Consider the following 144,179-nt stretch of genomic DNA (forward strand, 5'->3'; position numbering starts at 1 on the left):
GTTGTTATTTGTCCAAAATGTGTTTCCAGGAGATATCTTGCCAGTTTTCCAAACTTTGTTTTTTAGCAAATTGAATATTCGATTCTGAAGTTATGGAATCAACTTTGGACAGTCCGAATGGCAGCGTGAAATCACTTGACTTTGACGTTGTTCGAACTCATCTTCCATATGGCACTGTCGAGAAGACTCAAAACATTTTTGACTAAACTCAGTCTCGGATCTATGCTGACTCCAATGCCATTTTGCAGCTTCTCGTTAAGATTTTCCTTCAAATGTTTCAGGCAAAGTATATGTGTACACTTGGCAAACGAGCTCTCGATGGCTGTATGAAGAGCGCCAGTCAGAGAGTCTCCTGGATCGATCACCCTACAGTATCGTCATAATCGTAATCTTCTCTGCAATAGTAGGAGTAGGGTATCCCTAAATGGACTGAATCATATAGTGATCGAGTTCGGTCCCGGATCGGGATCAAAGAGGACTTTTCAGAATCACGAAGTGCTGGGTTCACCTGTTTGTCTGTTTCAACATTCGTCAACAGATCAAACATCACCGATTGCTATTGACCATCATGCCCGGCGGTAGGATAAGGTTATCTGACAAAGATCGGCAAGAATACCTATCGTCATCCGCAATTCGCTGGATTTCTGCTTGTCCATAAGTAATGGTATATCACCCCAACGTTTGTATCAATTGAGAATGTTCGGAAGATCTTGAAACGTGATTTCAGGAGGATAAGAGTCGTACCGGCGGAAACCGACACGAACTACCGTTAGAGCGTTTGGAGTTACGTGCTCAATAGACGCACAGCATCCTGGTAAAACGGTGGGGATAATGATGTCGTTATCATGTCAATGAAATGAAAAACAAACTACTTCCGGTCGTGTATTTTCATAGCAAATCTAACACTGGAATGTATAAAGACTTCGACGTTTATTCAATTCAACAGGCCTAATGATGTAAATAATATGATTAGAGTTATAAATAATTTGCGTTTGTGGCCATGGCCAATCTTCAGGTCTGGTCGAAATCGAAAATAATCGCCGATGTCTGTTTTGCGTGTGTCGGCCTCCTCAATCTTGCAAGTGGTTTGTACCAGTCCGTAAGTTATCCCATGCGGTCTGGAGTCATGCGCAATGACTCAAGTACAGTAAACGTGCCAACTTTTTGCCAGCGTACCTTACGTCCAGTCGTGTATTTTCATCGCGAATCTTACACCGGAATGTATAAAGACTTCGACGTTTATTCAATTCAACAGGCCTAACAATGTAAATAATATGATTAGTTATATGATAATAACATTGATAATGATATTTATTCAATTCAACGTAGGCCTGATAATGTAAATAATATGATTAGTTATAAATAATTTGCGTTTGTGGCCATGCAATCTTCAGGTCTTCCCGTCAAGAATCGCGTAGTATGTAGCGAGATAGTCAAAGTACTTGAGTAGCCGAGTGCAGGTCAAGTCAATACAAAGATTGATTCAAGTCGAGTCGAGTCACCAAAATCCTTACTCGAGTCATTACAGTATCCTAGTTTCGGCCCTCGAGCGGCATCGTCGGCAATGTCGGCATTGTCGGCAATGGCGGCATTGTCGGCAATGTCGGCATTGGCGACATTGGTGACATATAGCCGACATTGGTGACATTGGTGACATTGCCGACATTGGTGACATTGGCGACATTGGTGACATTGACAAAATCGATAGACGTCGACATTGGTGACATTGGTGACATTGGTGACATTGGCGACATTGGCGACATGTACAAATCAAAGACACCCGTTTTGCTGCATGGATCTTGCAGTCTTTGGAAATTCTTGTCAAACTTTTCATAGTATATAACGTACACATCAAACAGTAAGTGGATATTACAACAACATGAAACTCACTGTGCAGCAAATCGAACTTCAATGATCGCATATAATTTAATATTATCATGATCATGCTCATCGCTATACTATGTATTACAAGTACTGCATAAGTTTACGATTAGCAGCGGGTCGATTAGTTTCGGTCGTACATGATAAACCGCGGCGCAGACGTGCCACTAGAATCATAGTGAAATTCATGACGGTTATCGCAGTGAATGATGACCGAGGCTGTTGCTGTTCAATAAACATAGCCCTCAAATACCAAGCTTCCGTGCTCTCTGCCTTTCCAGTATACTAATGACAGCGACAATATCAATAATAATCAATAGCACGCACAATCAATCCACGCCGTTAAGTATCCTATTCTAAACCTAACCATTCCTGTGATAAACCCGTCACTCCGCCATTACTACAAAACCTGTTCTTTCAAATTCCAATCGAATCACGCGCGCATGCTCGCCGGACAGAAGAAGGCAATCTTTTGGTTTTATGGTTGAATGAATTTCAAGCAACAAGCGTGCTCGGCTCGACACTCGAGACTCGACAGGTATCGGAAGGCCCGTATGCATTTTCGCTGGCCTCTTGCGCAGTGCGGCCTTAATTATCGATAATAGCCGGGCAGACTAAGTAGTTCCGTGATTGGAATAGTCATCACTCATCACCATACCATTATTACGGTTGTCAAACTGTCGGAAGATTTCACATGCATTGGGTATGCGGTATATTTGAAATAACATATTTTGCCTTGATGAGGACATTTCGATCCAGTAACGTCACAATAAAATAGCTGTATGTCTCTATATCGTACATTATATCTCTGACAATGTGCGACCGCGATCATCGATAGCCGGGCTTCTGAAGTTCCGCGCGATAGAAAGTCATCGCCATATCATCAATCAACATTCTCGTATTCACTCCGATAGATTTCAAATGGTGAAATGTATCATGACATTCATGAGTGTATTCAGAAAACTATTTTGCATTGATTGCACAATGCACACTTGAATTCATAGAAACGATTTCCAAGTAGGGACATCCTGACAAACTCCTGTGTAGGTGGCATCCAGGTATCACACCATTATGACATCCACTGGAACGGTCATTGGTGACTGGCACAGGAGCATTCTAACATTCACTTCCTCTGGTAGTCACCTGGAGTTACATAAATTGACGTCCAATGTTGGGAATACTGAGCAAGTCCTCCGTAACTGAGTGTGGGAGGTGGGACGAGTGGGAACAATTGTGGACATACCAGTAACTCCACGGGATATCGGGTGTTTGCTGGGTGTGCACAGCCCTAGTAGATAAATCGTGTCGACAGCAGTCGACACCTTCCGATCGTTTGATTCTATCGCAATCCTGTGGTTTTTTGAAATGGTGAAGTTTTTAAATAGATGGAGGAATTACGAACTGAAATTATATTTATATTTATGATACGACTTGAAAAATTATTTTGTACTTCATCGATGCAGCTGACTGGATAATTTTCCGGAGTTATTGTCAATCGTATCGCTGCAGGTTTATCACCCTATGGGGACAAAGACCAACGTTTTGGGCGGGCCTGACCAATGATATATATACATTGTATATATATTGTATATATATCATCGGCCTGACGAAGTGCTGTTTCGGTCCTGCTTACATCTCTAGGGCAACGAAACGACTTGTGTTCACTGTTCGGTTAATCGTGTTCACTGGAATTCGGGTTAATACGTCCTCTTTTAAGAGGATTTTTCCTCATTTTTCAATAATTTGATAGTGTCTTCCGAGGACGCCTAAATGTTCTATTTTTGGGGAATTTGTCCTCTTTTTCTCTGAAAAGGATTAAATGCCACGGAAAATACGACCCGACGCGGCTAACGTCAGAGTTTCGTAAGAAATGGGGTAAATCGGGCGTCGAGTCAAAGTTAACCACCTCTTTTATATTTTAGTCAACATCACACATCGTATCACGAATGCGTCACTTTACGCCGGGTGATTTATCGAGACATCTAGCGACAGTATCCCGCCGGCCATCCGACAGTCGACGAGCATGTCCACATTCAAGTCGAAATACAAGCAATTACTACTGCAGCAATTAGAGCTTATTGTCTCTGATGATCTGTATAAAAGTACAGCTAACCAATCGTTTTGGTGCTCGGCTATACAATACTCATCTCGAGAAGCTGTTGCCTTGGGTGAAGTTCTTCGTACCAGATATATGCTCAATACAATGGTTTATTCGACGTCGATGCAGTAGTAGCGTATAGAGTCTCAATCATAATAAAAGGTAATCCTCTAACACGTGTTACATACACTTATATAGAAGTCTCGACTCTCGAGTAATCACAACGAGAAGTAGTTTCTTGAATTCGAGACATAGCAAAATATCATGGACGAGTGATCACAGCGGAATAGCTGCATTATTTCTGCTCGAAAAGGGAATTAATTAGGAATAATTAAGGGAAAAGCCAATTAGATTATACGACCATGAGTGACAAAATTGATTTACTATGTCGAATACAAATTTGGTACAGAAAGGTCACCCCGTCCCCCATTAAAAAAGGAAATCGGATAGTAACAATCACGAGTAAAGACTTTTAATTTCAACGACCCTTTAAGTAATTAGGCTACCTGAAATGTTATCCAACAACCTATAATGAACTAGGTCTATGCAGTTTCGGTTTTAGTATGAGAATTGCAAGAGTAAGGTTTTATACTGCTTTTCTAATATACAAGTTATCCTAAATTGGAATAACATAAAACAATGTAGTCCTAAGCAATTAGTAAGCCTAAACAATTACAAATACATCCACGTGACAGCCCAAATCATCATGAGTGGTACCGCCGCTGTTCACGTGAAGGCAAAATTAACGTCAGTGTGTGGCCGGTATATATACAATAGTGGCCAGTTCAAACATTGCAATATCTCGGTCGATATTGTGACTTAGAGTAACCAACATACTCAAGTCCGCGCAAACTTCAGTTCCAGGCCGTGGCCCATATGCACCAGTGTGTTCCTGGTCAGTGAAATCCGTACAAAATCTCGATCGATAATGTACACGTGTTTCCGGCGTACAACTCGTTACTCAACTCATGTGTGCCTGCACTGTTGTGCAGTGTGCACGTGCACTCGTGCAGGTTTCCTGTGGGGTCTGGCATCGTCTCGGTTTGTAAGAACTGCGTAATTTTCGTCTGCGATTCATCATTTGTCTGATTGACACAGACTTCAGCGTAGATAGAGCTCACTTTAGACGCTGTGCGGGGTTTCAGATTCGACGTGGCTACGTACGCGTGTTGGCACTGTCGGGTCGGCCAATGGTCACAGAAGTGGTTATCGTCGGTCGCGGTATATCGGTGTCGTTTCGTCGGCGGAATAGCGGCGAACTGTTGCTGTCGACTGTTGCAGTGTGACGGCACGTGGTGTCAGAATCGTCCCGAGAATATTGCCAGGTCGTTGTTGAATTGGTCGAAAGCGTTTTGATGACGTCGCACACATGAGTAGAGCTTGGTACGCCGGAACGCGGAAGCGTGGACGACGGACACGAATAATTCGTCAATTCTGTAAAAATCTCACTCGGGGCACCATGCAGCAATTAGAGCTTATTGTCTCTGATGATCTGTATAAAAGTACAGCTAACCAATCGTTTTGGTGCTCGGCTATACAATACTCATCTCGAGAAGCTGTTGCCTTGGGTGAAGTTCTTCGTACCAGATATATGCTCAATACAATGGTTTATTCGACGTCGATGCAGTAGTAGCGTATAGAGTCTCAATCATAATAAAAGGTAATCCTCTAACACGTGTTACATACACTTATATAGAAGTCTCGACTCTCGAGTAATCACAACGAGAAGTAGTTTCTTGAATTCGAGACATAGCAAAATATCATGGACGAGTGATCACAGCGGAATAGCTGCACTACTAAATAAATATAGTCCATCCTCAAGATTACCGGACCACGACTGACCTATCGATCTCGCTTCCCATGACATGCCGCCCTATTTCTTGTCGCATTCTTTTTCTATACTATCTTCTTTACTTTCATTCGGTGTGCATGCCTCCTCTTTACATCGCCTATAGGCCAAGGTGGGTATCAGATTCCATAGACTACTCCTTGTCGCTTCGACATCTTCCTGTCTTTTCATTGTATCGCATTTTTGTGGTGTATTGAACTGATAAAATTGCTAATAAACCAATGATGATTACAATGATGATTACATGTAGATGGGCCTTTGTAAAAAAGCGGGTAATTCGGGAGCCGAGCCAAAGTGATGATCATCTTTTTTTTTAGTCAACACAGTGATATCGGTCGAAAAAATTTGCAAAATCTCAAACTTTGGAATGTGTATATAGATATATGATCGACCGAAAAGATCATCGCTCTATAAAATATGCTGGACCGGATGTGTGGAACAGTATCCCGCCGGCCATCCGACAGTCGACGAGCATGTCCAGTGTCCACATTCAAGTCGAAATACAAGCAATTACTATTAAATACAGTCCATTCTCAAGATTACCGGACCACGATTGACCTATCGATCTCGCTTCCCATGACATGCCGCCCTATTCTTGTCGCATTCTTTACTATACCGTCTTCTTTACTTTCATTCAGTGTGCATGCCTCCTCTTTACATCGCCTAGGCCAAGGTAGGTGTCTGATTCCATAGACAAATCCAAATCGCTTCGACATCTTCCTGTCTATTCATTGTATCGCATTTTTGTGGTGTATTGAACTGATAAAATTGCTAATAAACCAATGATGATGATGATGATGATGATGAAGATAACTAACCTACGGTTATGTACCAAGCTCGATGAGTGACGTTTGGAATTACCGTTAGGTGGTGCCGTCGTGCAGGAAAAACAGAAACATTTTCGCGACAGGCACACCCTCTCTTTATAAGGAAGTTCAGTCCAGGGAAGTCAGTTCTTGCAAGGAGCACGATTGAGCTGCGAGGATGAGCGCGGAAGCAGTAGCAGTATTTGCGCCAATACCGCTTTTAGTGCGGGGACAATCCTACGTAATTGGGGCCCACCCGAAGCGCAAAGCCATCACGTACACTGTCGGAAAACTTGTTGTGATCAGAGACGTCGACGACTCCGCCAAATGCGAAATTTACACCGACCACTTGCACAACGTCACAGTCGCCAAGTATGCACCCACTGGAAACTACGTATGCTCCGGTGACGTATCGGGCACAATCAGAATTTGGGACGCGTTAGGACCGGAACAGAGACTGAAGAATGAATTCCGTCCTTTTGCGGGACTGATTAGAGATCTGTGTTGGGGGCCTGAATCCAAAAGAATCGCAGTTTGTGGAGATGGCAATCAGTTAAAGGCTGCGTGCATAACCTGGGACAGTGGTAATAATCTCGGGACATTGAACGCCCACGATAAACGGGCGAATAGCATCCATCTCAAACCAAACCGCCCTTTCCGCTTGATTGTGGGTGATGACACCTTCAGCACATTCTTTTATGCAGGCCCACCGTTCAAAGTTGATAAAGAGATCACGGATCACAACAACTTCGTAAATTCTATCCAATTTTCGCCGGATGGTAAATATTTCGCTACTGGCAGCTCCGATGGCCGTATATTTCTATACGATGGCAAAACGGGAGAGCAAGTTGATGAACTTGTCGATGGAAAGAAAAGTCACGATGGTGGCATTTATGGTGTTTTCTGGAGTGAGGATAGTAAAGAACTTCTTACTGTATCCGGAGACAAAAGCGCGAAAATCTGGGATATCGAAAGTAAACAAAAAGTCGTCAAATTTCCAATGGGAAAAGATGTGTCTGATCAGCAGCTCGGCTGCGTGTGGGTGAGGGATACCATGATAACAGTGTCGTTGTCGGGAGAATTGAAATATCTAGACCGAGCCAATCCTGAGAAGCCGTTAAAAGTACTGTACGGCCACAACCGGGCCGTCAACGTTGTCCTTGCTATACCTTCTGAAAAACCATGTCATATTTCCGGCGACGCGTCCGGTAAATTGCTGTGGTGGGATACCGACACAGGCGAGGCGCACCCTTTTCTGGGCAAAGGCCACACTAACAAAGTTGTTGGTCTATGCTACGATGCAGACAGCAAGAGAATTATTTCAGCCGGGTGGGATGATACCGTACGATTCACTTCGGTATCTGATTTTGATTTCTCCACCGGCACTTCAGTCGCTCTTGATGCTCAACCAAAGAGCATTTGCCTTGCTGATAACCACGTTGTAGTGCTCACTGTCGAGTCAATCATACTGCTAAAAGATGGAAAGAAAGTCCACGAAATCGCTCACGAAACTGGTTACAACGCTTTTCAGCCATCGATCGTCGCAGCATACGGAAAATGTGTCGCAGTCGATCAAAAGTCAAAGGCAATCAAAATCTACAACATCGAAAACGATGCACTTGTCGATTCTGGCGTGGAAATCCCATCCAATGGGACTCCAGTGGGTGTCGCTTACAGCTACGACGGCGCAAGTGTTGCGGTCGGCTATTCCGATAAGAGCGTTGTAATATACAATGTGGCGGACGGATATAAAAAGCTGCAAGAGAAAAATGATCACCATCAACCGCCCAAGGTCCTGGCGTGGTCGCGTGACAGCCAGTATCTGTGCACCACGGGCATAGACGCCAAGCTGTGTTGCCATAACATCGCCACAAATAAAACAATCGAAGTTGAAAGGGCGCACGCCCAGGCTTTAATTAACGATATGAATTTCATGATGGACGGGAAGTTACTTACTGCCGGAGACGAGGGACTAATGAAAGCGTGGACTGTTACTTGGTGATCTTTTCGGACCGTCGTTGATACATCTCTACCCAGACTCGTGTATCTGGAAATCAAACCGTAGAATTTTTAGATGCTTTTCCTGTCAGTTGATGCAATGATCGATCTGTTTACTTTGAAAGCAACGACTATGTGCCTATGTTCATAAAGTTTTAGGTATTGAATTACTTGGAGGAGCATCTTGATTATGGTTTTCTGTATGGTTTGGATAATGAGTAAATCAGCTAGTGTAATAAATAATAAGTGAATCAATGCCTTTCTCCATTGTATTTAAATATATTGTATATCCTACCCGACCAAATGATTTTGTGAGTAATATTGACTTCATGTGATGTGCGCTTTATCATTGAAGAGCTGGTATAGTTTGTCAGGAGCTGCGATCATTGGCAGATATGCTGTAAGATCTGTGGTTGAGGTATAAGCATTGCCCTTATGGTCAGGTTGAAATTGCCCCGCGTAAGGTGGGGAAGTTCGTGGAATATTCAGAATCCATGATAAGTGGTCCTAGTTTATTCTAGGCCTAAATTTCGCAGGAAACGGGGATGCTTTCCAAATTTATAACTTTACGACGAGCCCAATTCTAACGTCCTTAGTATAAAGGGCATGCTGGAAAGGGCGCAAGTAGACATTGATGATGCGTGAATTTCTATTCAATTAGCAGTAGGATAAGCGATTTTGAAGGAATGCTAAAACTACTTGAGTAAAAAAACTAATGGCCGGCAAAATTATCAAGTTACTATGTATATCTATGGAAGAAGGGAGCGTCGCAGACATGTGTATGGTCATAATCGTAGGTTATATATTTTCATCCGAGGCACATGTAGGGCACACACGATGTAATGAACAGATAGGATGATGCCGAAACGACTAAATAGGCTACGGTCTCTCAATGTAACAACCACCTCAGCCTAGTGCCGAGCCAAGCGAGGGTACCGCATTTAAAAATTGCAAGATACAACTAAGGTAGTTTTGACATCTTCCAATATTTATGAGACAAATTCGCTCACAACGTTCGGGGATGAAAACTTTGCAACACCACACACTCCACTTCGCAAAATGTAGTAGGCTATTTGATATTTCTCAGCTAGGGTACTAACGGACCCGTGGTTATTTATATCCTCAGTAGTCTTCCAAGCCAAAGCTACGTACGAATGCAATGTCGTCCCTTGATCCGAAATGTATTGCAGCAAGAGCGTGATCCAATATCCAGACGAAAAAGATAAATCATAAAGAATGAAAAGACAGCGACTAATGATAGGCTTAATACAGCACACTGGTCAAAACGCAGCCGACGCGCTAGTAAATAATCGCTATTCTATAAATTTGATCACAATATTTAGCTTCTTCGAAGATTTGTGAAAAAATCTGGATTCCTTGGTGCTTGCCTGCATTTGGGTGATTTTGCAGTGACGGTATACTGTTACCGTCATATTAGAGGTCAGCTCAGCTATCCGGGGTTCAAGCAAACCCCAGGTGTTCGCTGCATCAGTCTCTGGGATTCGCCGGAGGCCAAGACGCACATCAGACTCAATGATTTGAGATGAAACACACGTCCTTACCACCATTGCCTGTACGGAATCAGGCGCTATGACCTATCAAGTAATCGGATCGTGAATTTATGGTGGTGAGTCGTGTTCAGTTGGTGAGAAATCGAAACTCCGTCCTTTTGATATGCAGATTCAATTTCCAATAGTTCTTTTATCATTTGCAATCAAGCAATTGGCATCACGCTATTGCGATTTGAACGATCAATACGACGGCACTTTCCAAAGTATCGCATTTCTAGGCTGCATGGTGGAAGTACTGATTTGTAGTAGGCTTAGGCCTATTCATATATGTTCGATTTGTGAGAAAGCACACTAACGTTTTGTGCACCAGTAATAGTAGGGTTACCATATTTTGGAAATCTGAAAAGACGACACTTTTTCAAAATTTCAAAACTTGCGAAATCGGAGGAAAATCCTGAAAACATGGTAAAATTTTCCCACTTCGTGGTCGGTTGACTAAAAACTAATAAGGGTCACCTTTCCGGCTCAGCTCCCGGAATACCTGCCGGAGCGTTACTTCGGTGCTGATTTACGACGTCTCAGTCGAATTTGACCGTAAATTTGACCAAAATCTTAAAAAAGAGGACAAAATCTCAAAAAAGAGGACAAAAGGGCGTCTTCCGTGGACACTTTCAAAAAAGTCAAAAAAGATGACATCTTAAAAGAGGACGTACGGTAACCCTACTGTAACAGTGGTTTTTAACCATTAATAACCCGGCGAATCATTTCGTTTACTTTATAATCTGCATCGTCAAACCTCTAATATTCGTTGAATCGCAAAATCGAAAATCGATTACGTAGCTAAACATCTATATTTACTAATACAGTAATAGTAATAGAACATATAGTAATAGTAAATATAGATGTGTAGGCTACCGTGATCGATTTTCGATTTTACGATTCAACGAATATTGGAGGTTTGACGATGCAGATTATAACGTTAACGTATAATGATTCGTCGGGTTATTAAAGGTTAAAAACCACTGTTACAGAACGGTTACCATGCGTCCTCTTTTATTAAGAGGATTTCTCGTCTTTTTTGACTTTTTTAAAGTGTCCTCGGAGGACGCCTAAATGTCCTATTTTTTGAGAATCTGTCCTTTTTTGAGAATTTTGGTTAAATGTAGGCGGGAATTGGACTGAGATATAGGAAATCAGCGGCCAAGTAACGGACCGACGGGTTTTACGGGACTCGGAGTCAGAAAAATGACATTTTTTAGTCATAGTCAACCAACGGAAAATTTGATAGAACGCCTGTAATTCAGGAGTTGAGCCGGGAAGATGACCATTTTTTAGTCAACCAGCCGCGAAGTCGGGAAAAATTTACCTTTTTTTCAGGATCTTAATTACTATCTGTATTGTAGCCCTGCCTAAGTCTGATTATTTTGAAAAAGTGTCATATTTTCAGATTTCCAAAATATGATAAACCTATGTTATAGGTATATAGGCTATATAAGTCACATATATTTTTCACATCTACTTACAAAATAGAGATCTGAGCACACTCAATCGCAATCGAATTACTTTGATCCGCCATTTCCTTATATAGTCGATTGGCCATATCGAGAAGAATATTATTCAGCGACGTTATACAATTTCCTATTCGTGTTTTGTCTAAACATGGATGGATGGATAGGATACACATTAACCTTTATACAACGCGCGAACTATTGCACCATTTCAGTATAAGATGTTGTGTTATCGCAGCCGTATAATGGCTAATATGGTATTCGTGATAATCACAATTGAGAAGGCATTTCTCCTTACTTGGCGAGCTTACCGCGCTCTCGAATGTAAACACCGTCACAACGTCTTTTACCAAATTTGGATTAAGCCTCGACCCTAAAATATTTTCAGGTAGGATAGAATATATAATTGTTCAGAGCTGGTTCTATATAATTTCTACTGTTAATCAAATCGAAATTGAAATATTGACAATGACATTTAACAAGTAGCATACAAATTGATCAACTCAGCGTCAGCCAAAAACTTTTGAAATTGAGAAGTCGGCAATAAATAGCTTTTCGTAGGTTTGTCCGGACTTTGCACCCCCGTATCGTATATTCTATATGACATTCAATCATTCACAATTCACATATAATCACATGCCACATTCATTCATTCATTCATTATTCACATAATCGTCGCTATTATCATCCCAGCCAAGACTCGGATTAACCGTTACTATTGTTCAACTGCTCCTGGGCCATTCCCAACCTGGACAACAAAAGTTGGAACCACCTCATTACCAAATCTTCTGAAATTTGGTACATGCAGAGATGAGTTAATTTCGAACACAATAAAGTTAATTTGAGGAAAATTGAACTCCGGGGTCAAAAGTTACATCACTTTAAAAATTGACGATTTTCTGATCATTCGAGCTCTGCAGCATTCAGGTTTTATCAATGTGAAATTCGAAAAGGTGTAAACATATGTTAGATTACAGTTGAGATTTGGCAACCGTTGTCTAAGTATCTAGTCTGGTCTATATTCCCATGTGGTATTAAATGTCATGCGGTGTAGTGTTGAAGGTTAAATTGAGACAAAACTTGATCGATGCTCTGAAATCGGTCAAGCGTTAAACCATTTAGAATGCGAATTGGTAAAAACCCTTTAAAAACATCCAAGCAAGTATAGGGTATCATATGAAAGCTGGTTTCAAGGAAAATTTTCAATAGCTTTTTAATTTTCGTTTTTCGACTGAAGGTGGTGAAATTGCAGTCTCAAGAGTACACGCCCTTCGTAACGTAAACTATTGTACAATGTACATGGTACATGGAAATGCGTAAGTTTGGAATATGGTAGACCGATGGTTCCCATACTTTTTTGACTCAACACGCCTTGGTAAGCTCAACTTATATTCATCACTGCCCCTGAAGACAATATGTCAAGTTTCAACAACCTGTTCGAAATCAAGAGCTGTTCCTTGGGTAATTCCATTAATGCTTTACTCTTCATTCAGTGTGCATAATATAGGCTTACCATATTTCGGAAATGAAAAAAGAGGACACTTTTTCAGAAATTTCAGACAAGCAAAACTGGAGTAGAATTCTCAAAAACAGGTAAAGTTCACCCGCTTCATGATCGGTTGACTAAAAAAAAAAAAGGTCTTCACTTCCGCTCAGAGCTCAAAAACACTCGACATTGCCAGGTGGATGACTAAAAAAAAAAAAAAAAAAAAAAAAAGGTATTCTTTTCGCTCGGAGCTGAAATCACCACTTTTCCCTCCGAAATACCCGCCGGAGCTTCACTTCTGCGCTAATTTGCGGCATATCACTCGCAATTTCCTCTAAATCTGACCTAAATTTTCAAAAAAGAGGACAAAATCTCAAAAAAGAGGACAAAAGGGCGTCTTCCGAGGACACTTTCAAAAAAGTCAAAAAAGAGGACAAATCCTCTTAAAAGAGGACGTATGGTAAGCCTAGCATAATAATAATAATAATCGCTGGGTTATATTTTTCACACAATGCAATAAGACGCAATGCGATGTAATGAACAGATAGGAAGATGTCGAACGACACGCATGCAGTTGCGATCCTTTTAATCTAACGTCCTAACATCCACCTCGGCCTGGATGCCCGATGTCGCAGTTCTTTTCGATGTCGATCTTGTTGAAGCCGCGGCCCTTTCTACTATAGTATAGTTCTTTCGTATAGTTCTTTCCATTCCTTGTGAGTGCTTTCTTTCGTCGGGACTTTTTCTGTGCTTATTTTCGCCGTGAGAACGACAACGGAAGAGGAGCCCAGATAAACCTCCGACGGGAATCGAATGGGGTCCGCCAGATTAGTAGGCGCTTATCTTTACCACTACGCTATCTCCCCCGCTTGTCTCCTCTTTGCATCGCCTAGGGAGGCCAAGTTGGGTGTCTGATTCCATAGACTACTCCAAGTCGCTTCGGCACCTCCATATCTTTTCATTGTATCGCATTATTTGTGGTGTATTGAACTGATAAAAATTGCTAATAAACCAATGATGATGAGAATAGCTAGTTAGCTACCAATTGCTCCCACCGTTTACCCGTCCGTTGCTAAATTTTTCAAGTTTGACCTTCAGAGTTATATTTCTTCTGATTAGGATCAGAAACTCTACCGATAGTGCTCTGAATGTCAAAGTAAGGAAATTCAACATCGGTCCGGGTAAACGACGGGAGTAACGGGTAGGCCAGCGGGAGGGCCAACTCAAAACGTGTCGCGGGCCATTTTTCAAAATTCGTATAGAGGCCGCGGTCGGCATGACTTCAATAACGAGATAAAAATTGGCAACGCAGTTCTTGATCTAAGGTTCACCAACCGCGTTTTGATAACTCTACGTCAGTACAACGCTGCGCTAACATGGGCGACGGGCATAGTTACCACAAAAGAAATAATATGTTATTGAAGAAATACAAATACACCAAAAAATGTCACGATCGTTACTTTCATTCTATTTTGAACCAAGAGCTGCGCACGATAACTGACAACACTCTTCAGCAACTAAAGCAGGGATGGCCAACCTTTTTGCTGTTCACGGCCGCATTTCGATTACTCATGTAGCCTGGCCGCATTCCAGTGCATATAGTAATCAACTATAACTGGAGGCCAAATAACCACGTTAAACTGTCCAGTGTCCAAGTCCATTGTCCATAATTGCCCATTGCCAGTAAACTACCCGGACCAGGGATATCTAGACTAGATATCCCTGCCCGGACTTATCTAATGAATTTCCTTACTTTGACATTCAGTGCACTATCGGTAAATTTTCTGCTCCTTATCAAAAAATATATAACTCTGAATGCCAAAGTTGAGAAATTTAGCAACGGACAGGTAAACGGTGGGAGCAATGGGTAGCTATTCTCATCATCATCATCATCATTGGTTTATTAGCAATAATACACCACAAAAATGCGATAAAATAGCTACGAATTGTATTGCCTGTATTGTTTGGTTGTAAAGAAGGATGGGAGGTAAGAATCTGACTGATTGCTAATTTATAGATCTGCTAAGATTCGACTTTTGCACTATCTTTTCCGTAGAGTTACAGATGCAATGATGCGTGACAATGAGCTATCAGGGTACTGTAGGGTACTCCCCTAGCATATGCCATTGCATTGCAAGTGCACTGTGGTCAACTGCGGCATTTAGGGGTTTGCTCAAGTAGAAGTACTGTGAGCCATGGCAGAGCAGCTGCAATCTTAACGTGTCTGACGTTTTCGATCGTTCGCATCCAATCTCCTATGACATACTACCCTGTAGCTGGGAGCCTGCAAACAAAACAATACCCTACTGAGTACTGATTTGCTCAGCTGTTATCCTAACAAACAATATAGAAAGGCGTCGATGCATTGCTACGGTACATATAGATCGCGGTGGAGATGTGTTGCGGATTTGCAGTTGAATGTGATCATTTAATGAGCTGTATTTTTCAGGCATTGCCATTTTATGTTGGTTCACTCGTTTGCGAAGATATCAACCGATGCCAGCTTGATATAAGGTGAGTTGGATCTTGGATGTATAGTATATAGATTCGACCCTTCACTTTCAGTCATTCATACTGGTAGCGGCAGCTTTTGTGGTGTATGGTGGTACGATAACACTCACAAGGCGTGACTGCCACTTATACCTCGGCCCCTTTCAATCTCTTTCTTATCAATATCAGACCAAGTGATTATTGTTATACCGCATTAGGTACTGTCACTGTTAAGAAGTTGACTAATTCAATCATTTCAATGTGGATGTTAGCTTGATTAACCGCTCATGGTCGTTTCAACAATGAACACCCTTAAATCTGCTGCATTGCATCATATCATGGTGTGTTTTGTGTATTACATTGAACATTATTGATCTGAGCATGACTGCATGAGGATGAAAATGATATAGAACCACTAATTGTATAGTGGTTTTGGTGACATTCGTTGCCAACAGGAGCGTAATATTTACCAAAACCGGTCTTAAAGTACTGTCACTCTGGTTATGAAAAGATTATAATCTGGTCATGCACATGGCACTTCACTCAAACTCCCCAAAAAGTTGGAAATCGGCATTGTTACTAACGATAGTAGGGCGGTATACAAGCACAATTTTTGTGCCGTACCAATTGTTTCGTCACATGTTTCTAGACAGAGTAGACTAGTATTTTTCCATGACTCCTTTATGCCTGAATATTGAAATTGACTACAGTATTGAATTTCAGACAAAAGCATGTATGTCTTCAATGTTTTGTTCAATGTAGTGTTCTGTATTGCTCTGTATTTGTTTTGGGTTGAACGTTGAATTGAAATATCGAGCTTAATTTAGTGCAATGTTTGGACTTGCCTTGTGACTATGTTTTTACAATTTCTTGATAGATAGCATCGACAATTATGATGGGAGCAAGGAGGAGAAATTTACAGAAAGATGGTGGCAATACCCTTCCCCTGCACATTCACGGCCACAGACGAAATCATTCGGGATGGTCGGGCCCCCAGATTTTCGCTATCATAATTGTTATGGGTGAGACTAGTGTTTGTCATTAAAGAAATATGGGTGGTGCTTACGGGACTTCATGTCTCTAGGGCTATGGATTGAATTTGTACATTTTATATATACCAGGCTTGATTATAGCTCGGTTGTATTGCCGACAATGTGATTAAAAGGTCTATTGAATGTAGTAGAATTTCGACATCTTTTTTCATTTTATTGTGCATTGGTACCAGCTAAAATAGTTGCTGTGTGACTGTAATCGGTATTGTGTTTCTTCTGTGTTTAGGAATGTTATGTTATGGTGTTATGTCGTGGATATCTACTTATCAGCGCAAAAAAATGCTTTACACTCCTCAGCAATCTCAGAAAGTCGTCCCCGAAAAGGTGGACCTGAATCGGTTCTGGGGCTCTTATCGTCCGCAGGTAGGACCAATTTCTATTTTGTTATGCATTACATTTCGTAATTCATTTATTGTACAGGTGTATTTTGGAATGAAAACTCTGAGCCCCAAGTCTATTGTAACTGGTTTGATGTGGCTGGAACAATATAAGGCGTACAATAAAGATTTGCCGCTCCGTCACTCATGTGAACAAGGTGTGATCAGAAATTTTACACATGAAACTAATTTCGAGTGCAGTGTTGAGTTGAATATAGGCTTAGTTAATGAGATGAATATTTTATCTCCTATAATGTCTCTCTAGTCGTAGGTTTTGTTTTGAGCAGTGAAAATTTAATATCAGGCGATGACCTACCTAAATACGGTTGGATTGCTCATGATGGTCAAGGATTCGGGATGCAGGACATCGTCGAAAGGAACTTCATTCTAAGGACGGAATTCGTGAAGCGGTCAGGCGGAGATCACGGTGGCGACTGGTCCTGGAGGATAACCGGGAGAGGGGTAAGAGCGGGCTAGGTAGAATTCTCTAATTGAGACCAACCCTGATCGAGAATTCCCGAGTGTATGCAACTTAGTAGTGCATGCCCAAGTGATCATGGATCTGATTGATCCAGGATCGTGAAGTAAACTCTAGATTTTGTGAGCAGCTTTTAGTATAGCATGGAGCCTTCATTATTTTAAATTGTGTAGTTTGTAGAAACATGAATTTTGTACTATTTACATCAGCGCCGGCCAACCGGTGGCCCGCGAGAAGGTTTTGGGTGGCTCGCGAGGTAATTTCTAATTTTATCAAAAATGGATTGTACAGATTGTGAACTTGTAAGGTCAACCAAATATTTGAGTTTGGCCGCAACACTTGAGATGTGATGACTAAATTATCATTTCCAACGCATTGGCCTATGTATGAGTCAGTCACATATTGTTCGATCTTCGTACACTACAATAAAGCAGAATAATTTGCGATAGATTTATCAAAAGTAAAAATTTTCTAGACGCTTCGCGCAACATGTTGTCACTTGATTTCTTGTTTTTAATATTGTTGCCCCTTTGTGAAAATGAAAGAATGCCTAATGTATCAGATTGAGTCTGACTATATTCGCGATTACGAGACAAAGTGACGTTTAACATATGCGACTTTGCGTTTGCGCTCGCAGAAAGACCGTCGACTATGAAACCTAGGCACAAAATGATTGACGCATGTTGGTCGAAACTTTCGATATCGGTATCTCCACTTGTCCAGGCGCCGAATAGTATAGTCCTCGCAAACTGAGCCCACCGATATACAGCAGGTCCGCAATATAGTCACATGACAATATTATTAACCTATTAACTTCAAGAAATTATCGCGCTTCGCGCGGCTAGTGGCCCGCGCAATAGTTCGGCAATCGAATGTGGCCCTTTGACTGAAAAGGTTGGCCATCCCTGATTTACATGTAAACAACAAATAGGTGTAAAATTAAACAAGTTACTCTCTTGCCTGTAAGTCTAAGTACTGAGGATTGTCATGCGGTTAAACTGTGCACTGTGCAGTGCATATGACAATGTTTGAGACTTTGAGCCTTGGAAACTGACTACCAAACTGGCACTGCATGCTAATCGATGATGTATTGTCTGAAAATAGGGTACAATGATATCACAAAGTAAGCAATGATAGTATTTCGCACTATATTCTGCATGAAAATTGATAATTTGTGAATACTGACGTACGGTTTTGTTTCAGAGTCATGGCGAGACTACGATATCTCTCTTTTTCTACGTCGCAACCGATGGTGAAGGAGATATCAAGCCAAACTTTGTGAAAGGCAGCACAGACAATATGATATCATACATAACAGGTATAGACATATGGTACACAATATTGACATACCGGTACTGCCATTATTGGCAGGACGTACTCATGACTTGACGTTAGCTTTCCATTGGTTACCCCAGTAACATTGGGTCACAAAAGCAGGTTCAGGTACAAATTTTTACACGTTAAATTAATGACATCTAACCAGCCTGTGGACATTGGGAGCTGTTATGCCTGATACAAATCATTCCTAGCGTCATCAACCAGAAATTTGTAAATTACTTGATTGAAGTTGTTAAATATTAAATGCATCAAATGATATTTCGGTTTCATGTTATTGCCTAGCTGCAAAGTGCCTAATTGCCAGCCAGATTCTCCACGTAACCACTACGGTGTTTTGTTCATGTGGAATTTAAGCTCTGTTGCAATATCTATTTTTTGATTTGCAAGACCCGATTTCATTTTGTTGTTACTCATGCAGACATTATGAAATTCCTGGATTGGAGTTGTTGAATATTCAGTCGGATCCAATGATATTCGGATTTATCCCGTTGCCTAGCCGCAACTTCCAAATTGCCAGATGATTTCTCCAGCTAACATCTCTTATTCTCGTGGCAACTTGAGCTCAGATGCAAAATCAACTTATGTTTACAAAGCCTTCCGTCATTTCTCTGTTGACTGTTTGACAAGTGAGACAGATGATAATAATGAGTGCAATTATTTTGTCTCAAATTACCAGGTCACACTGCTGACCTTGGGGATTTTGTCATCCGATTTCCGAAATCGAGCGCCGGTGGCAAGCAGACGTTTCACCACACTGTCACAGAGGTGGAAGGCTTGCATAAGTTGAAAGACGGAGTGTTGCGGAAGCTTTCCGTTTCGTCAGTGAGTTCTAGGGGCAGCGGAGGTAAAAAGGTTCCGATGTACTTTGTTGTGGAAGGCGATACTCCAGGGTCAAAGGTGAAAAATCCAAAATCCAAAATGGTCGTTCATCAGGTATGTCTCACAGGCCTGAGGCTCTCTAACATTACCATTGAAATGTCGGCTTTTCGCAGGTTACCATTGAAACACCGTTCGAAGTCGAAATGCTGTTTGAGTCGTCTAGTTTGACAACGAGACGCACTCCTCTATCTGGATCGACGTTCACAAACGCCCTCGGCACTCTGCGGGCCAAGTTTGACCAGAAATTTGAGTACAGGTTTGTTGTGAGCATGTTCCGTTCTCTCCTAGCATGGTAGTAATCGGAATGGATATCTGACGATCAGCCACCTACATTGTTTCACTTTAGCTGTTGCTCTATAATTGGTTACTGATCATTGCGAGAAACAGTTTCACTTCTTGCTTCTAAGGATTAGGTTTGATTGTGTTTGACAGTTTTTTAAGTCCAATCACTTCTATTTTAGCTTTGATTGGTTTTGTTTCTTGTTTCGAAATTGATAACTGTCATTGTTCAGATTGATGTAAACATGGCAAAATTGCCTTCTGTATTTCGATCGTGGAATATGTGTTATGAAATAGTCTACCGGTACTTGAATCAGGGTTATAATGACTCGAGTCATGACTCGACTCGAGTCACGATTTTCTGATGACTCGACTTAACTCGAGTCATTTTCTCAAAATACGGAAATGACTCGACTTGACTCGAGTCAATCTGTGTATTGACTCGACTTGGACTCGAGTTATTGCACATGACTCGAGCCGAGTCATATGACTCGAGACGCAGACGGCCAAGACCAACATATCATTGTCATTTCGAAGAATAGTTAAGTAACCACACTATTGGGATTTCGTCTATTGGTACTGGTACTTGAAAATGCGACCAGGAACTGCTAAACGTGATGAAAATTAGTATATTATAAAAGCAAACCATTCGATATCACCAAACAGAGTTATAAAAGGTGGGCTTAACAAGACATTAACAGGAAACTGGGCAGTCAACACAATGACTTGGACTCGACTCGAGTCATTATACCGTGACTCGGACTCGACCCTCTTTTCGCTGACTTGGACTCGGACTTGACTCAGTGGTGAATTGAAAATGACTAGACTTGACTCGAGTCAAAACTATGAAACTGAGATTGATTTGTGACTCGGTGCCTTGTGGCTTGGTTACAACCCTGACTTGAATATTGCTTTCAGGACTAGATTCATAGCAGTAGAATATATTAACTCGAAGACTTTTCATGTGCCCTTAGTCAAGAGTTTAGTACCGCCAGTCACATTTCTAATAGGCTACTGCTATTTGCCGAGGTGGTCAAGCTAGTCATCTTTAGTACACCAGTAGAAGTAGGTCTAACGTCGCAAATTTCTGAAGCCTACTTGAGTAATCTGGAAAAGTAGAAGTGCTTCATTATTGACCACCTCTGGCTATTTGTAGTAGAAGCCGAAAGCTACTGGAAAAATGATCCAAAACCAGATTTCTTTGATGTTGCTGCTGTCGTTTCAAATTTCATCTTCCATGTTTCCAAGCAGGGTTGTAATGACTCGAGTCGTGATTTTTTGGTGACTCGACTTGACTCGTGTCATTTTCTTAAAAATGAAAAATGACTCAATTTGTGTATTCTCTCGACTTCTACTCGAGTCATTGCGCATGACTCGGACTAAGTCATATTACTCGAGACTGGTTCTAGTAAGACAGACATTTCATTGTAATTTTGAATTATAGTAAAGTTATAACACTATTATTTTTTCGTTTATCAGTACTGGTACTTGCAAATGCTACCAAAGACTGTTAAAAGTTAGGAAAATTACTATATTATGAACGCGAAGCATTCCATATCACAGAGTAGAGGTGTAATAAGTGGGTTTCTCACGACATCAACTTGGAACGGTCAACATAATTACTTGGACTCGAACTCGAGTCAAAACACTATGACTCGGACTCGACACTCTACTCCGTGACTTGGACTCAGACTCGGCTCGTCATTGAATTGAAATGACTCGACTTGACTCGAGTCAAAACTATAAGGGAGATTGACTTGTGACTCGGAGCCTTGCGACTTACAACCCTGTTTCCAAGTGGCCCAAAGTACTGCGGTTTAGATGTGCTTCGCTGGACTGTGAGCTACAGTTTAATTTTGTCTTGTACAGATTCCCACTACGTAGCCGCGGCTACGGGGAAGAAGAAGTCGCTTTTGCCAAAGCCGCATTCAGCAACATGATCGGTGGGATCGGACACTTCTACGGGAATTCTATCGTACAATCCGAGCATTTCCCCGAGCCGATTCCGTACTGGGAAGCCAACTTGCTTACCTCGGTGCCTTCGCGGTCCTTTTTCCCGAGAGGATTTTTGTGGGATGAAGGTAGGCGATTGTGATGCTATGTCAACACTTTTTTTTGACTTTACTTGCATACAGGTTTTCATCAGCTGCTCATCAGTAAGTGGGATAGGGAGCTTAGTCTGTTAATCTTGTCTCATTGGTTGGATACGATGAACGAGGAAGGGTGGATTCCACGGGAGCAGATATTAGGCGATGAAGCGTTGAGTAAGGTAAGATTTTAATATTGTACTGATTCCTTCAGGGATATTAGGAAAATGTATATGCTATTTGTTACTTGAATAGTATATTCATATTGAAATGAACCTGAATATTTCCGGCTGACACTCGTCAGGGGTAATCATCAGCAACTGAAAGAACATTGTATATTTGTGACTTGGAAATTTTATCAAAGAGTTTACCCTGCCGTTCTAATTGAAGAGTACTTGTCAGTCTGTTAAAAATGTAACGGGATAGAAATAAAATAAGAGTGATTAGGGGGCAGTGGGTAGGAGTATAATGAGAACGGGTAAATGGCAATAATTGGTGATGTTATGGTTACCTTTAAATTTAACAAAACAATCTTTTAAGGTGCCAGCAGAGTTTGTGGTTCAAAGAAACACCAACGCAAACCCGCCTACGTTTTTCCTTTCCTTGAAATCTATGATTGCCGACATGAAAGAGTCTCGTAAAGGGATCAGCGAAAATGAACGGGCCGTGTTGGCAAAGATGTACCCGAAATTACAGGTGAAACTGTTTGCTGAAGTCGAGTTAATGTTGTTGAACTTATAGCTTCAATTTGAAGATTTTATGAACACGGCTTCTCAAAATTTTGGTCCGGGCTGCGAAGCTTTACATGTTGGCAAGTCCTGGATATAATCGATGTCAAAGTTGCTATTAAATCAAAAAAATCGTTTTAACCTTACATTCCATGTCCCTGTAGTTTCTCATATATGCTAGCAACATGTCCCTGTAGTTGCCATAAAATCATTGACTCGTTTCTGCGTGTCATCAGCTGGCTATTCACAAGCTTGAAATGTCTATTAGCGGACGTGTAAAAATGACACTTCCAAAATAATATCGTAGAGAAAAAAAGTTTGGGACTTCCAGCACGTATCGTCATTTGCTCTGTCCAAATAGTTTGACAATGTAGTGATCGTGGTGTCATTTTGGATTTGGGGATAGATATGATCTAGGTTGCAGAGATGAGCATGGATTAGGATTAGGTTTTGAAAAAACAGGATTTGTGAAATTTCGTCGGATTTGGATTAGACATTTTTTATAGAACGGATTAGGATTTGGATTGGATTTACCTATTTTCTGGGAGATTGAAATGTCGTGTGGCGAATGGCGACAAACTTCAGTCAGATCAGTTATTAATGTAATTATGGTTACTAAGTTATCTTGAATCAAGTGAATCGTTGGTTGTGAAAGAAAATTTTCGAATCCCTCCATTGCATAAATTAGTATTTTTTCTGAATTTCCAGTTGGAATCGGATTAGGATTGGACGTGGACTTGAACATAAAAAAGTTATGGATTAGGATTTGGATTTGAAGGTTCGGATTTGGATTGGATTAGGACATAGAAATTTCAAATCCGCTCATCTCTGCTAGGTTGATGATTGAGAATTTTCGCTTCTGAATTTTCTTTCTTGTGTGCACAGACACATACCATACTCACATGTAGATGCATGCATGGAGCTGTTTAGAGTGTCTTTTAATCCACTAAAACGACCAACACACAGATAATCTGAGGGCTGTGCAAAGGAGCAAATATACAATACATTTTATTTTAATTAGGCATGGTACAACTGGTTTAATACCACCCAGTCCGGACCGGTCCGCGGATCGTACCGTTGGCGCGGAAGGGACGCAAATTCCGATACGGAACTGAATCCGAAAACATTGACTTCTGGATTGGACGACTATCCGCGGTGTTCGCATCCGAACGATAAGGAGAGGCATCTGGACTTGAGGTGTTGGATGACGTTCGCGTCGGACACTATGGCGGAGATTGCAACAGAAATCGGGCGAGGTGGGGGTCAATCGAAGGTTTTCCAAGTCTATCATCACGATACCGTGAATTATGGTTTGAAAATATACCCTGAACCCCACCGTCTCCACGGTATAGTGCACATCCTACAATGAAGATGTCAAAGTAGAACCGTAACATAATTTGACGGCTCATTATCAGAGGTGGTCAGTACGGTACTTCTACTTCTTCAAAGTACTCAAGTAGGTTTTGCTACTCGCACTGCTTCAAGTAGTCTTTCGACTGCTTTTACTTCTATACAGTTTTAGGCAAAACTAGGCCTAGAATACTTACTTGGAATTCACTTCATCTTCTTGGCTCTTGTACCTGGGTAGAAATTTATGCCGTTAGTTCTACTACACTTGAATATTAACGATGCCTTCTTTGACTCTCTTTTCTCACTATGTTAGAGTTTACCAAGCAGGTTTCACCACTACCATGGTCGATTGTATTCGTTGTATATTACTGGATGTTGGCGAAGGATCATTTGTTAAAAACCTAATCAATAGTCAGTGTCAACAGATAGTATCATATTAATATGTTATGAGCGAAACAGTGACAGCTGCTGAGCACTGTCGAGTGTCGGTCCTGTTTGTCAATTACCAATAACAGAAAATTGTAGAACTAAAGATGCTATTACTCCAAGTCTTATTGCTGACTTCGATAGCAATGCCTTTATATAATCGGTATACAGGAAATCTTTATAATTTCTTCAGACCCCACGCCCTACGAACAGACCGCGGAGTATTTGAAAGATAACAAACTGCTCGATGAGCTCCATTGGTCTGATCAACTCAACATGTATGCCGATTATGGTAATCACACGTCAAAGGTAATGACGCGTCTCTTTTTCCAAGATAACTGCACTGTGCTACGTGTGTTGAATTTTATTAGGTCAGGTTGGTTAAGAAAACGATTCCGCCCGCAAGGCCCGGATTGCCTCAGACAGTCCGTACCGTCCGTCAAACTCTGGTCGAGCCCGAGTTGAAACTTGTAAATGCTAGAGGGTACGTCACATTGTTTCCGTTTCTGCTCAAAATTTTGGAGCCAGATTCTCCCAAGCTGCTCAAGATTCTTGAAGACTTGAAAGATACAGAGCTGCTATGGACCGAATATGGATTAAGGTTGTTACCTCTATTCAGTTTTGTGTGTCAGGACGGATACTTCTGATTGTTAATTGTGGGCCCTTCCGTTTTGTCGATATGTTAATATGGAATGGAAAGTATTTTAGGGCACAGAGCTTTAATATACATTCAAATAATATATCCATTACGTCAGGGTTGTAACCAAGTCACAAGGTTCCGAGTCACAAGTCAATCTCACTTTTATAGCTTCTATTCAAGTCACGTCGAGTCATTTTCAATTCACCACCTGGTCAAGTGTGAGTCGTAGTGTTATGACTTGAGTCCAGGTAATTATGTTGATTCATAATATACAAATTTTTCTCATTTTCAACAGTTTCTGGTCACATTTTAAAGTACCGATACTAATAGATGACATACCTATATTTAGTGTGATCACTTTACCATTCTTCGAAATTACAATGAAATGTTGGTCTTGGCCGTCCGAGTGTCGAGTCATATGACTTGTTCCGAGTCGTGTCCAAAAATCGTGACTCAAATCGGATTCGAATCGAGTCATGACTCGAATCATTACAACCCTGCATTACATAAATATATTAAAACCAAAATCTTTTGGAGTTGACACTCTTCAGTCTTCCTGGGTAATCGTCACCAAATATGGAATCTCAAAAACTTTCATCTAGCTACATTGCATGCATCCAGTGTTGACGCCATAGAAACAAAAACAACATGAAGTACGTAATATACGTATTATACTATTGAAATGGAATGAAAAGTGTTGTACAAATACAAGTAGTAGAAGTCACACTTTTAATGCCAAAAGTATCTTGCTGCCCACAGTGCTAGGTTGTAGCAACAATCGTCAACCGACTTGAGTATGAGAGTGAATGAGAGTGCTTTTGGCCTCTTGCCTTCACTATTAAATTGGGATTTAACGTGTGTTTAACCACGTTTCCAGGTCCCTGTCGAGAAAAGATCCACTGTATATGAAGCGAAACACAGAACATGATCCACCGTACTGGCGTGGGCAGATTTGGATCAATATCAATTTCCTTGCAATCCGCGCGCTGAAGTATTATTCCACCGTAGCAAAATCCCCAGCATCAACAATGGCAGGGGAGATCTACCGCTCACTGCGAGGCAATGTTGTAAAAAATATCTTCGATCAGTACAAAAAGACGGGCTACATTTGGGAGAATTATAATGACAAAACTGGCGCAGGCCAGGGTTGCCACCCGTTCACAGGGTGGTCGGCGTTAGTTGTGCTTATTATGTCGGAACAGTATAGTGAATGAACATTGCATTTCAATTTTTATGTTTAGGCAATCATACGTTTGCACCCCCGACATTGTGCCTGAAACCTATCGTGTCTTTTCTTCCATTCTTATAGCCGAGGTCCTCAGTCGTACATATATGTTTTGTACTCGTAATCTGACGTGTACAATGTAACGCAATGTAGCCTTGAGACCAATGTTCCCTCTAAGCTGCGCAAATGCGCAGTGCTGACACGGTCTTTGCGCATAGAAAATGTAAGTTGCGCACAAAAAATCCAAAGTGATGAACTTTTCTTTAGTCGTTATCCACTGTTGTCCAAGGGTCTGCGCAGTGAGTTGGTGAGTGTGCGCTTCAGCAATCCGGCCCGCCAAGTACTTAATTTTCCTATATCCGGCCCGCCGATTGGAGAAGTTGCTCGTCCCTGGTATAGATTATAGAATTATATATCAAGTGTGACAAATTCACAACATCATTGACTTACTTTCGTTAGCGGTGGATTCGGAAGCACACCCGCATATCATATTCGTTGAAGTCTGTCCCCTAAAATTAGTTAATTGCGTTGCTGTCATGTAGGGCATCGTGCGCTAGCGACTCTACAATATACCAAATCACTCGGTCAATGTTGTTTTCTACAGATCGCGTTCATGACTGATAGCCAATTAGGTCTGACTTATTACTAGACTGATTTTTTTGCACTAAAAAACGAAAGATTTTGACCAAAAAATAAAAATTTTGACGTTTTTTTACCTTAGAAGTCAGAATTTTGACTCAACATGCAAATTAGGTATTTCCCATATAATGTTAGAATTGTATTACTTATCTTCATTTCTGGTTGGAAAAACTTTATTTTAACGAAATATGGCCCTATGAAGAATTCCAGTAGTTACATAACGCATTGTGGTAGAAATAATTGAAACTGTTTGTAGTACAACGAAAGATACTTTCTTATATTCTCGGGTAGAAAGTGTCTGTCCTGACTAGGTAGCTTGCCAAGAACGGAGAAATAACGTTCAACAGCAGCAGTTGGCTGAAAACACAGAAGTTGTGCGTACACTGCTGGTGACAAATCGTATCGCTTCATTCTGGCAATGGTGTCTATATCACAATTTTTCATCATGCGCTTCTTGATATAAAAACCATGCAATGCCCACGCAGTCTTGCTTCAGTTGAGATATTGCGTTGAGCGTAGCACCATGTCAACCTATTTGTTTCATTTGAATGTTTCTGATTCACAATGAGCAGACAATGGGCCGTCTACAACGGTAGGCCTATAAAGTAGGCTACAAGATGTAAAATGTCAAGTGGTAAGTTCACTGACAGTGCAAATCTACGATACAAACGAAATGCTGGTTGCAAAAAAAGTGAACAATTTTGACATTTTTTTGACCTAACGCTACAATTTTGACTTTTTTTGATATGTCAAAAAAAAATCTCCCTACTTATTACTATCAATCGGCGTACCGTGAACAGTGGAACCATATCCGCGGTTGGACATTACCTATTTACATTCCAACCTCGCATATTCGCATTAATTGTACGGTATTCGAACGTAAAATGCAGGGTTGTAATGACTCGAGTCATGACTCGACTCGAGTCAGACTCGAGTCACGATTTTTTTATGACTCGACTTGACTCGAGTCATTTTCTTAAAATGGGAAAATGACTCGACTCGACTCGAGTCAATATTTGGATTGACTCGACTTGTACTCGAGTCATTACGCATGACTCGACCCAAATCATTGACTCGGCTTATTTTATATGACTTGAAGATGAAGAAATTTGCGAATCATAATGGCTAGATCAACGCATCCGACGAATTCTGCCGACATCGCTATTTGTCACCACTGCTTTCGTTGCACTTGTCTGATATCAGATATGCCGCCGTAAAAACAACAGAAAATGATACATAGTAGCAATGCATTGTACAAAATCGTCCAGTGATGAAGAGGTAATAGATCCTCCGCAATTAAAGTAATCAAGACTTTTCAATTATACAAGCAAACAATTGAATCAAAGTTCAATTAGAGCCAATGAAATGACTCAGATGGTGAAGAGACTGATAAGCTCATGTGTAGATTTGAAGGCGATGATTCTTTGCATTTTTGGGCGACTAGAAAGAATGAGTATTCAATGCTCTTCAGTGTGGTTCAAAAATGCTTGTCAATTCCTGCGTCTAGTGCACTAGTGGAACGTGTATTCAGTAGATGTGGATTCATTCTACGGCCATGCCGCTTTAACATATTTGAGGATCTCCTTTCCACATTAGTATTTTTGAGGTGTAACTCATTGATTTGATCTGCTGTCTGTGAAAACACACAATGCGCCTCGTCCATTTGACGTTTTGTTAGGTATGTGCATTGTGCACGTGAGTAATAATGAATGGCTAGTGTTGTGTGATGTTTGTACTATATGGCTGTTCTAAAATAACTTCTTTTTTATTTTACTGGGTGGTTACTTGATAAAATTGTTATGTTGCATAAAAGGAACAATGAATCTGGCTTAATTTGAAAAAAGTGGAATCAATTATGTGAGAGGAGAATATTTTGGATTTGAAAATAAATGGAGTATTTTAGTGAGAAATTCCTTCATATAATATAATTACATAGTAGTAAGCCGACTATTTTTTCATATCAAAAACATTCTACTCTAATAACTTCACTTTTTCTGGTTGGAATTGAGTCAAATTTGCTATGAATCATATTTTTACACATTGTAACAATATCATGAGATAGCCGGTAAAATTCGAAAATCTCTATTTGTAATTAGTCTAAAATTTTCTTTCATAGCATTGCATTCTACTGGTTGGAATTGAGCCAAATTTGATTTTTTAGGCAATCTAGCAATTTTAAGAAGTAGCCGGAAAATTTGAAAAAATGGTTTTGAACAGCCTCATTGTACAATTATTTCTCCAATGCTGTAACTGCGATGTAGTCTGTAATGCAATTGGGAAAACCTTTAGTATAATCAAAAGGTATCTGTTCTGTTGTCACTGCACAATGCACATAGTTGCATGCACGCTTTTACAGCATGCTGGCCTGTTGTCAATACCTCTACATAAACATGCATCTATTGATTCTCTATCAACTAGTATCTTGACGTGAATTTGTTGGTTCTCTATCAGATAGTATGTAGACGTGAATTCGTTGGTTCTCTATCAGCTATTCGTGAGCTATCGTCGATGTGTTCATAATAAAAACTGAATGCTTGTATTGGTGATGTATCAGACTGACAAGAGAGATATTTGATTTTAAGTTCTAAGATTAGTAAAGTTATCTTTAGCATCGGTAAATGAGGTCAGGACCTGTCCGTTATCTGCCTAAATAAACACGTGCCAAGACTCTGATAGGGACAAAATGAGCATGTTTCGCAAACAGGGAATTCGATATCACCCAAGCAGGATTGAAAACATGAGTTGAACATGACTTCAATACTGTGACTTGGACTCGACTCGAGTCATAACACCATGACTCGGACTTGACCCTTTAAACGGTGACTTGGACTCGGACTCGAGTCTGTGATGAATTGAAAATGACTCGACTCGACTCGAGTCAAAACCACAAAAGTATGATTGACTCGTGACTCGGAACCATGTGACTTGGTTACAACCCTGGTAAAATGTCACCGGAAAGTAGAGGAAAATACACAAGTCACAAGTGAAAATATAAAGACGAACATGGACGGTTTTAACAGAATGGGAGAGCTTTTGTTGAGCGTAATGGCTAGCTCCGCCTCCACTTACACTCACAATTTCGGACGCATTGTAACTACACTTGAGCTCATCACGCGATTGAACGCCATGATCCTGACCGTTGATTCCCCGTACCATCCACGACCGCCTATCAGATATTCATTCTGACTTCGGTGACCTCATCGATCTTCTCTCGAGTGCATGTTTAGATGTATTTATGTGTCCATATGTCTGATGCGACTCTTAACTGCAATAATATATTAATAAAATACGCGGCTCTTCAGCCCAGACTGATTGGCCGTACCTGGTATGGGTATTCATTAACCGGTGTGGATTTCTTAAGGAATAATTCCATCTGGAAGGTGGTTGAAATGTGACACTGTTCTTCTACCTCCATTCATTACTTAACTAGTGCGATTTTAGGCTACTTCCTCTGCCTAGTCTCGTCTCAACTCTCAATCGATTTATCAAACTATACTTACATGAGTAGGCTACTTCTCAGGCCGTTTGTTTCGTATTCTGCTGAAATAGCATTCAGTCACATGTAACTTGTTTCTGGTTTGACTGGCGTGTAGGGTTGGACAAAATCGAGTACCTGAGTGATTCGATTCGGAAGCACGTAATATGCGTCGAGTCGAGTGACCTAGTATCACTCATCATGACGTCATAACAGAATGTGATACGTCGAAGTTCAAATATGTACCTTTTATGCGATCACAGAAAAAAACATAATGTCCACCACAATGAAGATACAGATCTCATCGCACTTCGAGCTATTGGTAACGTCAGAGCCATTTTATTGCGAGGAATTGTGATATTGAACGCGAGGCGGCGAGGGAATAAATCTTTGCGATAACGATTGCGAACAGTTCAAGCATTTAGAAATACAATCATCACATATATTTTCTGAAATATGAAACCAGGTCGCGGGTGTCTGATTCCATAGGCATAGATGACTCCAAGTTGCTTCGACACCTTCCTATCTTTTCATTGTATGGCATTTTTGTGGTGTATTGAACTGATAAAAATTGCTAATAAACCAATGATGACGTCCATAACCGGACCACGACCTGACCCATCGATCCCACCTTCCATGGCATGCCTCCCCATTTTTGTCGCTTGCTTTTTTCTATACCATCTTCATTTATTTTTCATTCAGTGTGCATTGTGCAATCTGCATGCCTCGTCTTTACATTTCCTAGGCCAAGGTGGGTGTCTGATTCCATAGATTTACTCCAAGTCGCTTCGACACCTTCCTAAATTTTCATTGTATTTTTGTGGTGTATTGAACTGATAAAAATTGCTAATAAACCAATGACGAATGAGGAAAAACGCCGGGTACCGCGTGCTGGCTGCTGGTGACCCTAATGTGAAATCGCCCACTAACGGTCTCCATTCCGACAAGTCACGACGCCAAAGGGGGCGAAGACGAGCTTTGAGTCTAGACTTCCTTCTCGTACCCGTTGCGCATGGTTTACTGGCGTTTTTTGGTTGCTTCTGTATTCACGAATTTGGCGGGCTGTAGCTATAGTCATACGAATGCGGTTCGCATATGTTAGAAGTCTCGACTCGAAGGGGACTTTGATTGCTGAATTCGATCGCTTCATCGTATCTTGTAGTTCGTTTCATACTTCGACGTGCCGGGAATTGGTGACCTCGCTGCGGACCGCCAGCGCTAATTTTATATCATGGCCTGGTTTAATATTGATATTGTCGGATCAAGGATATAGTAGCCTACACTTGTGGGGTAATTTCTGGTTATTGGGAAGGTGGCTACGTGAGTTCATCTAAAGCTGTTCAAATTAAATAATAATCATGGTGCTATAGTGAGTGAGGTCTTGGCTGTATCTGTGAGTAAATGGATAATGCGAATGTAGGCCTATTACCTTTTCTGACTGCTGGTGACGAGTGGTGACTATAACAGGCGACAATTGCGTTGTAAAATCTTGTATTGCTGTCTTCGAAAGACATAAATTGATGAATTACCCCAAGAATTACTGATCTATAATTAATTACCTTATGAGAAAGTGCTCCTGCTGGCTGATTGTAATCCAGAAATGTTAAATTGATACTATTCAGTATTCTCTCTGGTGTCATATAATTATGAACTACGATACAATTCACTGATCCTGATTATTTATTTTCTTCATCATTTTACCAATCATATCCCAGCTAACTTGATAATTCCTTTTGCATTACTTGAATTTTTTCAAAAACTAAGCGCTATGTAGACGGGCAGCATTCATTTTGTCGCTTACTTTTATGTTATCCTTACTTTTATTCAGTGTGCATGCCTCTTATTTGCATGCTGTAGGCCAGCGTGCGTGTCTGATTAAAAGACTACTCCAAGCCGTTTAGGCACTCTCCTATCTTTTCATTACATCGCAATCATGTGGTGTATTGATTTGATGCAAATTTGATAAATAGAATGATGATGAAAGGGCTCTATTAGAAGCCTATTAATACCTGGCAGATATTTCACAATCCAGGCACCAGCCTAGTATATTAGTTATCACAGGTATTTGATGACTTGAACTGCAATTTTTTAGTTTACACACTTATGATTTGTCCCGTCGGCTATATTAATGATATCTTGAATTTTGGATCTATAAAGTGTTGATAATTCTACATATGTACCGTATCTTTTCCAGTTTTTCTTCAAAATAGACAATGAGTTCTTTCCATGATATGCTCGGGTACGCGTTAGCTGTACTGTGTCCAGCTGCCGTTGTCACAATCAAATACGCATTGACACAATTCACCGAACTTGGCAATGGCAAAGTAGTTGTAATCACCGGTGCAAGTTCAGGAATTGGAAAGGCATGTGCAAAAGCATTTTATGCCCAGGGATGCCGTGTGGTGTTGTGCTCCCGGAATGTCGTGAAGCTAAAAGCCGTAAAAGAAGAATTATTATCAAGTAATTCTGATCGTACCACTGTCGAGCCGTCGATTGTACCACTCGATGTTTGTAACCCAGAAAGTATATCAGAAGCAGTGGAAATAATCCAATCCATGTTCCCCGGTGGTATCCACATTCTTATCAACAATGCGGGTATATCATTTAGAGGAGAAATTCTATCGACTTCAATGGAAGTTCACCGGAAAATTATGGAAACTAATTATTTCGGACACGTTGCTGTTACTAAGGGGTTAATACCTTTGATGATGAGATTGCCATACAAGAAAGGAAAACCGAGAGCCAATATTTTGAATGTCAACAGTATCCAGGGGCTAATATCGATTCCTCACCGATCTGCGTACTCCGCTTCTAAATTCGCATGTACTTCATTTTTCGACTGTCTCCGCGCGGAATTGTCAAGTAAAGGTATAATGGTGTGCAACGTGTTTCCATCCTACGTCAAAACAGATATTTCCTATTCTGCTCTTCGTGGAGATGGGTCTGATTACGGCAGGCTGGATAAGAACCAAGAAACCGGTATGGATACCGGCTATGTAGCAGATCAAATTTTGCGAGCCATCAAGTATAATAAAGAAGAAGTCGTTATTTCAGATCTGATGCCTGTACTTGGAGTGTGGCTTAGATTTCTTGTGCCTTTTGCGTACTTCCGTAACATGGATGGCAGATCGAAACGGAAATTGGATTGAATATCGTTATTGAATATCATCATATTTATTATTTATATTCATTAAGTTCGATATTGTTTTCATACAATCTCAGTTCGTAAGCAATGTTATCTAGCCGAATTTAATTATCAATTTCTGCTTTTCAATATCAATTATCGTTTCATTGCCTTGAGACATATTTCTTGTGTTAGACTACTAGGACAGGTGCTGGTTTAGATTAATAATTATGCAAGTGGTATTAAGCAACAATGCAGTGTAGCTACAGTTCAGAGGATAATTTTGAACCATAGTGCGACTAATTGTAAGGCTACTTTCTGTTGAGCACAACCTTATTAGTTGAAATTTCGTGATGCAAAAATGAGTTTCCTGAATATTGAAATTTGGTAGCTGTTTTTCACTGTTGGTTATGGTTGAGATTTTTTTAGTGCCAATCCATTTTGATGCCGTCAAGTGTTACATCATATTTGAATAGTATCCCCATCAATGCTGTATGGGCGTACCACCTATGAGCCAATCTACTAACTTATTGATTGATTTGATTAGATTCTGTTATGTTATAGTGATCATGAATTAATTACCTCTTATGCTATAACAGACAACATCATACGATGTAATGACATCACTGAGCCCTATTATCGGAAGGCCAGGTTACTATTACGATATTCCATGACCCCTGAAAGTATAGCACCATCGTATATTTGATGCTTTTCTCTGTTGACTTTAACACTTTACATGGGGTATGGTTTGCTTTATTTATTTCTCTCATAATTTATGTGACTGTGGCTGAATTGCATTTCTTTAATTATACTATAATGCCTTTGTTTAGTTGAATTCATTGTAATCTAAATGTCTAAATCAAAAGGACACATTGAAACTCTTATCTCGAAAGCATCAAAAGCCGCGAAAAGCGATCGAGAAGTATGGAATATTATACTAGATTATTGCCTATACTGGATTTTTGAGAATAATTGATTATTTTGATTGCAGCTTTTTGCGAAAGGTCTCGCGTTCGGAAGATGGTGGAATGATGTCGGCGAGTATGACAAAGCGGCTTATTGGATTACTAAGTATCTGACGGTTTACGATAAAGATGCGAAAGCACATAAATTACTTGGGGACGTTTATGAGAAATTGGAAAAAACTGACTCGGCGCTCGAATGTTACAAGAGCTCATTGCGTGTAAAACCAGAACAGGTGACTGCTTTGTGTTACGTTGTAAACTGTGATTAGTCCGTTGATAGTCTGTTCAAAATTTGTAATTATAATGTGAAACATCTGTACTGAACTCGTGCGTACTTCTCTTCAGCCGGACTTGCTTTTGAAAATTGCTGAAATGCACGTGAATCCAGGTCCCACGCAGAACGCTGCTAGAGCCCAAGTTTGGCTTGACAAAGCTGCAGGATCTTTGCCCAACAATCCGCAGATCTACAAATTAAAGGTAAATACCGTTCAAGTACATATTGATTCTAGCATTGGCAAGAGTCATATGTCGTTTTCAAATCTACTTGCATCGTGGCAAGCTATGTTCGATTGTTCGTTTATAGAATTGTGACTGATGATTTGTTTGTTGAATGGCCTTATCCAGAGATGTGGTTCTCAACATTTTTGTGAACCTTAGAAAATGGAAACGACCTAAATTGTAGTGAAGAAAAAAAGTACGGAACTCGAAAGCAAAGAATAGTAACTTTAATTTAATGATAGATTTACTGTTGTTGTCTTGATTATGATTGTTATATGTGATTCTCTTAAATCTATGGTTTTGACTTTTGGGTCTATTTTGTAAGCAATACATAGGCCTATTCTTAATTAAGCGCATTGTAGGTTACTTTTAATCAGTTGGGTACGCAACATACTATAAATTGATCTTACAATGAATCCTCAGTAGACCATGAGCTGTATGTTTAGTCATGATGATGCAACTGCTAATCACATATAAATCAGTTTAAAATCAATGTTTTACTTCTCAGATTAATGTAAAGTTGAAAAATTTCAACTATTTTCCCGGTTTTATTGATTGAAAAAAATGATCGTTGCCTGGAAAATAGGGTGGAGTGAAAAAAAGAAAAATTTGAAATTCAAAAAGTGCCTTTGATATTTGGTCCCAAATCTCAAATGAATTACTTCTATCATAATTTCAGGTTCTTGCGCCCTCTAGTGGCCGTGCAATTTCACCGAACGAGCCAAAAATAGCTAATTTTGCCATATCTGGATAACCGCTTATGCTAGAAAGCTGATATTGGGCTTAAAATCTGCGGAAGCAGCATGTTTCTATCTCACTTCAATAGAACTTTGTCTTGAAAATGTACAGAAAAAAAGTTACAAGCCAATTATTGATTTTTAGACCGCCATTAAAATGTTGGTTGATTTTACCTAGTTTGCAATGCCAATTTGCATGTTACAATTTGTTACATTGCTGCTTTAACAGCAAAATCTTGTTTGGTGGACCAATGAGTTGATTTTTATACCAACCTAGCATAATTTTGATCATTAAAGAGAATGATTAAACTTTCATCATATTACATGATATGATGATTTATGATATGAAGTTGGTGAAAAGGGTATCTTCCTGTTCAACTCTACAACAAACGATAGGCCAAGATTAAAAAAGTGAATCAGTTGCAGTAAATCAGCTATATAATTTATATATTCATGTATGCTTTGTTGAAAATGAGGATTTTCATATCACTTGAGACATTGTTAAACTGTTTTATATATTATACATATTGTTCAAGCTGATGTACTCATCTTTGGAGTATTCTGGAACTTTCATAGTCAACCTCAAGTCTCCCAGTAGAAGTGATGATAACTCAGTTTGAAAGTGTTCTGGTTTCTGGTGTATCTTGGAGTTGGTCTTAAAATACTCTGGTATATTGATGTTAAAACTGACTCCTCCATGTGTAGTATCATAGGCCGCTGCCTGTATGAAAAGGTCTCTGTAATATACTTTGCTATGTGTGTGAATTGAACTGATATTGTCTAGTATAAGTACAGATTCAGAATTTCATCATGTTCTACTTATAGCGGATTGTGGTTTATCATATGTACAAGTACTACAAGTAATTGACATATTGTTATCAGGAAAAAGATCCAAGTCTGTTGTTGCTTGCAAGAAGTTGCATTGTGGAGAAACTTTTCAAAGTGTTGATGGTTTTCCTTCTGGAATCTCCCAACTGAAGACAGTTGAAGACAGTTGTTCGATCACAACTAAAGTGATCAAAGTTGAGCATACCCTCATTCACTTGTCCTTTAGTTGGGAGTATTCCAGAAGGAAAACCATCAACACTTCGAAAAGTTTCTCTACAGTGCAACTTCTTGCAAGCAACAGCAGATTTGGATCTTTTTCTTGTTATTACTTGTACATAAACCCCAATCTGCTATAAGTCGAACATGATGAAATTCTGAATCTGTACTTATACTAGACAATATCAGTTCAATTCACACACATAGCAAAGTATATTAAAGAGACCTTTTCATACAGGCAGCGGCCTATGATATTTTAAGATCAACTCCAAGATACACCAGAAACCAGAACACTTTCAAACTGAGTTATCATCACTTCTACTGGGAGACTTGAGGTTGACTATGAAAGTTCCAGAATACTCCAAAGATGAGTACATCAGCTTGAACAATATGTATAATATATAAAACAGTTTAACAATGTCTTAAGTGATATGAAAATCCTCATTTTCAACAAAGCATACATGAATATATAAATTATATAGCTGATTTACTGCAACTGATTCACTTTTTTAATCTTGGCCTATCGTTTGTTGTAGAGTTGAACAGGAAGATACCCTTTTCACCAACTTCATATCATAAATCATCATATCATGTAATATGATGAAAGTTTAATCATTCTCTCTACTAATCAAAATTATGCCAGGTTGGTATAAAAATCAACTCATTGGTCCACCAAACAAGATTTTGCTGTTAAAGCAGCAATGTAACAAATTGTAACATGCAAATTGGCATTGCAAACTAGGTAAAATCAACCAACATTTTAATGGCGGTCTAAAAATCAATAATTGGCTTGTAACTTTTTTTCTGTACATTTTCAAGACAAAGTTCTATAGAAGTGAGATAGAAACGTGCTGCTTCCGCAGATTTTAAGCCCAATATCAGCTTTCTAGCATAAGCGGTTATCCAGATATGGCAAAATTAGCTATTTTTGGCTCATTCGGTGAAATTGCACGGCCACTAGAGGGCGCAAGAACCTGAAATTATGATGGAAGTAATTCATTTGAGATTTGGGACCAAATATCAAAGGCACTTTTTGAATTTCAAATTTTTCTTTTTTTCACTCCACCCTACTGGCAAATGCTTCAAAACTGTGTTCCTCAAATTTTTCGAAATTCAAGCCGTAACGGTACTGCCGCTGCTGCATATTCCTATCGAGGAATGTGTAATTGCCTATGCCGAAATGCTATGGTTTATCATGGACCAAATTCAAATCGATTGTTGGGAGCATGTCACTTTTTAAACCAGGACAGTCTACACCCCATTCATACTTCTTACATATCGAATATTCCTGATATTTCGTTAGATGGAATTGCTGTTCGCGCAAGACGCTTTGCCGTCAAAATTAGAAGATGCAATGCTGGATGAACTGAAGAAGCGACCGGGTGACCCCTCGCTGTATGTGGAATATGTAACTTTTTTGAAGGTAATTCCCAGCCCGTTAAGATGCTTTGTCCGGGATCGCCATCCTCGGCAATGTCTGTGTGATTTAGAATCAAGAAAGAGTGGAGGAAGCCTTTTCGTTTGCGTTGAAGACGGACCGGAATACTCAGCTTTCAAAATCCGTCGAGAAAGATCTCGAATGGATCCAGTGTATCATCGACACTTGCCAGGTAGGGATAAGTGATTGCTATTTCAACTGTTGAATTGTTGGCTCCTCTGACTAACTGATTGATGATAAAGGAAATATTGTGTTACGTTGTGTTCTATTGATCTGTGAAGTGAGTTCCTCTCGTATTGTAAGGTGCTTTCTGAGATTTAAAATAACTTATTCCTATCCAGCAACGTAACTTGCAGGAAGGCAGTCGGTATATTTATCTCAGACCAATTGTCTGTATGATGAACACTATAACATCGAAATACCGCATAAAATACAGTGTCTTTGTTTTGAATTCAATCCATTTACAGAGGTTTTGTTGAAATTACCACCTGCCGCTTCACCATCTGTCCACTGTTTTTTTAGTTATTACGTTACGACAAAATTATTTCTATATTTTGAACGCCGTGTGGTTAGCTAGATACTGCCGTTCGCTCCTAATGGGACTCGGTGGAAAAGCTTCAAGTGTAATAAATTTGGCAATATGAACATATTGTTTGTCTCTTTGTCGCGATGTCGAAGCTCTGCTTTGTCCACTTATTTTTTAGTTATGTGCAAAAAATTTGAACACATTTGTCTACGAAGACTCTGTGCCTTGTGTGCTGACAATTGTGGTATTTGTGGTAGTGGTAGATGAAGTGTTCATAGTTGTCTTTTTAGTGCAGGCTGAAAATGCTATCAGTCAAAAACCGACCACTACGTGAAATCATGAACAAGTGATTTCTATTGTCGAGAATGTCTTTTGCAATCTCGCTTAGATCTAAAGTCTTCAAAACAACAAGTCTGTGACGTTACTCAATGCGAATTTGTGGTTAATTTCCTTTTGGCTACTTTGTTACTTTTTGTGATTCTGCTTCAAGTTATAAAATACGACGACATATTGTTTAGGAGTATGCGGAGAAGAAGTCCAACAACGACGTCACTACGGAATGCATCAATGCGCATTGTCTGCTATTGATGAGCTTATGCAGGATTGTGTGGCTGTTTTTTGAGCAAGAGCTGTACGATGATGCGATGGAGAATTTGGCCGCGTAAGTTGGCTATTTTCTGAAGACTCGCGATCTTTATTCCATATGCGCACACAGTGATCAATAGATAGCGGTTCACATAATGCTTCATTGGGAAAAATGGGGAAACATTTTCTGAAAGCGAACGTCCTTCCTGATTGAATCCATTGATTCACAATACAGTTAACATTTTGTTTTGTTGTATGAAAATGTTTTGTTCCAAGTATAGCCCTATTCTATTAATGAGCACTAATATACCATGCCATCTGCACTACTGTATCGTGTCACTGCCATGTCTGTTTGAATGGGATTTGAGGAACTTGGTAATTTGAGGTCTGTGATGTACTATTTACAGGTTGGATTGTAAAGTACTGTCAGCTTTGGCGCTTGGAGGCTCGACCGAGACCGAGTCAAACAATTGGATAGCGATTTTAAACGAGTCCAAGGGACAGTTATATTGGCTTTGCGGATTGGCGCTGATTCACTTGGCGACCAAGGTATGACTTTGTGATTTTTGACCGCACTTGTGATTGAGCCGATGTCGGTTTCAGGATAAGATTACGTGGATAGAAGCTACAAGGTTATCGGCCGCTTGCTACTGTAGGAGCCTGTCATTTCCCATGCCTGATGTGTCGGACACGTGGGTAGCTAGGTGAGGTTTTGTTCATTGTTAGTTGTATGGTATCCAGTACTCGATGGTAGTACATATCCAATTGTTTTATTGGTTGTGCAAAATAATTTCGATGATAATAGCTTCAATTTATGCTATACATTCAAGTTAGTCATTTGTGAATGTGATCTTTATGTTAGACTTAGATGTAAAATTATATGTTATGGCTTGTCTGCAGTGTCGCATGCTTAATGTATCCTACATGGGTTTCCTGACATATGAGCATGCGACACAATGAAAAGCTAAAGTTTAGCATGCAACACTTAAGCATGCGACCTTATAACCCCAAAACTTACCCCAACCCAATCATAACTCTAAAATTCACCCTTGTATATATTCTAACCTTGGCCCAAATCTTACCCAAACCCAACCCTATCCCGAAATTTAACCCACATGCTCCAAGTGTCACATGCTATAATGTTGCATGCTCATTGGTCATATGTCCATGCGTCTTTATGCCAAAGTGTTGCATGCTCGTGTGTTTTTCTTAATTGTTTCGCTTGCTGAAATGTGGGCAATCGTAGTTATGAATCGTCTTATACGTTTTTAAATTTCCTCTCCAGAACTTCTAGAGAAGTTAGCGCGGACAGACTTCAAGTGATGAGCGGGTTCCGTCTAAGCCAGTGCTCGCACATGCTCTACAATCTAGCCGTGTCGTCACACTCGCGACACAAAGAGGAAGACAGCGTCAATGAATCCGAGTGGCTGAAGGATATCGGAGAGAATTTCTGTACTAAGGAAGTATGTTGTGCACATGTGATGATCTGATTTGTCGTTATGTGGAAAGATTAGCATGTTCTTCGTGGGTGTATAATTCTTGAATGACTTGGGGTGCATCTCATCGCAGGGTCAGCGGAGTATATTCGAGTCCCTATTTGGAGATAATTACAGAGGAGAAGATTCGATGGTGTTCAATGACGAAGAATTTTGCAATACCACTGCCGTGTTAACCCCGGAAGACGACCTCCGCAAATACGATTCAAGTCGGTTGCATTTCGTTACGTTGTAATAGAGAAGTTTACGAATGTCTCCTATTTTCTTTATTAGGTGCAGCCTTGACCCTCGATTTACAAACTTGGGTATGGACGCAAATCCAGTGGAGATGTAATCTTGGAAGCGTGTCCGACCTGCATTCCGTCATCAATGTCGTGTTTCACGGACTTGAATTTGCTATTTCGCCGGCCGTCAAATAGTACGGGATTTTCTCGATACAATCTGTTGTTTAGTGATATCTCTTTGTGTGTTCTGTTTCATGCGTTTTAGACGCTCGTTTTCATGATGATTCACTGATTAAATTGTTAGGTTACCTTGAAAGAAGCTGTGCACCAAATTTGGCTCCATTTCCACCAGTAAAAGCCGGCGCAGAGCCACTTGAAATTTTTCAATTTATTATAAAAAATAAAAATCTCCTTTTTCTTCAAATTTTACTGTCAACCCCATAAAATTGTTGAGCTGTCTAAAAGAACGATGCGTAACAATTTTAGCTCAATTCCAACCATTAGAAACGGATTTATTGAATTTTAAAGTTTTACATTTGCCAAAATACCATTGACGGTGGTAAAACCCAGAATTATTAATGAAAAACTCAAATAACTTGGCTTCTACGGGTTGGAATTGCATCTAATTTGTTTTGTATTGTTTTCGTAGACAACTCAACAATTTCCTGAATTTTACAGTAAAAATTGAAATTTTTGTTTGTTTGTATACGTTTAAAATTTTAATTAGCTCTGCCTCGGTCTTGTACTGGTTGGAATTCAGCCAAATATGGGGTGCAGTATTTTTTGGGCAACCTAGCAATTTTTGAGCAACGCTACCGCACACACCTATTTCATTGTTCTTTGCGGTGGTTTGGTCACGACTTCACAAAAAAATGTCATGTTAACTATCGGGTGTCGCTTCATACTAGAATAAAATGTTTCGTATGGTGCGAAACGACCAACTGAGGTTTACAGCCTTCCAAAGTGTAATATAGTATCGAAATCATAATTATCGTGGATACATTTACTCTAAATGACCCTGCTGATGATTGGCCACTACTGTTAGCTCGCTTTTGACCCCGTGGCCCAATTTTTTCAGCGGGAACATCTGGTCGTTATGTCAGCTCGATGTTGAAGCGTTTCTTATGGGCTGCATTCTGTACGCCGAGAAAGGCATAGCGATATGGAAAAACACGTCGCCTGGCTCTGAAAATTTCCGCTTGGAGACGGGGTCGCTACCGATGCCCATCGGCAAGAATTTCCTGACCCAGAAGCAGGTAATTTGTTGTTTCAGATCGGCACTAGTTGGTATCTGATTACTACGGCGATTTTTTTACCTAAAAAACATAAGATTTTGATCTGAAAGATTGAAATTTCGACGTTTTTTGACCTTGAAAAACTTAATTTTGACCAAATTTTGTCCTAACGTATGTAAATTGGGTGTTTTTGCACATAATGTTAGAAATGTAGGCCTACTACTTATCTTCATTTCTGGTTGGAACTGTCTGTCCTTACGAAGTAGTTTGGCCTGAAAACTGACAAATTTTACAATGAAAAACTATATTTTAACGAAATCTGGACCTATGAAGAATTCTAGTAGTTACATCACGCATTATGGTAGAAATTATTGAAATTTGCTGTAGTACAACGAAAGGTACTTTCCTACATTCTTGGGTAGAAAGTGTCTGTCCTTACTAAGCAGCTTGCTAAGAATGGAACAAGAACGTTCAACAGCAGAAGTTGTTGGCTGGCATTTTGGCAATGTTGTCTACATCACAATTTTTCATCGTGTGCGTCTTGATATGAGAACAAATGCCCTCGTAGTTTTGCTTCAGTTAGGATATTGCGGTACGTTGAGCATAACACCCACTACCATTGTCCACCTATTTGTTTCGTTTGACCGTTTGTGATTCACAATGAGCGGACAATGGACTGTCTACAACGGCAGGCCTATGAAGTAGGCTACAAGATGTAAAATGTCCGATGATAAATTCACCGACAGTGCAAACATCTACGATACAAACGAAATGCATTTAGCCTTTGTAAACAATTTTATCAATTTTTTTACCTAATGCTACAATTTTAACAAAATTTTGACTTATTTCGACATTTCAAAAAAAAACGATCTACTGGTAACTGTCTGTGCATCTTGCAAATCAGTGTTTTTGACATTGCTGTTGTGTTTGTCAGGTTGACTGGTGGAACGCCGCGTGTAAATTGCATTGCCGCTACTGTAAAGAAAAGTATGTTTGCCATATTCGTTGTATTGCTCGGTAACATATTTCAACTCGCGTGTGTGTTTACAGAGTGTATAACGCCAATCAAGTGAAATCTACGCTGCGTCATGGAATCGAAGCCATCAGAGTGTCGAGTAATCACGGATTACAACTGGCGCTCGTCGCAGGGCTGGCCAGTCACTTCTCTGCTAAGGTTCGACTGTTATGTGGCTCTCTTGTGTATTATCTATTCGTGGGTTGTTGTATTTTGATCAATTTGGATTTGTGACTGAAATAACTGCTGCATATCTGTCGAAACTCGAGTCGCAAGGTTCTGAGTCACAATTCAATTTGACTTCTGTAGTTTTGACTCGAGTCAAGTTGAGTCATTTTCGTTTACCCTCTGAGTCAAGTCCGAGGACGCTTGATACTAGGCCGGTGAACTGCACTACTGCAGTTCCTAACCTGAACTAATTAAATCGAATGCGTGCATTGGCTTACCGGTTGAGAAATTCTTTCCAGGCCCATTCGATCGGCGAAATTCAGCTGGGCACCTCGTCGCAGCTGTGGATGGCGTACCAGCGCCGCGCCGTCCATTATTGGACCTACGCGCAGCCGCTGCTGCTGGACGCGATACACAAACGCACGCGACACAAGGTCGACGCGCTGGACAAGCTCTTTCCCGCCACCCTGACTGAGCCTACCCCGGAAGAGGCGTCCAGGTAGGATCTTCGAGGAAGATTGTGTGTTGTGAGATGTCCCAGTATATCCCGCTAAGCGGCGCCAATTTCGAAGGGTATACAGAACACTCATAGTCTAATAGCTTTGAATAAAAATATGCACGTGTAAAGTTATTCGTGAATATTTTTAATAAAATATACTCCATAACCGAAGTTGTTATGCTGCCTCTAAGCATAAATGTAATTGATTTGTTTATTTCGATATTGAGTTTTTTCAATAAGTCCCGACATTATCTTTACCTATTTTTGATGAGATGATGGACATTTGAAACCACTGAGGAAAATTAAGAGCAGTTGGGGGTTAGACTGCGGTTTAGGCCAATTGTCTGTTCGGCACTTATACCGGATTCCTTTATTTATTGCTCTGTAAACGGGTTTTGGCACTGTAACCCTGGTTGTAATGTAAATTTGCGATCTGTACCAGATCACAGTTAATTTAGTTACTGTACAAGTCCAGGCGTATTTGGGTAGCCCCGTACTTAGCATGATTGTTACTGTGTAAGTGTATGCTGCTAAAAACAGCATACCGTCACATTTACATACTCTATTTCGTTCCAGCTTGCTCTCCCAGGTGTACATGAGCAACGGGAGTCTCCTCGTGCAAGAGGGCGATTTGAAAAAGGCTCTGGAAATTTACGCGAAAGCCGACACTCCGCACGCGTCTTTTTCCGAAGTACAGCTCGTCTTGCGTGAACCCTGCCCGCGTCTCGGTATCACGCGGTTTGCTTTTTTGTTTGCAGGCGCTTATCTATAAGAAGCTGTTGGATGATCTTGAAAAAGAGGAGCATGTGGTTATCGGAGGCAGCGTCAGTAAACGGAAGGACGTTTTAATGAGAAAGGTTGGTGTTGACAGTTGGTCTGTCGCCTACTGCATGGTTTGGCAACCGGTCTGCGGACCACATTTTGTGGCAAGGTTCATCGCCGAAGTTCTTTCTGCGAGTGCATACACGAATTCTCGTAATTATGAATATAGTTATGCTCAATGCTGTAAATTAAGCGTGTTTTTAATTTTTTGGACGGGGCACCAATATTAGGAGGAAAGCTATTGACAATAAATCGCGCGAAGCACTAAGAAAAATCTGCGCGAAATATTGTGCTTCATGGTAATATACGAAGATCAATAAAAATATCACTGGCCCCTGGCTATGACAATGTGTCAGAACTGATATCTTATTTATCAACATCCCAAATCTCTTGGTCAAATTTTCGGTTGGCCTTGTAGGCGATTAATTTTTTGATTTTTTGAATTACCTCGCGGGCCACGGCTTGACCGCCCCTGGCCTAGGGTAAGGATTAATTATACGGGTTAAGGGGGTTTGGGGGACTATAGCGTCACATGCTCAAGTGTTGCATGGTCGACTGCCATATTCAATTATATTCCATGCTCGTATATTGAGCAACCATCAAAAATGGTGACGCAGTCAGAGGCACACTCTTTCTTTTGACACTTAGTTGTGACCGTGAACTCTTTCATTCACCCGTCCCGTTTCGCAGTACACTACCAGGCTGGAAGTGACGCTGCGCAGATTGGAGCAAATGCCAGACGACGAATTGCTGCATCGCGCAGAAGCCTTGCTCCGTAAGCATGTCGCAAAATATCCGACTCTCGACGCCGGCAGGCTGATGACGGACCCGAAACGCTTGTTCGAAGAGACGATCCCGAAAAATCATCAAAGTAAGTTGTTGGGTTGTTGTGGTTGGAGTTAGGAATGCGATGTTTTGCTTTGTGATCGAGCATTTACAGAGCATCTACAGAAGTACAAGTAGTTAGCAAGAAAAGTAAGTATTTTAGGCTGAAAACTGTAATAGGGTTCTAAAACCTCATAAAGTATGTTCGCAAAGCGTACTTGAGTACTTGAAAAATGTAGACTATCCAACTTTTTTGAGTTTGAAAGTCAAAATTTCGTTATTTGATTTGGATTCTGTTTTTGATATCTCAACAGACAACACGATACTATCGGAAGTCGATGATTCCCTGTTACCAGGACCGAGTAGACGGTCAACTCCAAAGGTAAGGCGTATCCCAAAATTCATCCTGTATCATTGGCACTGGGCTTGTATGGAAATTGTTTCTGCAAAAGATTTTTGTGCGAGAAATAGTATTCTATTTCTGGTATCTGCGACGATTGAAGACAATAACGCCGTACGTCTTGTTCACTTATTAGTTGGTATACTCGACTGCATTCCATTTCAGAGTGAAGGTAGCTCGGAGAGTGCTCCAGTGGAGAACAACGCGTTGGACAAGTTTGCGCAGAGCATATCTGCTATCACGGTCGGTAGTAAAGTGGTGCGATTTGTTTTGGCCGTATTTACCGACATTCTGTTTCTGCAGTCTCATTTTTCCGCCGTGCAAATCGACGTCATCAAGAGATTAAATAAAGTGGAAGAAATTAGCAGCAGTCCCAAGCAGGTAGGTGTTGTGTTGTTTCAGGTTTCCTTGGTATTTTGATTGTGTGGCACATGCATTTTTGGTGTCACTGCCGAACCCGGCGTGCGACAGCGTGTATCGCTGAACTGCCATCATTGTGTATCAGACATTCCTCTCAAAACCTTGTATTAGTTTCGTTTATTGTGATTATGATGCCGTTGTTGGAAGTGAGCTCTTAACGCCTACTTATTTCAGGATAGATAGATGTCAATATCTGGTGCCTGGCAATAGAGTTTGTATTCAGCTATGTGTCAAAATTTGACACGCCATCAGATCGATTAAGATCGATTTCAAGAAAAAGTTTACTTTCTTATTTGACAGGATGGAAGTGATGGAGGTTTAAGAGACTTGATGGAGGCCATTGAGAAGCTGACGGTACGTGTGCCAGAAGATCTTGCTGTATCTACATATTTGGTTTTGGGTCGCGCCGGGTAGATTTATGCCTTGAAAAGCGAATTTCAATGATTGCGGTCTAGTGATCTCCTCGGCTGAGACTTTAAAAAACTGAAACACTTAGTAGTCTCAATTCGTAACTAAGCACTTGAGTACTCTGACAATGTAGAAGTTCTTTGTTACTGAATTCCGTCTTTGTGAGCAAATACGTGCTATTACTCGAGGCAGTGTGACACGAAAATGTGCATCGAATAGTATCTTCATATTGAAATGAGCCCGAATATTTCGGCTGACACTCGTCAGGGGTAATCGTCAGCAACTAGCAGATAATTGAAAAGAACATTGTATATCAACAATCGTATCGCAAAATATGACGTTGCCGACATGAAATTTCGAATAATCGGAGCGAAGAGAGCTTAAGCTCAGTGTACTATTTTTAGAGGGTTCACGGGCTTCAATTGTATATTTGAATTGTGTACCTCCAGGAAGCTTGTTAAAAATGTGTATGTGTGAAATTTTAGGTGAAAATCGACTCGGTCCAAGAGCAAGTGAGCAAGAGCCAGCAGGGCACGCCGGTCGCAAACACTCGCACGGGCGCGTCATCGATGGCAGAGGCGATGGCTCAGCCCTACCATCCATTGCAGGTGATTGATGCATTGAAATTTCCAGGTTACGCTTGACAGAATCCCACCCTTGCGAGCCTTGTTTTCGAATTTAGCTTTTCGTTTCTTGTTGATATTTGATTTGGCCTCGGGGGCTGCGGGGTCGGAGTTTCGTTACGTTTGCTCATGAAGGAGTTGGAATCGCAGAAATTTAGTTACAGCCTTTGGAGCCGGAAACATATACTTGAGAGTTTAAATCTGTTAAAATGCTTGAAACTTGAATATCAAACCAAATGGTCTCAATTATTGATAAAAAGTGCCGTTGCAGTTAGAGAAGCGATCAAGTTTTTCACGTAGGCAACAATTTTTGTTTGATTCAAAATTAGTTTGATCTACTTGGCAATAATATTAATTTTATTGTCAGTCGGAAAGCTTTTAGTGATTAAATTGACAATTTGTATTTATTGTTTTTTGTGTAATTCTGACATTCTGTACCCAAATGACGGTTTTAAAATGTGAACAACAAATGTGAACTTGCGTAGATATACGAATGTCAACAGTATGTGAAGAAAATATTCGGGAGTCGTGTTTGAATTTGTAAAGTAAATATATCTTCTAATTATTTTTTCTAGGGATACGACCCTTACCACCAATCTCCGTACGCCAACGTGCAGAGCCCGATGCAGGGCAGCCCGTTCTACGGCATGCAAGGATTTCAAGGATACGCTCCCCCTCAAAGTCCCCACAGACCGCCCAGCTACGGGGTTCCGCCCGGGGCTCTGCCACCAGGTTACGGTCAGACCAGGATGCCGGGAACGGTACAAAGTCCCGTTGGCACCCCGGTCCATTTGAGGTCGCAATTGTCCCACCCCGGTCAACCAATGCCGATGGGCATCCCTAGCCCTGCCGGGACACCTGTCCCAATGAGACATCAACCACCGCAGTCGCTGCCCATGTCGAAAGAAGGTAAGATATTTGATTAATTTGGCTTTTTTCAGTAATCAATACAAGTTTCCAATACAGCAGTAAATGCGCTTTCGCTACGATTCCAATCGGGGATGTTTGCTGGGCCTATGCGACCCATGTCCCCAGTGTCAATGCCTGACCCACCGCCCGGCGCAAGACCATCTGGACCTCTTGAATCAGGTGTGCTATTATGAGAGTTCTTTTATTACGTAAACCAGTGGTTCCCAACCTTTTTGTAAGTCGGAGCCGCATGAAAACACTCGAGTAGGCTGCTTATATCAGTTATTTTAGCATTGATAGACGCAGATTGGCAAGTGCTATTTTAAAATAAACTGAAAATGCAAATCATTGCTAGTTGCTACAACATATTAATATGTCGTTATGTGATAGCTCTTCACTTCATGCGTTCCAGCACTTAACCCTTTGTAACCGGCCGGCCTACTGACCAAAATTTTACTGCATCCACAAAAAAAAACGATAAAATGTCATCCATATGGCTTAAATCGACGCCCAATATATTGCCGTAAACCTGAAGTAGCCGCCTAGCGGTCTGAGATACTCTCACGGCTCAGACGCCAGAGGGAATAACGTTATGCGAGAAAATGTTTTTGATTTCTTGAAAGTAAAATATAATTTTGTTCTTCTATATCTCCTGACGTCATACCTAGGCCCTCTTTGGTATATGACCACCTGATTGCCTTCCGCATGAATCTCTACGTTCCAATGAGACATTACACGCTACTATAGCGCTTCATAGCCCAGCGCTACGATCTTGGAAAGGTAGGGATGATAAGCACAATCACGCAGCCGCCGCCGATGAGCAATCGATTACGTAATCTCGTATTCTCGCTAAAGGCAACGCGCGTCCAGCTCTACATAACATAGTAACTGCCTTGGCAATTTTCCCTTAGATCATATATATCTCCATGCTATTGAAGTGTTATCAACCCCAGTTGCTTGTTATATGTAACTTGCATTTGCATAATGGATCCGTACGTATACACATATTGCCTTATTCAGCACTGCCCAGCGCCCACATACGCCCGAGAAGTCATTTCACGTGATACATTATTGCTTTATTTCACATCAATTTGAACTGTATTCTACACGGCTAATGTTCCTTGTATGATCAACAGTAGTCATAGAAGCCAACAGTAACTTTGTGTGTCATCTAAAACTGATATATAACTGCCTCTATATGATGTTGTTGTTACAGGCTCGGGTACCGAAATAGCCTAACTCGCACGCTTATTTGTGTAGTGTTAGGGCTGGTGTTGGCTTTCTTATACAAGACTAAGCTTCATGATAGGGATAGTGATGAATATGTCAGGATAATGGCTAACCATACGTACAGTTTGCTATTCCATGAACCAATTGTACATCTGTTTGAAACTGCAACGAGTCGGGTGATCTTACGCAGCCATGATTTTCACGTAACAAGCTATGCTTCTTTCACGTCAATTAGAAACATCTTCTACGTGCTAATCTTCGATATAAGGACTTTCATAGAATAGTATGACCAACAACAAGTCATAGAAGATAATTGTAATTGGTTATATGACGTCTTGAACGGAAGATACAATGGTTTATATTTCAGGCGGTCATTCACGCGAACATCATTATAAATTCAATTTTGCGGGAAACGTTTTTGCGTGTTCAATCTGCATTTCAAGCAGGATATACATTGCAATAATAGGTTATACCTGGTCTGATGTATGCGTATTTATAAGAGCTATCCATACAAACCGATTGCAATAGTTTATGACCAATACAGGTCTAGCTATCTTCGATTAAATACCGACTCGTCTGTGTTAAGCAGTCGCGGTCTAGTATACTGGACCGCCGGTCGCAAAGGGTTAACGCACAAGTTTGCGGGGGATAAATACGAAGAGTAACATTGGACGGCAATTTATACTTGACTATGAGCTGGTATTTTGATGTTAGTGAAATTGTGTTGAAATTTACTCTTCACTGAGACGATATATGAAAGTCTCTGACCAGTAGAACTCAAGATATATCCTTGTCTGACGGGTGTTAATCCATGCGTTTGACGGTGGTCTGCAAGAATTCTCTTTCTCGGTTTTTAGAAGTGGCTTCAGACAATTGATATCTCATATTTTAGCATTCATATATAGAAATTGACTATAACTATTCATAGAAACAAACAGCAACTGTCGTCTATCATAATTTTTGTGGCATATTTAGAGGTCCCCAATGATTTTTAATATAATGCGTTGTTGTTTGAAATCGTTACGCAATGTATGTAGGTTGATGAAAAGCTATTTAAGTTCACTGCTTGCAATTGCAGTATTATCAAATTTCCAAGAAGTCTGATATTTTGTCTCTCTTGTACAAGTCGTTAAACATTTTTGTTTTTCTACATCGGTAGTATCAAATATGAAAAAAAGTCTGTTATCTGATGTCTCTGATAAGTCACTGAACATTCTTGTTTTTCCAGACTTGCATCGCAATTTGCAGGGAAGAATCGGACTTGCTCAGGGCGACTCCGCCTTTAGTAGCACGCAGGGCGCGTTTTCCCAGAATCTTGACGTCAGGGCACCTGTGCCGATACGTCCTGGCATGTCGCAGCAACCACAAACCACAATGGTAAAGAACGAATTCATATTTTCAGAGGATTGTGAACAATTTTTAGATTACCTGTGTGATTGTCAATGTAAATGGTAGATATTATATCCAGGTGCATTCAACTTGAACAATATAATGTTGAATTATATAATTTCCAATCCAATCATGTAGGATAATATATGACGAAATTGATTAACTTAACAAATGCCATGAAATGACTGATGTTAGTTTTGCTGTTACATATGACTGAAATTGTGTGTGCTATTTCTTCGATCGTGTCGTTATTTTTCACAACGATTTTTGATGAGGAAATAGTATCACTTTTATCACTTAATTTCTCAACTCGTGTGTAAATTTTCAGCCTGGACCAAACTATCAAGGCTTGGGAGAGAGCTACGTTCCTAGAACTGTCGATTCGACGGCTCAGAATTCAGTTCTGAAGTCGCTGCTGGTGAGACTATGTCGTTTCGTAAATCTGTAATTTGCGATTTACAAATTGCGAGATATTATTCAGGCCAACAGTCCCGCGAAACCAGCGGCAAAGGAACCGCAGCTGCATTACCCGGGTCATATTCAATTTCCGACCGGTCAGAACACCGGCACAGGTACCGTTTAGTTTTGTTCTGAATTTTTGAAATGTAATGTTCCAGCCAAATAGATTTAGTTTTTGTGCGGGCCGGGTCACTGAATCGTATATATCCGTGAAAGCATGTGAAATACAGATGTTTCCCCATACGATGATGTTAACTGTTTAAGGATTATCCCCACTATCCCAAAAATGGTAACGGGCTTTGACACCAATCAAATTTGCCGTTGATAAGATATTGCCATGAAGAGATTTGAAAATCTATTTGAAATTGAATGTTCTTGCTTGCTGTGCTCTGAGTAAGAATGTCAAACGTTCTTCCAGGGTGGAATTTCAAGTTCGAGACTCCCGAGCAGATGGACAAGGACAACAGAAAATTGGAGGCGGACGAGGAGGCAGACGCGGCCGATACTTCTCATAACGACACCGGACCCCATTTTGAGCCGATCGTGTCCCTGCCAGAGGTGGAGGTGTGTGATTCACGGTTTTGATGTTTGGAGGACTTGACCTCGTGTAGCAATGACCAGTGGCTATATGCGATGTTGAAATATCCTTTACATGCGGTTGCTTATTCTCGTACCCACTCCTGTGTGTCAGCATTGTGACCACTCGACATAGGAAGTGTATTGCAATTCATATCTCATGCACTATGTCACTCATGTTTTGATTAAAGCGATTAACTTAAATCTTGATCTCGACCACTATAATTCCGAGCCTTCCCGTGACTGGCAAAAGTATATAATCTTATCGCGGACCACTGGTTGCCGACCACGGCTATAGAGTATGCAGCCTTGCCCCGCTTCACTCTGAGGTAATAATATATAAGAAGGTTCTGATTAGCTCGCTCGTGGAAAACTTGGAATAGCTAGCCCCGGTATCTGCTGGTGTTTTTTCGCATCTGAGCTTGGTACTTCAATTCAAAAATACGTTGAGCCCCCCACAGAAAGGTGTACCCAACATTATTCTTGGTTTTGTCGCGCAGGTTGTGACTGGAGAAGAGGATGAAGACGATGTTTTCGCCGAGAGAGCCAAGCTGTTTCGGTACGTCGACAAGGAATGGAAAGAACGCGGCCTCGGCACCATGAAAATACTGAAGCACAAGACGACGGGACGCAGTAGACTTTTGATGCGTCGGGAACAGGTGCATTATCAACTCGGTTATAGCAAAACTATTCGGGTTACTTGGTTTGGTTTACTTTACAATATTGAGGTTTCACTTAGATATGCGCTGTTTTCATCACGTTGCCAGTGCTATGAAGTTTATTGCAGCAGTTGCTCAAGTCCAAATGTCTGCATTAGCCGATCCTTAATACAACCAAATACTCTAATGTCAATGCATGAAAACACAAATTAGGATTTTCTACACACATCCCGATCGGACTTCTAATTTTAGTTTTGGCCGTGGATTGCTGTTTCTATGTAGATTCTGAATATTGTTTCCTTGGGCAGATTCACAAGATCTGCTGCAACCACCTCATCCACAAAGACTTGAAGTTGGCGCCGATGAAGGGCTCGGACAAGGCTTGGGTGTGGTCGGCGATCGATTTCTCGGAGGAGGAAACGCAGGAGACGTTTGCCGTTCGGTTCAAGACGCCGGAAATCGCGAGAGAGTTTCACGACAAGTTTGTTCGCGCACAAAACGAAAATGCCGTGCTCGGTAAGGAATGAGGTCGAAATTGGCGGTTGTCTAGGGTTCGTTAGATGATATTGTGTCATTTTTGACATTTCGCGAATGAAAGTTGCGGATTAATATCATCTATCTGTTTATTACCAGCTAATCACACCTATTAATGTGGATTTTTTAAGAGAAATTTATAGCTTACCAGCATAAGTGTTCATTAGTAGATATGTACAGCATAACTTCTGCTTCTAATTGAGGACTATTTCTGCATCCGATGCAGCATTTCGTATACCAAAGGAGAGTTTGCAAACTAATTAGACGCAGCAATTATGCAAACCAGCGGCTGTGCTTTTATTTCTGTGGATATGGAGTTTCAAAAATGCAGATAACGATTGCATAAAACGCCTAACCTGGATCTGATATTTGTGATTAAGCCGCTGTAAATCGATCATATTCTTTAGGGTCTCCTGCAAGAAACGTTGTGGTGACGTCGCAGCCTCCACGTGGTCCAGCGCCCGCTTCGCAGAAGCCTGTCGAAACGCCACAAAATCAGTCTACGCCGGCGGCAGGTAGAGAAGATTGCTACGAGGAATTTACGGTTTATGACACTCTGGTTTTACTTGTTATAGCAAAGCCTCCGTTATTTGCTGGGATTAAGACCTCGTTTAGTTTGTCCCAAGTGTCGCCGGCCGCTCTGAATCTGGCGGCAAGGATTAGCGGAGTTTCACCTCAAAAACAAGGTACGTTGTTGTTGTGGCTGTAACACTGCTTCTGGGTTCTGACTGTAACGAAAACTATGTGTTACTTCAAATACAAATTTTGTCCAATTGGATTGGCCGGTGCAGCTTTCCAGCAAAATAAAACAAACTAAAATGACGGAATGTGCAGCACAGGGCCTAGCCTATTCTGAAAAGCCAATTATATAACTCTAGCTAAGACACAATACAAACTGTTCAATACATTTGTCTAAACTAGAGGTGCGCTAAGTATCTGGAGTGAGGCCGAGGCAACAGTTGCGTAGCTACAGCCGCTGTAAAATGACTTGGGAATTACCTCACCACATGAAACTAACTATCATTTCACTTAATGGTTTATGATTCACAGTAAGTAGACAGTGGGCCATTCACATTTCACTACAGTATAAAGCAGGCTACAAGGGATGGAATTTGCACTGAAAAGTTCATTGAAACCACGACGATGCAGTTTGTAAACGATTTCGACAGCTTTTGACTTAAAACTACAGCCTTAGTCATGATTTGTCTCGGTGAGGAATTCGAAAAATCTCACTTTAGCAACGCTGTGCGTTGTGTTGCATATTTATTTTTATGTATGTTACCACGAAAACAGAACTATGTTGTGCGATATTCTGTGACAAAATTATCGTAACCCAGAAACATCCAAAGACCACGGCGACGAAAATGACGACGAAGACCATTCGCCTCACAACCGTACCGGCGACGGTCCGCATTTTGAACCCGTGATACCGTTGCCTGACAAGGTCGAAGTCAAGAGTGGAGAAGAAGGGGAAGAGGTCAGGGTTCAACCAGGGTTGTAACCAAGTCACATGGTTCCGAGTCACGAGTCAATCATACTTTTGTGGTTTTGACTCGAGTCGAGTCGAGTCATTTTCAATTCATCACAGACTCGAGTCCGAGTCCAAGTCACCGTTTAAAGGGTCAAGTCCGAGTCATGGTGTTATGACTCGAGTCGAGTCCAAGTCACAGTATTGAAGTCATGTTCAACTCATGTTTTCAATCCTGCTTGGGTGATATCGAATTCCCTGTTTGCGAAACATGCTCATTTTGTCCCTATCAGAGTCTTGGCACGTGTTTATTTAGGCAGATAACGGACAGGTCCTGGCCTCATTTACCGATGCTAAAGATAACTTTACTAATCTTAGAACTTAAAATCAAATATCTCTCTTGTCAGTCTGATACATCACCAATACAAGCATTCAGTTTTTATTATGAACACATCGACGATAGCTCACGAATAGCTGATAGAGAACCAACGAATTCACGTCTACATACTATCTGATAGAGAACCAACAAATTCACGTCAAGATACTAGTTGATAGAGAATCAATAGATGCATGTTTATGTAGAGGTATTGACAACAGGCCAGCATGCTGTAAAAGCGTGCATGCAACTATGTGCATTGTGCAGTGACAACAGAACAGATACCTTTTGATTATACTAAAGGTTTTCCCAATTGCATTACAGACTACATCGCAGTTACAGCATTGGAGAAATAATTGTACAATGAGGCTGTTCAAAACCATTTTTTCAAATTTTCCGGCTACTTCTTAAAATTGCTAGATTGCCTAAAAAATCAAATTTGGCTCAATTCCAACCAGTAGAATGCAATGCTATGAAAGAAAATTTTAGACTAATTACAAATAGAGATTTTCGAATTTTACCGGCTATCTCATGATATTGTTACAATGTGTAAAAATATGATTCATAGCAAATTTGACTCAATTCCAACTAGAAAAAGTGAAGTTATTAGAGTAGAATGTTTTTGATATGAAAAAATAGTCGGCTTACTACTATGTAATTATATTATATGAAGGAATTTCTCACTAAAATACTCCATTTATTTTCAAATCCAAAATATTCTCCTCTCACATAATTGATTCCACTTTTTTCAAATTAAGCCAGATTCAGTGTTCCTTTTATGCAACATAACAATTTTATCAAGTAACCACCCAGTAAAATAAAAAAGAAGTTATTTTAGAACAGCCATATAGTACAAACATCACACAACACTAGCCATTCATTATTACTCACGTGCACAATGCACATACCTAACAAAACGTCAAATGGACGAGGCGCATTGTGTGTTTTCACAGACAGCAGATCAAATCAATGAGTTACACCTCAAAAATACTAATGTGGAAAGGAGATCCTCAAATATGTTAAAGCGGCATGGCCGTAGAATGAATCCACATCTACTGAATACACGTTCCACTAGTGCACTAGACGCAGGAATTGACAAGCATTTTTGAACCACACTGAAGAGCATTGAATACTCATTCTTTCTAGTCGCCCAAAAATGCAAAGAATCATCGCCTTCAAATCTACACATGAGCTTATCAGTCTCTTCACCATCTGAGTCATTTCATTGGCTCTAATTGAACTTTGATTCAATTGTTTGCTTGTATAATTGAAAAGTCTTGATTACTTTAATTGCGGAGGATCTATTACCTCTTCATCACTGGACGATTTTGTACAATGCATTGCTACTATGTATCATTTTCTGTTGTTTTTACGGCGGCATATCTGATATCAGACAAGTGCAACGAAAGCAGTGGTGACAAATAGCGATGTCGGGAGAATTCGTCGGATGCGTTGATCTAGCCATTATGATTCGCAAATTTCTTCATCTTCAAGTCATATAAAATAAGCCGAGTCAATGATTTGGGTCGAGTCATGCGTAATGACTCGAGTACAAGTCGAGTCAATCCAAATATTGACTCGAGTCGAGTCGAGTCATTTTCCCATTTTAAGAAAATGACTCGAGTCAAGTCGAGTCATAAAAAAATCGTGACTCGAGTCTGACTCGAGTCGAGTCATGACTCGAGTCATTACAACCCTGGGTTCAACCAACGTTTTTGTCTTATGCATAATGTGTATGTATATGCATGCACCAATGCTCGTTTCAAAACTATTATGATTGATCAACAGATGATGCCTGTACAAAATCACCATTCCCTTTGTGACATTACTGGTAGGTTGGAATCTGATCACATTGAGGTCCATTTCGCTATAGAAATCAGCATCAGCGTGGTCAGTGTGATCTTGAAATCTCGGGATGTATTCGAGACATTGTAACATAGACTATTGTGTCTTGTGTACTACTGCAGCGGTACTGCAAACTGCAATTTGTACCGTACGTGTGTTAATTTATCTCTGTTGTTACTCAGATTTTGTTTCAATATCGCGCCAAACTGTACCGGTACGCCGATAAGCAATGGAAAGAACGGGGTCTCGGAGATATCAAAATTCTTCACAATAAAGAAACCAACAAATGCAGGATAGTAATGAGGAGAGAACAGGTTGGTGTGAATTTAAACTCGAATCTGACAAAAGATATCAGTATTATTTTGACACAAGTAATTTTAAATCATAACCACTCAACTAGAAGTACTTTATTATTGACCACCTGGATGGCAACGATGTAGATAACCCCAGTATTGATCTGTTTCCAGGTGCTCAAACTCTGCGCCAACCACAACATCATTCCGGAGATGACCCTGTCCCAGCACAGCAACAACGACAAGATGTGGACCTGGCACGCCATGGACCACTCCGACCCGGACCTGCCACCGCAGCAAGAGCTGCTCGCCGTCCGGTTTAAAATGGCCGAAACGGCTGCCGAGTTTGAGAGATGCTTCAACCGAGCTAAGGATATCATCGCTACTAAAGGTAAGTCACGTGGATGAATCTTTTGATGAGTTCGAATTACCCCGTCAATAGTTACAGGTGCAAGCGGGAAAGATACACAGGGAACGTCTTCAGAGACGCAGGTGCCTTCGTCTGCTGGCGGAGATAGCAAAACGTCAGTATCATTTTATGGATTGTGTCAAATATGAGAAATTATGTCAGCATTAACACAAGTCCAAATAATCAATGCTTGATGGAAATCTCAACTGCATTGAATCTCTGGATTGAATCTGGATTCAGGACTGATTGCTTGACAGGGGCAGTGACGGCAATGGTCTGAAACTGGTCATAAATTCAATTTCACTCTGAAAAAGGATTTGAAACCAGTCGTTGCCATTTGACCCGAATCTTGCTGAATTGTCCCATACTCGTCTTGTAGTAATCTGTGAAAAGCCGAGACTGACCCTGTGGGTCACCCCAACTTCAAAAGTCTTGTCAAAACGGTTGCAATCCCACGACAAACCATAAATATGAGTGTTTGCGCTCAGAGGAGGTAACTAGGTATTATTCGTATGGCTTAAAGTAGCTCTTGCTAGTTTCGGCCGGGGTTGTAATGACTCATGTCATGACCTGACTCGAGTCACGATTTTTTTTGCGACTCGACTTGACTCGAGTCATTTTTTCAAATTCGTAAAATGAGTCGAGTCAATTTTTGTAATAACTCGACTTTTACTCGAGTCGAACCAAGTCGTGTGACTGGAGGCTAGGACGGCCAAGACCGACATTTCATTGTAACTTTGTAGAATAGTAAAGTCACCACATTATCGGTGTTTCGTCTACCAGTCCTGATACTCGGAAAATAGGACCAGAAAGTGTTAAATCTGAGAAAAATTACGATAGTATGAATGCGAGACATTCTACATCACTCGAGCAGAGTTGAAGAAAGTGGCTTGAGCCGGATTGAATTGAAAACTGAACAGTGACTTTAACGACTCGGACTTGAGTCATAACACTATGACTCAGACTCCACCCTCTACTAGATGACTCGGACTCGGACTTGACTCGGTGGTGAATTGAAAACGACTCGACTTGACTCGAGTCAAAACGATAACAATGAAATTGACTCGTGACTCGGAAACTGGCGACTTGGTTACAACCCTACTTGGAATTTGCTACTTCTACTGGTAGTTGTGTCACTGCTACTTGATTAGCAGCACTGACTACACTGACCACCCCGTATTTGAGTGAGCACACTATAATCTTGCTCCATGTGTATGCTAACGGGTATACGTGCACCTTTTTTCTGACGTATCACGCCAATTCATCGCGCAATTGCAGGGCGATCAGCATGTCGCAATCGGGGAAACTGGTACAGAAGAAGGCAGCCGGCTCTTGGACGTGTTCCGGATGCGGCATCGGCAACACCGCGGATGAACCCGCGTGTCCGTGTTGCAACAGTCCGAACCCGAATGCTTCACCCGCCAGTGGTGGGTTATTAACCAGCGTGTCGCAATCGGGGAAGCTGGTACAAAAGAAGGCGGCCGGTTCTTGGACCTGTTCAGGATGCGGCATCGGTAATACTGCGGAAGAACTCGCGTGCCCTTGTTGCGACACTCCAAACCCGAACGGCCCACCGGCTCCGCCTGCCAGTGGTGAGTTATTAACTAAAGTCAAACTCGCTGCTGTCGATATCAGAAAAAAATACTGAAAATGTGGACTAGGGCTGTTCAAAAAAACTTTTTCTTCAGATTTCACTGGCTACTTGATAAAATTGTTAGGTTAGTTAAAAAACGCCGCACACCAACTTTAACTCGATTCCAACCAGTAGAAGCGAGATTCTTGCAGTCGAAAGTTTTGAATTCATTGTTAAAAAATTTAATTTCAAAATTTTTCTGTCGACCACATAAAGTTGTTAGGTTGTCAGTAGAGATGATGCATACCAAATTTAGCTCAATTCTAACCACTAGAAGCGAAGTTATTGCAGTAGAAAAATTTATAATTCCATGATTTTATAATACATAATTAAAAAGTTAGTCACCGTAAATACTATTTTTATTCAAATCCAAATTTTTCTACTGCACTTACTCTAAAAAGTAGACGTTTGCGGGTTACATGACTGGCAATGTTGCTGGTTTGGCGATAAGAAAACTCCGGGACCAACGATCCTACAAAATGTTTCAGACTTCATCGCGTATCAAATGCAGACTTTGACAAGATTACGCATAATGTCCGGACCAGAGTTGGACACGGCTCATTCTAAATTAGATCGTAATTAGCTAAACATTTTTTTCTGAATGAGATGAGAATTTTAGCTATACAGTTTTTTTTTCGAAATTAGATTAGAATTTGAATTATAACTATACATTTACATATGTTAGAGATTAGAATTAGAATTATAGCTACACAGCTCTTACCAAACTAGACTGCAATTAGTATTATAGCGGCAGTTTTTCTTAAACATTTTCCAAGTCTGGCCTAGACAGTCTGCAATTCAGGCGTTTCTATTTTTCAGCTCCTAAAACGGAAAACCCCTCGAAATCCGTTTTTGCATCCGTTTTCTCTCAGCCTTTGACGCAGTCTTCCGGTTTCAAATTTGGGGTACGCTCTTCCGCGATATCGTCGAATACGTTTGCATAATTTCTTGTGCTATTTTCAGTCTGGGGTTCCCGGATCTACCGCGCCTGGCACGATTTCTTTCGGACAGAACACGACGCAATCCTCGGCTGGATTCGGATTTGGGGTTGGTTTGCTTTGAAATTTTGCGGTCAGATGTCGTGATAACGTGTCTGCGTTTTATAGGGAAAGCCAGCCGACAGTAGAACCGGGACGGGTTTTTCGTTTGGGGTGCGTGCATTTTTAATACTGATATTTGTTATCGTGTTTCTCATATGTTATAATTGCAGGTCAAGCCTGTTGGTAATGCTGGTGTATCGCAATCGTCTGGGACTGGAGTTTCGTTCGGGGTGTGTAATCACTAGGCCAGGCTTTTGTTGCAGTCAAATCCGTGGAAAGTTGCACTTGCTTTTCACAACAGTTGCATTTATGGACAAGTTCCTTGAAATAATTAGGGTAGGCCTATGAGATACTCCAATCGTTCCGCATCCAAGCCGCTCTAGCGAAACTCAATGTTGGCGACTTCAACAAAATCAATAGCCTGAAAAAAAAATGAGTCAGTGAAAATATAATTTTCAGCGGTCTAGCTTGAATGCACGTCAAATCAGAAAGGAACTCAAAATTTAAACGATAGTCAAATAATCAAGCGATGTGTTTACATATGGTTCCAACTATTTCCAGTAAAAAGTTTGTCGCATAAAATATCGAAAAGAGTCGCAAAAAAGTTGCATGATAAATCGAAAAAGTTGCACGAAAAAATGAAGAAAAGTTGCAATGTAAGATTCCCCCAAAGCGATCTGTTTGCATATAGTTCCAGATATTTCCAGTAAAAAGTTGGTTGCATAGGAAATCGAAAAGAGTTGCAAAAAGTTGCATGATAAATCAAAAAAGTTGCATAACTTCTGAGTATTTAGGAAGCTGCCGGAAGTTGTAAAAAAATGTTTCAAAATCTGCAAAAACGTGCCCTGGTAATCACACTATGCAGCTTCACAGCTCTGGAGCTACGGTATTCTCAGTTTGTGACTACATCTACTATGAAGTTTACAGTTTTTTATCCAAAACTAGGCCTAGAATACTTACTTTTTTACTCGGAAACGCTAGTTTTACTTGCTCATGAAGAAATTTACAACGTAACGGCTATTACTTTCGTATCAGCAATGATTATTTTGACCACCCCTGCCTGTATCATGGCACACGCTTGTTACGGGCCATAATTGACCTGCGCCGATTCATCACTGGGTTCTCGGGATGTGTTCTTATGTCAATAAAGTTGTAGTTGAAGTTGAGTGGTGCGTGTGTCCGACATTGTCTCAAGCGACATCCCAAACCATTTGATTTTAATTGCACAAATGTCTCGTTCGGTATTCGCTTGTAAACAGCTCTGCACCGATACGATTCGTCTGATGATGACAGTTGACTTGAAATTGGAAGTGAAGTTTTTCGTCGGTAGAACCTATCCCTGTAGCTAAGTCGATATGAATTTGAGATTGAGATGTTCGTTTTCAGGTTATCACATAGATGAGTGTCAGTGTGTCACTTAGGCTTTATTATCGGGTAAAATACCACCCACTACATGCCGGGCTAATTAGTGCTGAATAGAAAGAGGGTAAAACTGGATTTTAATTCATTTTTATTCCCTTTATAGGGTCAGAAGACGGTTTTTGGAGGCACCACTGCGAACACGGGTATATTTGGAAATGCTTCGTCGCAAGGTTTGTGTTTATTGTATAAATATCTCGAGCGATAATATCAGTTTTCTTATTTGGAATCGTGACTGTTTAAAGCGTCTTGTGCTATTGTAGGAGTATTTTGTGTATGATCTAAAATTGAGCCTATGGCTTATTATGATTATTCGAATTTTCACGCCAGTAACATGAGAAGTAGTGATACGATTGGCAGTGTGCAATGTTCCTGACGAGTGTCAGCCAAAACGTTCGGGTTTATATCAATAGGATATACGGTTATATTTTAGGCCAAAATCAGTCCGTGTTCGGCGGCCAGCCCAGCGGCGGGACTAGCGTGTTTGGGGGGTTAGGATTGCCGAAACCGGACATGGGTCAAAACACGACCTCCCCGAAACCCCGATTCCCCAGCGTCGGTGACGAGGAAAATGAGAATGAAGAATATGATAGTGAAGGTAATTGGGACTGGATTTTTTTAAATTTCTTCATTTGATTAATGATTATGATACTCGGATACTCTGGTCTAAACGCTCCTTAGGAGAAATATATTAATTTTATTAATATATATATATTATTGAATTAATTAATTCTAATCTAATCTGGAATAGCTGAAAATTTTCTCATCGTTCAACTTCGGTTTTATCGGGGGCCCGGAGCCTGCTGAGAGTAATTATGTGTTCTTGGGACTCGGGGCCAAGTTTGAGTTGCGCCGAACCTTTGACTGGTTTAAACACGGCAAGGCAACTAGATTTCGAACGGCATTGAAATTTTTGAACTTCCTAAGCGAAATATTTATCATCATCAAGGGTACACAATGCACATCTGCCAGAGTTTAAGAACCACGGTGTCAGACGCATTACCTCGCATGTTGTGTTTCAGAGTACACTTCGACTTCCGATAGCGAGATCGAATCGGGCGAGGAGTACGACCCGGAAGAACACCGGTCGCCCATGAACCGTGCCCCGGCGGACGGCGACAAATCCCCGGCGGACTCGGACGTCGTGTGTCTCGGCGAGGTGCTGCCCTCGGACGAGCTGCAGCGCCGGGCCGAGTCCTTGATGCTGCCGAAACATTTTTATAATTTTGTGAAACCTGGGGAAAACGTTGATGAGGAAACGGGAGATGACGCCAGCGAGAAAGGTGATTGGACGGAGTTTGATTTTCTTGATCTGTCGGGCGCTTTTGTGTGTGGTAGTCTATTTCGTTTGCCGTCTCCAGCGTTGGGATTGAAGTATTGAAAATGTATTTTTCGTTGATGAAGGCCTCTTTGTTACTCAAACTCGACTCGAATGATGCCAGTTGATACTCAAAACCTGAATCGAGTGCTCAGCCACTACTGTGTTCGGCCCTACTTAGCATCTAACACATCTTGATTTGGTTTTCGCTCCAGTTCTCAAATGATAGACTTGAGTTTTCTTTCCATTCTGCAGAAGGCGCCCAGCCGTCAAAGAAAGAAGACGCCACAGCTGGACTTACTTTTGGTACGATATTACAGCAGTCAACATTGAACCATAATACCGTAATTTTCCATGTATATTGCGCAAAATTTACCCGATTTTTTGCCCTAAAATAGGGGGGTGCGTATTATACATGGGTACAGCAAGCCTTGAAAAAAATATCTCCCTCGATCAAAAACTTGAAATCACACCTTTCTTCATGTTTGTTTCTAATCGCGCATCACCTCTAGCCATCGCGCCCCGTAATTCGTATTACAGAGTGTAACACGCTGCCAAATAGAGAAGCGTGTTGCCAATTAACAAAAGCGTGTTGCCAATTAAGGAGAGTCGACGGCACAGCACAGCACGCGGTCTCTTATTGAGTTTAGTTTGCCGTTTGTACTCGGGTGAAATTAGGTCGCCGATTGCTACAAGCGTGAGCGGCAATCCTTGCTGATTCATCGCGTCAACTACAGGCCTTAACAATCCGCACACAAGAGGCCATGTGCGCAAGATATAATCGCTTGCGTAGTCAGTCGCATCTCCAACAGGACTGGTGTGCTCGACATAACCATTAGCCTGAGCAATCGCATCTGTAATTGTAATAGGCCTAGTGCGCAAGATGTCTTGTGTCGCTAGCCTGAACTATCGCGTCGCCGGCCTCGCAGGCGTTGGCTACTATCTACTCTCCTCTAGAGACAATGCCGTTAATTGTATTGTGATTAGCGATGGTTATGTCATGATTGTTCGACAGTGACATCGCAAAACAGAACAACATCGTGTACTGAAACAACTATTCATGTACTGCGAATGCAGGGTGCGTACCATACATGGGTACCAGCTTTTTCCCAGAATTTACGCGCCATTTTAAGGGTGCCTATTATACATGGGGGCGCACTATATTCGGAAAATTACGGTACTTCTTTTGTTTTTGCTTCGATCGAATTTTAAAGTGTTGTAGTAACCCTTCATGGACGAAGAATTTGAATTTGAATGGATCGATGAACATGACCTTTCTAATCTTTCTGTTTTATGTATGTTTTTTTCTCGTATATAGGCGAACAATTTGAATTGTATGGATCCATGATCGTGACCTATTTTTCTGTTTTATTTTTTGGTTTATTGTCTAGACATTTTCTGTTTTTTATGAATATTACTCTCCGTATTTTTGTCGCTATGTTATTTATATACTTTTTTTTCTGTATAGCAAGATTGTTGATCTGGTGCGAATCTGATTTTTCTTATCTCAGGATCGGTTGCGTCGTCGTCCACTTTGTTTGGCGATCTCGCGAGCGGCAACAGCTCGGGACTTGCGTTCGGGAAGAAGACGGAGGGCTGGGCCGGTCTGGGCCAGCAGAAGCCGCTGTTTGCGAATATGAGAGAACCGGAAAACGACGAGGGTGAAGAATACGTGGTGAGTGGAAAAGGGATATTTTTTTGATGTGGGACGCTTCTGTCTGGTGCTGCCGTGGACCAGTGTTGGGAAATGTCACCACCTTCGAGTCACACGTCATATCTAGTCGCTGCGCAGTGCACGCACTCAAGTCAAGTCACTCCATATTTGAAAGTCTTGACTCGAGTCAAGTTGAGTCAAATTTTCTCAGTTCGATTTTGCTAGATGGTTCAAGTGCAGATTTAGTCGTTGTTTATGCTGGATAACGTAAAAAATATGAGTCCATTATGCATGCAAAAATACCTTCCGATAAGTTTCCATGTCTCTGGTCTGTACTGTTACACGACCTGCTGCTGCATGTCCCCGTGCATGCTGCCCCGTAGGATTTGCAGAATAAATGCGGTGCGTTATTTCATTCCTCTGCCAGCAACCACAATGTAAGACATGAAACCTGTTCAACTTTGACGTAACATAGAATACATGTAGCATGAAAGTGCAAATGCTACTAGAAGCGATCTTCATTTGTAGCAACATTGTAACATTACTAAAGTCATGGTTAACGAATATGAAAATATCAGGATTGTAACCAGCTCACAAGGTTCATAGTCACAGGTCGATCTCACTTTTATAGTTTTGACTTGACTCAAGTCGAGTCATTCTCAATTCACCACTGAGTCAAGTCGAAATCGATGAGTAGAGGGTCGAGTCCAAGTCATAGTGTTTTGACTCGAGTCCGAGTCCAAGTCATTATGTTCACTGTTCAGTTTTGAGTGAAATCTGGTTCAAACCACTACTTTCAACTCTGCTCGAGCGATATAGAATGGCTCGCATTCATAATATCGTAATTTTCCTCAGTCCTAACAGTTTCTGGCTGTCCCTCTTCCAAGTATCAGGACTGATAGAAGAAATATCAATAACGTGGTGACTTCGCTATTCTTTGAAGATACAATAAAATGCCATTATTGGCCGTCCTAGTCTCGAGTCGTACAACTTGGTTTGAGTCTTGTGCAATGACTCCAGTACAAGTCGAGTCAATACACAAATTGACTCAAGTCTAGTCACCAAAAAGTTGTGACTCGAGCCAGACTCGAGTCGTGTCATTACAACCCTCGGAAATATTCATATTGGTATGTGTCACTGACATAATCTTAATTCTAATTCTGTGAAAAGTACAAATTCGAACTTTTTTCACTATATATGACGACGTAATGAATAGGAAAAGGACTTAGTCTTTTCATCCTTGATGTTTATGCGGCATACACACCAACTCATGTAGCCACACATACACGCAATTTGGACAAGTGAGGTGCAGAAATAGCCTTGTAGGGCTTTTTAAGTCTTGCGCCACCCCTCCATTCTATCCCAGAAATGCTAAACAGGAAAGCCATGGATGCCAGTTTAACTGGAGTGGAATGGTGCTCGAATACCCGACGCTGAGCTTAATTATTGATTCGGCACCGTTTTAAATCCCGATTTAAACCTTGGTTATCTCGATCTCCGACAGAACGAGGACAACCCGAACGCTCACTTCGAACCCGTCATACAACTGCCCGACAAAGTCGAAACGGTGACCGGCGAGGAAGACGAAATGGTGGTCTACTCGCAACGCTGCAAGCTGTACCGATTCCACAAGGTACCGTGTTTTACTGCGGGTGGCTTTAACACGCCGATGTGAACGCGCACGTTTTTCTTGACCAGGATACAGCCGAATGGAAGGAACGGGGTCTCGGGGAGCTGAAGATTCTCAGGCACAAAGCCACCGGGAAGCTGAGAATCGTGATGAGGAGGGAACAAGTGTTGAAAGTAAGAGGAGTGATATCATGTCGTGTTACGGCTCTGTGTGCCAGGATGCGATTGAAGTAGTACAATCTTATTGTGCTCATAATATCGAGTATTATTAACTGATACTGTTACTGCCAGTGTTTTATTCGTCGGCGATGAACAGACACTGGTTTATGGTGAGTGGAGTAGGTTGATAACAAAGTGGTACGTTTTTCAGAGCATCCACATAGGTTTTCATACTTGCACTTCATTGTGAATATATTCTTCAATTGTATACTGTCTCTTTGAATATTTCAGAAACCGGTGTGTATATTTTGTTTCATACTGTAGCACAGCGGACGGTGTTGACACTTCGAATTTTTTTTTTGCAGGTGTGCGCGAATCACTACATCCTGCCAAACATGAAACTACAAGTCGGCAAGTCTTCCGACAAAGCTCTATGGTGGCAAGCCATGGACTTTTCGGAAGACGGGCAAGGCAAGCATGAAATTTTCACCGCAAGATTCAAGACCGTCGATGCCGCGAATGCTTTCCGAGACATGTTTGACGTCTGTAAGGTAAAACGGGGTAATTTTCATGCATCTATCCAGTAATGTCAGTAACGTTCTACATTTCGAAGTACACGAGTGAACTAGTTACTCGAATGGGTATGATTTAGGGCTGTTTCCACTTCTACTAGACAGTACTAGAATACTTACCCGATGACTAGGAAATCGCTTCTTCCACACGTATTTGAGTATGCATTCATAACATTACTTCTACCTCGACTTGAGTTCGAACGAGGACTATTTTGACCACCCCTGGATCTATCTAAATGGCGCCCTACTTAACCAGCGTTAAACTGTCTTAAATCTCTCGATTTTTTTCAGACGATGATGCGTGATCCGGACGCAATGACGCCTAACCGCGTGAAAAACAAGGAGCTCAACGAAAAGGCGGAGAAAATGAAGAATGAATTGCGGTTCTTCAAGGACAAATTTTCTCAGCCTTCGAAAATCGATTTCGACCACACCCTGACAGACGGTAAGCGAAATGAAATTGTCTGCAAGCAATGAGAATTTACAAGACTTGGATTTTAGAATCGAAAACGCCTCAACGGCCGATTGCGATAGGGAATTTAACGCCGCTGGTGGCGGAACACGCGTCTCAACAAGCCACCGCAAACGATACCGAAACAAACCAGTAAATCTTAATTTTACTTTGTAAAAATCAAAGTAGCTACGTGTTTAATGGTACGTTTCACGTGTTCAGGACGTCGCGAAAGCCGAAATCTCTCTTTTCGGACAGCAAGGGATTCTCGTTTGAAATTAAGAAGTCTGAAGATAACGAATCGGGCGCCGGGCGCAGTCGTAAACAGACCGAGAGCTCCGACGACCCACAGGCAGAAAGCGCGGAAATTCATTTCGAACCCGTCGTGCAATTGCCGGATAAAGTCGAACTTGTCACTGGGGAGGAAGATGAACAGGTACGGGTGTATTGGGGAGGTGTTTTATACCTGACGATCCAAAATTTATCGAATCTGTGAATTTTAAAAAAAATTGAATGAAGTTTGGATTTCTTCAGATCCGAGTTGGATCCCAAATTGATCGTTGTGACCAAAATATTCGAAATCGAGTGCCCGACTCATAGAATGAGTCTTGTAAATTTGTGTACAGCAATGTGTACATTAGGGCTCTTCAAAAATGACTTTCTTTCTCAAATCGCACTGGCTACTTGATAAAATTGTTAGGTTACCTAATTTAAGCCTACACACCAAATTTGGTTCAATTCCAACCAGTAGCCGCATTGCTACAGGAGAAGAAAGTTTCTATTTACTATATAAAAATGAATAACAAAAAATTTAAAAATTTTCTGTTCACCAGATGAAAGTGTTAGGTTGTCTATAGAAACGATGCTCACCAAATTTGGTTCAATTCCAACCAGTAAAAGCGGAGTTATTGCCGTCGGAAAATTTGGATTATGAATAAAATAGTATTTACGGTGACCAATCCTTCAATTATCTATTATAATGGTGCCCACCGTAAATGCTATTTTATTCAAAAGTGGGTTGAATCGGACGTTATGACTCGGACTTAGCACTACACCAGCCGACTACACGGACTTGACTCGGTGGTGAATCGAAAATGACTCGACTTGACTCGAGTCAATATTAAGTACGATTGACTTGTGACTTGGTTACAACCCCGCCTATCAAACTGCTATCAAACAATCGTGTGTAACTCGCTTTTTCGATGCTGAATTTTCAACGCTATTGCCGCGCTGTTCAACCTTGACGATGAGCCTCACATGACGACTCTAATCTCTCGTTACCAAGGTCTTGTTTGCCAACCGCGCCAAACTTTACGCGTACCATCGAGAGACGAAGCAATGGAAAGAACGCGGCGTCGGCGACGTCAAGATTTTGCAGCATCTGACAAACTACAAAGTCAGGGCCGTGATGCGCCGGGATCAGGTCTGCGTTTTGTGTACCTTGAAAACGTGGATACGGACGTTGGGATGTGACGCGCTACATCTTTTTTTGCAGGTGTTCAAATTGTGCCTCAACCATTTGATAGTGCCGGAGCTGAAGTTGACATATAAAGATCCAGACGTGCCGAAAGTACTCTTGTGGACCGCGCGCGACTTTTCTGACACCGAGGAAGTGGACGGAGAGGTATTGTCCGGTTTTTTGTTTCCTCAGTAGGGCAAGACAAGGTTAAGTACCTGGACCAGTGGTTCTCGACCTTTTCGAATACCGGGGCCGCATTTCAAACTTCAGAGTACATATGTAGCCGCATGAAAACACACTAGTAGGTGTGTTCCTCTAAACTATTTCTTGATCATACACCGAAGAAGGCTAAGCTGATGCAGCACAAGTTACGACCACGTTTACTCACGACCAAACCTTAACAGAACTACATGCATTACTAATGAAGGCAGGAACACAGGGAAACAATCAACGAGCACAAGTAATCATTCGCAAACTGTTAAGTAATTCCACAACAGTAGGCTACTTATAACGAAATTTTAAAGGTAGATAGTCTACCACTGGATCTCATCATCCAGCTAATTCAAAAACATGCACATAGACTTGTATGGATTCTATATCGGTTATTTTAGGATTGGTAGACACAGATTTTAAATTTTCTTCATTCTTTCCAGCTGCTACAATTTGCGTTACGGTTCAAATCCCCGGACACCGCTGCCTCTTTCAAAGACACTTGGGAAGAAGCCGCCAACGCAGGACGGAATGGCACGTTGATAGAGCCCGACGATGATATCATCAACCTGTCGGTCGCGAGCGTGAACGTAACTAGCCCCGGACCGCGGGCGGTGAGTCCGGTCAGCCCGGTCAAACCAGCCACGTCTGCGTTCAGCTTTGCGAACGTGCCGAGTCCGTTTTCCGCTGCCAAGAAATCGCAGGAAGGGCCCGTCAAAGTTGGTGGTTTTGTTTTCGGTGAGTATCATCAAGAGTGTCTGAATGTTGGGCATAATTTACGATGTTTTTATCTGTGTGTTTTAAAATGTAGTGCGCACATACGTAACTGCATTTTGCGCAGTCGCTTCGAGCCCATGTTTATATCGGGTGTTTTTATTCATTTGTGCTTCTTCTGTACAGGCCAACCCGACTCCACGATATCTTCAACGCCGGTCGAGAAGAAATTTTCCTTTGACGTCAATAAACTCTCCTTTGCCTTCGGTGGTCAGCAGGTGTGAAGCGGTTGTATTTTTTCTTTTTCATCTTGTCATCATTTAGTAACTTGTCACACGATGTTTGAACTGGATTATAAAAAGTTGGAATTACTAAGAATCCGTGCGAGAGGGGAGAGTTTGGGAGATGTTGTCACATACGTGGTTTGATGTCTTAACGCTGCACGCTTGTTATGTTGTCTTTCTTTCAAGCCTTGTACCATCAATTTCATCGGTTCTTATTTCCTCCATGTTTTGACGCGCAGTCCAGAATCTCAGAAATACTAATAGAATCAAGAATCTATACGAAAATATTTTCCTTGCCATTCAGAGTCCTGCCCTCAAACCCAAAGACTCACCTTTTGCACTTAACACCCCGACAACAAAACCGAATAGGGGGACCACCGACGACAGCGGCGCCAGTAACTTGTTTGTAACGGCCAACGATTTCACCGTGTCGCAAACGCCCCCTCCATTCGGCAACCAAAAGGAAGCCGCAAAATCTGGTTTTGTGTTCGGGGGCGGAAGCGGCGCGTTGTCGAAAGAGTACAAGCAGTCGCCTTTGGTCACTGGCGGTGCCAAGGCGAGCATTTTTTCGGCGCAGGTAATAATGTCTTTCGTCAATCTCGATTTCTTGTTTAGAAATAGCCGGTTTTAGCTTGTGGACAGTAGCCATTTCCATTTTCCTAAACTCGACCCGGGATTAATGACCTTGTAAAGAATGAATGTAATCTGGATACTATATATCTATATATATATGCTACCAAGTTAAATTTGGAAAAGAAACTTTACTCTTTTTCAATCTATTCATCTTATCACACTGTCCTGTCATCGTACATGAATTCTGACAGTATAAACACTGTTCAGACCGGGTCCACATTCCAATTCAAGCCTCCAACGGAAGTCGGTGGCGAAACAGAGGAAGGTTAGACAAATTATTTTTATTCTCTTACATCGTGACGTGTATTTCTCACTCCGCGGTCTCTATTTCAACAGCTACCGCGGAAGACGACGACGTGGTTTTCGTATCCGAACGTTTGCCACCTAGTGAGCTTGTGAAAAAGGCAGAGGACTTGCTGCTGCCGAAATGCTTCTTCCTCTTTGAACTGGACGATAATCCAGGTTGGTTGGTTGATTGGTTGGTTGAGTTTCAGGTGACATTTGGACCAAGGTAAAATAGCTATTTTGAATGCATTCGAAATAATGCACTTTTATCTGTCGGTATAACATTCGCAGAGTTGGATACTCAAAAGAGATAGGTCTACAGCAAATTCAAGTTTAGTCAAATCTGGGCTAGCCGTTGTATGCCTCTGTCGTTCTAGTCTTGTTTCCACCTTCCGATTTCCATGCCAATCACTTCTTTTTAGGATTTTCTTTGAGACGATAGGTCTAATTCAAAATGTGAGAAAATTTTTGCCAAAGCACAATTAATCCACCGATCTGAGATTCGTCCCGTCACTAGTTTGGTGTAATTTAGTATATGTCGTTGTTAAGAAATTTGAAGTCTTACGGGCAATTGCTTTAGACTTTGATGAAGCTGGCTTTGACGCGGAAGAAGAAAGAATATTCAAATATCTCGACGACCGAGACTCCGGTAAATTGACCACGGAAAAAACGAAACCGGACCCAGAAAAAAATGGTAAAGTAACTTTGAGTGGAGCACGTTTGAAATTCTTTATTCCCCCGATGATTTTATTACAGAAGAAACGACCGAGAACAGCAAAAACGACGGGGAAAGCACTTTTGGTTCCGCGTCGGCGACCGGTCTGGTCTCGTTTGCGAGTCTGGCGACAGACCCGGGGTCCGCGGCCAGTAAATTGGCGGGTGGCATTTCGCAGGGTCTCATGTTTGGCGGTAATACGGACGACACGGCGTCTTTTGCGGAGCTCGCGTCCGGGGTGCAGAACGTCGGTTTCCGGAAGGATCCCAATGTGAGTGAAGACGGGGCTGTTTAAAAAAAACTTTTCCTTCAGATTTCACTTGTTTTGAATAATTGAAAAAGAAAAAGTTGACTTTCGATATTTTTCTGTCAACCTCATAAAATTGTTAGGCTGTCAGTAAAGATGATGCACACCAAATTTGGCTCAATTCCAACCATTAAAAGCGATGTTATTGCGGTAGAGAAATTTGGATTTGAATAAAATAGTATTTACGGTGACCAACTCTTTAATTATTTATTATAAAATGATGGAACTAGAAATTTTTCTACCGCAATAACCTCACTTCTAGTGGTTGGAATTATGCCAAATTTAGTATGCTTCATCTTTACAGACAGCCTAACAATTTTATGGGGTCGGCAGATTTTCAATGATAAATTCACAACTTTCCACTGCTCTGAAGAGTAATAGCTGGACTTATCCTAAAGTTTCTTGCAAATATTGATTGCTTTAAATTGCTTATTTCTCACTTCAATACAGTAGTTTTTTCTGTAAAACGGGCAAACATGGTACCTTCAAGTGTTTGAGATTCAATAAACCTTCAAAATTTTGAAATTATGCGCAAATTGATTCTAGTTGATACAAACCATCGATAATGCTAATTTTGTGAACAATTTCCTTTCAACTACTGCCTTTGATAATTATATCTACTTTCCCCCTCGATTACTCTCTCGCCTTGCAAAAACAAGAGGTACTTTGGTATCTGCATGGTTCATGCAAAGTTGCTGCCATTCAGGCTATCAATGTCACCCACTAATTCGCTGCACCTGACACGACCTGTACTGCATGCCTCATGAAATCTTAATCGCCGACTTGATGATTGATTGATCAGAGAGGATGGCAGACGTGGAATATTCCGTTTAGGCTGGTTCTGTTTCGTTATTATTATAATTATCATAATAATTTTAAAACAACATAAGATTGTGATGCAATGAAAAGATAGGAAGGTGTCTAAACCCCTTGGAGTAGTCTTTCAATCAGACACCGACCTTGGCCTAGAGAATGTTTGTAGGAACTGTTGTAATAACTGAATGAATACTGTGGACTGTCAGTGAAACAAATGAGCTAGCGTATGTTGCACGGTTTCTCCTTGGAAAGATTGTTTAACCGATTGGCGCCGGCTGCAATTTTCGAAAAATTTTACTTCAATGTTCAAAGTCGAAAATCTGTACCTTAATGGGATTGGAACACGTCAAACAAGATGTCATTCGCTTCAGAATTTCAACGCGCATCCGATTGCGCCACTCAAATCATTTCGAGCACTGTGTCTGGCCACTTATATCAAGAGCAAGCCGAGAGTTCGTTGATGAGAAACGTATTACATTTACTGTACTCTTTATAAACCTTAACATGGATATCTGGTGACATAGGCTTCTTGTGAATCATATCGGCGAGGAAATCATGATTATGGAGATGGCTCAGTCGATCTAATACGCCCTAATATCGCCATTATCCAATAGATACAATATTGGCGGTTTGCACAATAAACACGCGCCAGGCCGCAGAGTGAATGAGTCATCGGCGAGTGAGCGAGTGACCGCGTGTATTTATTAGGTAGAGTAGCCTTCCTGGGCATTTACAAAGCTTATAGAGCACGTAAATGGGTCACTTTAGTATTGATAAACGGAGATTGTCAAGACCTAACCATAAGGACAAACCACAAACGCATATCTTACTACTACGTAAGGTTTATGACGTTAGTTGGTAGCACTTCATACAGACATGATACACACGTTTGCGGGGAATACACAGCGTGTAGAATTGGTCTTGTTGCGATACATACATCACTATTAGCTGTTAGTCTGATGTAGATATAATCTTATGGGCATGTACTCTCCACAGAAACAATCTAAGAATGTCTACTACCGATAAAATTCAGGATATAACACTATGTTACAGATATTCGTCCCTGCGTTTGACACTAGTGTGGTAGTCTGCAGGAATTCTCTTCACGATTTTTAGAAGCGGCCTTGGGGTGACATAGGCATAACTAATGTTGTTTATTTTGGCCTTGAAGGTGGAGATTGGCTAGTTCTATTGAAAGAGACAATCCGTAAATGCCTTTCATTACTACAACGAACGATATATATCGTTATACGACAGCTCTTTGTATATCCAGATGAACACTTTTACGTAGGTATATGCGCTGAGTAATATTGTATTTATTCCGAATTATACTTGACTATTAGCCATTATTTAGAATTGTATAGGCAGCAACTATTCACAGACACAATCTATGAAGGTATATCACTATTAGAACTCGATACATATCCCGTTTTGTGACCAGTATTCATCCATCTGCTTGAAGCTGGTACGGTAGGCTGCGAGAATTCTCTTCCCGGTTTTCAAATGCAACCTTGAGCGATGCAGACATAACTAGTATAGTTGTTTTAGCAAGAAAATCAGAAGCTGACAAGCACTATTCATAGAAACAAACTACAACAACTGGCTATGACGAATAAAACCAAATATACGATAGGGTATATGATGGGTATCGGGAACGCGCATTTCCGCGAAATGATGCGGTCGGCGGATATCTTTGTCACGCGGATTTATAGATTTATAACACCTTATATGTAACTAATATCAGATACGAAGATATGTGTGAACTTGTATGGACACTAGCTTTTCACAGAAAGAAACAACTATGCTCTAAGACGGCTAGAACAAAACATACAGTACGTTATCTGAGAGTGGTCAATGACGCGCGTGTTGCCGAGACAGTGTATTTTGCAACATATTTATCTACGGTATTTGATATCCGATTTCGACGTCTTAGATATAATATATATCAAATAATATGGTATCAATGAACTTGCACAAACAATATCTATCCGCAGACATGAACAGCAGCGACCTAGCACGATTAGAACGGGATATATAGTGGTTCTAATACAGTACGCTTCCCTCTAACGGCAATGGGTAAAAATACCCACGCCGGCGGGAGACGGTTAAGAGCATGCATTCATTGTTTTGTCGTAAATTACAGTTCAAGTTCCCCGGGGCCGGTCAAGTCATGTTCCAGACGCAAGAAGCTCCTGACGATGCGGACGAAAGTGACCCGACAAAGTATCAGTGCCAGACAGAGTTCAAACCCGTGCTCGAAGAATTACCGGCTTTGGTCGAGGTGAAAACCGGAGAAGAAGGCGAAGAGGTAATCCCTTGATGTTGTTTTCATTGGACGGTTTCTGCTGCAGGGTGCTAATTATTAATCCTCATGTTAATTAGGTCATGTGGTGAAGTAAGCCTATTATACAGGTGATGATAGATATTCACTACAGGTATAGAGGAATGAACTTTGTCTGCAAAAGCAGTATGTAATGTAACACGACTGCGACCCATGTAGTGAGATGACCTCGGACTTTGAGATCTGCTTTCTGGTCACCAGCGAATTCCACATGTTTAATTCTGCACTAGGTCAATTTGGCATTCGAAATGTAATTGCTAGGCTATTTTGAAAGCGATGTATCAATATTGAATTATTAGATTCGAAAATGAATGTTTCGCCAAACATGACTGTGAATTGTGATATGTGGCACTTGGCGAATTTGGCACTTGATATGTATGTATTAATATCTTAAGGTTAGGAGCAATGTTCCCTCTAATTTTTGACGGGTCTGCGCGCACTCACCAACTTGCTGCGCAGATCCTTGAGCAACAGTGCGTAACGACTAAAAAAAGGATCATCACTTCGGATTTTTTGTGCGCTACTTGGATTTTCTGTGCGCAGAGACCGTGTCAGCACTGCGCATTTGCGCACGTGCACAGCTTAGAGCAGGGGTTCTCAACCTGGGGGGCGTGAAACATCTGAAGGGGGGCGCGAAGAAGCAGTCACCTGAAAAATTTTTTCGCGCTCTGCGCGATTTACCTGCAATGCACGCGTGTTTCTCTCTATATAGACTCAATTTCATATATTTTTATTCTCTCATCAACATTCATAACCGTCCATACCACCAAACAATCTGTTGGGGTTGCTAGCATCCCAGTTGGATTTTGTGATATGACGATAAGGGGGCGCGAAATTTTTCACTATCTAAAAGGAGGGCGTGTCTAAAAAAAGGTTGAGAACCACTGGCTTAGAGGGAACATTGGTTAGGAGTTAAGTTAGGGTTAGGTCTAGGAATTTGGGGTTGAATTCTCCAAGTATTAAATTTATTGGTAACCATCATGATATCGCCATATCGTTCGAACCTGGTAAGTTTATAAGGTAACCAGCTATATGATATTAAAAGAAGCTCCTGCGATCTTGCAGTCAAGGTCCTTAGTCTTGACTGCTACACAATTAATACCCGTGGCATTGGTGACATATTAAACTCGAATGACACGTCATCAGTGAAAATTCCAGCTCATTTGCCCCTTTCGCTTGTGTAACGGAATACTGTTTTCCGGCACCTTGCGATGTCTCTGCGCTGGAACGCAAACATCATTTTTACCCTGTGTCATTATGCAATTGTTTTACACTGGTAAACTTTTTCTCTTCAGGTTTTATTCAAGGAAAGATGCAAACTTTTCCGTTTCGATCCCGACGCTAAAGCCTTCAAAGAACGCGGTGTCGGGGAGATTAAAATTTTACGAAACGACGCGCACAAGCTGCACCGCGTCGTTATGAGACGAGACCAAGTAAATATGATTTTTTTAACCCTGCGGTACAGTGGTCGGATTCAGCCGGTTTCAAGGAACTGCCTTGTGAAGTTTTGGGAGATCGGCGAACCTGTTAGAATTACTGGTTAATGTCAACAACTTTTGGTAACAGAAATTCTGGCAAATATGATATTTGTGATAGAACCGGCTGACAAAAACTTTGAATCCACCACTGGTTAGGTTATTGGTATGGTTTTATCCTTGCAAAGCAAAACTTTTCAGTTTTGCGACTCAATGATATGTTTCTATGGATCCCCACACCCATGTTCAAATTTGGGGATGGACATGTCATGTATCTTCCTCTGTAAAAGAGAGGTCTTGGAGATGGTAGTTGATAGGAATCAGCAACAAGAAAGCTTCCCCGAAATTTCCAAGCAGTACAGAAAGTATATAGGTAGGCTACCATTGTCGGTAGTAAACTGGCAGAAAGCAGTTGGTGTGATCACATCGTATTTTTGCCAAAACTTGAGCGGTAATCGTGATTAATGAGGCATATAATTGGCATTTTAATAGCATTTATGAAGGCTATGTGAATTGCCCTGTGAATTAGTCGTGTTTTTTTTTGAAAAGATGACAGTCTGAAATCATTGTACAACCGAAACCTCCTGTCTGGGTGGCGCAAATCATGTATTTGGGTATTGAGAAACGCTGTGAATTGCTTTGAAACTAATAACACGTTGTTTGATCACTAAAACGGAAAGAGAAATTTTGTGAGCACATCAACGCATGGTTACTGAATGGTTGTAAACGTTGGGAATCTTGAGTGATTTAAAAGCCGTGTTTTTATAGTACTCGAAATAGTTTTGCCAAAGTTTTTTACGTCGCATACTCTGATGGAAGAAAAGCGTTAATCAACAATATTTTCAGATTTTCAAAGTTTGTACGAATCATGTGATCAACGATGATACCGACCCGCAATTTCATCTCGGAAATTCGAAAGCCTGCTCCTACTTTATCATGGACTACACAGGTGGGCAGATCTTCATCATTTTACACGGGGAGTCGTAATTATACCGACGGTACACCGTGTTTCTTGGCATTCCGCACCTTGTCGATACACAAGTGTTGATACTCGAAAGACTTCGGGGTCGCTGTAACATGCATATACAAATGCAAACGAGATAGACATTAAAAACACTGCTTGCACAGATCCCGACAAGATAATATTTCAATCGGAACTGGTTCGATCGTCCGGAAATCAAACGCACGGCCTCGGAATTATTTATCAAGCCCTGCTGTGCTTTTCGTCCCAGTTACTTTCTCGGAACCAGAATGCCGGCGCGGTACAGGTGGTGTCTTCGCTTCAAAACTGTCTTCCTGTCCGCCGGAATTTGTACGGCCAGTCGGAGATCAGTGCAAAATGGAAATTTTGCCTTTCGTGTCATGGCGAATTTGCGTCCAATCCTATGTCAGGGGCTTGTCGTTGCTTAGCTTGTAGAAGTGTCAATATAGGGTGTGCTGTACGCTTCTCGGCTTAGACGAGCGCGTTGTTGTGTGACATGGAAATACGTGTCTGCCGTGCTGAATTTCGTTTATCCCCATTTTTAGCTGGTGCCTATTTCGGTGAGCATCCACACTCTTTCTGAGCACTGCAATGTGAAATCACAGCTTTAAATGCAATCTGTCGAAACATGAGCATGTGACTCGTAGCATGCAACACTTGACCATGCGGGTTAAAGTAAGCGTTAGGATTATTTGGGGGTTGGGGTTCTGATTAGAGTTGGAGCTTGCCTCAGGGTGAGTTTGGGTCAGGGTTGTAACCAAGTCGTAAGGTTCCGAGTCACAAGTCAATCGCACTTTTATAGTTTTGACTCGAGTAAAGTCGAGTCATTTTCAATTTACCACCGAGTCAAGTTCAAGTCAGCTATTAGAGAGTCCGAGTCATAGTGTTTCGAGTCCGAGGCCAAGTTATTATGTTCACTGTTCAGTTTTCAGTTCAACCCACTTTTTTCAACTCTGCTTGAGTGATATAGAATGGCTCGCATTCATAATAGTACTTTTCCTCAGTTATAACAGCCTCTGGCCCTATTTTCCAAGTATCAGGACTGAAGGACGAAATACCAATAATTGACTAGAGTCGAGTCATTTTACGGATTTGAAGAATGACTCTAGTCTAGTGGGGTCACAAAAATCTCGAGTCGAGTCATTACAACCCTGGTTAAGGGTTACAAAGTCACATTTTAAAGTATCGCTTTTTATTCTGTCGCATGCCCAAATGTCAGGCAACCGCTAATAGATATACTTATTTTCTGTGTCATTCAAATGTATGTTCTTTAATTTTTACTTTTTTTATCACTACTCCCAATTCTGTTTACAGAAAGCAAGGAGCCCAGACCGGAGCACATTGCCATTCGTTTCAAGAATGAAGCTCTTTGCGCGGCATACATGGATCAGATACGTGATGTCAAGGCTAATCCTGGATTCGGTTGACGGCGGCGACTGGCTGATGTTCAGTTTTTTATGGGCTTTTGATGCTGTGATGTTGTAGGTTGCTCCGGGGGCCGTTTCTTCCTATTCAATTATGTCATCGTATGTTTTGTACGCGCCGACTGCAATTTCGAAGTCGTTTTGCCTCTATGTTGGATACAGCCTTTAATAAAACACGAGTGGTTTACATAGAATCTGTGATTTGTGTGCCGCAGGGTCTCAGTAAGATGTTCAATAGATTGGCTACAATGTTTGAAACCATGCCTGTTACTTGTTTGTGTACTGAGGTATTGAAATCCACTGAGAGAGAGTGAGAGTCTTCATTTTCATCCAATCAAAATACATGAACTGACGGCGATGATGTTGGTACAGAAAATATGCAATTATTCATGCACTTGCACAGTATTCTCTGTCCGATAGGAATAGTTGAAACGTCCGTGAAGGTCAACTAGTCTGATCACACCCGCATCAAACAGGGACACTTGTCTCTATAAACTGTTAGGATATGTTATGAAGTGCAATGGAGATGAGTGCAAACTGAATTCTCCTTGCAACTAGTCGAATAACGAGACGAGAATGGCTTTTAGAAAAAGAACTGGCTAAAAGAATTCAGGTGACTCGAGTCATTTTCTAAAATATGCAAAATGACTCGTCTTGTCTTGAGGCAATTTGTGTATTGACGAGAGTCCTATGAGTCGAGACTAGGACGACCAAGACAGGCACTTCGCTGGATGTTCCAAGAATGGTAAGCCATCACATTATTGATATTTCGTCTATCAATACTGGTCTTGGCAAAATAGGACCAAAAACTGTGTAAAGTGAGAAAAATTGTAAAATTTAACCCACTACCCTCGTAGAGTAGTAATAAAGTAAGTTGGACAGGATTGGACTCGAAAATGAACAGTGAATACAATGACTGACTCAGAATCGAAATCAGACACCCTCAGACTAGCATTTGAAACCTGACTTGAAGTGAAGTGACGTACTGGATTCATGATCGTGGTGTTTCGTCCTCTCGCGGCGGTCACCTGAATATGCATTCGTTCGACTACATGTAATGATATTATATCTTCAAAAACGTTATTCTTTACCATCTGTAAAGACATATATATTGTTTTCTCGCCAGGAATCTCGAAAAATAATATTGCTGCTTCATCCTCTCTTCTGAGCCATAACGGCTATTTTTCTTGGAAGTCTTCGTTCGACTTCATTAAGCAACCACTGTATTAAGCATTTGTAGGGGAGTGCTAGAGTGCCGCACTTCTTTATGTCTCTGCTTAATAGGACCATGTATTGTATTTTACATATACTGTAGCGTGGCTATATCGAATAGCTCGCGCTCGACTTTAGTCTGGAGAATCGTATATTACGTGGCAAGCTACATCTTAGTCGAAGGACTGAATGATAGACATTATTGGGCATTCATCTACGCGATTTGTCCTGTTTTGTTTGTTTAATACGACTTCAAAGTTGCGTTTGTTCTAACTGTAACTATTAACTAACCAAACTGAAATAGCTAATGTCGTCGTACTATAATATTTTTCTCCCATCCTAGTTGATATATATTTGATGAATCTTGTTTTGTCCCCTTGTATAGCAAGATGAATACCGTACTGTATATTGCTACATTCCATCTTTGTCGCCACTTGCCAACAGTGTTTTTAGGCTTTTACAATGTCCCGTAGATAGTTGTCCTGCTGGTACAGTACTGTTTGCTCACTTGTGGTATTTGTAGTTGTACTGTATAATGATACATAACTTATTCTTTGCTGTACATAGGCAGTAGGCTATTTGCCGTTTTATATTGAAATGATTTTGACAAGTTCATTCAGACACCAGACACATTTTCTGTACTAAGATATTCCCTTCATCTTGCTTTTACTTTCATTCAGTGTGCATGCTTCCTTTTTACGTCACCTAGGCCAGGTAGGTGTATGATTTCGAAGACTACTCCAGGTCGTTTTGACACCTTTCTATATCTTTCATTGTATCGCGGTCTTGTGGTGTATGAATTGAAATTGTTAAGAATAACGTGAATTGTTTCGTTATGGTTATGGTACAGTATTGTACATGCTCTGGGCCTGTCATATTTTACCAGCTACATTCATATGATTAAGTAAATTCGTCACTAAGATATGATGTCTGATTAAATCAATCATGAAAATTTTGTTGACTGACCTCAGCTTATGAAGAAGTTAATGTCTTTGTCTCTAGATGTGTGGCAAGCCTGTTGATAGTTTTTGTGCGGACACAACAATATAATTGGTTGAGTATTCTGAGGCATAATTTCAGCAAATAAATCTCAACGGCGGGGAATTAATGTTACGGTATATCTGCCCGCCACCAAACTCTAGCTGCTTGTAAGTTAAGTGATTCTAATTATCAAGCCGAAGCAGGATCAATGATATTTTACATATCTTGTACCTCGTGAAGATGGTAATGCAATGAAACTGAAGAAATTCAATTTCACAAGTCCTAGAACAGGGGTCAGCAATTCGAAATTGGTAAAGGGCCACTTTTCCAACCAGGTTGACGCCGAGAGCCGCAATATTGCAATGTTGAAACGAATGAGTTGAACACTTCACTAAATTTTGCTCTCTATCTCTGAAGATACACGTATTTACGTATACTACAATAAATAAACATCAATAAAAATTTGAAATATCAGATATTACGATGTGCGCTTAATATTCATATTGTATGATGAGTCAAAGCTAATGTTCGGAAACTATGTGCAGCGACTAAGGAGTCCATATTGGGTCAAAATTGCCGTGGTTTATTCTAAGGTTGTTTCCAAGCGTTCGTCTGCCTATCGCGAGCGTTAGCCAGGTTTATTAGCACTAATTTTGTGACTATGTTCAAATTTGGGAAAAGGCTTCATGTGACAAAACTTGTGTTCGCGTTTTTTGAGTATTTTGCTCTCTCTGCTTGCTGACAAACACTGTATTTTCTTCTGAAAGAAGTATAGTTGAAAGCAGATGAGACATTGGGTTCGGTCAGAAACCAAGCAGTACCACAGTGTTCCCTAAATTAATCTGTTTTCATTTCTAAACTTGCTTTTCTTTGATATTAAGAAAAATTACCATACTTTAATCATGAACTATACGAGTAGGCTATTCCAGAACAAAACGCAGCATGTATGCAATGAACACCCAAAAAGAAAAGTTTCACGGTTGCTGTTGGTGGCTTGGTCATTGTTTGCGTCTGGCCCATTTTCACGTCAGTGTATACTGATGGAGATGAGCATAATGAGATGATAATGGGATCTTGTTCGTCATTGCGAAACTGCAATTAATGTCCGCGGACTTTAAATTCGTGACGGCTGTCGCAGAGTCTCGTGGGGTGCTTCATTATCATATCCAACTGTGAAAGCTGGTGACACATGTATTCTATGTGTGATCAACAATAGAATCAAGTTATATATTTTCTTGATACATTTGGTTCAACATACTACATGTATTACATTTTACAAATATCACTGCTACAACGGTAATGTTGTTTTCTAATCGCAGGTCCTACCAGTCATGTTATAGCAAGAAAGTCGGTTTACTATTCATATTCTGGTGTTGGTGGCGGTAACCTGGTAGTACACTCCAGATTACTGTGGTTTCACAATGTCAAGTAGCGAAGATGGCATCAGTCAAAGTAGCAAGAAGAAGAAGCACAATAGAAGACGATTCTTAAGAATATTCCGGTTGGTTTGCCGTAGATATCTTATAATTGATTTCGTAATATTCACAATGTTGAAATGTGTGCATTTAAGATGTCTGTGATATTCCATTGCTGTTGTAGGTAACCAAGTGTTAATATTCAACCGATGACTTGTTATTTGTAATGTTGTGGATCGATATCATATTAAATTGCATCGCTATCAATTCTAATATCTTATCCCAAGGCAGTTGTGGTCAACTGTATGTAAAAATTATGACGAGCGGTTCGTGGTCCCTGTTAGGCTTCAGGTATGTTAAAATTGATGCTCGAAATTGATCTCTACGAAATGTAACTGGCTGAGCGTCAATCGTATGTAATGGTTTCAATGTTCAATTGAATTATGTTTTCATTATGAAATAAGTCGGAATGTTTTCAGCTGATACCCGTCAGGGGTAATCGTCCGCAACTAGTACATGATAGGAAAGAACATTGTACGTCGACTGTCGTATCACCAAATATGACGTCTCTGGGATCGAATTTCGAATAATAGCGGTTTCACAATTTCACTGTATCACACATACTGGTAGTTGGTGTCATGGTGTGTTAACACTACTGTTCATCTCTATGGTATATTGCCCTTTTCCTGTTGACTGTAGGTGTAGGCTTGGGGTTAAGTACATCCATACGGTTGTGAATTAAAATGGTGATGTCACCGTGGTACACTGAAATGCTAGGTGCTAGGTCGTTATGGAAATACGCAAGAGAATGAAGGGATATGCATGGTAGTATTATTGAATTGACCTTGATGAATATATCATATAGCACCATGAATTTGATGTTGTAGATTATAATATATAATAGCGCTCTCTTGACTCAGACATCAGACTTGTTTGGTTAATTGCAATATACCTGCTATGTAAAGTCATAGATAAAATTATCAAATCAATTCCATTGATTGTGATTAATTGTCAAATGGTGTTCGTGGATGCATTCAAATTAAATCGTTACGAGTAAGGTTACTTTCATAAGCCGCTATCGTGTCCTCATCATCTTGTGATCACACGTTTATTTGTTGTGTTAAGATGGCAATAGTGACGGAGGTATGACGGACAACTCAGTTTCTCTTATAATCTCTCAACGATGTTGAAATAATTGTGAAATATGTCAGAATCACTGTGGAGATGTAAGAGATAAAATGATAAAATCGGTCTGTGACTATTGTTTCTACGTCAATTACTCGCATATAAGCCTCGCCCACATATATCACACTATGTTGATAAAGTTGGTTCTTGGCAGTGACAAGAATTTTGCCTTTAAACTAGGGACGAAACTGGTAATCTTTGTATACCAACACAGTATCCTATTACCTACATTTACATAGGAAGGAACTCGAGGAAGCATTATCGGTATCACATATTACTAAAATTTACCGTTTGTATGTGCAACATGCTTCAACAAAATAAGAATCAAAGTATACATTAGTAAGATTCATGAAATAGCTTTTAGACGGTGATGATAGAATATCGTCGCAGTGGAATCAAAGTGACTTAGGATGTCCAGTTTTCAAATTTTGAAGGTCCATTTTTAAAACTTGAAAAACATCAAGTTTTTTAAGAATTTTCAGTTCTTTCTGCCACATCTTGACCATGGTTATGTCTGTTTCAATAATTCAAAGTTGATCAGGGCCAACATATGGCTGAAAGAAGATGAAAACTTGATGTAGAGCCAATTTTCTCAAAATATGTAAAATGGATATAGTCACTGTGATTCCACTGCGACGATATGTGCATTGTAATTGCTGCGTCGAAATCTTGTCAAATTCAGATCTCGACCATGCAATTTCACACTGGAAACTGTAGTCAATAACCGTTGTCGATTTGTTTCAGGCTGCCTTATCGAAATTCTAGATCTTCGAAGAAAAGGGAAGATCCTGAGACTGGCGTGACCGCTCCAAACCCCGACGGTTTACAGCAAGATTCCAGCTTATCTGGCGACCTTGCTTCCCTTGCGGCGTCCTCGCGTGGCGATGCCGTCACCATTGGCAGCATGCCGTTAGACAGCTCAGGTAAATACCGTACCTAAGTTGATGCTTTACAACACAACTGCCACCAGTAGCCTATTGTTTTGATATTTCCCACCGTGTGCGTTGTGTTGCTTTTGACTTTGAACTCTTTGGTCTCTCAAGCTGAACTTTTCACGATATGTAGATGACGTCACGTCACAAAATTTTTCGGAATTGTCTTTCCTGGTATGCTGTTATGATTACAGTGGTTCTGTTTGGTAATTTCTAGAATGAGCAGAGAATTACAAGGCTTGATTCTGACATTATACTGCGTTGACCTTGGATCATTTTTCTTTCCTTCTGTTTCATAATTCATGGCAGACTTCAGATATGGGGCTTACAGTAAGCAGTGAATGATTTCAGTTGTCAGTTTGTATTTTGAATGTGTGTCTTGATCTATAGTTGGCTACGCATCATTCAACGAGGTATTGATTAAACGTCGGTTTCGTAGGTGCATTATTGTAAGATGTATTTCTTATAGTGTTCACAATTCAATTCAATGATAAACATCCAAAATAAAAATAATAATTTTCCTTGCCATCTACATACAATCTTCTGTGATGACTTTGTCGTCTGTCAAAAAACATGCGTGCGTGTGTGGATGGAAAGACAGATTGCTTGATATTTGATACCTACATATCCAGTTCATGTGATTTCCGAGATTATGACTGCCCCTAGCACCTTCATAGTGGGCCTTGGTGCCTTATGAATGATTGAAATCCGCACAGCAATCAATGAACAATCAACTTATATCTCGTAACTGATTTCTCGTTTATAGTAAATGTATGTTTGGCTTATTTGTTGCAACAGCTACGGACCAATGCATACATTTGTTCGCTCTCTCATTGAAAACAATGTATAATCAAACCGTTGCTATGATGCCATAATGGCATTTCCGTTTGTTTTCTATTCACGCCGAGTTCGACGAAATCTTCAGTCCTGAAATACTCTCGAACCTTGTTATATTTTGCGTTGATTTCTCCAGCTTTAGGTCAAACCAGTTTGAACGCGGATAGTAAAAGTGTCGGGAAACAGAGTATGGCCAGTGACCCCACTCAGATGGACTGCCCACTATGCCTCAATACACAGGTACCTGACATTGGTGTTGTTTAAACAGGAATGACATTAACTATTCTGCGGAGCTTGTTAAATTATAGTGTTTGTGGTTTACCGTCATATGACTGCTAATGGAATTGTGTCGCGGTCCTTCATTGCATGCTCATTAGGGCTCTTCGAAAATGACTTTTTTTTCTCAAATCGTACTGGCTACTTGATAAAATTGTTAGGTTACCTAATTTAAGCATACACACAAAATTTGGTTCAATGCCAACCAGTGGAAGCGGAGTTATTGCCGTCGAAAAATTTGGATTTGAATAAAATAGTATTTACGGTGAGCACAACCATAATAAATAAACAAAGAATCGGTCACCGTAAATACTATTTTATTCAAATTCAAATTTTTCGACGGCAATAACTCCGCTTCCACTGGTTGGAATTGAACCAAATTTGGTGAGCATTGTTTCTATAGACAGCCTAACACTTTCATGGGGCAAACAGAAAATTTTCAATTTTTTTATTATTTTTTTTTATATAATAAATAGAAACTTTCTTCTCCTGTAGCAAAGCGGTTACTGGCTGGAATTGAACCAAATTTTGTGTGTAGGCTTAAATTAGGTAACCTAACAATTTTATCAAGTAGCCAGTACGATTTGAGAAAAAAAGTCATTTTTGAAGAGCCCTAGGCCTAATGCTCATTGACCAAATAGATCTTTACTACCGGTATGTCAAAGTCAGGCATTAAGTATTCCTGCCTATTTTCTGTTAATAGGCTAATTTGCAAGTTGTGTAGTGCGTCAAAGGTCAGTATTCCTAATTATTTTCAGTTGATAGGTCAATTTGCAAGTTGTGCAGTGTGTCAAAGGTCGTTCTATCCTAGTTATTTTCAGTTAATAGACTAATTTGCAAAGTGATGTCCGACTCGAGAAGCAATACTTGTATATGTACGTCATATTTGCAGTGTTCCAATAGCTCGAGTCGGACTCGAGTCACGATTTTTTGGTGACTTTACTCGAGTCATTTGTGTATTGACTCGACTTGTACTCGAGTCATTGCGCATGACTTGGACCAAGTCATATGACTCGAGACTGGGTCTACCAAGACAGACATTTCATTGTAATTTCGAAGAATAGTAAAGTTATCCCACTATTATCGTTTCGTCTATCAGTACTAGTACTTGAAAATGCTACCAGAAACTGTTTAATGTGAGTAGAATCACTATATTATGAATGCGAAGCATTTATATCACCGAGCAGAGTTGCAAAACGTGGGTTACACTTGTTACACTATTGCATATATTGTAGATCTGCTAAATTGCTGAGATGAATCCCGATGTTCTGTAATCTATATAGCCTGGTAATTAATTGTTAAGTATTTGTTACAAACAATCATTCCTAGTTCTTGAATAATATGCCGAACCGAACTTCATTGAATAACAATTATGATTCTTTACCATTAAGCGGTATGGTGATAAATTGAAATTAGGAACCTAATTACATGTATCGAGCCTTATGTATTTCTGTCTCCGATAGCGCGATTTGGTTTCGAATGGCCAGATGTTTTTGTGTAGATTTCCTTACGTCATTTGGCCTGGTAATAACGACACGATTTGTTTCAGCCTATAGAAAATTTTCCGCAACTTACCATGTGTAACCACCGCTCCTGTATGGATTGTCTGCGCCAGTATCTGACCATTGAAATCACGGAAAGCAGGTGAATTGTGATATTACAATTATATGCAAGCCCACAACAAGTACAAATCACTATAGCTGAATGTCTCTCGTAGAATGATTGCTTACTGGTCAAGATTTCTTATCTATTTTTGAACATCATGATTAAACAGCTATAACATGGTCTAAGATTTTGTGACTAAGGGGTTGTGAACCTCATAGTCATTTAAATGTTAGCCTACAGTCATGCAGTGTATTGACATACTATTCACATGAACATCAACATACTACAAATAATGCACAGCCGATGCCACTGCCAAAAGCGTAAGGGTCTAGATTTTTAATTTGCAACACTGATATTGAGGTGAACACGAGGGATTCGTGTACTGATTCCAATTAACAGGCAATACTTTGCTTAGCACAACTATTATAATGCCACTATGACACATAATGTGTGATTCTGCTTGCCTCAGGCTACACTTTCGTTCTAGATATCCTTCTATCGCCATTGGTATTAGTTTTGAATTGTGCTAATTTTAGTACCAGTGAGTTGATTTCATACTTGACAGTGTCACCACCATGGTAATGAATCCAAGTTTTAAAATGTGTTTGACCCTTTCTAATGGCATAGCTTTGTTTTTTATTTGTACTTGCGCAATAAAAATGAACTGAATTTTGGTATGTAGGCTTTTATAGTCTTGTTGCTTTTGTTGTGATACTGTTGGGAGAAAATTGCTTCCAAATTTTTATTATCCTTTTAATGTCAAGGCATGGCTTTGTGTAGAGATCAATGTGTTTGTGATTTCATAATAATTGGTCCGCATGATCAAAGATATTCATATTCACCCGGGTCTATTCATTTAGGGAAATCCCTATTTTGATTCACACCAACATCAATTCACCTAGTTATAATCATTGTTAAGCATATTGGTGTTTGGTTGATGTCGAACTCTTGACTGGATGATGCAGTTGAATGATAACGTGATTGACTCATTGCTAGTTACAAATTGTAGATGTATAGTCATCATGTTTAAAATAGATTTATTATGTATAAATTTTCATCCGACCAAGAGCCAGTATTACATATCCAACCTATACTGGTACCTGGTAGATTGGTTAATTCAATATCCCTTGACGTAATTAAACCGTACGTCATTCCCGAAATCTTCAACTTGGTTGAAACGATGTTATTTGCATGCAGCGTCATGATTGTGTGCTACCATGCAAAGTTGAAACTGACTATGATGTCTCAAAATTTTGTACTTCTTGAAGTAGAGAATGTCACTTGGTGTGTTAATATGTTTCAGTGTGATTGTGTTCAAACCATATCGTCTCGAACTCATCTGGTTTGTGACTATAATTATGGAAGGATTCGTAAGTCATAATAATATTCTCAGTAAATCAATAAAAAAATCTATACCCATGTTCAATGCAGCCGCAATTCAAGTATATGAGTCGAGGTCGGAAATAGCATGTAAGGGATTCGTATGTTGCGATGTCGCTAAGATTTGGAACTTTCAGTAGCTTTTCCACTGTTGTCATTGTCACTAAATTAATAACTGGTTGATAATAATGAAGGGATTCGCCATGAACTTCTCGCAAAAGTAATCTTCGATTGTCACATCAAATTATAACAGAATGAGAATTGTCGGCCATTGTCATGTTTGCCTCGAATACTGACATATATAATACGTATGCTGGTATTTGTCAAACCAAATTTGGATGGAATGTTGTGATAATTTTGATTTTGTCCAGTTTTTCTTGGAAGACAGATGTTGACAATTTAATCTAATATCCAAGGTATGCATCGGGACTAGTTGTTTCAAAGATGAGACGCGGAACTGCTATAATATATGAAGCTATATCACAAGTAGGATTACAGTGGATATGGATATGTGCCATTGTGCCTAGCGTTGTGATCTCTGACCTGATTAAGGGTCATTGTTTTTCTGTGTAGCTGTTACAATAGGAAATAATTTGTCAAAGCACCCACTTGGGACCGGAGACAAGAATATATTGCCCGATGGGAATCATTGCATATGCATCATTAATTAGCTGTAGTCTTCTCCAACCCTCATTTTTCTCAAATCTTCGACTGACATAACAACGCGTTTTCCGCTAATCTCGCCCGTACTTCTTTTCCGCAGGGTTAGCTTGTCATGTCCCGAATGTCAAGAGAAGATCCATCCTGTCGATGTCCAATTGATTCTCAAAGAATTTCCGCACTTAATCGAGAAATGGGAAGAGTTTTTACTCCGTCGGTGTTTGTCCATCGATCCCGATTGTCGGTGGTGCCCGGCGCCCGATTGCGGGTAAGATCTTTGTTTTTAGTCGGAAACTAGCTTATTTGAGCAAATTATGTTAGTATAGCAAATCTGCACTCAAATCTGCTCGCATAAAGTCTAGGGAAAGTTTACCAGTCTGAAATTTGATGACAAATGCTTTAGGCTACTTAACATTCAATATGTTGGGTTTGAAGCACATGAATAATGTGGTTGCCCTTACCTTGTGGTTGGAGAATTTTAGCTTATGTGGTTTCACACCATGTTTCCTAGCTCTGGTTTTGAACGAATTATAATATCGTTGGACATCTACTATGCAATGTTTGCACACACGTTACCAATGACAAGAACTATTGACTTGGGAAATATGTGGAACACAATCTGTTTGTTACTGTTTTACCTCCAGCCTTGATTTATTCTGTCAATATCTACACAGCTATGGTGTTTGGATTATTGTGAATAGTGCATGGATAACCGCTGTGTTCGCTCATGAATAACTAAGTTGCAACTTCTTTCAGGTGTGCATGTTAGGCATTTTCGGGGTGTAGCCTATTCCAATTTTCAAAGTGGATAGGTACACTTGATATTTGATCAGTTTGATCAACCCATTGATCACATTGATCAAGTACAATTCTATATTCCATTAATGGGCAACCTCTGTTCTTGACGTCTTCTTGCTAGCGTGTGTAGGCACAACTTCTTTTTGCTTTTATTCTGTAAAGCCAATGGTTTGAATTGTTCTCTCGGCAGCAGTAATATGATAACGGAAGGTTAAATGTTGTAAATATAGTGCCGGGTAATTGTTATCCCCGCTCGAGAGACGCAAGGGCGTTTTTGTTCCATTCCGGGATGTCCGGTTGTTTGAAATGCGCTAGCTGTCTTCCATCCCACGGTTCTTGCTCTATATGAATGGCGCGCAGTGTTTTTCTCAATACCATAGATAACCATTTCAATGCTGCACTGCCATGCAAGCAGGATGTTGTGATAAGACACCTAATTGTTTGACCATCCAGGAAGGCAATGCGAGTTTCCATTGTGTTTGAGTTGAAAAAAACTGACATTATGACTGATATTGTTTTTGCGGATACTTTTGAAATACCTTTGTCTTGGTGATTCAAGTCCGGTTTCGGTATATTTCCCTGCAATTCCTATCGGTAAAATACGCGGTATCGATTGTTGTGACATGACGTGGTTCTAACTTGGGAAACTAGCCAATTGTATCATCCATGATGAAAATAGGTCATAATGGTGAAATATCTGTTACTGAATCTAAAAAATTTGTAATGTCGACGTCATTAGACTATGTAATCTTTGCTATTTAACCAAATTTATATAGGGTAACCGTAGTTATACATTCACAAGTGATTTTGCGGATTACAATATCAGTTATTTAATTTTACATCTTCGTGAAATATGCATATGTATTCTAGTCAAAATATATGGATGTGGAACATGTTTCGACTTGGTAACAAAATTTCGGCTCGCAAAGTCTGCAACTTAAGTTGACAGAACCCATAAAGCCTGTAGATGCTTGCAAATCTAATGTACGACCGACATTTCAATGAAGTTACACATACACTGGTCGCAATAATGAAATCTGATGCTTAGATAATAATTCAGTAATCGATGCTTAGATATTAATCCAGTAATCGTTCCGGCAAATGTGCAGTGTGGGATTATTAATAAATCATCCTGAATCATATTGCAATGTGATTCTGCAATCATTTTTAATTAACTTGATAGGGGCTATATTTCAGATGAGCTAATACCAATGTTGCATTAGATATAAAATGCCCTTGTGTAATGTTTTCTCTGTTGATTAATGAATATATGCTTAGCTTTGGCTCGATGGTAGATTTTTATTTTGGCTACATGTGTTAGTGTTCCCACTTTTCTTGTGGTCAAACATTGATCAACCATTTCTCTGGACGTTGACACAGTGTTTACGGGGAGGTCCAAAATTTGAGCCCATTATCAATTACTATTTAACATGATTTTTGAGAGCCAGAAAATCATTCAGATCAATATGTCCATGTCCAATAATAATAGATCCTAGTTTGCCCATGTCGGCCCTAAGATTTCATTTCAAAGGTACCAGTATCCAAATTTTACTGTACCTTAGTGCAAGTGAATATCCCTCCATAAACTGATTGATTGAAAGATCTTGGGAAAAAATTGGATCATCAGGCCGCAGGGAAATTCAATAATTTAAATATCGACTTGTCGTGTCATCTAAGGTGGTTCTAAAGAAGGAATTTATTCAATATGCTATCGTTTGCACTCGAATAAACTGTGGGCGATATAACAAGAAGCGATTTTTGATCGTCACGTTATTGTATTGATTTAGTCGCGTAGTTTTGGTTGCTGTTTAGCGTGTGAATCGTCAAGCCTCGATGTTCCAGTGGCTCTTGCAAGCACCAAACGAAACTTACGGTCGTTTTCTGCCAAGAAAGGAGTGACATTATAGCATGAATAATGCAGCGTCGAAAATTGATTAGAATGTATTTCGACTTGATTGCGTTGCACATGTGGAAACAGAGTCATTTATTTCGGGAATATTGTACAATTTACGGCCCTCTGTCGTCTGGCTCTTCTTGCGAATGGCTTACTAGATGATTGATGATACTGAGCATGAATGAATCGAAATTCCAGCACAGCAATAACAACGCACATCGAGATTCGGTACAAAACCATCTCCGTGCTGCACGATCCAACATGTCTCAAAAATACTACTACATATTCGGTTTTAAAGGCAATGTTTGAGTTGCAAAATAAGCCATATAATGCCCACACATTGCCTGCGTGTTGACCGTCAGAATGGCTCAAATGTTTCACGGTTTGCGTAATTCACTTCTCTGTCAGGTGATGAGCTCGAAAGCACAGCTAATAAAGCCAAGTGGTAATGGGCCACGTTGAAAATGGTAATCAATTACCACTCTGCATACAAATTGGCCATGGCGTTGAGACTTGTTTGTTAGAATCCCGTTTGGCATTCTATAATTGTTCTCACAGTAATTGCTGGCGTGGGAAGTTGAAATCACGCACTAGTTTTTGACTTCAACGACAGAATGCGATATTGTAATATGACCATACTGAATGTTGGGGTTGTATGTAAAATAGTGCTGCGTTTTGAATGTAACAGCTTGTTTTCTTCCATATTTGAAGCGTCTATTTTCTTATTCTTAATGCCAACGCACAATTGTGTTTTGTTGGAAGTTTCGGCGTTGTTGATAATTGCGGCGTGCATCATTTCCTTGCTTTTACAACGTTGAAATTTCAAACCGGATCACATCCCTATTCCACGGATGACGCATTCGCAACCATCTTGCTAGAACAATCACTCGTGCTGTACTTGTTTGCCAACGGGCTACATATTGGGAACTAGGCTATGTCTTACTATTAACTGACAGTATCGCTTCAAAAATATTCATTTTCACCATGATGATGAAGACCATCGTATAGTCGGCATTCAGTAATAGGTTAATGTTTGTCTCGTTGTCATTTCAGATTCGCTGTTATTGCCACTGGGTGCGCCGACTGTCCGAAAATTCACTGTGAAAGACCAGGTTGTGATACCTACTTCTGTTATCATTGTCGACAGGTTTGTGGATTTTTTGCGGTGTGTGGTAACGCTCGTCACTTTTCAACTGCGGGGCCAGTTTATTTTGTAATCCGTTACCTCACAGTGCTGATGTATATATTGCTGCACTGCTCATAGTAGATAAGAAATTGGTTCTGTAAAGAAGTTTGATAACAATATTTATGAAGTTTTGATCTATTGAACGAGGCCTTACAACCCAGCACAAGTATCTTGGTAATTTAAAAGTTACACTTGCTTGTGGATTGCAGGCCTATTTAGAAAGACAAGTCACGATTTGATGGTATATATAGGCGGTGGCAGCTGTGTTGGGTGGTGATTGGCCATTTAATTATGCTACTATGCTTCATTTATAATATACTTCGGCTGGCAAAGTTATGTACAGTGGGACTCTAATATTTTAGTATTTAACAAACATGATGCCACCATCAGTGACATGTTCTTTATCTTGGTCATACAAAGCACACTACGAATCAGTGTTGCTTTAATATGATATGACTCATTTCTTTCATTTCATTTCGTTCTTGTGCGTTATTCCACGAGATTTATTATAGTAGAACCAGTAATGTGTCGATGTAAAGGTATACAGTTCTGAGTACTAGCACCCCTAGAACTAAGAAGTATGTTATTCTCCTGCACAAATAGACACATTTGGTATGTGGGGAAATCCTATTTATCATAGCTCATAGATAATCAAGTCTTGAAAGGTGAATACACAGCAATAGCATTCTTAGTTAGTACACTTGTTACTGGATATGTTTCTTGCTGAGACGCTATACCTCGATGTGCGTTCATGAAATTCCCATTGATCTCGGCTGGCTTCAAATTTGCATTTGCGAACACATTGCTGCATTTATTAGACACACCGTCGGCAATGTTCCCTCTAATTCTTCACGAGTCCGCGCGCACTCACCAACTCAGTGCGCGGTCCTTTGGACAACAGTGCGTAACGACTAAATAAAAAGTCATCACTTTCAGTTTTCTGTTCGTAGCTTCGAGGGAACATTGACTGGTGGTCTACTGTGACGTCTCTCGCAGTACCACGAGCGAAACCGCGTATCATTACTTGCTCACTTTTTTGACATGAGTCAAAATTTTGTCAAAATTGTAGCGTTAGGTCAAAAATTGTCAAAATTGATTACAAAGTCCAAATAATTTTGCAACCTCCATTTCGTTTGTATCGTAGATGTTTGCGCTGTCGGTGAACTTATCATTTGACATTTTACAGCTTGTAGCCTACTTTATAGGCCTGTCCTTGTAGACTTCCCGAATGGTTGACATGGTGTTATGCTCAACGTACCGCAATTCTAACATTTTGTAGGAAAACATATACTTTACATACATGATGTCAAAATTTGGTAAAAACCAAAGTTTTTAAAAATCAAAAAATGTCAAAATTTTAATTTTTTAGGTAAAAAAAAATCGTCCTAGTAATAACTGAATGTAAAGTCCGAAGGAAACAACGGAAAAAAGTAGCTAATTATTACATGGTAGCCTTAATATTGATGATTATGGGCGGCGTAGTCATAAATCCTTTGAATATCCGCTGATTTTAGGAATGGCACCCGGACCAGACCTGCGATTCCGCCCACTTGACTCGTACCAGACTGCCCAGACTGCGCAGCAGCTCGGCGGTAATGAGTCGCCAACAGTCGCTTCAAGGTGGTACGGAAAAACCATGTCTTTGGACGCGGTCCCGGGCCTAACGCAGTACCGCTTACCTTTGCAGAGATAAAGCCGTGTCCAAAGTGTTCGGCGCTCATTTCGAAAATGAACGACGGTTCGTGCAATCATATCAACTGTACCGTGTGCGGGGCGGACTTCTGCTGGCTCTGCCTGCAGGAAATCACTGAACTGCACTATTTAAGGTTGGTGGACTTTCCCTGTTCCGTATTGTGTCGTGTCGTAAAGCACGTGACATTGTGTAATTCCCTTGTCTTGTATATTTGAGATTTATGATTACGTTATTTGATGATCGCGTGTTGCGTTAATGTTTGTATAATTTCCACATAGGGGATGTCTCTTTCGAACGACAAATTGAGCGTAATCGCTCGTGGTTAGATTACAATAGTTTACGCAGAAGCATCGACACCCTTATGGCATTCATGTACTGGCCCATGACGTAGGCCTACTGTATTAATGATCACAGACCACAGTTATAATGATGGTAAATGTGTAAATAACTGAAAAATGAACATTTGTGGCCAATGCCGAATTTGAGTTTGTATAAATCGGAGGTTGCACGAACATGTAACGGCGACAGTTATACCGCTGCATGTTGTAAGGCTGCGTCGAAAGCCATTTGCTGTGTTCTCAAAACTAATTTGAATTTGAGGATTTTTGTTATGGAATTTCCAGATGTGTTGCGTGTCATTAGAGACAATCGTCTCATGTCGTTGTTTGGTGGAATTGCTTGTCGAATATAAAAATTTGAATTTCGACGCCGTAACAGTCGGTAAATTTCGTGGCAAAAGGTAGATTCTAAAAAAATTTTGACCCCCGCCAATCGCCTGTCGTTGTTTTACCTTATCGGGACAACTGTTTGGGTCTCGCATGTTTTTACTAAGTTTTAAGAAGAAAAAGATGGGATGTATTACGATATTTGTATGTTATTCAACTTTAATAGGATATTGCGGTCAATCATTTCTGTTTCCTGTTGCTTAATTATTGAAATTATTCTTACATCACCACACCACCATTGCCAATGTCATGTTTCCTTGAATCGTTCAGTTTCCTGTGAGTAGACAATAGTCCTGGATAGGATTTCCTTCGCGCTTGTCAAACTGGCGATATGGCGGTCAGCTGTCCGTTTACCTACGTTGATTGATTCGTTGCATGTGCTCTGTCAACTTACAACGAAATCGAGGGTGCCGCTAAAATTATGATCATAGTTTGTTGAGTCACTCTTGTCAATTCTTTTGTTTTGCCATCCCATTTCAAAATGAAATGTGCCTTGATCACTGGAGGTTAAATAAAGTCTCTATGAAGCTTCGATAGATTGTGTAGTTAATTAAGTGAGGCTAAAATTTGGACTCACATTTGAAATGATTGCGTCAAACCTTAACAAGCCTTAGCGACGGAAATTGTAGCCTAACTTGACATTGTTGGTTTATGTATTGTGTTGTCTCTCAATTTGAACAGCACAAACTACTGGATTTCCCAAATGGGCTAGAACTAATAAATGGCCCGTAGTTAGTTGACTCTCAGCAGATTGGTAGTTTATGCAAGTCTGCTCTCAATCCTTTTTTTTCTTTTCCAGCCCCTCCGGATGCACCTTTTGGGGTACGAAACCCTGGAGCCGTAAGAAGAAAATTCTCTGGCAGCTAGGTCTTCTAATCGGCGCGCCTCTCGGCATAGGACTAGTCGCTGGAGTTGGCGTCCCGGCTATTCTGATTGGCTTTCCGATCTGGGTGGCGAGACGGGTACGTTTGCGGTCGCGGTGTTTTTGCGATCTTGGTTGCGATGATTTGAATTTCGTTTCAGGCCATGCAAACGTACGCCAGCAAGACGGCGTGCAAAAGGAGAGGCATCGTCGTGGCGTGTGTTGCTGTTTCCATCATTGCGGCTCCGATCTTGGCTGCTTTGGCTGTCGGTGAGTGCCTTGTTTAATAATAAAAATAATGGTTGTATAATGATTTATGGAGCGCCATGCATAGTAATATATACAATTGAATATTATATTCATATTGAAATGAACCCGAATATTTTTGGCTGACACTCGTCAGGGGTAATCGTCAGCAACTAGTAGAGAATTATAAAGAACATCGTATATCAACAATTGTATCACAAAATATGACGTCACCAGCATGAAATGAATACGAGAGCGTTCAATGTACTATTTTTAGATGGTACACAAACTCTTTTTGTTGACACAGCCTTGAGTGGTGTATTTTGATAAAAGCCTACTACAAGGCAGACCAATGAAAGTGCTAACGGCCCCTTCTGAAGACGCGAAATCTTTAGTCTCATACACACAAGCGGGATTATCCAACAAGTGTTTGCCAATTGCAGAATTTATGGCCTTTGATTGTTCCGCATCAATCTTGAGCGGATGAGTCAAGAGTGAGCTTTTCACCAAACGTGATGAGCGTGTTCTAATAAATCTAGGGACATGCTGATTTATGCGTTCCTGCAAACGCTTTGACGTTCTTCCCGCCTAGCCACAATCACAGCCAGCGCCACTGGTTTTTATTAGAACAAGCGCATCATGCTTGGTGAAAAGCTTACTCTTGACTCATCCGCTCAAGATTGATGCGAAACAATCAAAAGCCATAAATTCTGCAATTGGCAAATACTTGTTAGATAATCACGCCTGTGCGAAAAATTATCGAGACGACAGATTTCGCGTGGTCGGAAGGGGCCGTTAGCACTTTCATTTGTGTGCCTTGGAGTAGGCTTTTATCAAAATACACCAGCCAAGGCTGTGTCAACAAAAAGAGTTTGGGTATCATCCAGTGGCGTAGACAGCGGGGGATAATCGGTGTCCAATATCCCCCGTTCCCAAGCTCAAACTACCCCTCCTCTTGAATCCAAAATCGAGCTCTCTGTTATTATCTTAGTATAATCACTTGCTGCTCATTCGTGATTAGATGCCCAATCAGCGTCTTCACAGAACAATAAATGCGAAGATACCATTTTTTCTCCTATTCCTCTCTCTCTGTGACAGCGGGAGTAATTAGCGTATCGCATTACATTGCAGCCGACCTAGGCTTGCATAGTTAGAGATAGCAGATCCCTAAAGTACCAAAACAGACTGTACTAATCAAATGTCCGATCTGGAATCTATTATGTATTGATCCAATTTGCGATGATTTAGTTCGGTTGTTGTGTAGATTTCCAGTCTTTGCGTGTCTCGGGCCTCTGACGCATCTGCTGATTGTCCTGTTTTAACGCACTTGGCTACATGTGCAGTAGTAAAAACATCGGAGGCTAGGAAAATTAGGCCACTCCCACTCCGTGACTCGAGGCGCGTGATAGTGCTATCAATGTTCGATCAGGGATATCTAGGTTTCTAGATATCCCTGTGTTCGATGTAACGTTGTAATGATGAGAAGTTATAGTCTTGGCCTAGACAATTTGCGATTGTCACGTTTGCACCGCAAACGCATTTGGGAATGCTTGTTCGTTGCAGCGTGAGCCTGCGCCGCTGTTATTCACGAGATACAATCGCACAAGCTCGAGCGTTAATTGGTCTTTACTATCTCCACACACCAAAATGCTACACCATCTTAGCAGACAGTAGACATCGCATTGATTTAAAACAAATTTGATCCAGATCATGTGCAATAACAGGCTACAATAGGCAACAGACTAATTCATTTGCGCATCTTCCCTGTTCGTATTTGATCGCAAAATTGAGACATCTCCCGCTGTGTTGTAATATGATCTGCACGCGATTATTTGATAACGATCCTCACTTTGGTAATTAGTTCATGATACCTCGCTGTCTCTCTTTCTGCTGTTATCTTAGCTTATGTGTTGTGGTGTTGTATTTAAATCGTACAACATGGCTATATATATGCGAATGATGAAGTCACAAACACAAGAAAGATTATCTGACCATTGTAGTATCTGCATTTGTGTATACAATTAACCTGATGAATCGGTTAGAACTGGAACATCATTTTTTGAAGCATTCTCCTTTCTTAAAAAATACCCCCCTTTTTTTGAAATATCCCCCGTTTTTTATCGGCTGGCTACGCCCCTGGATCATCTAAAAATAGTACATTAAACGCTCTCGTATCCGACATTTCATACTGGTGACGTCATGTTTTGTGATACAGTTGTTGATATACGATTTTCTTTTGAATTGTGTACTACTTGCTGACGGTTACCCTGACGACTGTCTTCCGAAAATATTTGGGTTCATTTCAATATGAAATATTTGTATTGTATTCATTTGTATATTGAAGGTCTGTACTTCCAAGGAGTTGCTCATAGTAATATATCATCCCTAGGTCGTTGTACACAAGGGATAGTGAAAATTTATTAACTACAATATGTATGAAATAGTATGTCTAGCTGGTATCTCGGCATTTCCACGTAGTTTTGAACCTGAAGTCACATGGCCCAATCACATCACTTTTGGTTAGCTGCGTACCTGAAAAAACCCGGAAAGCGTGAGGGCGGCGTCTGGCAGGTTATCGATCGTGTGAACGATGCCATAGATCATGCTAGATGCGGTCATCAAGTATTTTAGGGCCTTTTTCACGAAAACCCTTGGATCATTTTTTTCATACTGGTCCTATTTACTGACTTGTTTTCATTAGCTATGGCACGCTCAAGTCTACTCTGGTACTTTGAAAATTTTTGTTGCCGGGGCTAACCGTTGGAAATTTTGTCTCAGGCGTCGGCGTGCCCTGTATGCTGCTCTACGTGTACGGCGTCGTGCCTTTCTCCATCTGCCGCAACGGCTGCTACGGCGGTTCCACCCGGGACGCCGCCGAACGGGCTCGCAACACGCTCAGAATCGATCTGGTGTCGCCGAACGTGCCGTCGATCGCCGCCTTGCAGAACGCTTTCGATTCCGTCAGCTTGCCGGGGCCGAGCACGCGAGGAGGTGAGAAGGGGTGCTTGTTTCTGTCTGGGTGTCGAGTTATCGTGAATGCACTCTTCGAACCCAAGCTGTTGTCATCAGGGCTGTGGCGTGGTTTTGGCCGCGATCAAATACCGGCGTCACGCTCATTTTACATTGGCAATACACGTTCGCTTTTCTCAGCTAAACAAGGAAACTTGAGTATCGGCGAGGCCAGCGTTGGCGGGCTGACAATGCTGAGCTATACCGGATCTCAGGCAAGTGCGGAAAACCGTATCGACGCTGACAGAGCGAGCACCACCGCCATGGCAGGTATGCTCGAATCTTTATGTACTGCGATACTGAATCTAATACGCCATTCAAAATCGAGTCGCTGGGGTCCTCGATTTTGCCTAGCCCCTTTCGGAAATATTGGCCCGCTCTTCGACTTTTGAGAGTTCTTACTTCTTGGGTCGATCTGATGTGCATTGTGTCGAGCCTGTATGAATTTGTCTAGGTGCCAGCATCACGGGCAGCATTACCGGCAGTACGGTTGCGACGATTGAAGCGGCGGTCGGCCGGTAAGTACATACGATTGTGCCTCAACGAGTGGCTGATAACGTGACGGCCGTTTTCCGATTCAGACCGAAAGACACCGACCAAATCTCCGCCAACGGTCCAAACGTTACATCCGTGCAAGTAAGAGAGGTTGTGGTTAACTGGAAGAAATTCTGCGAATTTCTAGTCCATACAAGTTGAAGTAGTGATTTATCAGGATATGGTAATATCAGTTCGGGTAGCAGTAGTAAACAGGCGATATGAAGGGTACTCGGGGTAAATTGAGATTGAGATAAGACTCGTATTAGTGCAGAATTTCCTATGGTGTCATTACTTTCCCAGATAGGTGTGTAGTTGTGGCTTTGAAACTATATTATATCATGGTCATGTAAGCTCGGAAGGGTTGTATTGACTATTTTTGCTTCAAAAAGTGACACTAATCTATCTGGAAGCTATTTTTGGCTGGACAAAAACAAAACCTACTCTGAACTAAGTCTGCATCGCAATTTGTCCAATTCATTTAGATGCGACTTTGAAATCGTGTGGCTGACATTAAGCTTTGTATTGTGTAATATACCTACCCCATTTTTTTTCACTGAAATTTTTCTTCGGGCGGGAATCTGTTGTACAGTCCCATTTTAACGTTTTCAGGTACACATGCGTGACGACGTGTCCGTGCACAGCACGTCAAGCTACACGCCTTCGACGAGCAGCGCCACCAGCAAGACGTACCCTTCAAAGTCGTTCGGGTCGAAGAGGAAATCCCAAAAAGGTTAGGAATGCTGTTTAAGATTCCGGCGCTTTTATCGCTACATGTTTGCCCGTCCGCAGTCAAAGTGTCGACGGCGAGAAAGTCTTCAATGCCTCGTAAAATTTCGGAGGAAGTCCCCAGGTGCGCGACGAATTGTTCTTCAAAATGCACGGATACGGCCGACGCGCACGATTCCGACTTGTCTCCAGATGCTGCAGGTAAGACGGACACCAGTAAATTTTGCTCTTTTAGGCCCATAATCAGGCCGTGTTATTTTTGGCATTTCAGGAGCCAGATGCCAAAACTGCCAAAAATAAAAATTTGAAAATGCCAAAAATAAGCAATTTTTGGCATATGCCAAAAATAACACGGCCTGCCAAATAGTGTATTTTGTTCATGGTGTTGTGTTAACAGGACCGCGTTACAAGCGAGAAGAGCGTTTCTGAAAAGCAGGTTTCTTAATCTGGGTCCTGCGCACCCATTAGGGGTGAAAGCATGGTGTCCTAAATGGTGTGGGCACAGCGAGATTGAACTGCTGACTGCATTTGGTTTACGTCATACTTTCCATTTGTCCAAAGGCAATTTTACGACCAGTTTTGACCGGCTTGTCGAGCGCTAAATTTGATGAAACGGGTATTAATGAGAAGCTGCCGCAGTGCTAATTATTAAACTATAATTTATATTCTTCTCATGGAACTGGAACCCCCAAAATCAACCACAATTTTTGCATTGTGATCGAGTTGAACATTGTGACCCAACAAACTGTCTGGCTATTTCTGAGCTGCATAGTCTGGTTTTGCCAGACAGTCTTGTTGCGTCAATGTTCTTAAACAAGCTAACCTTCCCAGGACTCTTCCACGCGAGTTGGTAATATTAATGCCACCTGAAGTGACAAAAGTCCTCCGAAAATATATCGGTAGACTGAAGGAGAAATGATAGTCGGGCTACTAAATAGAATGTGTTGAGAGACAACACAGGAAACTCCTGGAAAAGGATCAGGAAGAAAATTCTTTCCGCGATGAGATCGATGGCACTGGCGAAGTGATCTCTTTTCATGATGCATGGAAGCCGGTTCGGTGCTCCAAAGATTTTGAAGCTCTGAAAACCTTTTGTGGATGACTGGCAACATTCTTTCCCTCAACGGCTACTGTTGAAGCCGATATTTCCCAGATTCGCTGCGCGAGAAATGAATTTAGGAGAAACTTAGCTGACCTGAGTTTGGATGCACTGTTACAGTGCAAACGATTTAAGTCTATTCAACAGCTGTAACAATCAGCTGTTTAGCGTGGTTGTTAGGCTTTTCGTTCTTTTTTTTTGCTTATTGGCACCGATTCCGATGGATACTGCACATTTTGTGGTTTCGTTTGATATTATTAACCTATGAAATCGTTAGGTTTTTTCTTATTGTTTGTTGGCACTGATTATACGTGGATGCTGCACATTTTGTGGTGTCTCTTGACACACTAGCCCAATTAAAGCGTTTTTGTGACTAATTCGAGGCTGAAACTATCTATTTAGAGGACGATGCCAAAACTAAACTAAATAAGTTATTTTTGGCAGTTTTCGCTTATGCCAAAAATAACACGGCCTGCCCATAATACTAACCCAAACCTACCCCTACCCTGACCTCAATCTTAACCCTAACCCCTATGCCGAATACATGAATACATATATGGCAAATTCAACGTCCCAAATTCACCACACTCATCCTCAGCAAATATCCATTTTCAAATATATTAATACAATATTTATGCATCGCTTTCGTAATAGTGACAGTTACTGTATTATAATGCCAAATTCACCGGCAACCAGTAAAACTTGCACAGAGACACCGCAGTGCCGTTTTAGATTCTAGGCATATGCGCGACTGAACGTCTGCTGTGGCCTGGAATAAGTTGCTGTAGCTATCTGTATCCTGCATGGACAATAATTTCGTCTACGCGACATGCGTTATGAAAAAATTATCACAAGTGCTTGTGTAATGTAAGCAAATTGATTAGGGCCGAAATTGTTGGGTTATCAAGCTGAAACGCCTGCTTCACCTATTTTTTGTGTGAATTCTGGGTGGCGAACAATCATCACACCAGAGTTAATGGTAAAAAGAGTAGCGTTGTCGGTGTCTGTAGGCACATTTTTCGATATGGCGATTGAGTTATAGAATAAATTGCGCGTCTGCCGCGAATTGTATCTAGCCGTCGTTATTCTTTCCCATTGGTTTAACGGTAGTGGATTCCGAAGCTACTATTTTAAAACTTAATCTTGTGAATCTGGATACAGACACAGAAAGTGAAGATTATCCTCGTCACCTCTTGGGCCCCTAACCTACCCCGGCGGAACTCTCTCAGTCTCTCAACGCCTCAAGCCTTCCTTCTTTTGCAGACGCCCTTGCGGCATTGGCTTCAGCTGCGAGAGGTAAGCCTGTCGTTGTGGACATGGTGAGTCCCGATAATGCCCCCGCTTCGCGTATCCAAATTACCGAGGACTCTGAAAGCGCCAGCAGCGGCACGAGCAGCTACGGCAGTCATCATGCACTCGTGGACCAGGGCTCGCCAGACGATGTGAAGAAAGCAGAAGGCACCGCCATATTAAAGGTAAGCGAAAGGCGTGTCTCTTTGAAAATGGCTTGGGGCTGGGTTGTGTTTAGGCAATCAATGTCACCATACTTCATAATTGGTTGTTGTGTAACTCAGCAAAGCAGACCCTGTAGGACTTTAGCAGATTAACAGATGTTGTCAGTAACTAAATTTTCGGATTACTCAAGTAGGTGTTTATTACTTCCATTTATACATGGAAGCTTTCAGTTTTTTAGATGAAACCAGGCGATTACATGGTATATTCATATTGAAACGAACCCGAACATTTTTGGCTGACACTTTTCAGGGGTAATCGTCGGCAACTAGTAGAGAATTGGAAAGAACATTGCATATCAACAATCGTATCAGAAAACATGACGTCACCGGCATGAAATGAAATCTCATATAAGAGAGCGTTCAATGTACTATTTTAAGATGGTACACAAAGTCCTTTTGTAGACGAAGCTTGGGCTGATGTACTTCGATAAAGGTTGACTCAGAGACACACAGATTTAAGTGCAAACGGCCCCCTCCCCGTGACACGAAACCTGTCGTCTCGATAATTTTTCGAACGAGCGGGATTTTCCAACAGATGTGTGCCAATGGCAGACGTTACGATTACCCCTGACGAGTGTCAGCCGAAAATATTCGTCCCATTTCAATATGAATATACTACTCAATTTGTATATTGAAGTTCTGTACCTCCAAGAAGCTCTATGAAACTAGGCCTGAGATATTTACTTGGATATTGCTAACTCTACGTGTACTTGATGACCAACGATGACAAATTTGACAACCTCGGCTTGTCTCAACCCCAAGATAAAGTACTACTGCTCAGTGGTAGCGGTTCTCAGAATAAACCGCAGATCTATGGCGTATGGGAAGGTAAATTACCAACCCTCTTTATTGGATTTTTGCAGAAAGACACAATCGCGACGCTGACAATCGACGACGAGTGTCGAAACAGCAAAAAAGCAAAGAAGCAATGCGCCACCAAGCTTTAGTCAGATGTCCAATGCAAATGTGAGGATTCATCTACGAAAGGACTGGCGATGCACGATATACTCGCCCGGAGGACGCGGCTACAACTCAATAATGCAGTGCGCTTGTGTACTAGACAATTATTGTTTCTTATGTTATATTGCAGCACGGAGTAGTTCTTCACCGACTATAATAATTATTAACGCCAAATGTAGTCTTAGCGAAGCTAAATAGTGAAGGTATTTTTATGTCTTTACGAATTTTGACCGCGTGTTCAGAGATTTCTGTCCGATACCGTACGTAACACTTCTTTACGTTTGTATAAGTATGAGATATTGATGCCAAGCACTGATGAAACAGCTTTATTATAATTTCCTTTTTCAATTTTTTGCATTCGACTACTCTGTATCTTGTGGCGTAACTTGGGTCGTCTTTTTGGAGGCAATGATGACATGGTATTTGTCGAGGTAAGATTTTTACGATGTGTTTCACAAATAATGCAAGTTTTCATTTCGTAAATCATTGATCGGACCAAGAATTTGTTGGTGTTCATTGTACTTTTTTTCGATGCGACCATGCGCTGCGATAACTATTAGTGAGGTATAGGTTATGGTATCATCATCAAGCGAAAGTACATTGACAGCATTTTAATATACTTGCGACGAAGCATGTTCGGATAGGCATGTCGTTATGGAAGTGTTTCCGAGTGTCAGGTTAGGGCGGGCAGTGACAGCTGTATGAAAGGGCTGTTTACAAAATAACTTTTTAATCCGGCCAATCACTCATTAAATTGTCAGGTTACCCTGCTAAACGCTGCACACGAAATTTGGTTCAATTCTAACAAGTATAAGCCTCCGCAAATCCAATTAAAACTTAATTTATTAGGAAAATTCGAAGAAGAAATACATATTTTTCCAACTCATTAAATTGTTACGTTGTCTTCAAAGACGATGCAAAACAAATTTGACTCAATTCAAACTAGTATATTCAAGTTTATCGTCGATAATTCTCATATTTTATCCTTGATTGGTTGCAAAAGTTCCACGAAATGTATTGGCGTCCTTTATTGGTGGTCAAGATTGCATTACCGCGAGATGAAAAACTGCTGAATGCAATGTGGCATTGAACACAATATTTTTCTGAGCAAGACTGTTTCTGCAGTTGTCCTTGGCTACATTTTAATTACCTAATACCTAAATATTGTGAATTTTTTTTTGTGTATATCGTTTAGAAAATTGAAACCAAACTTGCGTCTAGGTTAGTGGTTCTCAACCTTTTTTAGACGCGAGCTCCTTTATGATAGCGAAAAATCCCCCCCCCCCCCCCCCCTTATCGTCATATCACAAAATCCAACGGAGATGCTAGCAACCCCAACGGATTGTTTGATGGCATGGAAGGTTATGACTGTTGATGTCAAAAATATGAAAATCGGTCCGTATGTAGAGAAACATGTAAATCCCGCTCAAAAGTTTTCAGTTTACCGCTTCTTTGCACCCCCTTCAGACGCTTTCACCGCCTTCCTAGGTTGAGAACCACTGGTCTAGGTAGTAATACGTTCTCAGTACAGTCATCACACGCAGTCGAGTGATATTCAGGTTTGATATTGCGGGACCTAATACTAAAGTGGAAGCAAGAAAATCCATGCGTCACTGAGAGTAAAAACAATCATCACCACTGACCGGTCAACTCTGCTTAATCAAATGCACATTAATAGAAGCATCAAATGCTGTCATGTATATCCGACTATGCCTTTCCTAAAATTTACTATCATGAAGCAGATAAAGACTATTTCATTTCCCAAATGCAAGAGATTGTAAGGCAAGACATTATGAATGATTTTGAATGTCTTAGCATAATCAATAACCTTTTCAACGTGCACAAGTTTTGAGGAGATCGCGCAATCGTCTAGCCACTGTTCCTGAGAGAGCTGAGTCGTACCTTTCATCAAAGTAGGGGTGTTGATTTTTACATCGAAGGGTGTAAACAAATCTTGCACTAGGAATCCTTCATCAGCCATCATACTGTCGCCTTTTTCAAACATTGTTCCGGCGTCGGCCAGCAAATCAGATTGCTCAATAATGAGGCGGTCGCTAACGGATCCACCATAACAGTCACTTATGAAGGAGACGGCACCCTTGGGTGTAATACCTATTAATACTTTCATGGTATTTCTATTCTTGTAAGGTGAGTATGTAACAGACTGTGCATGGATGTCAGATGGTTTATCAATTGGAATTTCTGTACAGTCAATAATTACTCTCGTTGATGGAAAGAGTTTTTTAAAATCATCTGGCATGGTATCCAATATTACTTGTTTTGAAGGCCAAATTGGTAACTTTGACAATACACTGTACATATGCTTGATCCAAGCATTAATGATGCGGGAAACTGTCGATTCTGTGACATGAAACATGTAGCCAAGCAGTTGATTATCAAGAGCTTGTCGTAACTTGATCAGTGCCATAAAAACTTGCTCTTCATTTGAGAGCAACGTACAAGTGTACTCCAATCGATGCACATCGTACATTACAATGTCCTTAAAATGCAGAAACTGTTCGATGTCATCAAATCCAGTAAAGTAATGCACTGCTGTCTGGTCATCCTTGATATTTTGCAAACTGAAAGTTGGCATTGAAGCACCCAGTTGGCACTGAATGGCCACGTGTGCCGAGTCTGTTTGCAATTTGTGGTCACTATGTGTTCCGGAATGAATTATTTCAGTAGGCTCTGGTTTAAATGGGTTTGAATTGTTTGTCTTCCTGGCAGTTTTTAGTGGTGTTTTTTTATCATGTTCAAAGACACTTGGCACCGCCTCCTTTTTAAGTTTCGTGTTCGGCCCATAATCACTTGGAAGAAAATGACCATAGCAAACAATCTCTTTGCTCAAATCAGGCGTCCAAAGCTGTTTCGTTTTAGAGCCAGATCTCTTCATTTTTTTATCATGTTCAAAGACACTTGGCACCGCCTCCTTTTTAAGTCTTTTAATTTTCATGTTCGGCTCATAATCACTTGGAAGAAAATGACCATAGCAAACAATCTCTCTGCTCAAATCAGGCGTCCAAAGCTGTTTCGTTTTAGGGTCAGATCTCTTAACTGCTACTCTCCATTTCATCAGCTTCACTGGTGACGTAGGAAATAAATGGCCACCTATCAGACTCTTGCAACCAGGTACACAGCAATATCGTGGCATGTTATAACGTAGATAGATGATAATACAGTCTATAAAATGAAATATATGTCACTCAGCTAATATTCAAACTTACTGTCTGGATATGTAATACCGGTAGGCGAACTCAACTAACTCTAAGATGCAATGATGCATCAGGCGTAAATATGTTTATACGCCATGTATACAAGAGATTATTTATGTTATCCGAATCCAACAGGCAGTGGCTGACCTGGTTTCTAGTGAATAAAGATGACCAAGCAGCATGATTTTACTTGAGTGGTCAGGTTTTGCTATGGACCAAAGCCATAGTTGAGTGACTTTGCTACGGACGACAGGGCGAGCTGTTGGCGCCCTCGAGTGGTTCGTGAACCGATATTTTGCAGTAGAAGTTGCGAACTGCAGCTTTCGAAATCCTAACTGTTATTTTTAACTTTGTAGCAGATATTGGAGGTAAAGCCTACGTCACAATTGACCGCTTATTTAGTCGAAATAGGGGAGATGTATTCGTTTCCTTCTAAACTCGCCGATCTCAAACCTCAGCCTAAAACTAGCAATTAATTATTAAACTAGCAATAGGGAGTCGTCTAGCCTCATCTTAATATAATGTTTGCAGAAAATCCATTCATGGAGTATATTTACAGAAGCGCCTACCTTATGCTTTTCATGACAAACATGGATTTAATTTTGCAACCGAAGATGTTCAGTAAAATAGGGCGGTGGTCGAGGATAAGCAGGATAAGCTATTGTCACGAGTGTGAGTATAGATAACTAAGGTGAACCGTAGATGCGACACTAACGGGCGTCACGTGATTTCGCGCTCTGATGACTGTCTACGCCGCTCGATTTGTTTTGCTGGGAGCTTGTGGAGGAGGATGTTAATTACTGCATTTAAATGGGAATATCTATCCATGAGGTTAGTTTAGCGAGTAGCTACTCCGTGTGGTTACTAACCAAGATTATTGGGTTGATGCTACGTAATCAAAGCTAGCAAAACGAGGAAATGAATTTTGGAATCATTGAATGAATGTGGCTGTCTTAAGAGGTCTTCATTGAGCAACAGATCATCCAAGATGACATGACATGAGATGACATACAAATGCCTGCATTTGATTTATATGATGTCTATGTTTTAATAGCATTTTATATGATGGCATTTATATGTTTGTATATGTTTTTCACAGCAAATTTAGTTACTGCTCTGTCAACCATCAATTATATTATACCAACGCACTGCGCTCTTCCTGGCTGTAACTGGTCCCGTTCCAGAAACGAAAAGCGTAGTTTGTTTACTATTCATCGACCTGACTTGGCAAGAATTCCTGGCGAAAGATAGTAGGATAAGTGCTCTTCGTGAGTTTGCGGACAAACTCGAAAATTGGAAAGTAAACTAAATACACTATACCATACCTGTTGATTGCGATTCCAACCTCAAGGTTTTTGTTACAGAAAGACGCTGAAGCTCGTAAAGAGCCCAAGAGGCTGATGGCCCTGCCAACAATGGAGGGTCTTATTTTCACGTCGCGTTGTTTGATAGGGCTGTGCGAGCAGTTGTTGCGGCAGATGCCTCGTGTGGCCCTTGGCACATTCACCCAGAATGTTTTGGAAGCATTATTCGGGAATTTGGTTTGGTTGGTAGCCAACTATGCAATAATATGTTAACAAAATCCTAATTTTTCAGAGGCAACATGGCAGACGCTGTCAAAATCCCGATATTGGCCAGGCTGCCTATGGCATTAATCACCTTCCACAAAGCAAGGTGATTAAACGTTCGGCCATCTTCCACTAGAAAAACAAAGCGAAGTTCTCGAAACGGTAGTCATATTTTGTTAGTTTTTTTATTCGTACCTCATCTGAACAATTGAGCAATACAATGCGATTTTACATATATATCTTCCGTCCAATTTTATCCATTCTTGTAAAAGTTTGCGCTTCAGTGTGAAAGATAGGAAGGTGTCGTCATAACTTGTAGCGGTCTTTTCATCAGCAACCCACTTCGTTAGAAGCAGTGGTTCCCAACGCGGGCGGGAGGCGATTTAGCAGGCGTAAATAACGAAGGGGCGATTGCCAGGGTTGTAACCAAGCCAATTTCACTTTTTCAGTTTACAGTTTTGCATCAAGTCGAGTCATTTTCAATTCACCACCGAGTCAAGTCCAAGTGTGTTGACTGTTCAGTTTCGAGTTAAAGTCACTTTGTAATAACTGTTTGTTGACATCGAATGATTCGCATTGATTTTCCTCACTTTTAGCAGTTTCAAGTACCAATTACCGATAGACGAAATCCCAATATCGTGATTTGATTACTTTACTAGTCTTCGAAATTACAATGAAATGTCGGTCTGAGTCTCGAGTCATATGACTCGGTTCAAGTCAACTCGTGTCATCAGAAAATCGAGTCATTACAACCCCGGCGATGGCGCGTTAAAACGGCTATATTGGAGTCAAGTCAGAGAAATGACCTGACCCGAGTCTGAGAAATGACCAAAACGGTTGGGAACCACTGGTCCAGAGTATGTAGCCTATACAAGAGGCATGAACAGAAAACCGAAAGAATAGTAAGCAGGCAAATTGAAACTGACAAATCAATGAAGTGGCATGCGTCAGTAGGCCCGAGAATCTATAGTGCTAGCTACTGTTCCTTAATTGGAACTAATTGCATTTCGACTTGGAATGTGTGGACTCATTGAAAGAAGTAGTACGGTAGGCACAGTCTTATATTGCAAGGAAGTGCTACGATGTAAAAAAAATCTAGTCGGCATCTTTTGAAAGGAACAGTAGGCACAGTATCATGTTGCAAGGAAAGTGATACAAAGTCAATAAAATCATCTTGTCGTCAACTCAAAATGTAGAAATTGACCAAGTCTTGAACTTTGTAATGGAAATTGGTGAGAGAGATGCTACCTTCCCATCACCTATTGCGATAGCTGACTGCGGAGTGAAACTGCTCCGGTAGTCACTTTATCGTGCAGGCATTCAAACAGTCTCTTTGCGAAGCTGTGTGAAAAACTCGGATCATCAATGACGTTACGTAAGTGACGAGCTGTCTTATATCCGACTCAGATGCATCCTCTACACACAGGTCGTAAACCCTATGAATAAAAGATTCATAGTGCTGCCCACTGAAAATGGCGATTTGGGCATTTTCCAAATTGATGAAAGATGGGTGACGGTTGGCTTCTTCACAGAACGTTAGATAAACATGTTCCACATAAAACATATACTCTTCTGTAGGATACATTAAACACCCAGCCTTCCTCTCCATAAATGAAATAAAGGAGCCACGCGATTGGTCGTTGCACAGCAGCTTCACAATGTCGAAACGAAAGCGCTCACGTCCAGGAGGTCCTCGTGCCTTGTTCAAAGTGTACACAGTAATGTACTCAAGAGTTTCACTCTCAAATTGCTGAATTGAACCACCTTTAGTTTCATCTTCTTTAGTTTCATTGTCATTATTTTCATTGCGTCTGGAAGAAACTTTTACGCCTCAATCCTAGATATCTTTTCATTGAAATAGTCCTGTGCGTGAACTGCTTCAGTTGGATAATGCCGTATCACAGTTGCTGATTCCGGTTTCGATACAAATTCACGCCAAAATACATCAATCTTCTGCTTTCCAAATTCAGAAAGTGTTAGTGCACTACTGACTTGCTGAATGAAGTCAGCAGGCAGACTAGAATCGAAAAGAAAGGCTCTCGTGCTTTTCCCAATTTCGCTAGCTGGTGCTTCATTTCCTCCACCGTCCTCCATGTCATTGTACAACAGATCTTGGATCACATCGTCAGTCAGAAGTGATTCCCAATCAAATTCGCCTACCTCAGCCATGTCTGAAAATTTACAACGATATCCACAAATATTCGAATCCCTGGAGAGAGTATAACAACAATTCTCATGTACCGTATAGCCATATTTGATGGCTTCAAAATTGTATTCATTTGCCCATCTCTCTAGCACTGATTATGTAGCATCAACCCAATAACCTTGGTTAGTAACCACACGGAGTAGCTACTCGCTAAACTAACCTCATGGATAGATATTCCTATTCAATTGCAGAAATTAACATCCTCTTCCACAAGCTCTCAGCAAAACAATTCGAGCGGCGTAGACTGTCATCAGAGCGTGACGCTCGGCAGTGTCGCATCTACGGTTTACCTTAGTTATCTATAGTGTGAGGCGTGTTGTTCTGGTTGATACTATACTGTAGTGACACTCATTTCTCGAATGATGAAACACACCAGAGAACTGTGCTGGGATAAACTTATTGAATGTCAAGGCTATGTGCTATTCTGTTAACTGCGATTTGGGTTAGCACGTAACTGCTTATGTTACCTTTTAACGGGCTGCTATTTTTTCACATCTCTTCTCCCAATGGCCATCTCTAATGTGAGCTCTGGTGATTGCTAGAGTTGGCAACAGATTTCTTCACGGGCTGGAGGAATTCGTCATTTTTCATCCCCCTCCCGCCCCAAAAAAACATTGTTCTTGAGCCCACCGTCGCTAGGGTTACCATATTTTGGGAATCTGAAAAGATGACAGTTTTTAAAAGTTTTCAGACATACAACACCGGAGTAAAATCCGGAAAAATTGGTAAATTCATTCCGAGTATGTGGTGGGTTGACTAAAAAATGGCCGTCTTTCTGGCTCGACTCCCGAAAGACCCGCCTAACCGTTACTTGAGTACTGAGTACTTGAGTATCTCAATTGAATTTTAACATACATTTAAAGGTCAACTGCATGTTCGAAAAGACGTTTGCTTATTTCGTAGATTATGTGGTTAGGAATAAGAAAAAAATAATGAAAATGAAAATTACGTGATAGTTTTCAAGTAATTTGAATTACAAATCGAAATTCCGAAAAACGGACCCGAAATCATCCAGCCGTGAAATGACGTCAGGTAGTTGACACAACAAAAATCACTGCTGTCATCTGGGCCGAATACTTGTATGAAATTTCCAAAGCGGAAAAAAGATATGACCTACCATTACCATTTTTAAGGAATTACCTCCAGGATGATGAGTTAATACCTTTTCTGGATTCAATAGTGGTATAAATTACATACCAATATGAGATAGCTTATTTCCAGCTGCATAAGTACCAGTAAATGTCCACCAAAATTTCTGTGATGTGATCGCATTCGCAACAATACACCATTGCTTCGATCAATTTGACCCTGTCAATATATCTTATCGGTAGGGTAACTTATACTTTGTTCCGGAAGATAAGTTATACCTTTTCGGAATCTAATAGTCATCTATTTTACACCCACACTAGAGACAACTCATTTCAAGGTACACAAGTTACTCTAAAATCCACCTAAATATGTCGTATTATCGCTACAAAGGCCAATTAACATTCGTTTCACGCAACTCGACCATGCCAATATATGTTATCGGTAGGGCAACTTAAACTTTGTTCCGGGAGATGAATTATAACTTTTCTGAATCTAATAGTCATCTATGTTACACCCAGACTAGAGACAACTCATTTCGAGGTACACAAGTTACTCTAAAATCCACCTAAATATGTCGTATTATCGCTAGAGAGGCCAATTCACATTCATTTCACGCAATTTGTCCATGCCAATATATGTTATCGGTAGGGTAACTTAAACTTTGTTCCGGGAGATGAATTATACCTTTTCTGAATCTAATAGTCATCTATTTTACATCCAGACCAGAGACAACTCATTTCGAGGTACACGAGTTACTCTAAAATCCACCTGAATATGTCGTATTATCGCTAGAGAGGCCAATTCACATTCATTTCACGCAATTTGTCCATGCCAATATATGTTATCGGTAGGGTAACTTAAACTTTGTTCCGGGAGATGAATTATACCTTTTCTGAATCTAATAGTCATCTATTTTACACCCAGACCAGAGACAACTCATTTCGAGGTACACGAGTTACTCTAAAATCCACCTGAATATGTCGTATTATCGCTACAGAGGCCAATCCACATTCATTTCACGCAATTTGTCCATGCCAATATATGTTATCGGTAGGGTAACTTAAACTTTGTTCCGGGAGATGAATTATACCTTTTCTGAATCTAATAGTCATCTATTTTACACCCAGACTAGAGACAACTCATTTCGAGGTACACAAGTTACTCTAAAATCCACCTAAATATGTCGTATTATCGCTGCAAAGGTCAATTAACATTCGTTTCACGCAACTCGATCATGCCAATATATGTTATCGGTAGGGTAACTTATACTTTGTTCCGGAAGATGAGTTATACCTTTTCTGAATCTCAAAGTCGTCTACTTTACACCCAAACTGGACAGAACGTATTTTGAGGTACACAAGTAACCCTAAAATCCAACTGAATACGTCGGATCTGATCGCTACAAAGGGCAATGCACAATCGCTTCACGCAATTTGACTATGTGAATATATCCTATCGGTAGGGTGACTTATACTTTATTCCGAAAGATAAGTTATACCTATTCTGAATCTAGTACCCATATATTTTACGCCCAGACTGCGGACAAGTCATTTCGAGGTACACAACCCTTTGCAAAATTCAACTAAATAAGTGTGATATGATCGCATTTTGCGACAAACCACAATTGCTTCACACGATTTGACCATGTCAATATATCCTACCGGTAGGGTAACTTAAACTTTGTTCCGGGAGATGACTTACACCTTTTCTGAATCTAATAGTCATCTATGTTACACCCAAACTAGAGACAGCTTATTTCGAGGTACACAAGTTACTCCAAAATCCACTTAAATATGTCGTATTATCGCTACAAAGGCCAATTAACATTCGTTTCACGCAACTCGACCATGCCAATATATGTTATCGGTAGGGTAACTTATACTTTGTTCCGGAAGATGAGTTATACCTTTTCTGAATCTCATAGTCGTCTACTTTACACCCAAACGGGAGAGAACTTATTTTGAGGTACACAAGTAACCCTAAAATCTACCTAAATATGTCGGATCTGATCGCCACAGATGGCAATTCACAGCGTTTCATGCAATTTGACCATATCTACATATCTTATCGGTAGGGTAAGTTTAACTTTGTTCCGGAATATGATTTATAGCTTTTCTGAATCTAATAGTCATCTATGTTACAACCAGACTCGAGATAACTTATATCGAGGTACACAAGTAACCCCAAAACCCACCTAAATATGTCGGATCTGATCGCCACAGAGGGCAATTCACAGCGTTTCATGCAATTTGACCATATCTACATATCTTATCGGTAGGGTAAGTTTAACTTTGTTCCGGAATATGATTTATGGCTTTTCTGAATCTAATAGTCATCTATGTTACAACCTGACTGGAGATAACTCATATCGAGGTACACAAGTAACTGTAAAATCCACCTAAATACGTCAGATCTGATCGCTACAAAGGGCAATGCACAATAGGGCTCTTCAAAAATGACGTTTTTTCTCAAATCGTACTGGATACTTGATAAAATTGTCAGGTTACCTAATTTAAGCCTACACACAAAATTTGGTTCAATTCCAGCCAGTAACCGCTTTGCTACAGGAGAAGAAAGTTTCTATTTATTATGTAAAAATAAATAATAAATAATTTGAAAATTTTCTGTTCACCCCATGAAAGTGTTAGGCTGTCTATAGAAACGATCCTCACAAAATTTGGTTCAATTCCAACCAATGGAAGCGGAGTTATTGCCGTCGAAAAATTTTGATTTGAGTAAAATAGTATTTACGGTGAGCACAAAGAATCGGTCACCGTAAATAATATTTTATTAAAATCCGACCGGCCAATCTGATATTTACAAAAGCGCCACCGATCGATATACAGAGACCTTGTGTGACGGGAAACGTACCATGTACACGGATAACAATACACAAGGAGTGATTGAACAGCATTTTAAAACCCTAAAACATGACTTTTTGAAAGGAAGGATCAATCGCCTGGACAAATTTATGGAAATTTATGAAAAAGAAATTTGTCGATCAGAAAAGATATTCGCCGACCACGTATATCACCTTGGATATTCATCAAAGAAAGCAAAACGATGCGACAATGGCAAAGTTGATGCTAAACATGCCAAGCGCCGTCCGCAAATTTTTATCACCGGAAAATTCAAAAAGAGGTTGCAAAATAAGGAATCGATTTACGGCAGCCCCGGAATGAAGCAAAAAATCAAATATCGCTGTGTAGCAATTACCAAGAAAGAACACAAACCCAATATTGACGAAGAACTCGATGGATTTCAAAATATTAAATTATTTTGTGAGTCATTGTGGTATTCAATACCACACACCGTTGCATCGTTGGGAACAATTGCATTTCGCGTGGGGGACGGGCATCGAGGCAATTGGCAAGACATAAACTCAGTGTGTGCTGACCCGTTACCCAACACCCTGCAGTGTATGGAAAAACTTTCATCGAGGCGAGTCCCGAAAGGCTGGCTTTCGAAAAGTATAGTCGATTCATATTTGAATGCCATGGTCAACAGCACAAATTTGTGTGCTGGACGAAAAAAAAATTGCGCAGTACCGTGTGATGTCACCAGGAGTATTATTGACGGAAGAGATTTTAAAAAATTTCATCGTCGACTCGAAAATGATGACGGCGAAGTGTGCGACCTGTTGCTGTTTCCACTGATATGGGAAGATCACTTTATACTCATTTCATTTTCAAAGGCAAATAGCCAAATTGCGATTATAAACTCTCTGGCTGATCACAAATTATCAAGTTGTTTCGTATCGAAGTTGAAAAGCAATTTCAAGGGTTTTTTTCTCCGGAAATTCAAAATTGACGGACTCCAATTCGAAATGAAATGTTTGGTAAAGCAGACTGACGGAATGAGCTGCGGCGTTTGCGTTTGCTTGGCTGCCAACGCTCTGTGCAACGGGATATTGCCACCGAGATTACCAGATATGATGCGTAGTAGGATCGAAATCATCTTTTTCGTCTTTGCTAATTCAACACAGTCTCCACTACTTTTGATGAAGGCTGATAAGCATGGAGTCCTCACTAAAGCATATCCCGCATTGAAAAACACCCGAAATACATGCTGGTTTAATGCTGTGACACAGTCACTATGTCACATTTTGAAGGAGACGAATTCGTTGATGTCGTTCAAACCAGGCAATAAATATGCCGAATTATTGAAGCTGGTAATGACAAGACAGGAGATTGCTGATGATTTTTATGACTTATCGGTTAAAGAAGCATGCGATTTCTGCGATTTTGTGTATGGCGATCAGTTGGATTCTGAAGAGTTTATATCATCTCCTTACGTATCAACTGCCTTGGAATGTTTCAACTGCGTACCATTCGTGAGCGTCGAACGTGAATCTCAATGCTGCAGCTGTGGTAATTCAATTTATAAGCAGAATAATCGAAGAATAGATCTGATGCTCCCAGTACCTAGTTCTTGCACAAGCATACAAACTTGTTTGGACCATTTCAAAAACGAAATCGATTTCAGACATTGCAGCGTTTGCAACTCCGCCAATAACTTGGTCAGAATTAGTTTGACGTCGATCTCTAATGTTCTAATCATTTCGTTGGCAAGACAATCACCTGGCACCTCAACAGCCGCTACGCCAATTCAAATTGACGAAAAGATCAAAGTATTGCTTCAAGATGGTAGTACCCGTACATATACTTTGAAATCCGCAATAACTCATAAAAGTTACAATGATGCTGGTGGTCACTGGATGTCGTACTCGTTCAATTGCCTTGGGAGGGGGGGGGCTATATGTTTCAACGACTATCAGGTACATTTCGTGGACGTCAAAGAAGCCTTCGATTTCATCAGAGCAAATGGGCAAATATTGTTCTACGCAGCTTCATTGTAAAAAAATCAATCGCCCATTCTTTCATTTTCGTTGATAATAAAAATTATTGTTTTCACACCTGAACATCGGTCATCACTCATAACTATTGTTTTTATTGAAAGTATATGACGATTGCAATCAGAAAAGGTATAACTCATCTTCCGGAACAAAGTTAAACTTACCCTACCGATAAGATATGTAGATAATGTCAAATTCCATGAAACGCTGTGAATTGCCTTCTGTGGCGATCACATCCGACATATTTAAGTAGATTTTAGGGTTACTTGTGTACCTCAAAATAAGTTCTCTCCCGTTTGGGTGTAAAGTAGATGACTATGAGATTCAGAAAAGGTATAACTCATCTTCCGGAACAAAGTATAAGTTACCCTACCGATAACATATATTGGCATGGTCGAGTTGCGTGAAACGAATGTTAATTGGCCTTTGCAGCGATAATACGACATATTTAGGTGGATTTTAGAGTAGCTTGTGTACCTCGAAATGAGTTGTCTCTAGTCTGGGTGTAAAATAGATGACTATAAGATTCAGAAAAGGTATAATTCATCTCCCGGAACAAAGTTTAAGTTACCCTACCGACAACATATATTGGCATGGACAAATTGCGTGAAATGAATGTGAATTGGCCTCTGTAGCGATAATACGACATATTTAGGTGGATTTTAGAGTAACTTGTGTACCTCGAAATGAGTTGGCTCTAGTCTGGGTGTAAAATAGATGACTATTAGATTCAGAAAAGGTATAATTCATCTCCCGGAACAAAGTTTAAGTTACCCTACCGATAACATATATTGGCATGTACAAATTGCGTGAAATGAATGTGAATTGGCCTCTGTAGCGATAATACGACATATTCAGGTGGATTTTAGAGTAACTCGTGTACCTCGAAATGAGTTGTCTCTGGTCTGGGTGTAAAATAGATGACTATTAGATTCAGAAAAGGTATAATTCATCTCCCGGAACAAAGTTTAAGTTACCCTACCGGTAGGATATATTGACATGGTCAAATCGTGTGAAGCAATTGTGGTTTGTCGCAAAATGCGATCATATCACACTTATTTAGTTGAATTTTGCAAAGGGTTGTGTACCTCGAAATGACTTGTCCGCAGTCTGGGCGTACAATATATGGGTACTAGATTCAGAATAGGTATAACTTATTTTTCGGAATAAAGTATAAGTCACCCTACCGATAGGATATATTCACATAGTCAAATTGCGTGAAGCGATTGTGCATTGCCCTTTGTAGCGATCAGATCCGACGTATCCAGTTGGATTTTAGGGTTACTTGTGTACCTCAAAATACGTTCTGTCCAGTTTGGGTGTAAAGTAGACGACTTTGAGATTCAGAAAAGGTATAACTCATTTTCCGGAACAAAGTATAAGTTACCCTACCGATAACATATATTGGCATGATCGAGTTGCGTGAAACGAATGTTAATTGACCTTTGTAGCGATAATACGACATATTTAGGTGGATTTTAGAGTAACTTGTGTACCTCGAAATGAGTTGTCTCTAGTCTGGGTGTAAAATAGATGACTATTAGATTCAGAAAAGGTATAATTCATCTCCCGGAACAAAGTTTAAGTTACCCTACCGATAACATATATTGGCATGGACAAATTGCGTGAAATGAATGTGAATTGGCCTCTGTAGCGATAATACGACATATTCAGGTGGATTTTAGAGTAACTCGTGTACCTCGAAATGAGTTGTCTCTGGTCTGGGTGTAAAATAGATGACTATTAGATTCAGAAAAGGTATAATTCATCTCCCGGAACAAAGTTTAAGTTACCCTACCGATAACATATATTGGCATGGACAAATTGCTTGAAATGAATGTGAATTGGCCTCTCTAGCGATAATACGACATATTTAGGTCGATTTTAGAGTAACTTGTGTACCTCGAAATGAGTTGTCTCTAGTCTGGGTGTAACATAGATGACTATTAGATTCAGAAAAGTTATAATTCATCTCCCGGAACAAAGTTTAAGTTGCCCTACCGATAACATATATTGGCATGGTCGAGTTGCGTGAAACGAATGGTAATTGGCCTTTGTAGCGATAATACGACATATTTAGGTGGATTTTAGAGTAACTTGTGTACCTTGAAATGAGTTGTCTCTAGTGTGGGTGTAAAATAGATGACTATTAGATTCAGAAAAGGTATAACTTATCTTCCGGAACAAAGTATAAGTTACCCTACCGATAAGATATATTGACAGGGTCAAATTGCTCGAAGCAATGGTGTATTGTTGCGAATGCGATCACATCACAGAAATTTTGGTGGACATTTACTGGTACTTATGCAGCTGGAAATAAGCTATCTCATATTGGTATGTAATTTATACCACTATTGAATCCAGAAGAGGTATTAACTCATCCTCCCGGAGGTAATTCGTTAAAAATGGTAATGGTAGGTCATATCTTTTTTCCGCTTTGGAAATTTCATACAAGTATTCGGCCCAGATGACAGCAGTCAAAAATCCTTGTTATTCCTGTCGGCTGTTAGGTGGGATTCATTGCTTAGATTTGCTGTGGACCTGGGTCATTGAGTGAGATCATGAAAGCTGTAAAGGAGATATTCATAGGGTCAGATATTATGCTGCGTATGGTTGCTCCAATACGCAATATGCCGTGCCTACAATGTCTTTACATCGCTGCCAAAATCCATCCATATACCGCCAGGCGACCGGACGCCGTTAACACCAAAAGTGCGGACTTATAGACAACCAAAGGCAGAGAAATTCTCAATGACGTATCCGAAATACGCAACGCGCAATAAAGTTGACTACTGACCACGGGCAACTCTCACACGCAGTGCCGTTCATACTTTATTTTCATGCACCAGTGAAATTGTGGTAATGGCAGAGGAACGCACTTCTAAAGCTATACAAAGTGTCCAAAATCGGTAAGTGAAAATGTACTGTGTCAGCTAGTATTCTAAGAGTGTAACTAACCGTTTATAGTAGTATTGACTGTGGTACGATAGTCATCCAAGTAGTTATTTACACTCATGTGCATGTGCAAATAACTGAAATAAGTATGCCTTGAAAAACGTTGAGTATAAGTGTACGTAGTCTGAAATAAAGCCACTTCAAAATCAATCACGAAAAAAGATGTATAAAGGCATTAGTTAATAGGAGTCTGTAACCTGCTGACTTCATGATCTATAATGTTTATGTCACAGACCTCATTTTAATGGAAGAGTTGCTATTACTTTTGAAAATAAACTTCTGTCTGTGTACATGTGTAGTCATATAATCATATTAGTTACTTAAGTTACTGAATGAGGAGTGTCAGATATCAGTGAAAGCTCACAAGATATAGACAGCTCAGTAAAAGATGAAAACGTATCACTATTACCATAACAGTCGAAAAGTTAGGTAGGATGCAGTTGGCAATCCTTCATTTTTATGATAATTCGGAACAGCATTTGGTATACTGCCTTTTATTCGACTTTGTTATAAAACTCTGCAATGTTTTTACACCTGCTTTAGATTCCTGCAATGAAGAAGTTGACGCATGCATTCAAGCAAGACCAGATACGGCGGAGTCGGCCAAGTCTATTGCGATGGCTCATCCTCAGTCAACTAGCGGCATCGTGAAAATTAGTTGAAGCTATTGCTGGTCTAAAGAAGCTATTGCTGGACACAAAACTCTTTATTTCTCTCCCTGACACAGTAGTACTGTTGATGGATTGGTTATGTTGCATTTATTATTTTCAATACAATTATTCCTTCGCGAAGCAGTGCAAAATTGAAATCCTTTGAATTTTTGAAAGTACTGGATGTGAATTTTGATCGGACGCACAGACAGGATTTTTCGTTGGTTTGTGTTGCAGAATCCCAATGGCCAGCAAACAAAATTTCCGTACAGTTTTTCTCAGCTTCCTGAAAAGCAGAATTGTTGTGTTACTGGGGGGTAATTACTTGGCACCCGACTCAACGTTTCATGTGAATGAGACTCATTCGCTCATGCATCGAACTAAATGGTATAATAATTATATGACAATATTCCTGTTGATATCTATAGTGAGACATCTCCAATACTGATTGAAATCCTGGCAATACTGTGATGCACTAATAATTCATTAGCTGCTCTCCCGCTAATAGTTTGCATAAGTTGGCAACCTCTATCCTGTAATTGATAATACCAAGATTCATAACTGAAACGAGGTTCTCCACCAAATTACACATACCGGTGTATTTCATTTGGTCTAGACAACCGGCCTAAGCTGAACAAGCTAGGCTGTTCATACTATATATTACTAACCTCCTTAGGTTATTCATCAATAATCATACTTGAGCGACCCCTCGTTTTCGGAGCAGCAAGGAGTTCCGCCGATATGAGATTGAGCACATCAACACTTGATACGTGTCCAGTTTATACATTACTTTCGTAAGTAAGGGCAAAAAGCATACTGACATTCGTCATTTGAGTACGCTGACTCACTTGGTGAATCCATTACAAGCGAAACCTCCGCGATAACTAACTAATATAATCGCCCTGCTACTGCAAGAGCAGCAGCACTATAGCCAGGGTTGCCATACCGTCCTTATTTCTAAGATTTGTCCTTATTTTGAAGGGCCACGTCTTAAAAAACTCAACTGTCCTTATTTCTAAGAAATGTCCTTATTTTCGACTTGCGTCCTTCTTTTGTCTTATTTTCACCCGCTACAGAACTTCGATCATTTTCATTTCGTGTATGTGTTGCAAAATATTCTAAAATTATGCTTTTTGTCGAGATTTTATGACATCGTAAATGAAAGGAACTCTCGTGGCGTGCACTCCACCAAATTTGACTTCCAAGAGGTGAGATACCTGGGTCAGTGAGTGGTGGCACAGCAGTTTCGTCTGTACCAAGCCACCGCAACGGACGTCAGCTAAGCGGTAAACAGCAGTACCAGGTTCCTGCTGTTTGGTCTACAGCAGAATAAGTTCAAGGCGTGGGGAAGGCAGCATTTATTACGTAGTGAAAAAAGGCGCAGTGAAGTCGACACATTGGTTAAGAAGTAGTAAAGCTATAAATCATTGATAAATTTTTCTAAATTATATTGCACTTGCGCATATAGTTTCAGCTACAAATGCGGCTAAATCTGATTAGTTTGAATGAACAGGCGTAAAACGTTTTTCGTGACGATTATGAGAGAGAATTCGGTTTCCAACGAAGCTTGAAGGGCGAGTGTTTCGCACATTGCAATATCTGCAAGGCAGCTCCTGCCTAGGGTACCTGTACCTGGGCATTCCATACTGTCAAACACCAGCAATCATCCCTCATCAACGATTGCACATCGCAATTGTTCAAAGCAATATACCTCGATTCCAACATCGCAAATAAGTTTTCTTCGGCCAGGACCAAGACTACAAGCATTGTTACTGGAGTTTTTGCTCCGTACGCTCAATAATGTTTTGTTTAAACTTGGTGAGGCCTTTTTTATTCTTGGTTGACGCCTCTAACGAGGTGAAGAAGTTTGGTTTAACACCCTATAGGGCGCAATACCAACGTTTTTTTGGGGGGGCTGACGAAGTGCTGTTTCGGACCCGAGTAAAAGTAAACCTAGGTCAGAGCTTTCGTGAGATCCATGAAGCACTTTCTAATAACAAGGAGTTGCTGGAGCAGGTTGTTTCTGGTGAAAAAAGTATCGAATGTGATATGCCACGGCTAGTATAGATACAAGGTATGTACAAAAACGCTTTTTCAAGCTGATCTAATTTTTCAACTGTCCTTATTTTTGGGTCCATGTCGATGGCAACCCTGACTATAGCATACATCCGCAGCGGCCAGAAGAGATGTCAACTACATGACGTCACAATCAACATTTCGCTTTTTCTGTAAACATACCAATATTGGGACTTTCAGTCCAAATTACGGCAATTTCCGATTAGTTTGAAATACGGAAAGTCGGCAATTTCGGTATGAAAAAAAATTCTGAACATGATTAGGCGAAGTTGTCTATAAGATGCAGTTGACCTTTAACTAAAATTTTCAAAAATAGAGGACAAATTCTCAAGAAAGAGGATATCTGGGCGTCCTCCGAAGACACTTTCAAAAAAGAGGATAGAATGATAGATCCTCTTAACCCTTCTAAAATCGGATTCCGTATACGGAATCGGTCAACTTCATCTGGCCATATCTTTATTTGTCTAAGTCCTATAGACTTCATTTTTGTTTGTAGGGAAAGCTAGCAATCTTCTGATTTATATGATACCTAATTCGAAAGCATAAGGCGTGACAATTTTCGAGCACCGACGATCTTACATAAGGAGTTCGGCCGAAAATACGCATGCAGAAAAAAGTGGTTATCACCAAAATTTCCAGATATTTTCCGAGTGGGAAATCTAGTCAGACATTCTGCCAGAACATCAGAAGTCGACTTGTACGGTGTTCTGTGTAATTTTTCACCGTCTGAAACTATAGATAACTAAGGTGAACCGTAGATGCGACACTAACGGGCGTCACGTGATTTCGCGCTCTGATGACTGTCTACGCCGCTCGATTTGTTTTGCTGGGAGCTTGTGGAGGAGGATGTTAATTACTGCATTTAAATGGGAATATCTATCCATGAGGTTAGTTTAGCGAGTAGCTACTCCGTGTGGTTACTAACCAAGATTATTGGGTTGATGCTACGTAATCAAAGCTAGCAAAACGAGGAAATGAATTTTGGAATCATTGAATGAATGTGGCTGTCTTAAGAGGTCTTCATTGAGCAACAGATCATCCAAGATGACATGACATGAGATGACATACAAATGCCTGCATTTGATTTATATGATGTCTATGTTTTAATAGCATTTTATATGATGGCATTTATATGTTTGTATATGTTTTTCACAGCAAATTTAGTTACTGCTCTGTCAACCATCAATTATATTATACCAACGCACTGCGCTCTTCCTGGCTGTAACTGGTCCCGTTCCAGAAACGAAAAGCGTAGTTTGTTTACTATTCATCGACCTGACTTGGCAAGAATTCCTGGCGAAAGATAGTAGGATAAGTGCTCTTCGTGAGTTTGCGGACAAACTCGAAAATTGGAAAGTAAACTAAATACACTATACCATACCTGTTGATTGCGATTCCAACCTCAAGGTTTTTGTTACAGAAAGACGCTGAAGCTCGTAAAGAGCCCAAGAGGCTGATGGCCCTGCCAACAATGGAGGGTCTTATTTTCACGTCGCGTTGTTTGATAGGGCTGTGCGAGCAGTTGTTGCGGCAGATGCCTCGTGTGGCCCTTGGCACATTCACCCAGAATGTTTTGGAAGCATTATTCGGGAATTTGGTTTGGTTGGTAGCCAACTATGCAATAATATGTTAACAAAATCCTAATTTTTCAGAGGCAACATGGCAGACGCTGTCAAAATCCCGATATTGGCCAGGCTGCCTATGGCATTAATCACCTTCCACAAAGCAAGGTGATTAAACGTTCGGCCATCTTCCACTAGAAAAACAAAGCGAAGTTCTCGAAACGGTAGTCATATTTTGTTAGTTTTTTTATTCGTACCTCATCTGAACAATTGAGCAATACAATGCGATTTTACATATATATCTTCCGTCCAATTTTATCCATTCTTGTAAAAGTTTGCGCTTCAGTGTGAAAGATAGGAAGGTGTCGTCATAACTTGTAGCGGTCTTTTCATCAGCAACCCACTTCGTTAGAAGCAGTGGTTCCCAACGCGGGCGGGAGGCGATTTAGCAGGCGTAAATAACGAAGGGGCGATTGCCAGGGTTGTAACCAAGCCAATTTCACTTTTTCAGTTTACAGTTTTGCATCAAGTCGAGTCATTTTCAATTCACCACCGAGTCAAGTCCAAGTGTGTTGACTGTTCAGTTTCGAGTTAAAGTCACTTTGTAATAACTGTTTGTTGACATCGAATGATTCGCATTGATTTTCCTCACTTTTAGCAGTTTCAAGTACCAATTACCGATAGACGAAATCCCAATATCGTGATTTGATTACTTTACTAGTCTTCGAAATTACAATGAAATGTCGGTCTGAGTCTCGAGTCATATGACTCGGTTCAAGTCAACTCGTGTCATCAGAAAATCGAGTCATTACAACCCCGGCGATGGCGCGTTAAAACGGCTATATTGGAGTCAAGTCAGAGAAATGACCTGACCCGAGTCTGAGAAATGACCAAAACGGTTGGGAACCACTGGTCCAGAGTATGTAGCCTATACAAGAGGCATGAACAGAAAACCGAAAGAATAGTAAGCAGGCAAATTGAAACTGACAAATCAATGAAGTGGCATGCGTCAGTAGGCCCGAGAATCTATAGTGCTAGCTACTGTTCCTTAATTGGAACTAATTGCATTTCGACTTGGAATGTGTGGACTCATTGAAAGAAGTAGTACGGTAGGCACAGTCTTATATTGCAAGGAAGTGCTACGATGTAAAAAAAATCTAGTCGGCATCTTTTGAAAGGAACAGTAGGCACAGTATCATGTTGCAAGGAAAGTGATACAAAGTCAATAAAATCATCTTGTCGTCAACTCAAAATGTAGAAATTGACCAAGTCTTGAACTTTGTAATGGAAATTGGTGAGAGAGATGCTACCTTCCCATCACCTATTGCGATAGCTGACTGCGGAGTGAAACTGCTCCGGTAGTCACTTTATCGTGCAGGCATTCAAACAGTCTCTTTGCGAAGCTGTGTGAAAAACTCGGATCATCAATGACGTTACGTAAGTGACGAGCTGTCTTATATCCGACTCAGATGCATCCTCTACACACAGGTCGTAAACCCTATGAATAAAAGATTCATAGTGCTGCCCACTGAAAATGGCGATTTGGGCATTTTCCAAATTGATGAAAGATGGGTGACGGTTGGCTTCTTCACAGAACGTTAGATAAACATGTTCCACATAAAACATATACTCTTCTGTAGGATACATTAAACACCCAGCCTTCCTCTCCATAAATGAAATAAAGGAGCCACGCGATTGGTCGTTGCACAGCAGCTTCACAATGTCGAAACGAAAGCGCTCACGTCCAGGAGGTCCTCGTGCCTTGTTCAAAGTGTACACAGTAATGTACTCAAGAGTTTCACTCTCAAATTGCTGAATTGAACCACCTTTAGTTTCATCTTCTTTAGTTTCATTGTCATTATTTTCATTGCGTCTGGAAGAAACTTTTACGCCTCAATCCTAGATATCTTTTCATTGAAATAGTCCTGTGCGTGAACTGCTTCAGTTGGATAATGCCGTATCACAGTTGCTGATTCCGGTTTCGATACAAATTCACGCCAAAATACATCAATCTTCTGCTTTCCAAATTCAGAAAGTGTTAGTGCACTACTGACTTGCTGAATGAAGTCAGCAGGCAGACTAGAATCGAAAAGAAAGGCTCTCGTGCTTTTCCCAATTTCGCTAGCTGGTGCTTCATTTCCTCCACCGTCCTCCATGTCATTGTACAACAGATCTTGGATCACATCGTCAGTCAGAAGTGATTCCCAATCAAATTCGCCTACCTCAGCCATGTCTGAAAATTTACAACGATATCCACAAATATTCGAATCCCTGGAGAGAGTATAACAACAATTCTCATGTACCGTATAGCCATATTTGATGGCTTCAAAATTGTATTCATTTGCCCATCTCTCTAGCACTGATTATGTAGCATCAACCCAATAACCTTGGTTAGTAACCACACGGAGTAGCTACTCGCTAAACTAACCTCATGGATAGATATTCCTATTCAATTGCAGAAATTAACATCCTCTTCCACAAGCTCTCAGCAAAACAATTCGAGCGGCGTAGACTGTCATCAGAGCGTGACGCTCGGCAGTGTCGCATCTACGGTTTACCTTAGTTATCTATACTGAAACATCAAAACTTGTTCTTGGAAGTATTCTGAAGGGGTTTGGTAATTGTGGTCACGCTTCGGTGATTTTCCAGAACATAGTTAAGTTCGTGACCGAATATGAGTCATAAACTGGTTTACTATGCCTGCAAATGGCTGGATACGACAAGACAAAGTATACCACGTTGTTTCATGCCATTAACTGGGCGGTAGGGGTCCGATTCGGTATTGATCTTGAAGTTGACCATAGTGACCACTTACTGACCACGCCCATATGTAAATTTTTCATGTATTTTTGATTTTTCGATAACTGGCGAGCGGCATGGTTGACGGCCATGGTTGACGGCTTGTTTGAAACCAGGCAACGGTGGCTACGCACTCATGCATCATTTTTGACTCTCTGGCGCTATCCTGGGGGTCAGTCTTGAAAAATGAGAGAAAGAAAGAGATTTTTTAGAGAAAAAGTTTGTTTATTTAGTCTTATACAAAACCCTAGACATGTCTTGGGGTGTCGATCGAGGGCGGAAACGGTAGAGGGATATAGTCCGCCCACTTTTAAACTGAAACAGCCCAGAGTTAAGTCTTACTGAGGTCACGGTATGAATTTTAAAAGTGATGGTCAGTTTCGCGAAAATTGACCCGATTTCAAAAGGGTTAAAAGAGACCATATGGTAACTATCGAACCATCATAACCATGCACTGCGTAATCGATGCAACTTTTTGGGCTTAGGAGTTAGGAAATGCATGTGATTTCTATATTCATCTGGTAGTTCAATTATATGAATGGATTCTGTCAATGATATTAGTTTCATATATTACTATAAAATGCATCAACAGGTTGCACATCCGGTGGTTTCCAACCTTTTATGGTCGCGACTCCGTTGCCAATTTGAATATGTTCCGTTAATATATGTTCCAGCTCAAAATTTGATATGCTTATGATTAGCCTGCTGAAAAGGTCAGCTTGACCAGACCTGCTCACAACTTATTTTGGAAGCTCCTTTCGTTCAACAGATTCGCGATCCCAAGAATAAAGACAAACGACCCCAGGTTTAGAACCACTGTCTTTGACGAACGCATCCAAACGGCTTTTTACCGATTTTAGGAATGTACCCACCGAACAATACGATGACTCTTTCCAAGGTGTAGCCCCGCATTTCGGAGCTGGGATCTGAAAGGAAATTCCAGAATTCCTACCTAAGGGTTAGAGGTTTATCTAGGCTCCTCCTCGCCATCTCATCCGTGCAAGCGGTGTTTTATAAAAGCGTAGAAGTGAGCCGTACTACAAGTCGGTAGCTACGGAAGAAAAAATGAGGAAACTTGGCCTGGTGTAAATGACCATAGTAATCAACAAACACCATGAATACTACAAAAAAACCAGAAGTTAAACTGGTTGATTGCGATAAATATTCATTAAAATGTTTCTGTTCCTTTAACACTCTGTAGATGCACTGTTCATTTTATGCACCAGTATAGTAATGTATTATATGTGCCTTATTTGTGGTAGATATTTTTTATGAGTCAGCGAAAATTTGGGATTTCGCGAAGGCTCAAAGATTAGCGTAAGTGATCCGCAGGTATCCAAAGGTTAACAACCACTGATGTAGATAGAACATGACTAGCCTATAATTTGCAAATAATATGTCCTGAAAGAATGACAAACGGAGAGAGGTGCGGATGTATTGTTATTTTAAATCCCGACGTTAGATTTGCGAGCTTTTAGAGGTATATGGATCTCTCATGGTTTTCCCCGCGGCTGAACAATGGGAACCATAGTAGTGCAGGTTTGATTTCAACCACGAGTCACAATTGAGCCGCGAGCATACTATATTGTTTGTGTCGCCATTAGGTCATTACTAGATTAAAGATTCTCAGTGACTGGGGACATGAAGCGGAGCTAGAATATAGCTGCAAAATTCTAATCGATAACTGGTACCCCGCACATATCATCAAGAGTTCTGTGAACAGAAAACTCAATAATTTCAATCCTAGCAAATCACAAAACACGAACACACGGTCTGAGGAGAATGTATATATACATTTACCGTGACTGGGTCCCATCTCTTTACGTTTTGAAAAACAATTGATCTCTGCTGTAAATCGCTGTCACGATAACGAAAAATCTAATGTTGTGTTTACCACCAAACAATTGCTTCCTGCAACGCGCAAAGATGTTCTTCCTGCTTCTCAACAAAGCAATATAGTCTATGATTCAAGTGCCACGGTGATTGTCGGTACTTGGGAAGAACAACGCAGCGCTTGCAGGAACGCATCAAACAACATGTTCCAAGCGTTATTAGATCGCGCACATCAGACTGTCGCGAAGATACAGCCGTAGCTGATCTGCGATTACTAGAACGTAATCAGGCCATACTGTGAACTCAGCCCTCGGCAAGAATTTGGCGGAGAATGCAACTTGCGCTAAAAACTATCGCGATGAAAGATTCTCTATATTAGGTAGAGGCCGCACTCATTTCCATCTGTCTGCACTGGAATCAACTTTTATTAAAATTAATAAAATCCAGACGTAGTCAGTCACGAAGTACTTCTACTTTTTGGAAGTACTCAAGTAGTTTTCCTCTACTTCTGGTACTTACTCAAGCAGATCTGATTTTCTCTACTTCTACTTCTACTTTGTAATATTTTGTGATATACTTACTTTTCGCTATTTCCAGTTTGTCAAGTAGAAGTAGTCTAATCCCCCAATACGAAAGATAGCCTGAGAAATTTCAGGGCTGTTTTCACGGAGTACCAACATTTAATAATCATAAAAGTCAAATAAAGTCTTGAAATTTTGTTGCGCTTTGCGCACAGTAGCTATGGAGTGATATACATGTTTTCACGAAAGTATCAGTGATTATAATTTAGGTACCGTATTGCTTATAGTTCCGGTAACACCGCATTGTCGCCCATATCAAATATTTCATCACAGTAAAAATGGCCCACCATAACTTTTGAAACTACAGTTTCACAATCTAGCAATTACTTATCCTATCGTTATCTAGCAGCCCATGACGTGTCCTGCTAAAAAATCCGGCTTTTTGGAACATTACACCTGTTTTAGCAGATCACCTTTGAAGCTTTATGGACAAAAGACATGAAATATATTTTCCGCATTTTAGTGGTATTTATATTTCACTTTCAATTCCGAGTATGATACTCGGAGTATCATACTTTGAGCTCTAATTACTTTCAATTATTTTGTCTGCACAACATACATGTTGAAACATAAAAGCAAGTGTAATGCTTCTATTTTCCGAAAATAAAGCTACACTAAATATAAATTTTACGATCCACAATATTTGTTATTAACGCATAGGCTACTAATCGCGCAAAGTGTTGAAACCGTATCCGACACAACTTCTCCGTATTGCTCTTCGACTAAACTTGGGGCCTTATGATATGGGGCAGGGTGCCATGCCATGATATTCTCTAAAACGGTGTCTTCTAGTAAAAAAAGGGTTAGTAACGCATTTTCATATCAATACTATAATTTGCATCCCATGATGCGAAAGAATGCTTATTCTGTCGAAAATTGATACCTCCTGGGATGTATCAATACGAATCAAGCTCTCTGCACCTTCCGCATAGCTCAATTTGCAGCTTTTGACAGTCCATGCGAACGAATTAAGACTGTTTTTAAAACTACTTACTTACTCGAGTAGATTTAAAGTCAGTCAATTTCACTTCTACTTCAAGTAGTTTTAGGTGGCTTATGGAAGAAGTACTTCTACTCGTACTTGAGTAGATTTTTTTCGTCGCTACTTCTACTTCTACTTGAGTAGCTTTCTTGACTACTTTGACCACCTCTGTTAAAATCCATCGACCGCGCTTGTGTCAGCAGAAGGAATATTTAGTCAATCTGAAAATTGGCCACTAGCTGCGCTCGCGGTTCGCCTGCATTTCATATTGTTTGTTTCTATAACGTCATAATTGATTGTATGCAATGTAGCTAGATGCATGTTTTTGAAATTCTCCATTCGCTGACGATTGTCCCTGAAGACTGTCAGCTCGAAAAGCTTCGGGTTTTAACATATTTCTGCCATGAATATATTATTAAAATGTATATTAAAGTTTGTACCCTAAAGAGTCTCTTTAAAACAGCTCTAAAACTAAAAAAAATCATAGTCCACTTTTCCAGATTAGGACACGCGACTGCTAGATTACGATATGATAAGTAAATGCTATATTGCGATACACCGGTTGCAAACGTTATAACGAGCCATATATACTGTGACGAAATATTTCATATGGACGAAGGGTGTCAATTCGGTGTGAACAGAATCACGTTATCCCGCTACCTAAATTATATTCACCGATATTTTAGGGACATCATAATGGTTACTCCGTATCCACTGAGGCTTTACTCAATTTTTATGAAAACTAAATGTTGATACTCCGTGAAAACAGCTTCGAAATTCCTCAGGCTATCTTCCTGATTGATGGATTAAACTACTTCTACTTGACAAACTGAAAATAGCGAAAAGTTAGTAAGTAGATCACAAAATATCACGAAGTAGAAGTAGCGAAAATCAGATCTACTTGAGTAAGTATCAGAAGTAGAGGAACACTATTTGAGTACTTAAAAAAAGTAGACGTACTTCGTTACTGACCACCTATGGCCGTTCTACAAGTTGGCAACTGAGGGAAAATGAAGAAAATCGACCGGATTTTAATGACCACAGTAGTCGACAAACACCATGAAAAGCACAAACAAACGAACAATATACCGGATGATATGTAGGCCTACATATGCCGTGCCATGAATATAGTATAGGCCTAAGCTTGTGGACTGAATTAGTAGACTCCAATCATTACAAATTTAAAACTGATACTCGAAACCTTGTGACCATGTGAATCCTAGTTATGAACTAGAACAGTGGTTCTCAAACTTTTTTAGACACGCCCCCTTTATGATAGTGAAAAATTGCGCGCCCCTTCTCTTCATATCACAAAATGCAACCGGAATGCTAGCAATCACAACGGATAGTTTGATGGCATGGAAGTTTATAGCTGTTGATGAGAGAATTCTCAAATATGAAATTTGGACTATACACAGAACACTAACTATGAACTAGAGGTAAATTGCGCGAAGCGCGAAAAATAATTTCAGTTCACCGCGACTTCGCACCCCTCTTCAGATGTTTTCCCGCCCCCAGTTTGAGAACCACTGAACCAGAATGAGGGAAACACCCTAATGAAATAGCGGTCATGGAGTGTATAGGATAGACTGTAAAAGTCGAGGGATTTGCACTGTAAAATTGAATTTGTAAGAAGCATCCAAACAAAGATGTGAGTATGCCTGGTGTTTGTATCGCAAATGCACTGTTATCCAGGGTTGTAATTAGGGTTGCATTTAAAACAAACGGTGTTTTAAAACACTTTGTTTAAAACATTTTTTAACAGTGTTTTAAACAAGCCTTTAAAAAATAACAGAATTGTTTTTTGTAAGTTGTAAAATTATGCCATAATTGTATAAATACTTTCCAAAAAACATTATATGAGCCTACGGACAATAACCACCCGATATAGCCGACGTATATCGGTGTGGGGTGGTTGGGACTCTCAAAATGGTCGGTTCAACATTAACAGTACAGATATTTCGTCAAGGAGCTATATTTACCCTACATTTTCAATTGGTAATGTCAATCCACTATGGCGTCACAACTGAACATTAGTGACGTCATGGCTTAAAAAAAACATAAGCAACATGTTTTAAATTACTGTCTTGTTTTAAACATGTTTGTTTTAAATTGATTTTTGTTTTAAATGCAACCCTAGTTGTAATGACTCGAGTCACGATTTTCGGATGACTCGACTTGACTCGAGTCAATCTGTGGATTGATTCGACTTGGACTCGAGTCATTGCGCATGTCTCGAACCAAGTCATATGATTCGAGACTCCGACGGTCAAGACCGACATTTCATTGTCATTTCGAAGAATAGTAAAATAACCACACTATTGGGATTTCGTCTATCGGTACTGGTACTTGGAAATGCGACCAGAAATTACTAAAAGTGAGGTAAATTAGTATATTGTAAATGCGAACTATTGGATTTCACCAAACAGAGTTATAAAAAGTGGGTTTAACAAGACTTTAACTGGAAACTGAGCCGTTAACACAATGACTTGGACTAGGACTCGAGTCATAATACCATGAATCGGACTCGACCCTCTTCTCGCTAACTTGGACTCGGACTTGACTCGGTGGTGAATTGAAAATGACTCGACTTGACTCGAGTCAAAACTATAAAAGTGAGATTGACTTATGACACGGAGCCCTGTGACTTGGTTACAACCCTGCTGTTACCTCATGCTCGGCAGTTGATATTGAAATTTCAGTTGTGACGTAGTCATTTTAGGCAATCTTTCCGGTTTTCATATAAATTTATTTCTGCATACCTTCAAGCGGAATATTCAATTTATAGAACTCGAGCACTGTGCAGTAATGGACGCGAAAATCCATCATCGTCGCAGCTGATTTCCCCCGAGTTTAAGTGATGACAAATTCTCAGATTATTTGTTTCCGGGATGTTTCCATTGATTCGTTAGTAACAGTAGTCGGCCTCTCCAGGTGACTGTTAAGCAAGCTATGTTATTATAACAGCAGACCACGGAATCAAAGGACGATCGTAAAATAATCACCCATTATACTAAAAGCTTTCAATTCTCTCGGTATCAATTACTCGCAAGTAGATTTAGCCTCTGTTTTCTTTGCTCGACTCGTAGTTGGTTAACGATACAGTTACAATATCATTTAGTCTAGCCACCCTATACTATTTACCAGATATTGTTTTAGTATTCAGATTTACAACCTGAAGTATCAAACGCTTGTTGGTAGTCGAAATTTAGCTCTTCTATGTACGACCGTAAAATTCCATAGGATAAAATAAATGGTTCGGTTCAGATAGCTTCGTGAAATTTCGGAAACACGACACGATAAGAATGACGGCACAAATTGAGAATGTCGTGATTATCGGGTAACCTATGCATACCGATTTGTAATCGAGATTTATAGGATTCTATGGAACTTATCAAACCCCACATCATTCATTGATCTTAATTTTACGAAGTGGTCAGTCGAATTAATGCGATATATGAATTTCACTGAGTAGGCCTAATATTAACGAACAATTATTAAGTTGTCTTAGATTTTAAACTCTAGGTTAACATAGTAGGTAAGTATTCCTAATGTTTCTGTATCATTTCAAATGCCCTGTGGCGACAGTGCCTCTCTACAATCTGGTATTCGTTAGCTGTTTGCTAGAAGTGTTGGGATAACTCGAGCCAAGACTTGACTCGAGTCACTGCCCTGAAATGAAAGACTTCATTCGAATTCAGCGCATGATAAATATGAAATGACTCGAATCAATTTCAAGTCACGGATCATTCTACTGTAATAAGCATCTTGAACTTCTCAGCCTCACTGCGACGTGACCACGTCGTCAGTAATAATCCTTTCTTTACTAAATTCCATTTGTATTAGGACATTTTTGATATGGTTAATTCCATCAACAACGACACTGCCGACAAGACATCTTCGCCATTACAGTCATAATGACACACTATATGATCTCATTGCAACTACGTTGATGTAAATACATCTAATTTTTTCGTATCGTTTGTGTAAAACTAACATTTTCCAAATTTTACCGACATGTCATTTATTTATCAGGCTGGCTAAAACACTGCACACCAAATTTGGCCCAATTCTAACCAGTAGCAGAGTAGGCTACAATTCCAATTTTTATTTCCAGCACTTTTAATAAATTTTGTCACTTCGCCATGGCTGAACATTGGCGGCGAAACCTGTCGTCATCGAGTCATGCTGAAGTTATAAAGCCAAGAATTTCGTCACACAGCGCGTGAATCATCGCTGACGCTTTTCCGTATCGCAAATAGGACTTTTCAGGTAAATTTAGGGCTGAAATGATAAGCGCCGGATGAGATATCGAATTCCGGAGTTCAGGCCTAATTCGCATGCTACTCGATCTGCACATTCCAATCCAGCGATTCCCAACTGCGGCGTAGAGCCGCATGCAGCCCAAGCCAGCCTTCTTGTGGCTATCACTGACCCCTGGATACCCTGGATATCCTACATATTATCCCATATAATGAGACAGCAACAGAGAGTTGCAGTTTGTTGGTATCAATAATTATCGTCTATTTCTGTATATCAGTGATAAAAAACGAATATTGGTTATGCCTAAGCAGCTCAAGCTCAATGCAGCTACTGAAAGCCTTGCAATCGTCAAGTTACGCTAAGGTTGGGATCCACTGTTTTTTTTTTTAAATATCTGCCGTTAACGCACGGCATGATTACGCAATCACTTCTGTAAAGCACAATGCGTCCGGATTATTATCTGATCCTCGCAAACACATCCATCTATTTGACAGACCATACAGTGTAGTAGTGTACTATATATGCTATGTTCTATGCACTGTTAACTTGGATTTGCCGTGTAATTTGTCAGTTAACGCATCTATGCTAGGGTCGTGCCGAATGTGTAACTCATTACATGTCCAAATTATGGAGATTTAGCCGAAGTCACGCATGTTTAGACAAGGAATTCATTTTCTCGATATTGACGTCCGCGTTCGTCTGGAGAAGTTTGTCTTTCTCACAGGAATCGACGACATATTTAATCCGAAGATATCACGCCTACGCGTCAGCATTCTCAGGGTATCGGCGGCGACTAAAATAAAGTCGGGAGTGAATTATTGCGTTAGCATCATTTTGCTCCTTCCAATTAAGGAGTCATCGAATCCATGATTCAATAGCTGACTTTCTCACAAATTTCGCCGGAAATGTCACCAACAAAGCGCGCCTTAAAGCACTGTCACCAAAACAACGACTGGTCGTTGACGTATCTGTAGTAAGCCTACGCTGATGCCGTGAACATGGACGGACACCAGATAATAACGTGTATCATTGCAAAAGTACAAGCTCACTGAGTGATTAAGCGAAGTTGTGTCTTGACTGTATTAGTTTTATCGTAGCCTTTGTAACGGTCACGGGTGTACTGCTCAATTGAACAATCATTAAGATATATTAAAAAATTCACGATACATCCCTACTTTGAAATAAATTGGAATAAACAGTCGTTTCTCTACCGTACACAGAGCGCCGCCTATACCTAGTATACTATAGGCCTGTGTGCCTATAGGCCTATGTGGTATATTCTTACACGATTTCATTTGGTGCTGACTTCCCGTGGTAATTTACGGCCATTTTTCTGGTTAAAAAACACAATTCTCGCCGTACTGCTAGAAATACCAATATTTGTTCACTGGGTTATGCGACATGGTTTTGTCACTCCCATAATGGCCGATAGCCACCCACAGCCGGATATCTAAAAATACCGGTCACTTTCAGTTATTTCTTTACTGCGATTTCAGTCAAAAATGAATAGTTTCGTTTTTATGGGTGTAGTAAATTTGTGGATTTTAATGGAGCACTAGCTTTTTAGTCCCGGACAAGCGTGCCTCATACATTTAAAAATGGATGGATAGGATATATATAGCCTATTCCCGTACCTAAGAGAGGGCCTATATATAGATTACCAAGCTGGATTTGAGCAATCAAATTTTTTTTAGTTTAGACCACTTGTCTGCATTCGAGCATGTCAGCTTATACAAATAATGACGTCATTCACACGATATTTTAGTGGTTATAACTTCGGAACCTGCGGTGCATCTCAAAACTGTATCGAAAACCATTATTCTATTCATCCATCAGCCCTTAGAAATTGTCTACAACAATAATGAGTCAAGTGTCCCGACAAGTCACCAAAATAAACAATTGATTCAGACTATGAATTCAAAATTTCCTTATCACCAAGAGCAATTGCATCATTCAACTGCCCTAGTGTAACTAAATTCAATTAGCGCGCAGTGTTACTAATAGTATAGAGAGGGTGTTTTTAAATGGGAATTTTATTCCGGTATAATCGGCGGTTTTATTATAGAGAGAGATTCTGAATGTACAATGCGATACACAAGACACAGTGCGTTGTAAAAACTTGATAACGTATATGATGTGTCTACAGGAGTTTCCTCAGTGGTTATAATATTGTTATCATTATTCACAGCACCGTAACTCCCGCACCCAAACCCACCAATTGGAGGGAGTGACCTCGAAGGGGGCCCGAAATTATTTCGTGAATTAACACTAATTATAGATTATTTTTGTAAATTTAATGGTGTCAAATTTTTTGATTACGGGGTACCCTTCCCCCTAGAAAAAATACTCCTGAGTTATAGAAATGGGCATTTCGGCGTCTACCATTACCACGCTATGACGCAGCAACACATATGAAGTTTTAGAGGCCATGTAACATGCGATTCCGACAAGTGTGCCAGAACGAGAAAACCTTGGCGGCAAAGAACTACCCTTAAGCTGACCGAAAACTTCGATATACATAACATATTTCTTTAATTGTCCATAGACGTCTAAACGTCTGGCGCGAAATGTTCCTGTCCTGGAAACCTGAACCCCACAAGACAAATGCCAGTGCAGGGAGAAATGATTTGACAGTGCAGAAATACCAATATGAAATCGTGTTCGTCAATTAGTTTAGTAGGTATGGGCGATTTCAATATCTTTTGACACGAAATATCATCACGTAGCGAAGTCATTATACCAACGGGTCCGCCCGAATATAAATAATTAAAAATTCTATTTGCTGCCCTACATTTTCCAAGACACCTCACTCAGCTCTGCGGGTAAATCTGATTGGAGTTATCACCCTATGAGGGCCCAAGTCCAACGTTATTTTGTTGGGGGGGGGATCACGAAGTGCTGTTACGGTCCTGATTATTTACAGTAAAACTTGTAAATACAAATAATCCGTAGAGTGACAACGTGCCTCTTCAGTAAAATGTCGAGATTGAAGCGAACTTGAAAAGTTCAACATTGATTTCAAATTGTTATGTCTATGCAATACATGAATAGAATTGTGGGTTTTAGAGGTACAGATAAATATATACGAAGAATCGAAATTATACACAAGTCAAGCTATGACTTTTAAATGTTTAAGTGTAAATTAGTCCAGGGGTGCATTCAAGGTCTTCCGAAAAATATGCATATAGTTCCTAATATCGTTATTACTATGGATAACTAGCACTTTCAATTGTTGTTGTTTTTTGCTCCACGCTCACGATAGTTTATAATGAAACGATATTAAAGACCTGATATATAAAGAAACAGTTGGTAGGAAAGTATGAATTCTATAACGGCGATGGTTAAACGATGGAGGGCCAAAACTTTTCTAAATAGAAAGCAACGTTTTCATCTACACAGTTTTTAAACAAAAAGTTGCGGCGTTAAAAACAATGAAATCTACTTTCCCATTTTAGCCATTCGCCCTTACGTATAGAAATACGCAAGTAGGCCGTTAGAAGATATGAAATAGTGGAAATTTGTGAGCAATGTGATACGTGAGCTGGAGGCAGTACAAATAGAATAGTGTCATGGTTATCTTCACCAAACCCCAGGAAAATGCAACTGCTTATGTCCAGCCCAGCCTTCCCCCGCACACACAGCCGTACGAGCATAAAAGTGCGTAGTGGTACGTTCCATGTCTGCAACATCATTCAACATGTTTTAGGTTCGAGTTTCTTTTCAGAATCCCTTCGTAAGAGTTTCATCAAGGCTCCTCGTCGTCACGAATATGCGGTGCGTACAAAAAAAACTATAGAGAGAAGGTGGGCCGTGCTACTGCTATATGCCCGCAGCCCAGGAAACGTCGGTGTGGTCTAAAACGATCAGATGCCGAAACATCAACAACAACAAACATGAAACCGTAACTGGACACAACCCATAATACAAGTTGAAAGTACTTAAAATATCAGGTTGCTAGGGAAGTTGAATCAATAACCGCGAAAAGCTATTTTAAACCAGTCACTCCCAAACTGAACAATAAAATTATTTGGCGTCGTGTTTGTAAATACAGCAGTGAATCAAAAAAAGCGGAATTCTTGGGGATATGTAATGTAATACGTCATTTATCCGAACTCAGGGAACGACAGAAGGCGTCTATCTGTTTAGTGGTCCATGAAATGACGATTTTTACTTGCGATGCAGAATGCCTTACTATCATCGGTGAGAAACAGTCATAATTTTCTTGTAGTTGTTACTACGTAAAATTCGAGGATTACAGATCATGCGGGATTTTGGCAACCTCGTCTCAAGAGTAATAATTTCAAAGCGCAATGCATGTGTGCAAATGTGCATTTAGTTGTATACAGTTTGATATTTACGGCTATCCAGAGCAGACCGAGCCAAGTGTGACGTGTTATGTATACTCGCAGTCGCTCTATTGTTCAATTGCTTATAGCTGATTATTAGTGATTGGTGCATGTTCTCATTGTAGCATCATGTTTATCTACCACACTGTGTTGCCGTGCGAGATGTACATGGTGAGTTGGTGAATTAAACCACACTTATTAAACTATTTTCAAGTCAAGTATTATCGTTGAATCATTATCGCAACCCCATTTAGTTTGTACAATGAGCATGTGCAGTGCATTGACGGAAAGCGATATGAACCGAGCTCATATTTTCTCGCAAAATTGACGCCACTAATTTTGGCACCCGATAGCTCGTACCCAATAACTTGAAGGTCCAACTAATCTTCTCAATTTGATACTAATCCTATATATGAATTATGTCGTTGGAACATGGCTATGAAATGAAGATTAGGTTGTAGAATCGTAACTGCGTGAGAAATACATTAGTCTTTCAAACCAGTTGGCGATTTCATGGGCTTCTTTTCACGTAAAATGTACTAAGACCACTTTATATTATAGTACTATAGATTATTATATGTCAATGGTTCTGTGCCAATATCAAAGACATCACAGCCAGTAGATAATTTTTCGAAAGGCATGTTGTGTTGGTAATCTAACCTAGACTTCAGTAGTAAACTGCATTCCTGTTCTGTCGATATCGTCAAGCCATATGACGGTGGCAGCCGAGTGGGCAAAACCAGCTGAAAATTAGGTACCCGTAGCCAATGATGATCATTTTGTAAAAGTCGAGTACCTATACACAGTTGCCGAAATCGGTCATCAAAACATTCCAACCTGATGTGTTCTTCAACGCATACTTTGCTGCATCACGGTTAATGACTTTGTTGGTGTTGAGCAATCAAGTTTTCTTATCTCGCGGCTTCTGCAGTTACGCATAGCAAAACAAAGTTATTTGTGGCGCAATATCTCGATATGCGATGCTATTTGTGTCCCAGGAGCGCCTTGGATACGCCGTATGGTCGTGGAGTCTTTCTCCTAACTAAACCATTGCTCTTTAGACATCGTGACGTCACAGGGCAAAGCCAAGCCCTGTTGTGTCAAGCAGGTGTGATCCGTCAAAATGGGCATTGTCTCGACACATGTTAGTTAGGTGTAATTCGGGAGTAACGATCCCATTTCGTTATCTAGTCTCTATTGTAATATCCGTTATTTTAATATGTCAAAGGTGCCTCATTTCGGTTGTTTGCGTATGGTCCGTTAGTTCTGATTTATAGCGATGGACAGTGACCAGAAATGTTATGGGGTAATTAAAGAAACATATTGAATTCATAATAACATTTTCGTCGTACTTAGGGATTTGTTTGATATGAAAATGCGTATAAAATACGGTTGTTTAAAACATGTCCCTTATTGTTTCTAACGTTACTTCTATTGTTCATTTTTACTTTTCTACTGTGCTCTATATATGAAAAATTTATCGTGCCGAAAGCTCATTTCCATATCTCTTTTTTTATTGTATTTACTGACCCTGCTGCATTTCTTTTTATGGTATTTTTGATCGTTATTCAAATGACCAACAGCCAGGTGATAAGCATCAACAATATATGAAAAATAAAATCGAAAATTACAATATTTGGTTAATTATGTATGCATTGGACACATAGAATGCTCGAAAGTTATACTATACTTATATTCAATAAGTACGTTTATGTGATAAAACCACTAAGAAGCGTCCATGCAGTGCATAGAGACTATACATACAGAGCTGCATTGATCAGCGATTGCTTAACTTACGCGTATTATCTTCAATGATATCCATAAACAGCGGATTTGCAAATTCTATCATAATGTAAATTCAAAATTTTCATAATGTTAGTTTTGCTGCGATCGCAGGCGCATCAGAAGTACGCCGAGGATACTGCAGTGCTCAACTCAAGTACCGCAATTCAGTGCGTTTCGTTGGTTTGAGTTATTCATGCCAAATTCTCGAATACTACTATAACCGCACATAACGAACAACTCAATGCGTCAGCGAATAGGTTCGGTAACGCTTTGGAGGACTGTATTTACCCAGCTGCTAAAATGTCGTAAATTTGATCTTCAATTTCGATATTACCAGCAGCGTCGCCAGGGTGGCGGAAATGACTTGTGCCCCTCCAAAATAAATCGGCCAGCCCGAGTTGTTCGTCTGTAATTTATATGTTCACTTCGTCGAAAAACTTATGACATCCCGTCATTGTTACTAGAATTTCACTTACCAATTCTAGGTTTACTGCTAGAACCACAGAACATGTTTTTTATAAGCCATGACGTCAAGCATATTTAATTGTGACGTCATAGTGGATAATATTCAAAATTGAAAATATAGGGTTAAGATAGATCCTTTGACGAAATATAGGCTTCCAACCCCTGTCATATACGGACCAAAAATATCTTCAACCAGGACTACATCGTCTTGCAGTCTTTCAAAAATAGTTAAGGCCATTATCATATAATTACACAATTTTATAAAGAAACACTTTTGTTTAAAACATTTTAACGAATTAAAAAATAATTAAGCCTTCCAATCTACAATACATGCTCTCTGAGATATCTGACATTCCGTTGTTCAATTTTGTCTTGTACCACGCCCAAGCGTTATTTCGGATTAGATATAGATATTCTCATAACTCGCCGAGAGCAATTATTAATAGATTCAGGTCAGAGATCTCATATTACAGTGTTTTGTGTCAGTGTGAATTTATCCTAGTTTTCCCCTAGGAAAAAGGCTCGATTTTCTGCGATACATCCTATCGTAAACAGCGAGACTTCTATTTTCAAATTACTCGGAGCTGAACGGATGACTCGGGGCCTACGATAACTTATCGTTATCGTAAGTTATCGTAGGCCCCGGATGACTCCAAGTTTATGAGTTGAGACGTCTGACAGCACCAACCCGTGATATTTATAAATTCTTCCCCTGCTCAAACGCGCCCAGTTAATCGATACACACACGCTTACTGATTACCCGGATTTCAGCAAGTGCTTAAAAGTGATATAAATCATATAATGAGGCTTTTTCTCGAGTGTTTGCTTATATAGAATTCTCTCTACTTAGTAAACATTGTGACTACTGTTAAACACCGTAGGCATACCTTGAGGACAGACCACACGAGATGTAATAAGTAGAGACGATAAGCAATTTTGAATGCTTATTCTTACCGCAAAACAGTTGTATTCCGGATAAATGCATCCTAGTTCCAACTTGAAAAATTGATTGTACCAACCCACTTAGTATTTGCGGTAATGTGTAATAGTACAAATCGTCAATTAGTGCTGTATAGTGATAACCGATAAGTATTTAGTTCGCGCAAGAAGCAGCTACGTAGTCTACCTGGTGCGTTACAGCGTAGGATTATTTATTCATATACTTCTAATGTAATGCACTAATTCAGATTGCTGCCTTGGAGTAAACTTTACTGGGGCAATGAGTTTCTGCGATTGTTGCGTATTAGAATTCGAAGAATGTGTACTGCATACATTGCATATGTATCAATGAATCATGGAGGCGAGGCACGGCTATTTTACTCTTGCCTAAAAGCCACGTTTCGGGTGGCTGTAACTTTATATCTATGCCCAATATAATCAATCAATCTCTAATACGTTTACCCGAATACATTACGCGATGGCTTTGGAATGCAATTACGGTGGGTAGCGTTGATTTCACCGAATGCCCTATTATGAACAACTTGTTCGGTTATTCATCAGTATCTTGGCGACATTCATTCATTCAATATTCTTTTACCTGCATTTAAAAATAAGTTTCGGGAATCCAGAAAAGTTCCGAGACCGTGCGTCGTTGTCGTGATCAGACAGTAAAAAATACGCTGATGGTCATCTCGAGTAGAGCGGAAAATAACTTTGTCAACGTCACAAACCAGTGAAGTTTGTCATGTGTTGAGTTGACACTAAAGTCAATGACAGAACAGAGCATATTCACGATCTGCGATAAACAATGACATACGAGTGATGATTTTATTTGGTACCGCCAAGTGTCGAATAGATACCGTTTATTTTCAGTGCGGCAACTGAAATATATGTCAGTTTCATAAATACGTCGAGCTACGCGAGCAAACTATTTTTAAAGGGGTATTTTGGATATGACA

The 144,179-nt window shown here is 40.4% G+C and overlaps 5 protein-coding genes and 4 long non-coding RNA genes across 15 annotated transcripts; 8 read left to right on the forward strand and 1 right to left on the reverse strand.

The window, feature by feature from the left end:
- The first annotated feature begins 6,740 nt into the window (after positions 1–6,740).
- On the forward strand, positions 6,741–8,936 carry LOC145454099 (WD repeat-containing protein 1-like). Its single transcript, XM_080332120.1, has one exon. The coding sequence runs from the start codon at positions 6,813–6,815 to the stop codon at positions 8,634–8,636; it is 1,824 nt and encodes a 607-aa protein (XP_080188246.1). The 5' UTR covers positions 6,741–6,812; the 3' UTR covers positions 8,637–8,936.
- Positions 8,937–15,269: 6,333 nt separating this feature from the next.
- LOC145454605 (mannosyl-oligosaccharide glucosidase-like) lies at positions 15,270–26,526 on the forward strand. Of its 2 annotated transcripts, XM_080332601.1 has the most exons (16): positions 15,270–15,510; positions 15,587–15,651; positions 16,505–16,649; positions 16,906–17,042; positions 17,100–17,214; positions 17,361–17,518; positions 18,738–18,852; positions 19,549–19,805; positions 19,865–20,007; positions 21,900–22,111; positions 22,166–22,299; positions 22,658–22,813; positions 23,867–24,101; positions 24,815–24,930; positions 24,993–25,222; positions 26,139–26,526. In XM_080332601.1, the coding sequence occupies exons 3-16, from the start codon at positions 16,520–16,522 to the stop codon at positions 26,473–26,475; spliced, it is 2,475 nt and encodes an 824-aa protein (XP_080188727.1). In that variant the 5' UTR covers positions 15,270–15,510; positions 15,587–15,651; positions 16,505–16,519; the 3' UTR covers positions 26,476–26,526. The 2 variants fall into 2 exon arrangements, with proteins under 2 accessions (XP_080188727.1, XP_080188726.1); XM_080332600.1 differs by having other exon boundaries at positions 15,270–15,651.
- A 5,657-nt stretch (positions 26,527–32,183) lies between these two features.
- Positions 32,184–34,554, forward strand: LOC145454607 (peroxisomal reductase activating PPAR-gamma-like). Its single transcript, XM_080332602.1, has one exon. The coding sequence runs from the start codon at positions 32,814–32,816 to the stop codon at positions 33,747–33,749; it is 936 nt and encodes a 311-aa protein (XP_080188728.1). The 5' UTR covers positions 32,184–32,813; the 3' UTR covers positions 33,750–34,554.
- Positions 34,528–79,513, forward strand: LOC145454604 (E3 SUMO-protein ligase RanBP2-like). Of its 6 annotated transcripts, none has more exons than XM_080332594.1 (67): positions 34,528–34,646; positions 34,716–34,922; positions 35,035–35,166; positions 38,272–38,391; positions 38,459–38,578; positions 39,451–39,593; positions 39,925–40,066; positions 40,121–40,221; positions 40,803–40,980; positions 41,087–41,222; positions 41,287–41,431; positions 42,316–42,493; positions 43,407–43,459; positions 43,523–43,646; positions 43,955–44,154; positions 44,731–44,845; positions 44,913–45,011; positions 45,667–45,847; positions 46,116–46,183; positions 46,367–46,444; positions 46,505–46,582; positions 46,922–46,975; positions 47,515–47,637; positions 48,228–48,561; positions 48,619–48,741; positions 51,020–51,168; positions 51,509–51,598; positions 51,662–51,752; positions 52,058–52,203; positions 52,716–52,874; positions 53,183–53,390; positions 53,816–53,923; positions 53,984–54,094; positions 54,746–54,885; positions 57,280–57,411; positions 57,565–57,781; positions 57,833–57,914; positions 59,078–59,391; positions 60,252–60,337; positions 60,396–60,479; positions 60,539–60,583; positions 60,643–60,702; positions 61,998–62,064; positions 62,325–62,489; positions 62,914–63,174; positions 63,465–63,515; positions 64,721–64,884; positions 66,368–66,496; positions 66,562–66,666; positions 67,017–67,202; positions 67,515–67,668; positions 67,725–67,827; positions 67,897–68,110; positions 68,960–69,097; positions 69,170–69,298; positions 69,787–70,081; positions 70,244–70,335; positions 70,646–70,918; positions 71,182–71,239; positions 71,311–71,436; positions 71,840–71,953; positions 72,016–72,245; positions 75,241–75,405; positions 76,734–76,871; positions 77,760–77,862; positions 78,042–78,181; positions 79,210–79,513. In XM_080332594.1, exons 1-67 carry the CDS (start codon positions 34,575–34,577, stop codon positions 79,378–79,380), a joined length of 9,297 nt encoding a protein of 3,098 aa, XP_080188720.1. In that variant the 5' UTR covers positions 34,528–34,574; the 3' UTR covers positions 79,381–79,513. The 6 variants fall into 6 exon arrangements, with proteins under 6 accessions (XP_080188720.1, XP_080188721.1, XP_080188723.1 ...); XM_080332595.1 differs by having other exon boundaries at positions 72,019–72,245; XM_080332597.1 differs by having other exon boundaries at positions 57,839–57,914.
- Positions 79,514–80,589: 1,076 nt separating this feature from the next.
- Positions 80,590–105,692, forward strand: LOC145453283 (E3 ubiquitin-protein ligase RNF19B-like). Its single transcript, XM_080331264.1, has 18 exons — positions 80,590–83,013; positions 84,857–85,035; positions 86,018–86,121; positions 87,707–87,801; positions 89,906–90,070; positions 93,548–93,641; positions 95,195–95,303; positions 95,368–95,506; positions 96,898–97,060; positions 97,122–97,230; positions 99,985–100,197; positions 100,357–100,485; positions 100,670–100,733; positions 100,797–100,851; positions 101,362–101,482; positions 101,542–101,679; positions 103,841–104,052; positions 104,955–105,692. Exons 1-18 carry the CDS (start codon positions 82,934–82,936, stop codon positions 105,036–105,038), a joined length of 2,253 nt encoding a protein of 750 aa, XP_080187390.1. The 5' UTR covers positions 80,590–82,933; the 3' UTR covers positions 105,039–105,692.
- LOC145453285 (uncharacterized) lies at positions 86,128–87,048 on the forward strand. Its single transcript, XR_013919695.1, has 2 exons — positions 86,128–86,891; positions 86,954–87,048. It is a non-coding gene; the product is annotated as an uncharacterized LOC145453285 (long non-coding RNA).
- LOC145453284 (uncharacterized) lies at positions 101,525–103,841 on the reverse strand. Its single transcript, XR_013919694.1, has 2 exons — positions 103,045–103,841; positions 101,525–101,706 (listed from the first exon to the last, which is right to left on the reverse strand). It is a non-coding gene; the product is annotated as an uncharacterized LOC145453284 (long non-coding RNA).
- Positions 105,693–108,942: 3,250 nt separating the features above from the next.
- Positions 108,943–110,071, forward strand: LOC145454358 (uncharacterized). Its single transcript, XR_013920104.1, has 2 exons — positions 108,943–109,566; positions 109,631–110,071. It is a non-coding gene; the product is annotated as an uncharacterized LOC145454358 (long non-coding RNA).
- A 14,318-nt stretch (positions 110,072–124,389) lies between these two features.
- Positions 124,390–125,526, forward strand: LOC145454300 (uncharacterized). Its single transcript, XR_013920093.1, has 2 exons — positions 124,390–125,021; positions 125,086–125,526. It is a non-coding gene; the product is annotated as an uncharacterized LOC145454300 (long non-coding RNA).
- Positions 125,527–144,179: the final 18,653 nt, after the last annotated feature.

This window comes from Botryllus schlosseri, chromosome 13 (genome assembly GCF_051294905.1).
Source record: "Botryllus schlosseri isolate E-star chromosome 13, Bs_hap1, whole genome shotgun sequence".
NCBI classification, from domain to species: domain Eukaryota; kingdom Metazoa; phylum Chordata; class Ascidiacea; order Stolidobranchia; family Styelidae; genus Botryllus; species Botryllus schlosseri.

Bases quoted from the DNA above. Each gene is read 5' to 3' on its own strand.
- LOC145454099 (XM_080332120.1), top strand. From the start codon at position 6,813: ATGAGCGCGGAAGCAGTAGCAGTATTTGCGCCAATACCGCTTTTAGTG.
- LOC145454605 (XM_080332600.1), top strand. From the start codon at position 16,520: ATGATGGGAGCAAGGAGGAGAAATTTACAGAAAGATGGTGGCAATACC. The intron at 18,853-19,548 runs GTATAGACATAT...TCAAATTACCAG, and splicing joins TATGATATCATACATAACAG to GTCACACTGCTGACCTTGGG. The intron at 24,931-24,992 runs GTAATGACGCGT...GAATTTTATTAG, and splicing joins ATGGTAATCACACGTCAAAG to GTCAGGTTGGTTAAGAAAAC.
- LOC145454607 (XM_080332602.1), top strand. From the start codon at position 32,814: ATGAGTTCTTTCCATGATATGCTCGGGTACGCGTTAGCTGTACTGTGT.
- LOC145454604 (XM_080332594.1), top strand. From the start codon at position 34,575: ATGTCTAAATCAAAAGGACACATTGAAACTCTTATCTCGAAAGCATCA. The intron at 64,885-66,367 runs GTGAGTGGAAAA...GATCTCCGACAG, and splicing joins ACGAGGGTGAAGAATACGTG to AACGAGGACAACCCGAACGC. The intron at 67,669-67,724 runs GTAAGCGAAATG...CTTGGATTTTAG, and splicing joins CGACCACACCCTGACAGACG to AATCGAAAACGCCTCAACGG.
- LOC145453283 (XM_080331264.1), top strand. From the start codon at position 82,934: ATGTCAAGTAGCGAAGATGGCATCAGTCAAAGTAGCAAGAAGAAGAAG. The intron at 100,486-100,669 runs GTATGCTCGAAT...GAATTTGTCTAG, and splicing joins GAGCACCACCGCCATGGCAG to GTGCCAGCATCACGGGCAGC. The intron at 101,483-101,541 runs GTTAGGAATGCT...GCCCGTCCGCAG, and splicing joins GAAGAGGAAATCCCAAAAAG to TCAAAGTGTCGACGGCGAGA.